Source organism: Lepidochelys kempii, chromosome 8, assembly GCF_965140285.1.
Source record: "Lepidochelys kempii isolate rLepKem1 chromosome 8, rLepKem1.hap1, whole genome shotgun sequence".
Lineage (NCBI taxonomy): Eukaryota > Metazoa > Chordata > Testudines > Cheloniidae > Lepidochelys > Lepidochelys kempii.
Genome location: NC_136387.1, coordinates 11,429,718 through 11,573,896, shown reverse-complemented (window position 1 = coordinate 11,573,896; position 144,179 = coordinate 11,429,718). Strand labels below are relative to the sequence as shown.

Below are 144,179 nucleotides of genomic sequence, written 5' to 3'. Positions count from 1 at the left end.
TGAATCCCAAAGACAATCACATCTGGAAAAATTCCAAGAAGAGATACATAGAGAAAATGAGTGAATTGCAAAAGGGATATTAAAAATGCTAAAGAAAGGTAATTGTTTTTCCAGGAATTAAATGAAAAAGGTATTTGACAATGAAAAATAAAATACCTCAGAACAAGACACCAACCACCTGCTTCTCTGCAGCCATCATCAGAAAGGAATCATCAGTAAATCACCATGCCTAAATAACAGGATGCTGGGAAGGAAACAATTTTCAAGTAATTAGTATATCAGATATCATTCTTACAGGATCTCCAGTCTCACTGTTTAGCAAGGGATTGATTTTTGTTTCAACCAAGTGAGGGTGAATAGCTTGTCAACCCTATTAACATGCACAGATTTGACTGGAATGTATATTGTAAGTGTTCATGCTATTTACACCTTGCTCTTGTTTAGTATATACAAATATTTGTAGAGGGGCAAAGGACAAAGTGGATTCAGATTAACTGTTTTGAGAAACTCTTCCTTTTAAAAACAGTCTCAATTTCTTTAAGATACTGTTTCAATGGTACCTCACATCAGTCAGGCTAAAAATTATGAATAGATTGAATGGGGATAAATGGTGGTGAAAGAGGAGAATTTAGGCATATATGGTAGACATATCGAGTCCTTAGAGAGCATCAGGATGCAATCCATAGCCATTCATCTCTCTGCTCTGCTTTTGGTAGCCTGTCACTGGAAAAAGAAAAAATAACCCCACCATTGAGGAACGTTCAAAACAACACGGGAGGTTGTGGTTATGGAATAATCAACCCACCAGTTACGTAGCCAGCAAATAGACAGAAGACAGCCAGATACTTAGATATTTGGTTACCTTGTACTCAAAGTACATTAATCTGCAAAAGCCAGCACCACCTGTTTAATTTTTTTGAATACTGACATTTGATAGACATAGCTGGTCTGTTAAATAGATTAGATTAAATTTCACTCAATTTAATAAAATCAACAGAAACATTGGTGTTGTAATGCTGCTCACTCTCCCATATGGTAACAACCTATTTAATAGATGACTATATTCCTGTATAATGTCTTTTGAAACAAAAGCTATCTGTTGTGATTGTTTTGTTTCTGATATTTACATGGCAGGGATTTATCAACTTGTTAAAACTTCCTAAATAAATAGTTTAAAAAACCTAAGCAAACATATATTCTCATGGGCCTGTCACCTAACATGCCAGCTGTCATCCAGTGCTGCAAATCATCATGCTGCTAATGAATAAAAGGGAAATGGTGAACAAGAATGAGGCTCTAAAAGAGATGATAAAAAACCCTTTTCCTCCACAGTTATTAAAAATGTCAAAGGCCTGCTTGAAAAACACATTAAAACATGGAGAAGTCAAAATCAAATAAAGTGACAAAGGGAGAAGAATTTGGTTACAGAGCTATCATCCATATTTACAGGACATACACAGTCCTGGTTTAAAATATTTAATGGCTTAGCCTACTGTGCATATTAAATATGAAACCAGCAGCATGCTAATGGAGCCTTGGGATAAGGGACTATATCACTAACTGGAAAGCTGAGTTTCAAACTATGGAGGATTTCAAAGATTGCAGTTTTCAGTGATCTCCACAGAATTTTCATCTCATGTTTTATATGAGTTTTAATCGGAGTGGCATAGCTGAAATCCCATACATCACTTTGGAAATGTACCCTTAAATGTCAAATATAAACCTCCCATGTGTCTTGTAGGCATGTATTGCCAAAGTTTAGATAAAGAGCTTATGCAGTAAATCCCCAAACCCAGCAAACTCATGTTGAAGATGTTCCTAGAATTTTCAAGATGGGAAATGATAAAGTTTCCCAAGCTACATAAACAAAGTGAAATGGAGGCTACCACTTAGACATGTTAACAGTGAATATGATGAGTAGTTTGGCTTCATGACAACCTCTATGCCAAGATAGAGCCTAAGCAGTAATTAGTCCTTGAAAGGGTTGCCTAGTTCTTATACCACCTCAGGCTGTGATGTTGTCTTCTATCATTGCTATTTTTATTAAAGACCTGGAGGTTGTGGAAGGTCTCAATAGGCAAGTTCCTCTATCTTTGCTCTTGGGGTTTATGATGTCACCAGAACCCCTCATGTAATGTGTTTTCATGTAATTCAATTGTCTGTTAAATCTGCATATAAAATGTGGTCTGACTCGTAATACATGGACAGATTATAACAGAGGAGGGGGTGTGGGAAGGAACTAAAGTAGGGCTGGTATGCAAGGAGTATTGATTATGATATATTTTTGTGTGAGAAATATATTGAAATAGTGTTAGGACTGGGCCCTACTAGGCCAAATAGGTTTTTAACTTATCAGAGTAAAGTGTAAAGAAAAGGCAGGTAGGGAATGAAGAGCCTTCAATTAATGACATGATTTAAATAGAACTTATTAAAATTAGTGCCAAGAATAAGCTTCTGAAAATGGGATGGGTCTCTCTCTCTCTCTCTCTCTCTCTCTCTCTCTCTCTCTCTCTCTCTCTCACACACACACACACACACACACACACACACACACACACACACACACACACACACACACACGTTTGTTGGCAGGATCAGAGCCCAAATCAGCAGTGATTCACCAAAAATAAAGTCCTCAGTGGATTAAAGCATATATAGTTTTAGAATACATGACATGGGCAAGTTATGGCCATTCTATCCTTTATGCAGAAATTGGTTTTGAAATGCTAATGGGCATTGGCAAAGAGACACCCCTCAATGGTCAATAACTGTTTACCAGGCTGACCCAATTTGTAAAATGTGTTGAATGTTGTATTGTGAAACTCCAGAATTTCATTACGGAGAAGTGCTAGGACTGCTAAGGGGATGTTTTTCGTAATGCAGGTTACAATTTGCCATCATAGAGAGATTAATTTTTAGCATAACTAGAAATGTATATGAAATAAAGTTCCATGGCTAATAACAGATTCTGATATCAAATTCATCAATGTACATTTTTGTGATTATTTTTATTAATTTTCATAAAGGAACAAACAAAAAATGCAAAAATGACTTGCCAGTTTTATGTTACCAAATACTGCAAATTTCACCAGATATTCTATACAATTATGCAACTTTATAACTCATCAGAGTTGCAAGACCAGACAATACAAAAGCAGACAAATTTACACAGACATAACATGCCTGTGGGTGGAAACAACAATAAAAACGTAATAAAAACAGACAGGTAAAGTAGAATGGAAATCTGGCATAATTTGAGCTATCTCAGCATTCTTTATCCACACATACCAAGAAACAGTGCCCATATTTCTTTGAATTCATATAATGGCTCTCTAGGCTGATAAGCTATTCTTTTATTTGCTGCTTACTCAGAGAGGTCTGAGTACCACTGCTCTATTCTTGGCATAAGCATACTCCTCCATTTTGTAAAATCATATGTTTGGTAATCAATGTGGCCCTCAAGAACCAAAGTCTGTGGTGGAGTTAATCCCAGCGTAGGCGGTACATACCCTAGGATATAGTTTTCAGCTAAGGTTTGGTTGCTGAAACCAGGCATTCTTATCTCCACCTCTTTCCACAACCACATCAACATAAATAAAGTAACAACTGATGTGAGTGCATTGCAGATACAGGAATAGAGTAGGTGATATTTTGATATCAATGTGTCTTGTGACTGATACAGTACAGTGAGGGCTAATGGGGTCGAGGGGGGTTGGATCATGCCCTTAGTGTGGAGAAATATAAAGTAGGGTTCTACAACATAGGTTCTAAAGTAGGGTTCAACGTCCACATTAACATCACTTCTGATTATACCAGATAAAGCTACTTCTTTTTTAATCTCTTGCAAAAAAACCCCAAACAAACAAAAAACATGCTATCCAGAACACTCTTTAGACAACATTTTCCCTGTGCATCATAATAATCCTTGAGGCTTCTGTCTTGGTGGTAATCTAGCAATTAAAAGAAAATGTTAGTTAATTAAACCTGCCATTCAACCGGAGATGAGTATTGGATTTGATTTTGTCAGTTTGAAACAGAGGTTAGAGACTCTAGAGGAGTACATCTTTAATTAAGAAAGGAGATTTGGATTAGCATGTGAGGCAGAGAGAGAATGAAAGTTCTTTTAAAGCTATTTGAATATGCTGCCCATGAAAAGAGAGAAAGAGAGAGACCTAAATACCGGAGCAGTTAAAGAAAGCTAAACAGAGCTAAAACTTATGGGTAGGAGAGATTCAGTGAGGTGAATGGGAGAGAATAGAATGCTCCCGTTCAGTCTGCTTTCCCCTGGCTCTAAATATTCAGTAAACGGAGATATTCAAAGTCTGTTTTGAAAATATGCACAGTGTGGGGGTGTAATTATCAAAACTATCTTGGTACTTGGATGCTTGAGTCACATGAATTTTAATAGGAACTGGACATCCAACTCTCTTTGGGTTATTCACTTTTATACTTGTGTCACTTTAATCAGCACATTAGTACGCAGGTTGTGTAATCCAGTGATTCGAGCAAAGGATTAGACACCTGGAATGTCCATTGTTCAGGTCCTGACAGTCATGGAGAGTTTACAGATAGTCTGTATGTGCACCGTGGCCTGCTTTTGTGCATGTACTTACCTTAAGTTCATGATCAAATCAGGTATGTGCACATGCAACTAGTTCACTATCACCCATTTGCAGATGCACTTACCTGATATCCACATGCACTTGCATCTCTTCCATGCTGCTTGAGCACCTTCAGTGGAAGCACTGAGTGTGCAGGTGGGAGAAAATGTTCCTGTTTTCACTTCTTGTGCCAGGTGCCACTGCAGCCCTAGCAGCCCTGGGATGGAGCATGCTCAGTTGCTCTGTGGGGATGGCACATGTGCAGTCCATTGAGCTAGTAGGAGCCGAGTGAGGATGTAGCATGCTCAGAGCAGGTGGAATCTTTGGAGAATTTAGCTGCCAGCTTCTAACAAACCTCTACTGAACATGTGTGAACCGTGATTTTTCAGAGACTTCTGACTTAGCCCAATTTGGGTACATTTTCCAAGGATGGCACAAGGCACATCCCTGATCCCAGGATAATCCTAATGCCAAATTTCAAGTCAGTCCTCTAAACTATGGAGGCTCTAGAACAGGGGTCTCAAAATCCCAGCCCGCAGGCCATCTGCGGCCCAAGAACTTCCCCACTGTGGCCTGTGGAGGAGAGACCCATGCAGCCACGCTGCCGGCTCTGTCTGCTGCAGGCCACGCCTCCTGCAGTTCCCATTGGCTGGGGGAGAGGGACAGAGATACCATCACTAGTTGCCAGGCAGAGTCAGCCATGGAGGCAGCATCATTAGCTGCCAGGCAGAGTCAGCCATCGAGACAGCGTCACTTTTTTCCACAATGAATATAAGTCAAAATACCAAACACAACTCTCTGAGGCACACCTCGCTGCAATCCTAAAGGTCTCAACTGCTCAGTCACTGAGGCCAAACATCAACAAATTGACAGAACTGAAGTGTTGCCAGTTGTCTGGAAAACACTAAAAACTCTCTGGCAGGCAAAGAATCGTATAAAGTTGTATGACAGTTTTATTATTTCTAAGAAATCCAAAATAAAAAATACAATATAAACGTTTTATTTTCTGAACACCATCTTCAGTGACATGACTGGCCCGCTGGGAGGATTTGAGGACTGGCACTGGCCCTAAGATAAATTGAGTTTGAGACTCCTGCTCTAGAACTTCCCCATGAAATGACTGAGATTTTAATTTTTTAACATGGGTGAAACAAAATATTTTTAACCTGTTTCTCAGAAATTTCTTAAAGAAAAAATCACACGGGGGTAGATCCATAGCATGGAAAAATTGGCAAAGTTATAAGCAACTGAAAACAGAGTCTTATAATGGACAGTCTTAGGTAACCTTAACTATAGACATCACTATCTGTGCTTGTCTATAATAAATGACAAACAAAACAAACTATTTTACCTTCAAAGATCTGATGCTTAAGTAGATGACTAGTATTTGTCACTATTGTGGTTATCATTTTTACTATAGTCCATAAATAGTCCATCAATGATAGATAAGAGAAGAACTAGAAGGCATTCCATTTCATTTGTAAATATTTAACATTTTTAAAGATGACAAATCCCAGTTCCCTCTGGGGCACCTGGCATTGGCCACTGTCAGAAGACAGGATATTGGGCTAGATGGACCTTTGATCTGACCTAGTATGGTCATTCTTATGTTCTAAAGACACACAAAACATTTTGGATATGGGGCTAAGAGGAGCTTGTATAGATTGCTTAAATTTCCCTATAAAATTAATTTTACAAAATGGGAGGAGCTACTGCCTGTTTATTATCATAGACATAGTTCCCTTAAGAACATTCTGCAGTGGAAAAATCAATTTGGTGTCAATTTAGTGTGTTTACTGCTTCCTTAAATCCCATGTGAGATGTGATGTGGTAACTGTTTTCATTAAGTAAGGGACTTGTGTAACACCAATGGAGCTCTTCATCTGGGATGTTAAGGGTCCTCTGTAACCACACAATAGTTTACATACTTGAGAACAACCCTACAGAAAGATGTGAGGCTGGAGAATAAGTTGAAGTCAAGTGGTCAAAACTAAAGAGGTGTGAATGTACTTCTAGGAACTTTCACGCTGGTTTAACTGGTGTATTTCTGTGGTTGTCAACTTACATGTAAGTGAGAAGAAAGTCATGGGAGTCTTTCCATGGACTTCACTGGGCTTTGGATCAGCCCTTAGAGAATGAGCTTGTGGCTATAGAAGTTAAAGGATTTCTCCAACAGAAGAAAATATAAGTTAAAAGTCTTTGCTTTCAACAGCTACTTTTATAGACTCCCCCTCTCCTGACTACAACCTGGAGCTTAATTTAAGGATTTTCTCCTCATTACTACTCTTCTTAAGCAGTGTAGAGATTGGGGAGGGAAAAGATTGTTTGGTAGAAAGATCTAGAATTAAAACAGTATTAGGTGTAGAATTTTACTAAATTTGTTTTATTTTCTTTTTTTAAAAGTACAGTTAGTAATTGTTCCCCATCAGAATTTAATGACCACAAATATACAAAATATTCTAAACTGCATATTGGTGAGATAATATAGCTGACTAATAAAAAAGGGAATTGAATGTGATGTATTGAAACAAATTGATGCACCCTTTAAATAATACTGATAAGTAGTTTATGGGGAAGAATACATGAATTTTACTCCTAATTTTAGTCTTTTCGACGTGATTATAACTTCTTGGCATTATCAAATATACCAGTGAACAATTTTTGATTTTTTCCATTAATAGTACAACAGAATCTTCTGCTCTTTCTGTTAATTCATATAAATGACTTCAACTCAGGAGATGAACAAATTAGACATTTTATGATATGACCTTTTCTGTAGACCACTGATTTTTCTGCTCAAGGGCCTTCGAACTCTTTTACAGAATTACCATTAGTTACCAAGATCGGGTTAAATTAACCTTTGATACTTTCCCCTCTGCTCCAAACCACACCCTTAACTGCTCAAACACCTGAGGGTTCCATTGTGGTCATCATATTTGCCGAGTAAGCAATGAGTTAACAGAAGAAAGGAGAAAGAATGGAAGGCTTTTGCTAGAGGAATGAGTCATTCTGACTAGTCACGAGCCAATTCAACACATACACCCAGATTTCTGTCCAAGACAGTGCCGTTGTCAAGAAGTGATTTAGCTGATAAAGGATGATGTCTGAGAATGTAGTTGGTAAACTGATTTATTGTATTTAAACATTTGTTTCTATCCGATAGATGAATGTAACTGATTGCCCTCCACCCGCTCTGTTCACACAGAAACTGAAGCCATTGTGTTAATAAATCCAATCTATTCTGAGCCTATAATCATAGCTACCAGCAGTTATAAAGTCCCTGCAACAACAAACCTCTTGTCTTTAAGGTGCTCCAGTTCCTGCACTAAGTTTGAAATGTGCTGATGGGGTAACGTGTAAGGATTTGGTAATAAAGGGTAGGATTTTCAAAAGCACTCAGCAAGCATTTCTCTAACTCTGCTCCCATTCAAGTCAATGGTGAAATGTCTCTTCACTTCAGTGGGACCAGAGTTAAGCCAATAATGGGAGCTCTTGAAAAACTGTGCCCTTTGTCTACGCTATAGACATTTTGCAAAAATTATCCACCACTGCTAACACAAGTTCAGCGTTACCAGCTTTAACAACCTTGAGAGACATTAGTATGGTCAGGCAGTTGGTTGCCACCCGTATTTTAAAGACCACGGCAGTGATTCACCACTAGGTTACTTCAGTTTTATGCCCGTGTAATGCGCTGATTTCCAGTAAGTTTCGCTGATGTAAAACCACAGTAAAGCAGTGGTGAATCAGGCCTCCTGTCATCTACATCTTCTCAGAGAAGGGCAAAATGATATGAGGTGTGACTTTCAGCATGGGCAGGCAAGTTAGACCAATTCGGAGTGCTTTTGAAAAGGCCACACCCATGGTTCTGCTTCCACCAGTCTCCCTTGTACAGCATGGCTCCCAACATTGTAAGAGTGAGGGCTGAGCTGGTTTTAGGAAGGGTAGAGAGTTTTTGCAAATGCCCCCAGGTATAGACAAGATTTATGAGGCTAAGCTGTACTCTCAGCTACCCCAGTATAAATCCTGAGTAACAAAACTGCCATCAAAGGAGATGAGGATCAGCCTTTAGGAGTTGTTATAACATGGTGTAACCTAAAGAGATTTCTGCTACTGAATGAGAGAACCAAACAGTGATGCCTCAACATGCCCATACACCGTGCCCAGTGCCACTTTTTAGCAATGACGTAAAGGTTAATTTCGGTTACAGTGTGATGTGTAATGAAACTCCCAAAGTGACACAAAGAGAGAGAAAAATACTGCAGGATATGTTTGACAAAACAAACGATACAAGCGTGCGTCCAGGATAACCACCAAGTGACACGGACTTTGCAAAGGTAGTGGTAAATTGCCAAAAGGTAAAGAAAACAAACCATCCGAGAGTATGTTGACAAGGCAGGGACAGTCCAAAAAAAAAAGGTATTTGCTCCTGCCAAGTAGTTTCAGGTTCAGTTGAGATGGTCAGATCCAATTTCTATGTCTTTTTAACTCTTGAACACAATAATTTACTGGGTGCCACAGAAACTTCCAGCTCACTTGCACTTGTAACTGGAAACATGAAAAGAAGTGAATAATAGGAGCTTCTGCAGCCCATTAGCATTGTATTCAGTTTTAATTCTTACATAGACACAAAAGATCTAAGGGCTGGTACCAGCTGAGACAGTGGCCTATTTTCTCTGCTTATTTGCCTTGCTGTACACGATGGTGCACAACGTGAAATTGATTATATTGCTAACAAAATGCAGAGGCTCCTGTACTCTGGATGATACTTACTGCAACTATCATCCATGTGGAAGTTACCCAGAACTGACACATGGGAATAGCAGGTTATGTTTAGAGATGGGCCTGAGGCGCAAAGCTTGGTTATTGAGGCGTTCTAGTATCTGTACTGTAGTTTTTGCCTCTTTCCTTTCTTTTCTTCTCAGGCATTTGGTTTGTGGAGCTCAGAATTCATCTTTCTGTGACCATTTTAGCTGTTGATTTGCATTACGCTCGTGCCTGGACACCCAAGGGTCAGCACCCCACTGCGCAACCAAATGAGAGAGAGCCTCTGGCCCCGTGAGCTCACAATCCATGTGGCAATCAGGATGCATTCTGTTTTGTCCCTGTTGTTAGTGATGCAGCTGCACCATGGCTAAAGTAGATTTGAAGCAAAGGAGTTCTGATTGCACCAGCCAATCAGGATGGGGTGAGGGGAGCTGTGGGGAGAGTACTACTTACGCGAGCCAGGGAGAACTGGGGCAGAGCTCCCTCTGTTTTTAGAAGAGGAAGGGGAGATACACTCCTCTTCAGTCCTCCCGACCAGCTATCCCAATATCCAGTGCCTATTCCCCTTAGGGTAGACTGTTTCTTATTTTGCAAAGGCTGGAAGCCAGTCTAGTGGAGGCCTCAGCCAGTGAATTGTTAGTGTACTGCACACATGTAAAGTTTCCTTTGCTTCTTAAGCAAAATGTTATTTTCCTTCTATAATTGTTTTTGCCACATCTGTATTGACTTTAGGATCCAAACCAGAGGTATGTGGTGTTAAATGGACACTGGGAACCCCTGACCTGATGCCTGCCATATGTTGTTTTCATTAGCATCCCAGTCTTCTCTGGGAGGAAAAATTCACTGTTGGAAATACTACGCAGCCAGCAGGAGAAGCATTCCTATTGTATAACCTATCTGTAGCTTTTCTCTGGACTGAGAATTCTTTATTGCCTTAGAAGTGGAGCACAGAAGCCAATTTAGTTGATTTAACTTGTGTCACAGATAAAATAAACTCATCGCACCATGTGACAACCACAAAGCGACCTCCAAGGGCCACCCAAGAAGGTGTCAAATGCTACCACCTGACCTGGCAGTTAGGCAATCCTCCCCTGGGGGTCACACATTGGAATCATGGACTCCACATAGTTACCAGCCCTGCAGGTGCGACAAGACCCCTGAGTGGAGTGTCGGGCTGTAAGTGGGACTTACCTTTGGATATAATCAGCCTGCTAGAAACAGGAACCATGTGGGCCTGATTCTCCCAGCCTTGTTCAGAAAAACTGTCACCGACTTCAAATGAGTTTTGCCTGAGTAAGGACTTAGTTACACTGGAATTGCTATCCTGCTGTAATAACCGAGTGAGCTGTCTCTAAGAGTGGCCAGTGCCAAAGTCTTCAGAGGAAGGTGCAAGAAATGCTATCCCGGGCAGCTATAGAGTAATCTATCTGTAGGGAGAGTTTTCTTCTCTCCTCTGCCACTCCAATAGCTAGAGAGGTTGGTTTATATCCTGAAGTATGATGGGTTGTATCCCCTCCAGAACTTGTTTGGCTTTTAAATGCTCACTATTGTAACTCCAAAGGTTCTCCTCCTCCATATAAACCTCCTAGTGCAAGTGCTAGAGGAGCCAACTAGGGGGGGGAGCTTTTCTTGACCTGCTGCTCACAAACTGGGAAGAATTAGTGGGGGAAGCAAAAGTGGATGGGAATCTGGGAGGCAGTGACCATGAGTTGGTTGAGTTCAGGATCCTGACACAGGGAAGAAAGGTAAGCAGTAGGATACGGACCTTGGACTTCAGGAAAGCAGACTTCGACTCCCTCAGGGAACGGATGGGTAGGATCCCCTGGGGGACTAACATGAAGGGGAAAGGAGTCCAGGAGAGCTGGCTGTATTTCAAGGAATCCCTGTTGAGGTTACAGGGACAAACCATCCCGATGAGTCGAAAGAATAGTAAATATGGCAGGCGAACAGCTTGGCTTAACGGTGAAATCCTAGCAGATCTTAAACATAAAAAAGAAGCTTACAAGAAGTGGAAGGTTGGACATATGACCAGGGAAGAGTATAAAAATATTGCTCGGGCATGTAGGAATGAAATTAGGAGGGCCAAATTGCACCTGGAGCTGCAGCTAGCAAGAGATGTCAAGAGTAACAAGAAGGGTTTCTTCAGGTATGTTGGCAACAAGAAGAAAGCCAAGAAAAGTGTGGGCCCCTTACTGAATGAGGGAGGCAACCTAGTGACAGAGAATGTGGAAAAAGCTTATGTACTCAATGCTTTTTTTGCCTCTGTCTTCACTAACAAGGTCAGCTCCCAGACTGCTGCACTGGGCATCACAACATGGGGAGGCTAATGTAGTGCCAATCTTTAAAAAAGGGAAGAAGGAGGATCCTGAGAACTACAGGCCAGTCAGCCTCACCTCAGTCCCCGGAAAAATCATGGAGCAGGTCCTCAAAGAATCAATCCTGAAGCACTTACATGAGAGGAAAGTGATCAGGAACAGTCAGCATGGATTCACCAAGGGAAGGTCATGCCTGACTAATCTAATCGCCTTCTATGATGAGATTACTGGTTCTGTGGATGAAGGGAAAGCAGTGGATTTATTGTTTCTTGACTTTAGCAAAGCTTTTGACACTGTCTCCCACAGTATTCTTGTCAGCAAGTGAAAGAAGTATGGGCTGGATGAATGCACTATAAGGTGGGTAGAAAGTTGGCTAGATTGTTGGGCTCAATGGGTAGTGATCAATGGCTCCATATCTAGTTGGCAGCCGGTGTCAAGTGGAGTGCCCCAGGGGTCGGTCCTGGGGCCGGTTTTGTTCAATATCTTCATAAATGATCTGGAGGATGGTGTGGATTGCACTCTCAGCAAATTTGCGGATGATACTAAACTAGGAGGAGTGGTAGATACGCTGGAGGGCAGGGATAGGATACAGAGGGACCTAGACAAATTGGAGGATTGGGCCAAAAGAAATCTGATGAGGTTCAATAACGATAAGTGCAGGGTCCTGCACTTAGGACGGAAGAACCCAATGCACAGCTACAGACTAGGGACCGAATGGCTAGGCAGCAGTTCTGCGGAAAAGGACCTAGGGGTGACAGTGGACGAGAAGCTGGATATGAGTCAGCAGTGTGCCCTTGTTGCCAAGAAGGCCAATGGCATTTTGGGATGTATAAGTAGGGGCATAGCGAGCAGATCGAGGGACGTGATTGTTCCCCTCTATTCGACATTGGTGAGGCCTCATCTGGAGTACTGTGTCCAGTTTTGGGCCCCACACTACAAGAAGGATGTGGATAAATTGGAGAGAGTCCAGCGAAGGGCAACAAAAATGATTAGGGGTCTGGAACACATGACTTATGAGGAGAGGCTGAGGGAACTGGGATTGTTTAGTCTGCAGAAGAGAAGAATGAGGGGGGATTTGATAGCTGCTTTCAACTACCTGAGAGGTGGTTCCAGAGAGGATGGTTCTAGACTATTCTCAGTGGTAGAAGAGGACAGGACAAGGAGTAATGGTTTCAAGTTGCAGTGGGGGAGGTTTAGGTTGGATATTAGGAAAAACTTTTTCACTAGGAGGGTGGTGAAACACTGGAATGCGTTACCTAGGGAGGTGGTAGAATCTCCTTCCTTAGAAGTTTTTAAGGTCAGGCTTGACAAAGCCCTGGCTGGGATGATTTAATTGGGGATTGGTCCTGCTTTGAGCAGGGGGTTGGACTAGATGACCTCCTGAGGTCCCTTCCAACCCTGATATTCTATGATTCTATGATTCCTGGCTTTTTCTGAACCCCACTAAGTTCTTGGCCTCAACGATACCTTGCATCAGAGTTCTGATGGAGAATTTTGCCTTATGTGAAAATATTCTTTCCTTTTAAATGTACAGCCTTTTGGTGTCCTTGGATGTCCCCTTGTTCTTGTATGATAAGAGAGGGCGAATAGAAGCAACTGTGAGGTTGGTGTCCTTTATTATGGTTGTCATGATTCAGAGCTACCTGCATCTCTGAAAACACTTCTGGTCACCAGTCTGAGGTGGAATCCCATGATTCCCCCACCCTCAGACCAGGCCCAGGGCTACAGCACCCTGTGTACTAATGGCTATTACTGAGCAGGTCCGACTGGCTGTAGTACCTGCGGTTCTTGCCTTTGGGAGCTGTGACCAGTGGTGAATGCAGTGACCCCAAACAGCCTTCTTAAAGCACAGTATAGTTTTATGTTAGCAATAGGAACACAGAGTAATGAGAGAAAAGGATTTTTTTTTAGACATGCATATAGACCATTGTATTGTTTATCTTACCTAAAGACCTAGGTGAGCCTATTTTATCCCAGACCTCCCCAACCTCTGGAGTTCCCCAACAGTCTCTGCCTCAGTGTCCCATCTGCCTTCCTCATAGGAGCCTAGGACATGGGACTGGAAGGGATCTCCTGGGTCATTGAGATCTGTTCCCTGCTATTGCAGGAAACCTGACATTAAGGTGGCCACTCACACATTCCCAGAACTCTAGACATTCTGTGTGGGGAGACGCCATTTTTAAGACCTGGAGGGGGCAGAGCAGCATCCCCCATCCAATACTGGCCAAAACCACATCTGGTTTGGTCCCGGTACCAGATGGGGAACAAACCTCTGAAAAAGCCCTGTTTAACACTGGACGAGTGGCCTCCCCACTTGTCAAATAATCCTATTAATAAGAGAGTGTCTCTGTCTTTAAACTTTTCTGCCCCTCCAAGGGCTGGGGCAGTCCTGGAGAAACCTGTTTAGCAAGCCCCATCTTTGGGGGAGACAGTCCAAATGAGGCGACAGCTCTGTCTGTGGGGGAGATAGCCCAGCCAGTGCATCACAGCAAATGGCTGCAACATTGTCTATGAAGTGTTTGCTGAAAGAGGTGTGTGAAGATTTAACACCTCCTCTTCCTGGGTGCATTTCCTGACAATGTTGCTAGTGAATTAACACAATGTCTGCATACAGTTAACAACACAAGAACCTGATCAAGATAGAATATTCAGAAATTATTACAGGCAACTCTGAATCTGTCAGTAGAGGAAAATAAAAATAACCACATTTTTATATAACGTAGCCAAGTTTTAGTGCATTAATGACCATCAAAATATTTTCCCATAAGGCATCCACTGGCAGCAACAGGAGCCCATTTACAAGTAAACTTCCGCTCTTTCTGCTGAGTGGTTACTGCCTGAACTTCTGTTCTGCAGCCAGGTTTTGCATCTATTATCTCAAGAGGCTTGTATCTGCACATGAAAGAGCAGCAAAGATTCATTGGGGCCCAAGATGAATGAGATCAAAGCATAGAATACATGTGTTAGAGTGTTCAGTTTCCTTACCATTAGCACACAGCCTTATGCCATTAGGCATCACTTTCTGTCTGTTCGTTAAGATGCAAGCACAAACTCCTACAATAAAATCAAATCTGAAAAACAGTTAACACAATACAAGCACCAAGAAAATAAAACTGGGTTGGGCGGAGGGGGGGGGGAGGGGGGAAGGAACTAAACACCAGGTGTTCATTGATTGGATGTATATATATTTAGAATTACACAATACAAAGAAACTCCTCTTCTGAAGCTCTAGGTACTTAACCATTGATTTTAAAAATACACAATTCATACAGTACTCCGTTTAAAATAACAAACCAAGCATAGAACTGTCCCCACATAAGCAATCAACCAAATGGGTAATCTCATGCTGAAATAGGGGATGACTAATAGCATCATAGTGTGAACTAAACTCTGACATGGTTGACTAATAGCATCATAGTGTGAACTAAACTCTGACATGGTTATGAGCTACTTTTAAACAAAACTTTTTAATTAATTAGGCCTTGTAAATCTCATGAATAAAATGCAAAATAACAAATACTATGTTGCTTGTGTATTAAATCATGGAATGTCAGAGATGGATGTAAACCATTAATAACACTCTCCATAACTGAGTGGGCATATTTAAACAGCTAGAGACATAAGCATGTCATGGTAGCTCATAAAATGCATAATTCAAGGTTCACAGTGAAATTCATAGAATCATAGACTTTAAGGTCAGAAGGGACCGTTATGATAATCGAGTCTGACCTCCTGCACAACGAAGGCCACAGAATCTCACCCACCCACTCCTGTAACAAACCCGTAACCTATGTCTGAGCTACTGAAGTCCTCAAATTGTGGTTTAAAGACTTCAAGGTGCAGAGAATCCTCCAGCAAGTGACCCGTGCCCCACATTGCAAAGGAAGACGAAAACCCCCCAGGGCCTCTGCCAATCTGCCCTGGAGGAAAATTCCTTCCCGACCCCAAATATGGCGATCGGCTAAACCCTGAGCATGTGGGCAAGACTCACCAGCCAGACACCCAGGAAAGAATTCTCTGTAGTAACTCAGATCCCACCCCATCTAACATCCCAGCAGAGACCATTGGGCATATCTACCGCTAATAGTTGAAGATCAATTAATTGCCAAAATTAGACTGTCCCATCATATCCCTTCCATAAACTTATCAAGCTTAGTCTTGAAGCCAGATATGTTTTTTGCCCCCACTTCTTCTCTTGGTATAAGGAAGAAAGAGGAGTCATGAAATAAAAGGACCAGATCTTCAGCTGGTGCAAATTTGCACCAGTAGATGCCAGTGGAGCTATATCAATGGATAGGAACTGAGGATCTGGCAGATGAATATAGAGGTGTTTATAGAAGTGCATAACATTTAAACAGCCATTGAGTGGTGCATACACAGGATTGCTGATAGAAACATGCGGCAAAAGTATGGTTCGTTTTAAATGTCCAGAACTTGAAAAGAGCTGACTGGCTTTTGCTGAAAAGTCTCACAGGAGACTGTGCCTGGAAAATTCCAGGCTTAAAGAAATTTGATGGTGAAAGTTAGAAACAATTGAAAAGGCGACAGCAGCCTGTAAATGGAAGCTGCATTTCAATGTTACTCATTCACAGAGAGAGCGGTAATGGTTTGCACAAACATTCCAGACTCTTTCCTTCATTTTAGCAGCAGCTGTATAATATGAAAGATGAATTCTTTGCTACCACGTGTTGGCACCCACTGACATTAATTGTATGTGCATTAGTGATGGGAGTCTGCATTAGCAGTTAGCTCTGAGAAACGCCAATTTGCCGTGTCATAAGGATAAGTATAATAAGAAACTAATCAGTGCTGGAACAGTTCTAAAAATATATATAATATAACCCGTGTAATTAAAAGCATTACAAATCCCACCCAAGATCTAGAATGCTAAGTGATCCCTCGGCAAAGGACATTACTCAGCTCAGTTTCTCATCAGGAAAGAGCTCGGAAATGATGGTAGGAAATTCATCCGACAAAACGGCCAATTTTTAAAACATTAGGTACTAGATTGTGGCAGAGGCAGGCATGCTGCTGGACTGGCTTTGCCCAGGAATTCTGGCAGCACTAGGGGAAAAGTACACTGCAGAAGTTATTGCTACTCCCTTTGACAGAATACACTGTGAAATCTTTTTTCACTTGACTTGTGCACACAGATTCAAGAAAGCCCATGGTCCCACTGACTTCAATGGGATTTAAGTACTTTCCTAACTAGGGATGTTTTCCTGAATCAGGGCCTGAGTGGACAGAGTGTACATTGGTGCACAGACTGCATAGGGACATATGGAGACGAAGGAGCCTTGTGCCCTCTCCTCTTTGCACCCCTAATGTAGGGTGAGCCTTCAACTTCTGAAAGTTCTGATACACCAGTACATGAGAGGTGTGAATATACAGAACAGATATTCACTTTCCTGCCTCCCACATATGGATACAGAAGCCCAACTTCAGGCACCCAGGTTTGAAAAATTTGGCTATGGTTTGCGTTGTAATCTTGCTTCTGCTGATCAGAAGACAGTGCCTTGTCTCATTTAACCCCTTGTCTAGCTATCTCAGATACTTTGTAAGGCCTCAGTCACCATGATATCTGAGCATGCCACAATCATTTAATGTATTTACCCCCACAACACCCCCAAGATATAGGGAACCTCAAATTTCCTCTGTAAAATAGGGATAAGTGACTTGCCTAAGGTCATATGGGAAATCTGTTGGAGAACAGGGAAATGATTTGTCTCCCAAGCCCTAGGCTAGTAAGCTAATCACTAGAGCATCCTTCTTGCTGTTTTTTCTTGCTTTAAGGTGAAAACACTACTGCATTTTTAATTTATTCCTCCATTGCAGTCTTAAAGATGTGTTGAGTACCTTTAATTTATCACTTTTTATAAAAAAAGGTAATTAAGATGGAGGCGCATATGGGCTTCCAAGCATGTTACGCAAACATGGCAACAACAACAAAAGCAGCAAGATATGGCAGTTTTAAAGAGCACTTAACTTGGCATCATGCAGTTGATCATGTGCTTTCAGAGAGCCAAGAGGACCATGTCATTCCTCTTTGCTTTCCAGTGGTGTCACTGAAAGCAGGATTCAGCCTCAGATTTCATGATAGTCCCAGAATTTTCATTTATAGTCAAATGTGAACTACGATGTTGCAATAAACGGTCTGAGTCCCTGTGGGCTGGATCCACTCCCTCCTGCTATAAAAAAAACTTCAGAGAGTTTCCAACACATGGCTGCGGTTGGGGGAATGAGGTTTGGACTCAGGGCGATGCTTCACCCCTATGGAAAGGCTCATCCCTCCAGAAGGGAACTGCTAGCCAGAAAGAAGCTTAAGCAAGAGCCTAAGATCACCACACTGGATATAGCCCTTTTAAACCCCATCCTTCGCTGACTGAGCATCGGTTAAATCCAGTACATGTCTGTGCTGGGTTTGCATTCTTTATTACTTAGCAGAAACATTCTTGTTTTTTAATGGGGAGAATTAAATTTTTTTTTTGCTCCTGAGAAGAGATCTTCTGTGCCAATGTGCAGCCTGAAATAAATTTTTACAGCCTCGTTATACACCCCTGGAAATAGGTGGTTGTAATGGAAATGGGGCCAGTCCCGTCCCTCCCTCCCCTTATTATTGCAGCAGTAATAGCAGCACTGTAGCTAATTGTGCTAGATTAAAGTCCCCTGGGAAACTTGAATTGAAACTGAAGGAGGCTGTGAAGCCAAGGTGTGTCCTAATAGCAACAAGTGGTTTTGAACGTTCGCTTATTGGCTTCATTGCAAATGTAGTGGATTTATGAAAAATAGATATGAAATGCTGTCAGGCCACTTTGTGAGTGAATAAAAAGGCCATGGTCTGTATTTGGCATATGGAGGATAATTTATCAAATTAATATAAACTGGGTGTAGTGGGAGTGCATTAGTTAAGGGTGCAGAACGGTTTCCATTCTAAGCCCCTGTTTTCATTTGCTCCTACCCATTTGAAACATCCACCTTTTGGACCGAGATTTTCTGGACTTGGCCGCTGTTTGAAGGTGATCTTCTTTTTTTGTTAGAACAAAATTAATTCAACCATATTTGCTCACAAATGGTGAAATTCATTCTTGGATGGAGGGCCATTAAAGGGGCTATGTACCCATTCAGGCCCTTGGCTCAAGTGAGACTTAGATAGTTCCTCGGCCTTGTGCTAGCTCTCTGCACAAAGATTAATTAATTCCACTGACAGAGCAAATATATCCTTTGCCCACAAGAGAAAAAAATCATTCCACGTCTTTATGAGCAGCTCTGCCATAGAGTAGCTGGGAAAAGAGAGCTTTAGGCTCCCATTGAGAAGAAAGGTTCCTGGGGGGCTAGGAATGTGTTTTTATCCATGTTCTGTAGATTTACAGTTCAATGTAAATGTGTATTATTTTAAAATAATTTTATTGAAGAGGAACATTTGGGGAACATTTTGATGATTCTCTCTCTCTCACACACACAAGTCAGAGATCATTTCACCAAGTACTCAGCTCAAGTTGAAAAAGTAAAAGAATGAATGTTTTGCAGATGCTTGTTAAAGGAGGTGGATGAAAACAGCATACACACATTTATTAGCCTATATTTAAATTTCTTTGCAAGGAATGTACTGTAGCCTGTCATTACACCGAGAAAGAAAATAACAGTTGGGAGGGAGAATGATCATAAAACATCTCAGGGATGCTTGAGGACACACTGTTGACATTTGAAATGATATATTTTGAAAAGGCAAATGTGAACGTATTTCTTTGGCCAGGACACTCCTTCAATGGAAGGGGCCTGGTTTATACAACAGGGACACTGAGTCTTCCGGAGCAAAGAGGCAGCTAAATTCTGCCCCAGTGTGCACAAACACATCTCCCACTGACAATAACAGGAGCCATATGCAGAAAGAAGTTGGGGCAAACAGATGAAAAAATTCAGTCGAAGAATGTATTTGAAGATCAGTGCAGGTCCTCTCAGAAGGCCGATCTGCTGTGTATTGTACCTTAATTTATCATTTATTTTTTTATTAACTTCCCGAGTCTAGTAACATCCACTTAAAAATGGGACCCTAGTCATGGTTGGGGCCTCTAGGTATAATAATAATAATAATAATAATTAATAATGATAAATTAATAAAGAATGTCACTAATGACTGGACAGACCTAGAATTACTGATTTTTACCCTCCATCTATAACCTTCCTTTCTGACTATTTACTTTAGAAAGTGCTTTGGAGTATTAATGATTAGAAATAAATAAAAAAATTCCATTAATAGCTTTCTGAGCTCTCACAGGGCTAGATCATGCAGACTGACCTTGCCCAGAGCAAGGAGCTGTGTGGAGTTTTCACCACTCTCGATGGAGCACTGAGGTATTCTGGCTAGTGGGAGAAGAATGTCTCTTGGAGTTCCCTGGGATAAGGGGTACAGGCACATAGCTACCCCCTACACAAAGTGGAAAATACTGTACGCTGGCATGTGATGGTGGTGGGCCAACCCTCTGCCTCCTTCCCACATTTTGGGGGGCACTGTAGGGATAGGAGTGTCCTTGACTGGAATTGTACTTGACCCTGACCAAGGGAATTCCTGCTCAAGAAGATGGAATACTGAAAATTAAATGGGAATAAATGCAAAATATCATATTAGTGTTCCTGGAACAAGTGACAGAAGGAAAAGGGTAGAAATGTATAGCAGGTACTGATAAGCTCTCTGTAAGTGAATAAGAAGAGAGGAGAACTTGAAGGCAAGTGTAAGAACTCTAATGCTGTAAACTAGGATGCTGTAGGCAAAATTTTGCAAGCAAGAACATTTCAAAGTAACCCATCCACCAAAGAATCTATTCCTCCCTGCACATGCAAATGGAAATATTTTATGCTCAACAGACTAGCAATGTCTGGCTTTAATGTCAATGTTTTGTTTTGTAATGTAAGAATAGAACTTCAGAAACAGAAAATGGTTCTTTGAAATCTGTGACATACAGAGCATGTGACATTGGGACAAACGGTTCCAGTTCACATTGATTTCCATAACAAGTTAAGTCAGAGCTTTTACTCTCATTGTCAAACTTTGCTCTCAGCAGTTCTAAGTTTGGGCACATCTTGACCTTTGATGTCTTACACAGTATTGCTTTACTCTGGCATTTTGTTATGTTTTTCAGAGCTTGACGTGAAACAGACTCACGGTGTGATGAATTACCTGAAAGCAACAGATCTCACAGACAAATTGGGTATTTCCTCTGGTTCTAGTGCCCACACTAACTCTGTGCCTAACAGTTGCCATTCATAATGTCAATAGATACCTATGGGACAAATCCTGTCCCCCTGTTCTGTGCCAGGGGAGAGGCCTGAATGCAGTGGAAATGGTTCAGTTCCAGTGTTCCCACTTTGTATCAGCTGGAAAGCCTTTCAGTGCTACATGAGCACGTGTATGTTAAGCATGAAAGTTAACTCTTAATATCTGCCAGAGGAAGGAGCCAGAAAAGAGACGTGTAGGTTTATGGATGCATGCATGCTATATGTTTGGTCAAGAGATGGGGGTTCAGTTCCTGGCTCTACCACTGAATTCTAGTGGGTCCTTAAGCAAGTCACTTACATCTCCTTCTACCTCAGTTCCTCCTCTGTAAGATGGGAATAGTAATACTTTCTTCCTCCCACTCTTTGTCTATATTGTCTATTTACATTGTAAGATCCCTGCAACAGGAACTTTTTCTCACTCTGTGTTTGGACTATGCCTAGCACAATAAAGATCTCATTCTGGCTGTGTCCTCTAGGCGCTAACATAATGTAAACAATAATAAGTGTATCCAAGGTCACTGAGATCACTGGAGGACTAAAGAAATGGAGTGGGAGCTTTCTCTGCCCTGGTCTGAACTAGCTGGGGAGTTCAGTTTTTCAGAGAGAGAGCTTCTCCGCAATTTGTTTCAGTATTTGAGTGAAGTAGGCATTACCAAAAACCAACCAACCAAAGTGTTTTAAACAGTCAGATTAAACCCCCTCCCCACCTCCTGCAATTTCCCCTCTTAACTGCAGAGCTTTCAGTTTCCTGTGACTCGTGATCCCCCTTTTGGTGACCCTCCAAGGAGTTCTCCAGAAAAAAACAAGGAAGTCCTGTTATTTCTAATGGTTGGAGGGAAAAAATGGTGGATGAGAAACAACATTTTTCAGGATCCCTTCATACATCCTGAAGAAGTACAAAATAATACAAACCCACATGTATTTTTTTTCAGGTCACTGTGAATTAAAACAAAGTGAAACAAAAAAGTAACAAGTCCGTTTTTCCTCTTTTTTGGAGTGCAATCCTCCTTCCATTGAAGTCATGAGTAAAACTTCCATTGAGTTTGATGGGAGCAGGATCAGACTTCTGTAGAGGCAGAAGTCAGGATCACACTTTAAAACTGGCATCCGTGAGAGAAGAACTAGGTATAAACCTTTTCAGAAACAGTAGTTTACATTGTAAGAGTTCTTGGAGTCAGAGCTCGAGTCTGACCAGAGATGTGCATTGTACATTGTTGTGGGGCTGTTTCCCATTCAGAAACAAAGGCATTAATGGGTTCCTCAAGATAGATCTCTCTAGGTCAGTATTCTTTATTCAGCTTTGGAAGCTGCTATTGTTTTTTAATATATAACATTTTATTGAACCCAAATGTCACCTCAGCTGTATTCCTACCTTGGAGCTTAAATCATTCTGATTCTGTAATTGTACTTTTATGCTTAATGCCCCTATTCTGAGTGAGTTAAGTTAGCTTTCCCTCCATGTGCAAGTGACCTTCACTTGCAATATTTTTATCTTTCTGTTGCAAAGTATGCAGGAGTCCACAAGGCAGCACAGGCAGCCAATCTCTAAAGCATCTATTAGGCATATTTTATAGAAAAAGAAAAAAAATGTTAGAAAGATGGGACTTATAAATTAATATAGACCCCGGGCCAAAATGAATACATTCATTTGGTTGGCATATTCACATTTAAAAGGCTAGTTACCATAGTAACTCCTACATTGCATGGTCCATATGTTGTTTCTGGGAGAGAGATCTTTTTTCATGAAAAATTGCACCCATGAACACAGATGACATTTGTAAGTCTCTTAAAAAAGCAACGTTTTTCCTTTCCTTCCTAAATGTCATCAGCTGTGCAAGTGATTCCTTTGAAGTTAGATTTTCCCCTTAGTCAAATTATCAAACAAAGGAGACGAGTTAAATCAAAATCCTTCTTTTTTTCATGCGTTCAGTAATTCTGATGAAACTCTGATTTTGACTTTATGCTCCAGGATCCATTCAAACACCACACCTGCATCACACACCTGACACCTGTGTAAACATTTTGTAATATTTACACTTCACCCTTTCCCATCATATTTGAGAGCTTTCAACTCAAGTGATGGCAGTGCATACAGGGACAAATCCTGGTCCAACTGAAGCCTGGTTTTACAGGTCTGCCTGTAATACAATTCCTGTTAAAGATAACCTCCAATCTTGGCTTGGCAAAAGATGCAGGTAAGCGTTAATGGGAGAAAAGGACCCGGGCCACAAAGTCTGGATCCAGATCCAGATCCAAATCCAAACCTCCCCGAACCTTAGGAGTGTTTGGATCTAGGGTTTAGTATGGGACCGTCTCTAGATGACAATGTTCTGAAATCAATCCATATGACTAAGCTCAAGTTTCCTGTTACTGGAAAAACATGTCACATACCTGCAGGGGACAGAATACCTTCATCTGTATGGATGCCAATTCTGATAGGATATTACTAGAACTGGTTTGTTGAAACATACTGGGTTTGATGAAAATTTTGGTCACTTTTTTCTGGGGTGGAGGGGTCTCTGGTCATGTATAATGGAAGGGGAGGGAAGGGAGCAGGTGAGAGAGAAAAAGAAAGCAACTCTCTCACTTTATAGGCTGGTGCTTAGGGCACTAGCCTGAGACATGTAAGCCACAGGTTCAAGTCCCTGATCTACTTAATTCAGAGTGATCTGGGATGAAAACCTCTGTTCTGAATAGAGAACAAGAGAAAAATTTCAAAACCTCAGAAGTTTCTATGAGATAGAATTGTCCTCCTCTGAACAGCTATATGTATTATCATTATACAGAAATTTATGAAAAGCAATCCATATATTTATACAGTATGGGCCAGAGTCTCCGATGTGTCTGAGCTGCTTTCAGCCCAGCAGTGAGGGAGGGACACAGGTGGCTTTCTGAGCAGTTCCACCCCTATTGGTGGTTGATTCAGCAACTTTAGAGCAGCCTCCAGGCAACCTTAATTCTGCTGTTTCCTGAATTTTTTGTGTTTGGCTTTGAACCTTAGCCCAACTCTGTTAACATCGTTATTATCTTTGGAGGGGACAGAGAGACAGGACATTGAAAAACAAAGGAATTATATCAAACGTAACTGTAACGAGTTGACTCCCTGCCTGAACTACCATCAGAGTTTAAAACCAGGGCTTTCAAATACACAGCACAGACCTCTACTGCTTGAGTTAAAGGGTTAAAGAAGTAACTCCATGAGCTGGCAATACTCCTGGGCTGTCATCGTTCATTATGCTCAAGCATGCAACACAAGCTTTGTTAGCAGATAATTACAGATATTTGCTGTACAGCAGTAGCATGCTGGGAAGACATATACACATACATATTATAGATCAGTTTCATTCCAGTTGACTTCAGTGGAGTTATACCACGAATTAATTTGATTCTGCGTGTCTAATATTCACCAACAATGCAGAATAAATTTCATTTCTAGCCTTATTTTTCCAGTGTTTCTCCTTTGACTGCACTCCTGTTGCAACTGCTCATGCATTTGACAGAGGCTGCGGATGCTGGCTTCTCAGAAAACTTTCTTTCCTCCTTCCACAGCTATACTTCTGTCTCAGATTGGAAAGGTTTGACACCCTACAAATAAAAAGAAAAGTTTATAGTTTTAATCCTGCAAACTTCCTAAATGTAGTTTCCATTATTAACACAATCATGAGAACTAGTTTGCTTATATTGCTTCACCTGGGGCACATAAACATAAAGGGCAGAAAATACCCTCTTGCAATAAAAGAGTTTTATGTAATTGCTACCTCTTGCTGTAAGGGACAGCTAGTGTTTGAAAGTTTGAAGCTCATTTACGTCATTGAAGTAAAATGTAAGCCTGGGCTTGAAATTACTGTAATTTATATTTTTGAAGCTCAGAACAAAAATATGACTATCCAAAGGGCAAATACCTTCCAAATCACACATTAATACTTATGATTTAATATGAACAAAATTAAAGGCTACAGTTCTCTGCCGTGATTCCATTTATGCAACTGAGAAGCTGCTGCTATTATTTTGTTGTGCAATTTGTAAGTTTTTGTTATTTTGAAATTTCTTTATGTGGTTGCTTTTCTCCAGTCCTTATTAGGTGGCTGTGACTGTGCTTTCAATGAGTTACCTGTGCCCCTTACTGATGAGAAGTGCTATCAAACTTGCATTACTATCAGGTAGGTAGATGAAAATCTCAATTTTTTTCATTGTTATAAGTTGGCACAAGGATGAGAATAGCCTGAAACTACCCAGGTTCTTATCTGGAATATATTCATGGCATTATATACATGGACATTTTTCGGAGCTCCATGTACACACTTCCAGCTTTGGGACCCAGAGCCAAACATTTCCTTATTTTGTATTTATGACACTGAAAACTGACTGATCAGTCTTTATGACATGGGCTAATGCTGGAAATATTTACCTTCTCCCTTGAACTAGAAAGAGCCTTCTGTGATCCATATTTATATTTGGTATTTCAAAACCAAACCCCTTCCCTTTCACTCCCCAAAATTCCCCCCACAAACAAACAAAACAAAACAAAACTCAACTCTAAACGTTTGTAAACCTAATACTACCCCTGATTTGCTCACCTCTATCTGGCATATGCCCTTTTAAAATCATGCCCTTTAAAGTGATTGTGTAGCCAACACAACTTTATCTGCAAACAGAACATGATTTTGTGAAATGTTCTCATTTATTTATTGAAACTTATTCAGTGCATTTTCTTTGTTTATTTAATTTACTTACTATTCAAAAACTCTATGGTGATCTGTGCTGCTGAGTTCTGGTTAGTCTCATAAGTCACATGGCATTTTTTCTGTAGCCTGTCTGGGAGGATGTAACCATTATGATCAGATTTCTAGGGCAAAAGTCCATAGAAATTAATTTAAAAATGGCTTTCTATGGGTATTTGTGTGTGGGAGCTTAAAGTTCTGTTTCTTGGATCATTCCACCACATGAAAGCAAACACAAAGGCAGGGCAAAAACAGAGGAAGCAATTAAGATGTGGCTGAATATTCATGGTGCATTTTTGTGCTTTATTTGCCCTATCTCCGGCTGTAACCATGTACCTTCAAAAAGAGTCTATCATATAAACTGAGATGGCATAACAAATATCAATGCTGACTCTGCTACAGTGACATGGACGTAAATCAGCAGTGTCTCCATTTAAGTGAATGAAATGGTGGTGATGTAAAAACAGTGTAAGAGCCGGTCTGGGAGATGGTTGACCAGAACCTAAGATGCCTTCCCAGTCCAAATGCAGTAGTCTGTAGAGCTCTGTGCCTTAGTGAAGTGCAGTGCCTTTCCGAACTCTTTATCAGAGAGGTGGAGCATGCCTACTGCATGATCACTGATGGTGATATGATGTGCTTGCCTCTTGTCCAACTTGCTCTGTTGGGTAAAGACCTCAGCTGTCCCTTTGGAGTGGCTTGCTGTCATAGGGCACTCAGAAGATGGAGATGATACCATAAGCTAGTAAAGCTGTCTTTTTACCTGATTTTCAAAAAGGGTGAACTTCCAGGAGCCCCCACTGATGTAAATGCAAGTTACTGTGTGCTCAGCATTTTTGAAAATCTGGGCATTAAGGTAGGAATCAAAATATGGACTAAAATCATAATTTTAGGCACTTGCTTTTGAAAATCTTAGCCTGTGATTCTTTAACAAGCAGCAGATCTAACTGTAGGTCAATTATCCAATTAAACCAGGAAAATGTTTTCAGAGGCATAATTTTCAAAGCTTTAAGCTAATGCAAAACAAGGATGCTGGTGCATGACCTAGACATGTTATTTATTGATGCTAAAGTCCAGCCCACAATCAGCCCAGATTGTGTCAGATGGGCAGAGATCCATGATCGAGGTGAGGTATCAGTTTGTGATTGTGATGCCCCAGTGGAAGATCCTGGAAGTACCATCACTCCTGAATCTTCTGGGTACGCAAGAGAAATCTGTATGCTTTAAGGAAGGATGGAGGAGGTGGATGGCTTAGTGAAGACTGTCTGGACTGGGGTTCAAGAGACCTCAGTTTAATTCCCAGGTTAGCCTCAGACTTCCTATGTGAACTGGGGCAAGTCACTTAATCTACCCTGTACTTCAGTTCCCCACCTTTCAAATTGAGATATTTCCCCAAAATGAGAACAAAAGCCATTACTGACAGAAAAACATTAAGATGTTATTGGGGATGAGGGCCACGTAAGCAGATAGAGGGAAGAAGGGTGAAAATAGCTGGTGATGCTCTCCTACCTTTCCTACCCTATAGCTGTGTTTCTTAACCTTCTTTGTTTGACGACCCCTTCTTCAAAGTAAAAAAAAAAAAACAACCTACCTTACATTAAGAATAAAAATGTATCAGTGCTAATGTGAGGTCTATAGTGTGTGTGTGTGTAGAGGTTGATAGAGAATACTTGCCCATAAAGCGTAAGGAAGTGTGGGGAGTGGGTGAATGAAGTTTTCTTTGCCTCAGATTGTACTAAGATTTTCAACTCCTCATGACACGCATCCCCAGTTGTCTTTTGTGACCCTGCTGAGGGTCATGACCCACAGGCTGAGAAACACTGCCCTATAGATAGGTACAATATACACATCACTCCATGAGCATGCTTGCAAACCGAAGTGATGATAATGGGCCTCCTTTTGAGCCTGCTAGCCATGAGCATGTCCCTTTCAAAGTGTGGTGATCCTCCTTATTATTGAAACTAATTGAGCCAGTTCAGATCTATTTATTCTTATCTTAGCAGCTTTCCACCATTTATCTTTTTTAGTCCCTCATCACACCGCACAGGTGTACAAATTACATAATCCCCCTTCTTCCATGAAAGAGAAAATGATCTCCCAGTAGACAAGTATGCTGATCATTTCGTTTTATGCAGAAAGCATACATCAGGTCAGGCCCTGCTTCCCTCGAGTCCTAATTTTACTGCTCACAGAATGATAAAATACCTTCCTAGGGGCTATTTGCTTAGGTCTATTCAAGGTTTTCATAATATTTCTTAAAGGTAACCTGTTTCGTGCACACATACAGTTAGAGAAGAGTTAGTCTCTAACTAACTAAGTCTCTCTAACTAAGAGAGAAGAGTTAGTCTCTCTTCTGCCAGTCAGTGTGAAACCAGAATTAGACTTTTGATTTAAACAGGGCTTATGACACCAACTGCCAATGTGTTTTTTCACATTTCATGTTCGTTCTGTTTTCTAGTGTCCATGTTAGTCTCATTGTGATGCTTATGTTCCATTAGGTCAGGGGTTCTCAAACTGGGGGTTGGGACCCTTCAGGGGGTTGTGAGGTTATTACATGGGAGGGTCGCAAGTTGTCAGTCTCCACCCCAAACACTGCTTTGCCTTCAGCATTTATAATGGTGTTAAATATATAAAAAGTGTTTTTAATTTATAAGGGGGGTCTCACCCAGAGGCTTCCTATGTGGAAGGGGTCACCAGTACAAAAGTTTGAGAACTACTGCATTCGGTCTTGTGGCACCTTAGAGACTAACCAATTTATTTGAGCATGAGCTTTCGTGAGCTACAGCTCACTTCATCGGATGCATACCGTGGAAACTGCAGCAGACTTTATATACACACAGAGAATATGAAACAATACCTCCTCCCACCCCACTGTCCTGTTGGTAATAGCTTATCTTGGTTAGTCTCTAAGGTGCCACAAGTACTCCTTTTCTTTTTGCGAATACAGACTAACACGGCTGTTACTCTGAAACCTGCATTCGGTCTTGTTCTTGTTTGATACAATATATCATGCTCTAACCTGTAAAAGAACCAAGCTGGCTGGAGGACAACAATTCCATTTTATGACAATTTTTGAGGTTTCAAATTTTGTTTTCATTCCACATTACAAAGAAAACAAATCCTTTTGAACCTTTCTGCAAAATGGAGCTGTTCTCTGTAGTTGTCTGTCTGTCTCTGTTCCTGCATCTCTCTCTCTCACAGCAGAAGTGACCAGCGAGCCCTGGACTTCAGAAACCCTCCCAATGAAAACTTTGTGGTACAAATACATCTCCATGAAACATTTTGGCTTCAACAAAACAATATATTTGGACAAAATTACATTTCCCCGAAAATGTTCTGACCAGCTCTAGAAATAACTTAGAAACAGGAAAGATACAGAATGTGCAATGGGTAAAAGAACAAAAATCATAATAAGAATACATTATTGCTATTGGTTTGGTTGCTCTGAAATTAAAATTCTGGGGCAATCCCCAATACCTTTTAATGGCATGTAGCTTGAAATGCCCTGTGCTTCACAAGTCAGCCCACCAGGCATTCATTTACCTGATAAAGGCTTTTTTACAGCACACCCTTGATGTCAGGATTTAGGTTCCGCATAGTCATATGCAGTGGCAAATTAGCGACTGGGCCAACAGGGCCCGTGCCCGGCCTGCCTGCCTGCCCGGCACTCAGGCCCAGGCAGGCGGAGTGGGGCAAGCCCCCATGCCCCAACCACACTCTCCGGCAAGAGCACTGGTGTGTGTGTGTGTGTGGCGGGGGACTGCAGGCAGAAGGGGTGGGGAGAGGCCCCCATTTTCTTTGCCCCAGTGCCCCACAAAAGCATAATCTGCCTCTGGTCATGTGATAACCTTGCTCACAGTGCTAAGTCCAGAAGACTGACAGAGCTGTACTAAAGGTCTCCCTCACGTACAATGCCTGGAGAAGAGCACTGTGTGGCTTGAAAGCTTGTCTCTCGCACCAACAAAAGTTGGACCAACAAAAAATATTACCTCACCCACTTGGCTCTCTCATATCCTGGGACCGATATGGCTAAAACTACACTGCATACATTCAATGCCTGTGACATTTCTGAAGCATGGAGGGCTTTTGGGTGATGCTCTTCTCTCAGGGTGTTTTCTGACTTGTGTTTTAAAACTGCTGACTTAGATTCCCCAAAAGGCAGAGAAAAGACACGGAGCCAGAATGTGCCCCTGAGCTTCCTGTGTGAGGCGGTCTCTCTCCTCTCCCATCTACATCCACAGCCTCTTGAGCCCTGCAGAGGGTGCTCAGCAGGTCTGGGATCTGCGTGGGGGAAGGTAGTTGGACTTGGCCGGGCAGGGGATGGAGGCAACTCTAAACTGGGTGAGGAAAAGGCTGCAGGACGCACACATTACCCCTCCCCCCCCCGCCCCCCACCACTCTGATCCCTGGAAAGGCCTGGGGCCAACAATTGCATATCGATTCCTATAGCAAGAAATAACCCACCCAGAGCAATCACCAAAGAAATGCCCTGTCATGGCATGCACCAGTCCTTGCCATTCTCCCTGCTCCCTAGGACCTGGGGATGTAGGGCTTTGCAGATTGGACCAAATTGTGTGGGAACTGTGGGGTGAGGCTCAAAGTCAAGAGTTACTCACTGACAGTGCCCTGCTAGCAGCTCTGAGCATGGCCCACCTTGAGCACCTCCCAGGATGGCAACTATGGTGCCAGTATCTAGAGAAGAGAGGTAGTCTCTCAGGGAGGCAGATCCTAAGCCATTCAGGGCTCTGTCAGGCAAACGAGCAAAAGAATACAGGACGTGGGGTGGGGGGGGGACATTTGTGATTGTGGCCGCGCTTTTTCTTCAGGGAAGAGGAAGCCAGGCAGCAGTTGCTGACAAAGCTTAAAGAAGACGGAGCAGCTGACGAATGCTGCGAGCTCTGTTTTTTTGTGAGCTAAATGTAGCCTCCTGCCTCCCCTTTCTCCGTCCTTATTAGAAAACCAGCCTGTCTGGAGCCCAAGAAGATGAAAGGTTAGAATCCAGCACAGGATCAATCCTGACCCCTGGTTGGTCATTAGCCACAGGCACAAACTCCACTAACAGAGAGGGGGATTAGAAATGTTGCTGCCTTACTGTGTCCTACGGCCATTCCCTTGCCTAATTCTTGCTCTTGGTTTTTAAGAGGAAATATGATCCTCTGCCAGTCTCTGTTGCCAGTGGTTTTCAAAGCCCGTGCTCTGGCCCTCTCCAGCCCCACCCTGTTGCTAGCATGAGCACTGCTTTGATCACTAAGCTATGATTCAGCCCGCCGAGTATACAGACTCTCTGCTCCCGCTCCTGCTGCCGTGAACCGTGGGCCAGTTTCGCAAAGCAGACACGGTGCCTGTCCCTCCTGATAAAAGCAAATACAACTGGCCGAGTAAAAAGCCACATTTTGGCCCGTTCTGCTTTACCCAGCAAGCTCAGCCCTTCATCCTCCCACACGGAGTGCCACGCAGCTGTCTGCATGAGGCTAGTTTAGGCCAGTCCAAGGCATGTTTGAAAGCTGGCCCCCAGTGTCTCCTGCAAGCCGCATGCAGGGTGGGAAGCGACAATTATCTGCCCAAGCTGATGGGAAAATTTTGTCATGAAAGGTTTCTGTGGTAAAAAAAATGTCCTTTTTTCAACAGCAAATGTTTGTTTTTTTTTGGGGGGGGGGGCAAATGGTCAATCCTATCAATATTTTCCTCTTTTTGCAATTTTTTCTGCACCATTTTTAAACCAATAGGTTTACCTTGGTTTGTATCAAAATTATTGTTGGTATTATTATCAGCATTTTGTTTTTGTTCTTTTCTTACCATTTAAACCAAACCAAACAAAAAAAAACCAAACAAAAAACGGATTTTGGTAAATGAAAACATTTGGGATGAAAATCAACTGATGTATCTCTTTCACCCATGCTAGTGTCCAGTTGTGCCCAGCCCCCACTGCCTCAGAGCACATTCCCTGTCCACACTGGCTCCCAGTCCCAATCTCCCTTCCTGTGCTCCGCGTTCAATCTCCGTGTCCCGTCCATCCCTCCGCCAGCTCCTTGTCTGTCTCTTTGCCCAGCCAGTCCCAGTTCTGCCCCTGCACCCTAGCACCTCATGAAATCTGTCTCCTTTCCCCCTCCTCCTCCTCCCTCCCACCTCATTGGTTTTCAGTCCCAGTCTCCTTGCCCAGACAGTCAGTTTCTCTCCACCCCAGTTTCTCATCTGATTTCAGTCTCCCCCAACCTGTTGGCCTACCCTTGCTCCCAGGCCCAGTCTCCTTACCCAGCCAGTTTCAGCCTCTCCTACCCCAGCTCCTAATGCCAGATTTCCTCTCCCCTCTACTTACTTCCAGTCCTTGTTCCTTGTCCCAGTCTACTCCCAATGCCCCCTCCCAGGTCCTGTTCTTTTCTTCTCTGTATTTCAATCAAACAGCTTCCTCCTACAGACAGCCTGAGCCCAACAATGGTTTAGTTGAGAACACATAAAGGACAGGCTCCCTGCCCTCAGATCAGATGCCCAGACCTGGACTTGGCCCAGTCCGCAGCCCAGAGCTGCGATTGCAGAGAAAGTCCTGTTGGAGCATGCTGAGTGTGGATGGAATCTGTGGGAATTTAGCTGCTAAAAATCTAACAAGTCTCTACTGAGCATATGCGAACTGGAAGTTTTCAATGGCTTATTACTTGGCCAGATATGGGCTCATTTCCACAGGTACAGCAAACATCACATGCTTAACACAACTCCCTGCCCAGGGTTAAGTCCCCACTCCAAAGCGTGGAAGCGCTAGATCTTCTTTTTTTTTTAAGGTAACCAGAATTTTGTAACCTGGACCATACAATGTAGTTTGCCCCCGTCTTGTTCTTGGAAATGGCTGAACCATTTCGGCTGAAATTTTCCAAAATAATTTAGTGTGAAGCAGACACTCAGCATGGAAAATTTCAACTAAAATGATTAAAGTTTGGCAAAGTTGTAAGCAACTTAAAACAGGATCTTATAATGGGAAATGTCAGGCAACCTTAATAATAGGTAGTGCTAGCCATCCTGCCTATAATAGTATGAATTACTGCCTATATTATAATGGCAGGAGTCACCAGATGACATGGTTACCCAAGTTCTCTTTATTAGTATGAAAGCAGTTAAATGCTGTAGTGTTTGCTTTTTACGATACCATTCCCCTTTGAAGGAAGCTGTATCAGATAGCTGGACGGTGTTCTCTCTGCCTTCATCTCACTAACTAGATTCAATGCTCAGGGCAGAGTTACTCCCTGGGCGTTGGGTACTGGTGTTTGGACTGCAGGCCCTGAAAGCAGGGGTTGTCTGGGTGCTGTTTGTGACCACTGCTGCTCAGCAACGTCTGTTTATAGTGTAAATAAACACATGACACTAACAGCACGTCTACTCCTAAAACGCTGCATCGGTGCGGCTGCACCGCTGTAGCACTTTAATGAAGATGCTCTAGCCGATGGAAGAGAGCTCTTCCATCCGGTTAGTTAATCCACCTCCCCGAGAGATGGTAGCTATGTCGGTGGGAGAAGCTCTCCTGCCGACTTAGCGCTGTCCATATGGGGTTACGTTGTTATAACAATCTCACTCAGCAGTGTGGATTTTTCACACCCTTGAGCGACGTAGTTATACCAATATAGGTCTGTAGTGTAGACCAGACCTAAGAAAATACCCAGACTCTGGAAAACTGATCTATAGCACCCTGAACTCTGCTCGACCAGGGGTGGCCAACCTGAGCCTGAGAAGGAGCCAAAATTTACCAATATACGTTGCCAAAGAGCCACAGTAATACGTCAGCAGTCCCCCATCAGCTCCGCCCCCCTCCCGCCCTGCTCCCAGTTCCTCCTGCCCACCGGCAGCCCCAATGATCAGCGCCTCTCCCTCCCTCCCCGCACCTCCCGATCAGCTGTTTCATGGCGTGCAGGAGGCCCTGGGGGGGAGGGGGGAGAAGCGAGGGCACGACAGGCTCAGGGGAGGGGGTAGGAAGGGGTGGAGTGGGGGCTGGGCCTGTGGCAGAACCAGGGCTTGAGCAGTGAGCGCCCCCCGGCACCTTGGAAAGCTGGCGCCTGTAGCTCCAGCCCCGGAGTCGGTGCCTATACAAGGAGCCGCATATTAACGTCTGAAGAGCCGCATGGGGCTCCGGAGCCACTGGTTGGCCACCCCTGGGCTAGACCCTAGCTGAGGGGCTAAAATACTATTGCAAGCCAAAGAGCCGTTTGAATAATTTAAGTTCTACTGAACTGCAACCCCTCCCTGCCACTGCTGTTTCTCTGTAGTTCACCCAGTCGACTCCTTGACGCGGTGATTTAAATGGCCACGTTGTCCATGAGCCTTCCCCAGTAAATTCTCAGCCATGCAATTGTTATATGGTAAATTGAAGATCATCAAGCTAAAGGGGTTTGAAAGGCACAATATGTGCTGGCGCTGTGGGTCCCTTCTTCGCAGTCCTTCTGCTGGCATTGCAGATGAATTAGTAAGAAGGAGGACGCTGGAGGGGAATTAATGCATGAGTCAGAAATGTAATAAAACATGCCCACCTCACAGCGGTGAGGTGAGGCAGAATGTTAGTAGCGTACATTGAGATTCTCAGATGGAAGGTGCTGGGGACCTGCGAAGGGTTTGGATTGTCATTTTGGTTTGGATGTAAGAGAGGAATAAGTCTAAATAAAACAGAGAGGAAGATTTTGGCTCCTCCTCTCCCAACTCCTTTGGGTGCATTGCCCGGGTGAGCTTCTGCCATTGTGTCTTGGTGAACCAGAGCAGCCGAAAAAGTGGCGGTACTACCAAGAAGAAAGGGGATGGCCTGGAAAAGTGCTGAGCCAGCACATAGTCTTAGCAGCCCTTTTCCAGCTGCAAACTAAAACGATAGCTCCCAGCAGAAAACCCAGAAAGGGCAGCTGCAGTAACATTAGTTCATAGGGCTCAGGAGGCCAGGCTGGCATTGGGAAGTACAATACACATTTCTCTGCACCAGCTTCGGTGAGTCTGGCCCCTTATATTTATGCTCCAGACAATTCTTATGTCACCCCTCTGCCTCATCCCAAGGTAGGGGGTGTTTAGGGGAAGAAGGATGTGACATTCTGGCTGTGCTCAGCTGGTAGACAGTTCCTTCAGAGCCATTACCAGCTGATAAATTTAGAGCAGCCCCTAGGTTATTCTAAGCTTTTTCTGGCTCTATCCAAATTCTCAGGGAACCCCAACTGGCACCCAGACAGCCCCCTCCTTTCTCAGATATACTGAGCAGAAACTGGGTGCAACCAAGAATATTTACCAACTTCTTTGCACAGTAAGGGTCTCTGTGCATGAAAACCCCTACAGACTTTTTAATTAATCAGTGCTATAATCAATCATTAGAACACTGAGCTTATCACTGCATTTGAATCTGCAAGGTCTCTCTTAAATCCACTGCATTGTCCTCTTACAACTTGTGTATACTACAGCTGAATATATATTTGATGAATTAAAGAACCAGCATAACATGACATGCCCCAGAATGTTTAGTCAAGTGTCCCCAAATTTGTTTTGCATGTTTACCCCGGCATTTGTGTTAAGCATTAATGTTCTTTGATGTTGCTTTGTGCTTTTCAGCAGTATTTTATGGAAACACCAGTTCCTGTGCATAAGAAACCTGATGATAATGAGACGCTTTAAGCTTTTCAAACAAAAAAAGCACTTCAAGTAGATTCTGCACTGTGTTCTTCATCAACACTAGTTGTCTGCATTTGCATCAACACAGCCATCAGTGAGTTCAGTGCACAATGCTCCACATGGATCTGACTGCTGGCAATCAGCGTGTTGCAGAAGCATCCAAAGGAGGCCCCCAGCTTTTAAAGATTTAAGGATGGTTTCAGAAGCCTGGTCAAAGTGTGATGAAAGGTCAATAGAAAAATGATGTAGATTCACAAGGCCAAATTCTGAAGTTCTGAACTGCTCGAGGAGCCAATCACAGAGTTCATCTCCATTTGTTTCTTCAGGAGGACGGGGTTTCCCCTTTCCCACCCTGGAAGAATAAGCCACATGGCTGATTCCAAATGTTGTGAGTCCTCTATTTCTAGATGCAGTTGTCCATCTGCTGTGCAGGGTCTAGGGCTCAGACTATTGTCTCAAGGGCTGCGGCCAACTAGGAAAACACAGTGCACTGGGTACTGGCACTCATACTTGGGTTCGCTAGTGTGGGTATTCTGCTTGGGTCCCTGTGCAGGACCACAAGAGTGGGAGAAGAGGCTAGCTGTGTGTTTCCTCCAGATACATGCACACAGGGGAAGTCAGGATTTGGCACTCATTACATTTGGGGAGGGGTGCAGAATCTCACAGGTCCTCAGTTAAGCATTTCACTTCATGGAAACATCTGCTTAGGCTCCTTGTCAAAGATACTCATGAGCAGATCTGAGTTGCTAAATCCAAAAGCAATTAAAAATATATATAATCCACCCTCTTCCTCAGCCCCTTGCCACCACCAGATTTGATGCTTTTCAAATTGTGTATGTTAATGAAAATTTATGGGGCTAAAACAAACTCTAATCAGGCCAGTTGACCTTTGTGCTCCCCTGATTCCTTGGGGCAGCTGGGGTTTGGTCCCCAGCATAGCTTACAGCAGCCTCAGGGCTGATCCAGTTTCTGTTGAGTTGTAAAGGCCCATTACACTGGTCAGGGATTGCTGGATGACAATACTCTCAGCTAAACTGCCTTCCACCTCTGACACACTCCCTTGGGCAGCTTTAAAGACCTTGGCATGGCCAGCATGGTGGTTTTTAGAGGCTTTTTGTTTGCACTTCCAAAGAGTTTTATGGTTCCAAGTGTACTTTTACAGCCCTGTCCCTCGAGTGGAAGTTCTGTTGGTTATTTCTTACAAAGCTAATAAAATGATTGGGTAATTACAACTTGCACTCCCATTCGTGGAGCTGTAGGGCTGATTCTCCATTGGGAAAAACACCACCATTACAATGTGGTAGCATGTGACACCCACTCAAGACCACACGGTTAAAACATTTGACTATTTGCCCGCAATGTTATTGGAATGGCCTGTAGTTTCTTGCCATCTGCTTGTAACAGAGGTTGATTTTACTATAACATGTGATTACACTGGATCTGGACACAGCTGCAAAATGAGGATCAACACATGCATGGAATTAAGCAGCAGACCACAGCTTTTATCAAACTTTAACCCACGTGACCCCGCCCCGGGTGACTTTGCCCCGCCCCCAGCCCGGGACCTCCGCTCTTCCTGTCCCCTCCCCATCCCACATTACCCTGCCTCATCCCTTCTAGCTCTGGCCCTGCCCCTTCTTCCCCCCTGCCCAGGCCAGCTGGGTCACTTCACCCTGGGGAGGGGCACTTCACCCTTTGGGCCCCTCCCACCAGTCACCTCAAGGCTGCAAGTTGCAACAAATAAACACCTCCACTCCAGTACCTCAGTTGGGTAGCGTGTTCCTACTTAACACCCTGTGGCTTGAAGGTGCTGTGAGGAAAGCAAAAATCTCCTTGGTCCTCTGCCATCACTCCTTTCCCCTACCCGTCCAGTGGGTGCCAGAGACTCCCAGAGGGAGGAGCCACCTATTGTCCCTTGGTGAATGTCTCCCTCCCTTGCTAGTGGGACTGTGCCCCTTTCACCGCTCACCCCATCAAGTTCCCCCACCCTTTGATGCAGGTGGGTGGCATCTGTAATAGAGGACTAGTCTTCATCTTTCATGTAGAATAATCTTTTATTGGTTGTACCCAAAATGAAATGGAAGTCCCTGTGGTTTGATGTTCTCAGTCATAAAATTCGCCAGGGATGCTGGAGAATAACTCAGGAAGGCACAGATATCTGCCATTAAAAAAGAAGAAGTTTATACTGACCTGATGTTAACATTGCAAAATCAGTACAATGGGTTGTATGTTACCAGCCTACACAGGGACATTAGGAAATAATTAGATGAAAGCTCTAAATGGACCTTCAAAAAACATTTTCAGGCATTGTGTATTATACAAACATTATATAACATTAAGCCCTCAGGGGCTTCCACTGAGGACAGGATTCACTTTTAAGACCTTCATACAGTCAACTGCTGCTGATCCATAGCAAATACCAATGAAAACTGGTTACAAATTGTTGTATGGCTCATCTGCCTGGAGAGGTATTTGCAATTCTCATAGTTTAATACATTTATTGACAATTTGTCAACCTTACTGTTATGCATTTGGGCCTCAACCTGCAAAGCCTCACTCATGGTGATAATCCCTCAGACCCCAGTTAGATTTCACACAGGAGTAGTACTCACGTGAGTAAGGTTTGAGGATGGGGTCCCTGTGTTAAATCATGTCAATAACACCAAGAAGAGCTTCAATATGTATGTTTGGAACATTCATTCTATAGGGCAGAACAGCTAGGGCATGCACTGACCTTGAGTTACACATGCATCTCCATACGTATTGCCCTAAATGGAAGTAGAATTTCTATTCAGGAAGTATTTATTTCCCTTCATTTTTGGTTTGTGTCTGTGCGGAGCTTCACAACCTTCCTTCCTCTGAGCAATGGGTATCTCACGAGCAATTAAGAATCATTACCTCCTATTAAAATGTGTCCAGGACCATTACCAATAACAAGGCAAAGTTGTGGCATGACCTATGCTTAAAAATGTGTATGTGGCAAGTACAAGATACCAGAACATCCAGATTTTTCAGTAAGATAATAAAAGTTGTCCTGGTTTAAATAATGGGACTACGTCATGGAAATCTGTAGTACCTGGCTGGAGGAATATTATTATACCCATCCATCCTTTCTAGAGAATGAAGAAATACTGAATGATAATGACAGCGAATAACAACACTTTACACTCACGGCCTCCCAATAGGTGCTCATCACCTCAGTGTCTCCTGAAGGTATGACTACACGAGAAACACTACAATGGCACAGCATAGACCAGCCCTGAGATTCTCCATGTGCTTGTAGTGAATCAACATTACAACAGCAGTGTCTTTTCCACAATCTACCATTTAAAATATGTAGCTGTATTTTCATTAGCTTAAGCGGATTAGGTCACCGATTAATGAAAAACGTACATATGCAGCAGTCCTCCTTCATTTCTTTTTCAAGGTCAAAGTCCACTTTAAAGGCCAGGCCCTGCTCCTACTGAACAGAATAGCAAAACTTAACTTCATTGGAAGCAGGACCAGATGCTAAGCACTAGAATCCCAAAGGGACTTAGGTGTTGTAACACTCAGTGTTGCAATATGTAATATTTAGGTGCCTAGCCACCCAGTGCAATCCACAAACCCTGAATTAGGCCTCAAGGCTCCTCATACCATGCATGGGGAGAGACTGGAGCCTAAGAAATGGATCCAGAAAAGCCAGCACGCTGAGGTGGGAGCTGCCTAAGTTAGTCAAGGGGAGATGCCAAGGAGGGGGTGGGCCCTAAACCCACCTCTTAAAGGGAGTTGGGTGCCTAAGACTGGGACGAAGGGAGGCTCCCATCTCTCCTTGGGATACGATCAGGACCCCTCTCCTAGAGTCAGGCACAGAAGCCATTTCTTGCTCAGAGCATGCAGGCAAGATAGGTGGGGCAATGCTTAATTTGAGGCTCCTGTTGGGGCGTTGGCATGATAGAGGTGCCAAGCTGCTGGGCAGGTCAGGACTGAGGCATCTGTGGTCATGTGCAGATGCTTATGGTGAAAATGCAGGTGTTGAGGGAGTTTTTAGGTGCCTGCAGGGTTAGGCAGCAGCTGAGCTGGGGTTTTGTGAATGCCTGTGGCACCTAAATGTTGGACTCAGGAGCATAAAGTGGCAGTAGGCTCCTATAGTATGTGTACACTGCAATTAGAAACCCCAGTTCAAGGTGACTTTGGCTGGTGGGGCTTGGCCTGCAGGGCTGTTTAACTGCAGTAGATATGTTCAGGCTTGGGCTGCAGCCCCCAGATCTGGGTCCCTCGCACCTCATAGGGTCTAGATCCTGGGCTCCAACCCGAGCCCAAACCCAAACATCTACACTGCAAATCAACACCCCCTTAGTCTGAGCCCTGGGAACCTGAGTCAGCTAGCATGGGGCCAACTGTGGGTTTTGAATTGCAAGGTAGACATACCCTAAGTGAGCAGAGACAAACAATGGCTGGTATTCTGTCTGTCCAGATAGGTATTGTAGGTTGGTCACTTATTCCACACTCAGCACGTAGTGTCTTAATCATACTCTGCACCTCACATGAAGTGCTGTAAATCAACTTGCTGGCAACATCCTCTATCATATATTAATAATTAGGTCTTTATTAGTGATTTCACCTCTTGAACCTCAGGCAAATTTCAATAGATTTTACAACCCACTTGCAGTAATCGGGATGATGCCTTCAGATCAAACACAAAGTGCACTGCCAAGTAGGACCTAAAGCAACCCAGATAGATTGGCTTTTAAAACACCCAGACAGAACATTCAGAGTGAAGTAGGGATGAATGAATCTCATGTAATTAGAATTTTGGGGGAATCCCTTCTCGGTTCACAACTTGAGCTTGCAAACTCTACTGCCTCCCTCCTGCAAATTGAATTATGGCTTTTCAATGCTAATTTACTTTTAAAACAAATATAGTAGTTTCTTCTAGCTAAAGGCAAGCTCAGGCCCGTGTGCAGGTATAGGAAAAAAAACACCCATATCCCAAAAGCTAGCACAAAAGGGTCCCCAGTGCATTGTGCAGTGTACATGTATTTAGGGTTAGACTGTGCCTTGCCCTTATGTGGCTATGCAGGGATATAGGAGGATTCAGGATTCCCTCTTCCCCCTTGTCAGGCCTGCAAAAGGGAATGATGCAATGCCAACCTTTGTGTTGGGGGAGCTCATGGAATACATCTCAGATGCTTCCCCATGGGAGCAACTGGGCAGAGAGTTTAATTAGACTCACAGCCCCTAAGGCATAAAGAGTCTCTTTAGATTTCAATACCTTCCTATTCATCATTCAGCTATTTCTTATTTTTCTGTACAATTCCCTGTCACATTTCTATTTTAAAACATTATCTGCCGGAAACCTCAAACCACGCCTTGCAATCCACATAAGTCAATTTCAATGGAGAAAACTTTGGTAAATTGTTTAGGCATTTTTCCATACTGATGATATTTATTAGAGTTCACAAACCACTTCTACAAAGGAGTGCACCTTCCAGAGACACAGGACACAAGTAAGAGCTGAAAATGCTTACTGAATTGCAGTGATAACAGCTAACGAGGTTTTTTTCCTTTTATGATTTTTCTAGTTTGCTTGCCACTTCTATTAGCTCTGTCATTTTGTGAAATTAAACTAAGACATATGCATAAGCAGCCTTGACAGCAAAATCTTCATGGCAGTGAATTTCAATGAAGCAGTTTTTTTCCAGCCCTGAACACTTCATTAGCAGTCTAAATATCTTACTGATGCAGCTGAGAAATCCCATTATAATAAAATACATTCTACTTCAAGGCTGCATCCAGTATGATAAACAGGAAGAATAATATCACAGTCTACTCAAAATCATGTTTGTATATTAGTGCTCTGGAATTTCAGTAAAAAGAGATCAAATATTATTTGAGAGCTTCTAATGTGTTCTGTATTTCTCTGTTGCTCAGGCATTTCTGAGTATTTCTTTTTAACTAATTCTTCAAGGAGCTGTTCCACCAAATTACGTCTGACAATTAAACATTTAAATATGAACAAGTTGATATTTTAATATGAACAATAAGCTGTGACTTAGGAAGGGAAATAGATTATTTGTTAATCAGAAATCATAGGGAATCCTAGTCACTTTCTATAATCTGAATGATTTACATGGAATAATCTATTGTTTTTTAAAGAATCACAATATATGGCTTTGAAAAATCTCCTTATAAGGCACAACAGTTCTTTTTTGTTAAGTTCCCACACTTCCTTCCTTGTTTTTATATTTCTTGGTTTATGAACCAAAGAGAGTGTTGTTAGCTGACGTACAGTAATGAAAGGTTTTCACGGTGATTCTTATAAACCAGTTTCCAAAAAGTTAGTTTTCTGATATTTCTTCTGTACTTTATCCTTTCTTTTAAAGGTGTTGCTATGACTCACTTGATCACACCCTCTTCCCTTCGTAGCCAAGAGCCTGTGGATTTGTTCCTCAGATATAAGGAGTTTCGCTCATTCCCTGTTTTAGGGGTTACTGCCCTCCTAAGAGGACATCCTTAGAAGAAACCTTACATTGAGGTTCCTTTTGTTCTTCACTGATTGCTGCCATATTTGGAAGTTAAAGATCCCATGGCAGCTCTTGGAAGGACTCATAAATAACCCTGGCATCCTAGCCAACTTCCCACTTCCAGTATAATGGAGTCCAATGTCCTCCAGGCTGGTTGTGAGCTGCTGTTCAGATCACAGGGCTGCTCTGCTTGCCTGCAAACTCAAGACCTTCCTGAGCTGAGCTTGGCACAGAATCTTGGGGGAAAGCCAGAGGCTAGACACTCTCCCACTCACCAGGACTGTGGGAAACTGATTGGGTCCCCACTGTAAGTCAAAACAGCCTCAGGACTACTTGAAATTACATTGGGCCTCAGGGGGCTGTTACACCACCAGAGATCCCACAGCAGTCCTCTGGCCACAGCCTAACATGCCTGGTTTTAACATTGAAACACAATGTTCTTTTCCTTGCAGGACCTCCTCATAGGCTGAGATCCCCTGCATGGCTGAGGAACTTTGAGAGGCATTCTGCCTACCTGAATGGGTCCTGGGCACCTGCTGGATCATTGCAGCTCTGCACTGCACCTTGCTATGAGCTGCGGCTAAACTGCCCTCTATGAGGAAAGGACTCATTGTGGATCAAAATGGCTTTGTCCCATCTTCTTATTGCTTTGCTGAAAGGTTTCAAAGAAAAATAACTGACCGCAGCATCTGAATAACTCAGTATGCTCCTTCCATTAGCAGGATCAAGTGTATTGTACTCACCTTTTATTGCTGGAAACTGGTCAGAGAGGAAAGCCCCCTGTGATGAGGGCCGTAGTCTCTGAATTGACTGTGGATCTTCAGGATCTGCTACAGCCACAGGCCACCCAAACGGCTCTTCGCTAAGGTGAATGCCATGAGTTCAAATTCAGGGTTCTGAATTCCTGGGGGTTTATGTCTGGGTGTAATAGAGCTGGACTTACCCAGCGGCGCCTCCTGCTGGTTGTCCTTGGGAATTAGCTCGTCAGCCTCTGGAGCACCCTCTGCCGTCTGGTGATCTGCATTACCACTGGGCCTGGTCCCTCCCAGGATCTGGTGCCTCCTCCCACAGGGTGCCGATTGCGCCGTGGCCCAGCTGCGGCCATTTCACCAATCAGCCTAGCTTTTCTTGCTCTCAGCCCTGGCTCTCTCCCAGGGCTAACTTTTATGTCCCACCGGGCAGGAGCGGGTAACCACCCCGCTACACACACCCCTCCCACCAAGATCCCCCCACCTGGGGGTAGGCTCAAGTCTTCAGGCCCCCATAGCCGGCCTTCAAGGGCTGCCCCTCCAGGGTCACCCGCCTTGTCTCCAAGGCCTCCCAGACATGGGCCATCTCCCGGGTCTGGGCCTCAGACTGTCTGTGTGCTAGCTCCGTGGTCTCTAGCCAGGCCCGCAGGTCTGGGTCCCCCAGGCCCTCTACCCTTAGGGTCTAGATTCCCACAGCCACCTTCTCCGCCCCCACCTGGGTCCCGGCCTCCTGTGGGGCCCACGTGGTCTGGGTCTCCTTGTGGATGGTCTGGGTCCAGTGATGGTCTGGGTCCCGACTCCTTACGGGATTCCCCCAGCCCCGAGTGCCGCCACCACTTTTAGCCCACCCGGGCTCTCAGGTATCTCCCTTTGTGTTTGCCCATCGCCAAGGGGGAAGTCCTTCTTTAGGTGGCTCCTTTCCTGGCAGCCAATTCAGGTTCCCCGACTCCTTGCTGCCCAGGTCATCTTGTGATCCACATGGGGTCCCGTCCCCTTACTGGGGCTGTTCTGGACCCTCCACATCAGACCTGGGCACGTCCACCTCCTGTGGCCCTTCTGCCCACAGGCCCAACAAGTGGGCAGCTGCCTGGGCTTCCCCACCCAGCGAACTGTCCTCGGGAGTTTGCCCCTGTCTATCCCCTGGGGGAGGCGCCCTGCCCCCATCCCAGTAAGGACGGTCCTGCTTTAAATGTCCCTGCCTCCAGCAGGTATAATAGGTATACCCGTCCTAGGCCTCCTGGCTCACGGCAGTTCCTTCCGAACTCCCGCCGAAGTAATTGCACTAGGGCCCACTGCTCCCTCGGTAGCTGGGCCATCTGTTGATGGAGGGCCTCCTGCACCTCCCGGATGCCCTGCAGGACATCAGTCCCCTCCCTCTGGGGCACTGACCCCAGGGCCCAGCCTGGGATGACACCCAGAGTCTCAGCAAAGCAGACCCCGGTGTAACTGGGATCCATCATCCTCTGCTTCTCCACATTCTCTGTTCCTGGGCCACAGTCCTACTGTCCTTGCCCCGGCCACTAGTATAAGGTGGACCAAACGTGCCCGCATTCTCCACCACTTGTAATAGAGCCAGACTAGCCCAGCAGCACCTCCTGCTGGTTGTCCTTGGGAATTAGCTCGTCAGCCTCTGGAGCACCCTTTGCCATGTGGTGATCCACCTTACCACTGGGCCTGGTCCCTCCCAGGATCCGGTGCCTCCTCCCACTGGGGTGCTGCCCCCTAGCAGTAAACCCCAACAATCCCTGAGGGTCTTCCCTCCCCGGGGAACCCCCACCCACTACCCCCACCTCACCTCAGTCTTGGCTACTGCCAGTCATCGCTTAGCCCTGCTCCCCAGGCAGACTGCAGTGTATCAGCCACTCATCACAGGCGAGGGGGTTTGGACCTGCTGCATCTGTCTACCCATGGGCTGCCCCCTTGCAACCCTAGTACCTAATAGGCCCTACTCTAGGCCTCACAGCCTGGGGATTTCGAGGCCGGAGCTCCCCTGCTCCACTCTAGGTACTCCCTCTGGTCCCTGCAGCCAGGCCCTTCTCTCTCTAAATGCAGAGAGAGACTGGCTAATCTTCAGCCTAGCAGCCCCTTTATAGGCCCAGCTGCGGCCTGATGGGGGCGTGGCCCAGCTGCGGCCATTTCCCCAGTCAGTCTAGCTTTTCTTGCTCTCAGCCCTGGCTCTCTCCCAGGGCTGGCTTTTAAGCCCCACAGGCAGGAGAGGGTAACCACCCAGCTACAGTGGGGAAGTAGCTATCATTCAGCCCCATCTCTTGGAGTCTGTGTTCATCTTCACCCTTTTTCTGTCTCAGAAGCTCAGCAATTGATTTGCAAAAATTTGCAATTACCCTATTTTTTCTCTATATAATCCTCAGCTACAGCCACCACCAGTCATGTTGTCTGTCCAGTTTTTCTGGCCCTAGCTATTTCTTAAGCCTGGTCTACACTACGGGGTTAGGTCGAATTTAGCTGCCTTAGGTCAATTTTTAAAATGAATGCATCCACACAACCAACCCCGTTCCGTCGACTTGAAGGTCTCTTAAAATTGACTTCTGTACTCCTCCCCGCGAGGGGAGTAGTGCTAAAATTGACCTTGCAGGGTTGAATTTGGGGTAGTGTGGACGCAAACCGACGGTATTGGCCTCCGGGAGCTATGCCAGAGTGCTTCATTGTGACCGCTCTGGACAGCACTTTGAATTCCGATGCACTAGCCAGGTACACAGGAAAAGCCCCAGAAACTTTTGAATTTCATTTCCTCTTTGGTCAGCATGGCGAACTCAGCAGCACATGTAACCATGCAGTCCCCCCAGAATCGCAAACGAGCTCTAGCATGGACCGAAAGGGAGACACTGGATCCGATTGCTGTATGGAGAGAAGCATCTGTGCAGGCAGAACTCCGATCAAAAAGAAAAAATGCAAATATATTTGCCAAAATCTCACAGGGCGTGAAAGTTAAGGAGCTGAGGCAAGCCTACCAAAAGACAAAGTAGGCAAACAGTTGCTCTGGGTCAGAGCCCCATACATGGAACTTCTATGATCAGATGCATGCCATTCTAGGAGGGGACCCTACCACTACCCCACCACTGTCCATGAACACCCGCAAGGGGGGAGTCTCACGCAACTGGGAGGAGGATTTTGTGGATGAGGAAGAAAAGGAGGAGGAGCAATATGTGCAGCAGGCAAGCAGTGAATCCGTTCTCCCTGGCAGCCAGGACTTTTTCATCACCCTGGAGCCAATACCCTCCAAAGGCGGGATCCCCGATCCTGAAGCTGGAGAAGGCACCTCTGGTGAGTGCACATTTGTAACTACAGTACAAGGTTTAAAAGCAATAGTGTTTAATGTTTGATTTGCCCTGAAGAATTGGGATGCATTCGCGGCCAGTACAGCTCCTGGAAAAGTCTGTTCACATGTCTGGGGATGGAATGGAAATCCTCCAGGGACATCTCCATTAAGCTCTCCTGGAGGTACTCTGAAAGTATTCTGGAATCATTGCAGCACAAAGTATGGCAGCGAATGGTCCTGGGTTTTGGTCTCATTCAAGCAACATTCGATCTATATCTTTCTGTGTTAGCCTCAGGAGAGTGATATCATTCATGGTCACCTGGTTGAAATAGGGGAATTTTTGTAAGGGAACAGTAAAAGGACCCCATTATGCTGGCCTGTTTGTGCTTGGCTAAAAGGGATCATCCTGGAGAATAGCACGCGGTAGTGTGGAGGGAGGTGTGTGCTGCACATCCACCCGAAAACCACAGCCCCTCCTTTTAAATGTGAAACCCAACCCATTGCTTGCTATGGGAAAGGATGGTGCTGCAGTTTGAAACCATTCCCACATGTTATGCATAAGAAGCCAACCCCGCGTACCCTTTGCCTTACCATGGCTGCATGGAAACCAAATTCTGTTGCCCAGCCGTGTGTGATGTGTCACCATACCAGCAGTCACTCAATATAAAAGGCAAAATGCGACCTTGTACCTAAAGCACACGTGCTGTCTGCTGTGAATTGCTTGATTCACTGTGAAAGAGTCTCCCTTTTGTTCTCAGAAATGTATCATCTTAAATTTTACTCTCCCTTTTCATCTCCCCCCAGGTGCAAATGTTTCTAGGCTCCCCCTATCATCTCCATCCCTGAGGTTATCGCAGATTAGAAGGCGAAAAAAAACGCGCTCGCGATGACATATTTTCTGAGCTCATGCAGTCCTCCCACAGTGATAGGGCCCAGCTGAATACGTAGAGGCCAGGAAAGCATTAAGTGAGTGCGAAGAGCAGAGACAGGATGCGATGCTAAGGCTAGTGGTGGAGCAAATGGGCATGGTGAAGTGTCTGGTGCAGCTGCAGGAAAGCCAACAAGAGCACAGACCCCCACTGCATCCATTGTACAACTACCTGACCTCCTCGCCAAGTTCCATATCCTCCTCACCCAGACGCCCAAGAATGTGGGAGGGAGGCTCCGGGCACCCAGCCACTCCACTACAGAGGATGGCCCAAGCAACAGAAGGCTGTCATTCAAACAGTTTGATTTGTAGTGTGGCTACAATAAGCTATGTGGCCTTGTCCTTCCCTCTTCTTCCACCCCACCCCAACCGGGTTACCTTGTCAGTTATCTCCCTTTTTAAAAAATTAATAAAGAAAGAATGCATGGTTTCAAAACAATAGGTACTTTATTTCAAAGGGGGGAGGGTGGTTGGCTTACAGGGAATTAAAATCAACAAAGGGGGCGGGTTTGCATCAAGGAGAAATATACACAACTGTCACACCGAAGCTTGGCCAGTCATGAAACTGGTTTTCAAAGCCACTCTGATGCACAGCATGCCTTGCTGTGCTCTTCTAATTGCCCTGGTGTTTGGCTGCTCAAAATTGGATGCCAGGCGATTTGCCTCAACCTCCCATCCCTCCATAAACGTCTCCCCCTTACTCTCACAGATATTGTGGAGCACACAGCAAGCAGCAATAACAATGGGAATGTTGGTTGCACTGAGGTCTGACCTAGTCAGCAAACAGCACCAGCGAGCTTTTAAACGTCCAAAGGCACATTCTACCACTATTCTGCACTTGCTCAGCCTATAGTTGAACTGCTCCTTACTACTGTCCAGGCTGCCTGTGTATGGCTTCATGAGCCATGGGAGCAAGGCTGGGTCCCCAAGGCTAACTATTGGCATTTCAACATCCCCAAAGGTAATTTTCTGTTCTGGGAAGTAAGTCCCTTCTTGCAGCCGATCGAACAGCCCGAAGTGCCTAAAGATGCGAGCATCATGCACCTTTCCCAGCCATCCCACGTTAATGTCGATGAAACGTCCCTTGTGATCCACCAGTGCTTGAAGCACCATTGAGAAGTACCCCTTGCAGTTTACGTACTGGTTGGCAAGGTGGTCCGGTGCCAAGATAGGGATATGCGTTCCGTCTATCACCCCACTATAGTCAGGGAAACCCATTGCAGCAAAGCCATCCACTATGACCTGCACATTTCCCAGAGTCACTACCCTTGATAACAGAACGTCAGTGATTATATTGGCTATTTGGATCTTGGTATTCCTGCGCTTCAGGGTGGGGGAAAGCAACTCAGAGTTGCAGTAAAGTGGCCTTACACATGCGTAAGTTTCGCAGCCACTGTGAATCATCCCACACCTGCAACACTATGCGGTCCCACCAGTCTGTGCTTGTTTGCCGGGCCTAGAATTGGCATTCGACTGTAACAACCAGCTCCACTGCCACCATGATGTCCAAATTGCCACAGCCTGTGCTTTCAGGAACATCTGTGTCCATGTCCTCATCAAAATTGTCCTTGTGCTGGCGTCTCTTACCCCGGTTCCGCATATACTCCAGGATAATGGGTGAGGTGTTTACAACGCTCACAACAGCAGCGGTGAGCTGAGCGGGCTCCGTGCTTGCCATGGTATGCCATCTGCAGGAGAGAATAGATATTTATAAAGAACTATGAGAGGACCTGCGAGGTGGATTCATGGCACTAGGAGAGCAGAGTTGCAGTGGAAGCAACATGGAGAAATTTGCTATTGAGATTGAGCTCATTTACAAGAGCAGGAGAGCAGAGCTGCCGCAGAAGCGGTGGATGATGACAGTTAGCAGTCGTATTGCACCATCTGCTGACAGCAGCACCCAGGACACAACAGTAGTGGTGACAGTGAGCTGAGTGGGCTCTATGCTTGCTGTGGTATGGCATCTGCATGAAAAAAAGGCATGAAATGATTGTCTGCCATTGTTTTCATGGAGGGAGGGGCAACAGACGACATGTACTCAAAACCACCCGCGACAATGTTTTTGCACCATCAGGCATTGGGAACTTAACCCAGAATTCCAAAGAGTGGCGGAGACTGTGGGAACTGTGGGATAGCTGCCCACAGTGCACTGCTCCGTAAGTCGATGCTAGCCATGGTAGTGAGGACGCACTCCGCCGACTTAATGCGCTTAGTGGGGACAGACGCAATCGACTGTATAAAATTGATTTCTAAAAATCAACTTCTATAAAATCGACCTAATTTCGTAGTGTAGACATACACTTAGGCTTGGACTCCATGTGCTGCATGGTGCTAGGGAAGCTTGTTGCTATTCAAGAGCAGCTGGTTTGGTTCCTATCTCTTTCACCCACTTCTTATCCCCTAATGTTACACTTGAATTTAGCCCACGATGTAAGTGACTAACCTGGAAGCCCACGCTCAGTTTCTATTTGATTCTTATTAAGCAATAACTCTTGTTGAGTTCAATGGAAGCTTTGTCTGAGTAAGGACTGCAGGGTATAGCCTACAATGAAAGTGATATTTCTGGCATACTTCCAGCTTTGCATTAATGTTTAAATAAGACCAACCTTTGCCTCCACTGGAAGATGCCTTAATAACTCTGAATTTTGTAATTACCATTCATTGTTATGGGCCAGGTTCTTCTATTGAGCATGTGAAGTTAAAAGGAGCACATGTCTGAAGGCAGATTTTGGTCTTAGACTAAAGAGATTTGCCTAATGTTATAGTGGAAAGTCCACAGCATATTATCATTGTAGGTTTCATTTCCTGGATTCTTAATACATTTTAGGAGGATTCTGTGGCAATTCTCCTAAAATGCATTTTTAAAATAGCTGCTCCCTCAAAGTTACCCACTTTAACATCAAAGTTTTATGCAAATGTATTGCTCTGTTGCCATATTCCCCCTGGCCCAAAGCCTGAAGTCTGTAATAATTGAAAAGATGGACTACAATTCACTCACACAGGGAAAATTTAAAGGGACAGAATGCAGTTGTTCTCAACCTTTAGTCGAGGGTAAATGGAGTTTTGCCTGGATAAGGACTGCATGATTTTATCTGTAAGCCAATAGATTGTAGTTTGCTAATAATAAAATAAAACTTAAAGGTAACATGGAAAAACTTCCTAACTGTAAGAGTAGTAGGACAATGGAACAGACTGCCTAGGGAGATAGGGGAAGCTCCTTCGCTGGAGGTTTCAAAAGGAGGCCAGAGAGCCAACTTTCTTGGATGGTTTAGACCAGTGGTGGGCGGCCTGCGGGCTTCTCACAGCTCCCATTGGATGGGAATGGCGAACCGTAGCCACTGGGAGCTGTGGGCGGCTGTGCCTGCAGATGGTCAATGTAAACAAACTGTCTCACGGCCTGCCAGCAGATTACCCTGACCGGCCACAGGTTGCCCACCACTAGTTTAGACACAACAAAATCCTGCATCTTGGCAGGTGGTTAGACTAGATGACACTTGCGGTCCCTTCTAACACAATAGAATCATAGAATCATAGAATATCAGGGTTGGAAGGGACCCCAGAAGGTCATCTAGTCCAACCCCCTGCTCGAAGCAGGACCAATTCCCAGTTAAATCATCCCAGCCAGGGCTTTGTCAAGCCTGACCTTAAAAACCTCTAAGGAAGGAGATTCTACCACCTCCCTAGGTAACGCATTCCAGTGTTTCACATCATAGTTCTATGATGGTATAAGAGTGAAATGTCAGTGACTCTGTACACCCCCTAGTGGATCACTGGAAACCCTCTGTGCATTTCTATTTTAAGTGACTGTGAGTACCTAGCTCAGCAAAACACACTGTTTGTTTCTCTAGGATTTAAAAGAAACAGGCATTCCCCAGCCACCCCAGAGATTCGTAATAAAATGGATGAAGTAAAACTAATGTGGCTTTTTTTACTTTATTGTATTTATTATTCTCTGCTCCCCTAAGGGAAAGATTCTACCACCCTTACTCATATGATGTGTAATGCCTTAGAAATATACTGGGATACCTCGGTTTCCCCATCTGCAAATTGGGGGGTCTTCTTTTCCAAGCACCGTGAATCTAGGGAGGAGATACACCAACATGGAAAAAGTATTATTATTATTGTTTTTAATTATTCATTACAGTGGTCTTCACTGGCATCAGATTGGTCAGGAGGATTGTTTGGGAGTTGTTATGGAAACACCCTTAACTTTACATCTTCATAATTGTAAATAAGAAAGACCAACTAGTTTTTTAGCAGGATATGTAGTGAGCTAAAATGTAAATCAAATTACTTAGGGGCTAACTTGCATAGTTGGGGTTATTTTTAAAAAATAAATGGTAGGTTAAGAGTCCATAATATCGAAGTTCTTTCTGTTTAGATATTAGGCAATTTCTTCAGGCCAATTAAAATGTTCAGACTTCCTTAAATACAGACATTGGATTATTCCTGTTTTGTATCATATGCTTTAAGTTTTCCTTGTCTTATCTCTGTCTGTAGCATTCATTCTTCTGGTATGATTGATGGAAATAATTTAGTGATAGGGTGGCACAAGGCAGCCCCATGTTTCTTCCATGTTGTGTGCCCACCACTGGTAAACAGTGTCTATGAAGTTCTGTGTGTGCTTTATTTTACTTGGAATTGAAAGTGAAATTTTCAAAAGGACCCAACTCCCTTAGATGCTTTTGAAAATCATACCCTTAAAATATATATTAAAAATACTATAGATAAATAGATGTAGTAGATATGGCTAATCTTTACTTTGGACATTTTGGATTTTGTGGGCGGAAAAATGTTAGGGAAAGAAAATATGTAACTACTGTTTATGTCGGTGACTGTGGGCAGGTAGGGTGAACATTTCTTGGCCTGAAGGCAGCAGAACTTTTAGAACCATTGCCTGGTTTCAAGAGATATGCAGTGGTGCTGGAACAATTTGTATAGTGGGGGGCACTGAGAGCCATTCAACCAAACCGTAAGCTACTGCACCCCCACCACCATTAGTTCCAGCACCTATGGAGATATGTAACCAGTGCAGATCTATAAGAGCAGTATACCGTAGTGGAGGGATTTCGTTTCAATAGCTTCCTCTAATCTGTAGACTTGATTATCCTTTCAAGGAGTGCAACTCTATTGACTGGAATGTTTGACATCCTGATTGACATCAGCGTATGCATCAGTTCAGTCAGGCCTTATACTCCTAGATGAGGCTTTGCAATAATAATGTGTTAGGCTAAAATATTATCTAACTATTCAGTTATTCATACTGATGCATGGTGTGAGAATCCAGAGGGCCACCTTCTGATTATTCAGGTTTGGTAGCCTGATATGCCCATACAAATCCTCCCAAACTCTTTATTATGTGTTCATCATGGAGAGAGAGAACACTGTCTCTGTGATGTCATCTCAGAATTGCCACACAATTCCCAAGGTGGTGTGTTTGCTGGAGCATAAACTCAGCCAGGGAAAGCTGAACATGTGGACCTGAAGATCTCTTGACTGATTTTCCTTTTATGAATATAGATTGGAGACGGGGTTTATAAACATAATAATTAGTGATTGTTTAAAGAAATAAAAACAGGCACTTTGATCCTCAGAGATTTCTTGTGAGATATCCCCTTTTTTCAGTCCTGGGACTCACCGGAGCACACAGGGCTTAGTCGGGTGCAATAAGTCATGGGGTTTGTGCCACGCTGTGTGAACTATTTGTAGGATATCCTGAAGATGCTTACAGAAGCCCTTGGAGAATAATCTTTTGCTAGCAAATGAGAGATGAAAAAAGCCAATTAAGAGTTGGTGTGGATGAAGAATTATAAGAAAACGACAGTCTACCAAACATAGCTAAGAAGAAAAAAGTTACCAGCCACTTCTATGAAGACCGTAGGTGTATTAATATTCTTTGCAATGTTTTTAGTGATGAAATATTCCTGCATGTCTTTATGTATAATAGTAATATGATACCTGGAACTTAGGTAGCTCCAAAGAGTAGTGATGAACCTAATTAGTCTGTTTTTCAAATGAAAGCAGAGGTGCAAACTAGAGTTGGGCCCAAAGTAAAGCCTTAAATCCAAATCACTTAATGTCCCTGTATCCATGGTTTTAGTTCCAGATAAGATTCAAAACCAGAATGGCCCCTTTTCCCCCCCTAGGGTTTTTTTTTTTCCCCTCAGATTCAGTCCAAATATCAAAACACCAAATTTTGCAGAACTCTTGCAAGAATTACTGATTTGGCATGATTTCCGAGATGTTAGAAATCTCACTCATTCTGGTCCTGTGTGAGAGTTTCCATCATTTTGGGCTGGAATCTCACAAGGGCAGCTCATGATATAAGGGGTTGTATCTGAACTCAAACCCGTATCCTAACCTAAAATGTAAACATTTTTAACCAGAACAGAAATAAATACCATCTCTTCAGCCCATCCCTCTTGTACAAAGCAGTCCAGAGGTCTGTCAACATTGGCAGTGAAGCTGGGGGTAAGATGGTTTCTTTCTGAAGCTTGGTTGCTGGTTCGGGAAACATTACATTTCTTATCTTGTGCCACTAAGCAGTGCCTGAGAAGAAGATGAGATGATTTGGAATTTAAACTTAATTAAAAAGCTGAATGGGACACTGTTTGATGACTCCAAACTCAGTTCCTTAAGTAGGTAGAAAAGTTTAAAGTAACCTTGGAGAAGCTGCAAATTTTAGCTGTCCTTGCATTTAAAGTCTTTAGTATTTTTTAATTTAAAAAACCCTGTCAGTTTAAAATAGGTAATTTTTTACTCTTGTTCCTTTATCAGTTTTTCCTTCACCTACTCTATATAAAGGGCACGTGGACTTCATTTTTTCCCTGTGGTGATAAAATCGTAGTTCATGTACTTTTGAAAGCTGAGTCAGATCTGAGATGGCTCCAGAATGGCCAGATTAGCCAAACAAAATATGGTTTTGAACAAATCGGGGCCAGACTTTCAAAATGCAGAAAAGTGTGTCCAGTTGCATGCTGAATTCACAAAAGAAATGATTGCATTTGCACATGCAGTTCATATATGTACACAGAGGCTCAATTACACATCCAAGTGGTCATTATCAAGCACAGATATCAGAGCTGTGCATGCAGCCAGGGTAATTGTGCATATAAGTAAAGCATACAGTGGTTTGCACATCTCAGTGTGGAAGTGTACATGTACCATTCTGAAAGTCAGGCCCTCAGTGCCCAGATCCATAGTCTAACATGGAATGATTTGTACTCTGTGCACTTCACTGATCTTCTTGTTTCCACTCAACAGCTACGGGAAATAGAAGAGGAGGAGGAATTGAAAGAACTAAGTCAGGCTGTGAACAAAGCCAGACAGGCAAATCAAACAGCACTGAAAAAACATTCTTTTTATGCTGGTGGGCAAGAAAAAAACGGGATCCTACCATGGAACACTGGAGAGGAGACAGGGGAATGGTCAAGAAAAAATGAGGTACTATTTACTATGCTTCTTCCAGTCCATCCAGCCTACAGTAGTTAAAACACTGTTCTTCACCCAACTATCAGACCACATCACTCCTCTGGCCCCCTGTAGCAGACTGCTGCTCACCGGCACGGCACCTCCTGCTGGTTGCTTCAGGAATTAGCTCAATTCTAGCTCTTGGAGTGCTCCCTGCTGACCAATGTCCCTCCTGCACCCGGTGCCCCTTACCTCAGGGTTCTGTCCCATGCAATCCCCACACTCTGGGTCTCCCCTCCCAGGGGAACTCCCTCCCCCTATGCCCACCTTGCCTCAGTGGCTACTGCCAGTTGTCATCTAGCCCCCTCTCACTGGAGCAAACCGCAGTCTGTAATGGCCACCCGTCACTGGCAAGGGGGTAGGACCAGCTGCCTCTGCCTATCCCCAGGCTGCACCTCTTCAGCCCTGGTACCTCTTTAGGCCTTAAACAAGGCCTCAGCCTGGGGAGTTGCCAGGCTGGAGATCCTCAGCTCCTCTTGTCTTTCCCCAGCACTGCTCTGTGTCAGCTCCCCTCTGTTCCCAGGCAGCTAGGCCTTTCCCCCTCCAAGGCCAGAGAGAGACTCTGACCCAGCTCCTCACTTAGCCCTTTTATCAGGGCCTGCTGTGGCCTGATTAGGTGTGGCCACAGTTGTAGCTGCTTCCCCAATCAGCCTACACTTTCTCCCAGGAGCGGGGTGACTGCCCCGCTACCCCCGCCCCCTCCAAATCCCACACCCCGGGGGAGGGGAACCTCCTAGGCTGTGCGACCTGGAGATGTCCTGCTAGTCGCACCCGCTTCTCTTCACTTTCCTTCATCTGCAGCCCCATATCTTCCTTCTCCTTGTTGGCCTTTTCCAGCTCCGCCTCCACTGTCCGGAGGGCCTGTTCTGTGGCCACCAGCTGCATTATGTAGGCTAGCCTGCCCTGGACCCTCTAACCTGAGGGTCTGGGTCCATACTGTGGCCTGCTCCGTGACAGTCTGGGTCCTGGCCTCTTGCTGGACCCACTCTGTCCCAGTACCTTTCTTGGATACCTTCTGTTGGGCCTGGCTCCCTGGTAGGTCCACTGCCCTCACTGCAGCATCGACCCTGCTGGCCTTCGACCCCCTGAGGTCCTTAGGTATCTCTTCTTGCATTCTCGTCCCTTGAAGGGGCAGTGTCTCCTAATATGGCCACCCTCCTGGCACAAGAACGAAGCTCCTTGCCTCCTCCCGGCCTCAGGCCTTTTCCACTCCTTCCTTGGCCTAGCCTTCCCTGGACCATGTTCTCTGGGTTCGGGCCATCCCTCCATATGTGCCCTCGCTGCCCATAGGCCCAACATGTCCATCCCCTCTTGGGTTTCTTCACCCAATGGGCCTTCCCAGGGTCTTGTCCCTTCCTCTATTCTGAGTGAGGCTCCTTGCTCCCTACCCAGTAGGGACAGTCCCCTCTCAAATGTCCCCGCCTCCCACAGGTGTAACAAACCCCATGTTCCACACCCAGCATCCAGGCCCTGGTGCTGGGCTTCTCCTCAGGCTCTCAGCGGTTCCTCCTGAACTCTCGCCTCAGCAGTCTTAGCAGGGCTCGCTGCCCTTCCGCCAGTTACCCCAACTGTTCCTGGAGGGCCCACTGCACCTCCCAGAGTCCCTCTTGGGTCTCCCGGATCCCTTGCAGCAGGGATCCTCTTTGCCCCGGTGGTTCATCAGCCCCCTTCTGTTGGGGCGCTGACCCTTAACCCCAACCAGGGATAGCATGAGTGGCCTCTGCAAAGAAAGCCCTGGTGTAACTGGGATCCATCACCCCCTTCTCTAGTTTCTCACGTTCTTGGCAATAGTCCCAGTCCTGTCCCTGCCCCTTGTATCAGGGGTGACCGTCCATGCCCACATTCTCTACCACTTGCAGCAGACCGCTGCTCACCGGCACAGCGCCTCCTGCTGCTTGCCTCAGGAATTAGCACAATTCCAGCTCTCGGAGCATCCTCTGCTGGTTGGTGTCTCGCCTGCCTCAGGCCCCCATGTCCCTCCTGCTCCCAGTAGACTCTGACCCAACTCCTCCCTTAGCCCTTTTATCAGGTCTGCCGTGGCCTGATTAGGTGTGGCCCCCTCCCCAATCAGCCTACTCTTTCTCCCAGGAGCGGAATGACTGCCCCACTACACTCCCTTTCTATCAAGTTTATCATTCCAGGTCCCGCACAATTTCACCCTTTTTGGTTTTCAGCCGTGTCCTCCTTACCTTTCTTCTCTGCCTTAGTTGCCAGCTTCAGCATTCAATGTTGTTTCCTTCTCCTATTCCCCGTTAGTTCATTGGGATTGGGGAGTCATTCCATGCATTTGGAAAGCATGGAAGAAAATAACTCCAAGCCTATCTTCATGCAGATCTCTTTAAAAGACTTATTTCTTGCATGAGGCCCATAAAAACTAGCCACATGAGTCATGCCCCTTTAAAAAAAAACTTGTCCTTGTTGAACGTCATCAGATTTCTTTGGTCCAATCCTCCAATTTGTCTAGGTTACTCTGGACACTATCCCTACCCTCCAGCATATCTACTCCTCCCCCCAGCTTAGTGTCCTCTGCGAACTTGCTGAGGGTGCAATCCATGCCTTCATCCAGATCATTAATGAAGATGTTGAACAAAACCAGCCCCAGGACCGATGCCTGGGGCACTCTGCTTGATACCGGCTGCCAGCTTGATATTGAGCCATTGATCACTACCTGTTGAGCCCAATGGTCTATCCAGTCTACAGATTTGGTCTATATCTCTGTAGATGATCGATGATGAATTAGGCCATACATAGATAATTATAGATGATAGCTGTAGATTGTAGATTATGCCAGTTGTAATTAATAAGGTCTCACCTGTGCTTACAAACCTGTCAGTTTATTGATCATGCATATATTTCTTTCAGTCGGTGCAACGAAGTTTGGAGCGAAACCTTGAAACCATATTGCCATTTTACCGTTCAGAAGCCTCCAAGTTCTTTCTGTTGTTATTTGAAGACAGTGCTGAGGACTTTGATACTGAGCTCTCGCTTTTCAATGAACTGTCAATCTCAAGTGACTTGGTTTCCTCTCCTCAATATTTACCGTATTACAGAACACACGAGGAATTTTTTATCAACCCAGTGTCACTGGACACATTACTTATCAGAGCAGAAGTGAAAGAAGGTGACATAGGAAGAGAAAAAAGAGAAGGAAGTGGTGGCTGCAAAGTTAACACTATAAGAGAAGATGAGACCCTGAGCAACTTAGTTATTTCCACTGGATATTTTCCATATTATAGGTCATATGAAGAGTACTTTGGCAGTCCAGTTTTACATGATGGCTTAAGCATTACTGCAGAGGGAAAAGAGGCTAACACAGAGAGCAATGAACAAAGAGGAGATGTCTGTGAGGTTGCAGTTGGTTGCAGTGATAAAGTAAGTTGCAAGAGAAATTGTGCTCCCATTGACTTCAATAGGACAGGATCAGTCCCTTAAGTCATGGTTGCAGTAGGGAGAGGTGCAGAGGGTGTATTCTCATGAGGCAGGTGCAATGTCTTCAGGAGTGCCAGGGTAGTCTAGCTACTGTGCCACCACTTGACAGGGGTGCAGGGCATGTCTCCCCCACAAAGGGTCACCTCTGTTGGTCTGTGTCATGTCATTTTTATTATTAATCATGTTTATTCTGGTAGTTCCAAAAGGCCAACAAAGAATGGGGTCCCTTTGTGCTAAGTGCTGTACAAACAAAGCAATAGACAGTCCCAGAAGAATGTACAATCTAAATAGATAAGATAGAGCCAGGGTGGGATAACACACAAGCACAGTGAACAATGTGATGGTGGCAAATGTCATGTTGGTTCCACAACTTTTCTGGGTGGGTTTACTCAGGTGCAGATAAGCTGAATGGAAAGAAAAGAGAAGGGCATGGACATGAGGGGGACAGAGCAGAGGAGAATATGGTAAGAGGGCAGGTGTGGAGTAAAGCTGAGGTGAATCCAGCTAGTCAGAGCAGAAGCAGACAAAGCAGAGACTGCTACGCTGGGGAGAAAGGAGTAAAATGGGGCGCAACAAGGGTCACCTGGGCCCAGAACTATGCAGAGGAGACCCCCTCCCCCCCACCACACATACGAACTCACTATGAGGGCACTAGGCCTCAGGGGGTGCCAAGGTGAGGCCATGGTCTTGCATTGCCTCTGGTGAATCTTGCATTGCAACGGTGCTAGACTCAGAGTGTTTGTGTCCCTGAAGTCCAAGTACTGTTATTGTACCTGGTCCCTGCACAATGGCATGCAATTGCAGAGAAATGGCAATTCCACAACGGCGTGTGGAAGGCTCCTTGTGCCCTCTCCCCTCCTTGCAGCCTTCATCCGGGCTGAGCACAATCAAACCCAGGATGTTTCAGGCTAATGCTTCCCTCCAACCTCCAAACACACAGAGATATTTCTAGAGGAAAATGCCTTCAGTGCCAGCACAGTAATGAATGGGGCTCTGAAAGTGTGTGTGTGGGGGGAAGTAGCAATCCATTAGGGGAAGAGCTGGGGACAACAGCTCTTGTGTGGCATGTCCCCCAGCCAACGCCTGCAACATCCAGCAGGAAATCCCATCTACTCCTGCTCTGCCCCTCCAGCACTCTGTGAGTTGTAAATTGCCCAATCATGGGATAGGAACCAGTGGCAGCACAATGTCCTGTGGAGTCCTCCCCAGTGGCTGTCTGTAGGTATGCAGGACTTTCTCACAGATCTCATGATAAACATGCAGTTGGGTGTCTCCACCCCTTAACTCCTGAGAACTCCATTGTAAGCCACACTCTTCCCCCCCTCTGAATGTCCTTGGAGATTCTAATTTGCCAACCATAGATAATGGACCAAATTCACCCTTAATGTAAGCAGGCACAAAGCCAAGAGTGAAATCACCCCAAAACTCCCATTCCCGTTTCATAGTTACAGACCTTAGATCTTGATCATCCATATGCTTCTTTCAGAGCATCCCACAAAGTTATGAGACAGAGAAGGAAGCAATCTCTTCCATGCCTAGTGTTGAGCCCTCTGACTCCCTTCTATTAAACAACAGCATTGCTGAAAACTGTGGTTCTGAGATCTCGCTCCTCAATGGACTATCAAGGCTGAATCAACCTTTTTCTCCCACTGGATATTTTCCATATTACAGAACATATGGAGAGCTCCTTCTGAGCCCAGCTCCACATGATGGGTTCTCTACCAGCACTGAAGCTCAGGACGATGTTGGCTCTGAAACAGCAGGAAAAGGAAAAAGCAGGTGGGATTTCAGTGGTAGCTGTGCAGTGTGCTGAAAACAAAAGATAAATATCTGCCCTCATCATCATCAGCAAGTGATCCAATTCAGGGCAGAAGTTCCAGGGGAAACTCTCAAAAGCTCTGCCAATGACGCCAGAGAAAATCAACATTAATTAAAAAAAACAAACCCTGAACTATAGACGAAAAACTCTTATTTTTAAAGATCTGTAGAGGAAGCAGAGAGAGAAAGTATAACAACCATGCCTGCATTTTGAGAAATCAGAGGAATGTGAACAAGAACAAGGAAATATGGAGAAGGAGGAGGAGGAGGAGGAAGATTAAAGCTGTGCTCTCTCTGTTGCTAATCCCAAAATAACTGAAGATCAACTCAGAACCTCAGACTGCTGAGAAGAAAGTCTTGGGCCAGATTCTGGGCAAGATTTGAATCTAAGAACTGCCAACCCACCAATTAGAACAAACCTACATTGCTACCAATAGTTGAGACAGAGTCAAGCACTCAGTCCCTGGAAAGCAGAGTGGATAGATCTGAACAAAGGAGAAGTGATAACTCAGCACCAAGGGAGATGAATGACACAGTGGGTACAGAACAAGCCTCCTGAGAATCTCTAATTACAAAAGAGGAAATAGAGTGAATCCACCAATAGCACTTTGGATTGCTCAAGACAGTCAACAGCTCACTTGGAAGGTACTGTTTCGTCTTCCATCAATGTACTGACCTACTACTTTCACTGTGATCTGAGCTTTGTGTTTAGTATCCCTGTTCAAGGAGAGACTTTCATTCTCCTGAGCTTTCTCCTTTCCAGACCTAGTGGCGATCTGGCAGGTTATGGATGTGACGTATTTGATCATTGGTCAAGGTACTTGACACCCAACCATGAGTGATGTTAGCAGCAGCAAAAGAGACTAAGATAATAGTCAATGCAAGGAGAAGAGTGGTAAGATATGGGCCCACTGGAGATAGTGAAAGGGAAAGAATAAGCTTTTCACCCAAGATATGTGGAGGATTTCACTTGCACTAAGAGAAGAAACATAATTGCCAGTAATGACAGTTATATATACTTTCCCTGTCCACCACTAGGAGCCTCTCCTTGTATAAACAGCATCTGTTATGTTTTGTTCTTTTTCACTGAAGCCACATACAGAAGAAAGCATTTCATATTCAAATGAAGTTTTATTTACAAAGATTTTAGTATGTCAGTCAATTTTGTAGCCTTGTTCAGCTGCTTAATCTGTCACAAAATAATTTTTGATTACCCTCATACATGTAAGCCCAGACATCTATAATAAATTGTGAATCTGGAAGATATAGATGTGGTTCAGGTGAAATAACTCAAACAAGGCCATAGAAACTCAGGGCAACTGATTTCAGTGAAGCTTCATTCATTTACATCAGATGAGGATCTGGCCACATGGGTCATTTCCATATTTCTCTGCAATCATGGGTGTTGCAATATATATTCCTCACTGCCAGATATATCACCTCGTCTAGACTCCTCACACAGCTGGTCAACTATGTCTCTTTCCATTGTTGCTATGCCAGTGACTCCTTTGTTTTCAACATAGGTTTGTGTTTGTTCCAGCAACTGAATACATCTTTTAAGCGTTTACCCTCTCAAAGATCACATCATTAATACTGAGATACACAAATAACTCTCTTGAAATGTCTGGAGTTAAATGAACCAAACTATTATTATTATTTATATTACTGTAGAGCCTAGGAACCCCCATCGTAGACCAGCAACCCATTGTGCTAGAGTAGGCACTGGAGTTTATTTCCTCCTGATGATCAAAGAAGAAAGACACATCTTCCCTTTTAGGTTTATGTCTCCATGTCTAGAGTAACCATGAGGTTTCCTACAGTCCTGGTGAGCATGAAACAGAGTGCTGGGAAGCTGGAAGCTTCTAAATTACCTGATGGTTTGGTAATATTTCCTCTTTGCTCCAGGAGTATTTTTAGTAAGAAATGAGTAGCTTTAGGTTAGACTTGGGTATTGTTCCTTTTTCCCGATATTATGAGGAGAAGGGCACAAGGATTAAATTAAAGTTCTGTGCAAGCTGGCTGGCCAGCCGGCAGGATCTTTGGCTCCTGACCTGGTTACTTTGAATTGCTCTGATGGCACAAAGTGACTAAGCAGTTGCCCTAAAGGGGAAGACAAGGTAGGTGAATTGAGTTCAGATGCCTAATGTTCTATATGAGGAACACCTACAGCACATGGTCACCAGCCCTTCAGTAGAATAGTTCATCGACAACCATATATGGTCGTCAATCTGTTTTTTGTTCATTTCCATTTTAACCGGGTACAGTGGAGGCATTTGTTTATGGATACTGTTCAGACATCTCGTCCAATTTTTGTCTCTTTCACAATAATGAATCAGGAGGTTGAAACTCTTTTGCTCTATGGTTGAACTGAACCAGGCCCTATCAGGTAACCTCCATTGCTTTAAACAGTGAGGGCTGGGAATTGGCTGCTAGGAGAGAGTTCTGTAGAAAATATCATGAGATTGTCTAAAGCAGGGCCGGCTCCATGCACCAGCTTTCCAAGCAGGTGCCTGGGGCGGCATTCAGAATGGGGCGGCCGTCCGTGTCCCACAGCGGCAATTCAGCTGCAGCTCCGTCGCTCTTCCGGGCATGGCAGCAATTCGGCGGCGACTGCCTGGGGCGGCAAAATCGGTAGAGCCGCCCCTGGTCTAAAGACCAGCAAAAGTGGCACACCATGGAGAGAAATAGGGCTTGCAAATAGGCATACCACTTAAAATTTGTTCTAAAAATATTAAGGTTAATTTTTGCATTTCAATAAATCCAGCAGATTAAATAAAATTAGACGACATAATATCAGCGCAACAAATCCTTCTTGGGCCTTCTAGTAGGTGTGTCCAAAAATAGCTACTCCACATTCCTCTGCACAGCATGATTTATTTGAAAAATGAACATTAGAAATCAAGGATTTGGGAGATTAGTATATTACAGGCTTTTCCTTTATGGATCAGAAAAATCTAATTTAAAGACAATCACGAAATAAATAGTGTATCACATATTCCCATATGTACAATGGAGCCTACCAAAACTCATGACTTTAATATATTTTCCATACAGCTTTGCACAGAGGTAAAAAGGGAAGGATGGATGCCAGGGCTAGAAGTTTTCATTTGTTTTACAGTCTCTAAGGCATATATTATTATATTACTTTTCCACATAGTTATCCTGTACACAGCCAGCAAAATTACTTTCTTCAAATTGTTCCATACATCGGATTGCTACATTGGAGAGGGCATCATGCAGCTTCTTATTGTAGGAAATGTCCTATTCAGTTGGGAACGATAAACATTTCAATTCAGCCTAGAGTAGTGGTAGTACTTTCTTTCATCTTTTTACTGGAAAAATCCATAATTATTGCTCTAAGCCCTCAGTATTTCACAAATAACTGGTCCTTTAGAGTTTGCAAACCAAGCAGCAATTACTTTGATACACATCATGTCATTTTCATTGATTTCATTTAAGCCTTTAATCTCATGAATCCACAAAGTTAATTCTTAAAACAAGCCTGAACAAACTACGTTTAATAAAAAAAACAGTGATGAACATTACTGTCTCTTCAGGGATTTATTGTGAGTGCGCTTATTCTCTCTCAGTAACTCATGTTAGGCTTCATTCAGAAGGGAAGAAAGGACACTGTCACAATTTTTGTTAATCTACATACTTCCCAGAGGGAAAGTTGGCCCTGATACAATGCACATTGAAGTCAATGGAAAGGCTCCCCTTGACTTCAATGAGCGCTGTTTAAGAATGAGATTCAGAGAACAGCATTCCAGTCCTTCAAGGCCTGATTGAAAGTATACTGAAGTCAGTAGAAAGTCTCCCATTGACTTCAATGAGCTTTGGCTCAGGCCCCAAATTTCCATATCAGGTGAAAATGAGAACACTTACGTACTTTCCATCTAAAACTGAACGCCATCAAACTTTGTCTGTTCAAGGAAGTAGGTTAGCTAACTAAATACATCTATTTAACTGCGGTGGTGGCAAGCACTGCCCTGGGACCACAATTAATAAAGCTCTCTCCCAACCCTGAAATCCTGATTACGCTGATGTCTATGACTTAACTTTACTTTGAACTCTGTTGGAAACTAAGCTTTTGGCAAATAGCACTTATCACAGAGGAACAGAACTCAGCATTAAATAAAGAGGCTTAAACAGGTTTCTTTTTTGCACAGTAACATAGGGAAATAGAAATGATTCATTAAATATGAAGTGACTTGGCTTTCATTCAGAATTTTACTTATGGTGGATGATAATTTAAAAAAAAAAGCCTTGAAGTGGTACAGTAAATGTTCAGATTGAAGTACGAGCATCGAGTCCATTTCAACAGTTTTAGTTTTTTAAATGGATTATGCAATTTGAATATGTTGTTCGTATTTATGTATATTGGAATGTACACCTGGGCTGAGTGAACCTACTAATATGAGGATTTAAATTAAATAACCTTCCTGCAGAGCGAGCTGTTCTCATTCAATATTTTTTGCTCTTCGGTTTCCCTAGATTTGCCAATTTAGGCCCCGATTCAGCATGTGCTTCAGGGCTTTGCTGAATGGAGATGGATTTGAGGATGTGTTTGAGTACTGTGCAGAATCTGGGACTTTACTGAGAATCAGAGGGAAAAAATAAACATGAAAAATAAGGAAGCAAGACACCCAAGCTTCTAAACCTGCTTGGCCTTCTAAAACTGTTTGCTAGCTAGTGTAGTTACTGTTAGTGTGTGGGCCAAGTTCTGCACTCATTGATATTGGTATAAATCCAGAGTAACTCCACTGAAGTTAAGGGAGTCACACCAGTGCAAATAAATTTCATCCAAGATCTTTAACCAAGGGATCCTTCCCCCCATTCTATTACCTTCTCCTACATAATCTTGTAATAAAGCCTAGGGACTTGATACACATTCATGTTATGCATCCACTGGCATGGACACAAGGATTCTGAGTGTGGAAAGCCTGCCTGGAAAGTGTTCCCACAGATCATTTTGATGGCTACAGGCTGATACCGTAAATATAGGACTATGACTTGACTACAGGATCAAGCGGAAGGAGTGCTGCGCCGGAGAAAGTTCCTGTTAAATAGTTATACTTATCTTCCTAGCAGAGGGATCTGGAAAGTACTCACCTCAGTGGCTTTGGATCAGTCCCCAAGTAAATCTCATTTTGCATGAATGTGCATAGCCTTCCCTTTGAAGATCTTGTTTTCTTACAACAGCCTCATTAATTGTGTTATAGGTCAAGATGACAATGTCTCATTCCAACCAGCGGCCCAGCTAGCACCTGATGTTGTATAATAATAATGACTAGTGAATCTTAATCTACCTTTCACAATTCACTTTTATTAATATTTATATCTGGCAGATGTACCCCCATGGGACTCTTTCAATTGCTAAGTATTAGTACGCTCTGTACAGCTGATGTTTTATGCAGCATCTTTCAGGACACTCTGCTAAACAGCCTGCATATTATGTGCCGTTGTATTTTCAAGTGATTGTTAATGTTGCCATGTGGTGTGCTATAGAAGAATGTCTATTTCAGACATAATCATCTGGTAGCATAAAAAAAACCGGAACAAAATATAGTTTTAGAAATAAAGACTCGGATGGAGACGTAAGATTAAATGCTTAAGCAAAAGACAACTATGAGAGGTCAAGGTCAGCTATGGATACATTATTGAGCCCAGGTAGAATTTAAGAGATTGTCTGAGGCTATGGATTTTAAATGTGTGCCATTTTCCAGTTAGATGTATGTTTTTCACTTGATTAAAAAAACAAAAAAAAATTTCCACTGAGCTGTTAGGAGAATAAACATTCATTTAAATGATCTAATTGAGCCCTTATAATTGGGCTGAAGTCTGTTTATGACTAATTCATAATACTGCCTCTTTAGACAAATGATTAATTGGTAATTACTCTAAGAAAACAAATTAATCATTGTGTTTTGAAAACCATGATCCTCTGTCTACACAGTGAAGCAAGCCAATTGGCTCTGGTCTCTGATTTTCTTAATTTATTTCCATTTAAGACTCTGAGTTCCATTTATTTATTTGGGGAAGATCACCTCCTATATCAGGGTAACATTTTATGAGCTTCTGCAATAGGAAAAGTGACAAGCATATTCTCCTTATTTGACAAAAAATGTAAAAAACACCTTATAAGCATGGCTCTCATTTGTTCCTTTGGCTATGCTGCCGTTTAGAATTGTGCTCTCAAAGCCACACACATGAATTAGAATATTGCAGTTACACCAGTGTTATCCTGTATGTGCGGTGACTGTAATGAAGTCAGTAGGTGATCATGGAATATACAGTCTATTATTTGCCTGTGACCTGCTAATTTGTAAACACTGGAGCTGTATGCTCAGATTTTCAAAACGAGCTCACTAAATTGCACCTCCAAAATTTGTGCATGTGTGGGTGCCTCTGCAAAGGATAACTAGTGGTGTAAATGTGTATTCCCCTGCGATTAAATATTTCTGTGTGTGATGTGGTGGAGCTATTTCTGAAAATTTGGCAAATAATGTCCAGCTCAGGTGAGAATGATCTCATATGGGAATATGTGATAAGCATTTTATCTGCAAATACAGCCTGATTCAAAGATTGTTGTAGTGAACAGAAAGACTGCATTGACGACAGTAGGCACTGGATCAGACTCAAGCTGCTTACTAAAAAAAATTAATATTAAATCCAAACTAGCATTGTTTCCTTCCTTTCTGATTGTTCTAGGAACTATACAAGTGTAGGGCTTGAAGGAACCTTGAGAGGTCATCTGGTCTAGCCCCCGGTGCTGAGGCAGGACCAAATATACCTAGACCATCCCTGACAGGTGTTTGTCCAACCTATCCTTAAAAATCTCTAATGACAGAGATTCCATAACCTCCCTCGGAAGCTTATTCCAATGCATAACTATCCTTATAGTTAGATAGTTTTTTTCCTTATATCTAACCTACATCTCCCTTGCTGCTGATTAAGTCTATTCTTGTCCTACCTTCAGTGGACATGCAGGATGATTGATCCCTGTCCTCTTTATAACAGCGCTTAACATATTTGAAGACTCTTATCAGGTTCCCCTCAGTCGTCTTTTCTCAATATTACACATGCCCAGTTTTGTAAACCTGGGAAAAGGGAGGAAAAATGGAATCCAGTGAGGGAGGGGAGAAAGGAAGTGGAGTACAAGGGGAACTGCGTAGGAAGAGCTGTTGGAGGACAGGCAAGGAGACCCCAGAGGGGAGTTGCTGGCTAGCTGACATGCTGTCAGCAACTGTGCTGGCAATCCAGATAGCATACAGACAGTAATCCACTAGTGGCCGGGAGCAGAAGAAAACCTTAACTGTTAACAGTGGGGAGGAAGGAGAAATAAGGAGACCAAAGGGCAACCTGTGGGAAGAGAAGTGCAGTAGTCTTTTCTTAATACTAAACATGCCTCATTTTTAAAAAAACTTTTCCTTATAAGTCAGGTTTTCTCAACCTTTTATCATGTTTGTTACTCTCCTCTGAAATCTGTCCAATTTGTCCACATCTTTCTTGAAGTGTGGCACCCAAAACTGGACTCAGTACTCTAGCTGAGGCCTCACCAGTGCCGAGTAGAGTGGGACAATTATCTCCCGTATCTTACATACAACACTTCTGTTAATACACCCCAAAATGATATCAGCCTTTTTCACAGCTGCATCACATTGTTGGCTCATATTCCATTTCCACTATAACCCCCAGATCCTTTTCATCAATACTGCCAGTTATTGTCCATTTTGTATTTGTGCATTTGATTTTCCTCCCTAAGGGTAGTACTTTGCACTTGTCTTTATTGAATATTATCTTGATTCCAGACAAACCCTCCAATTTGTCAGTCATTTTGAACTCTAATCCTGACCTCCAAAGTGCTTGCAACCCCTCCTGGCTGGTGTCATCTGCAAATTTTATAAGCACATTCTCCACTCCATTATCTAAGTCATTAATGAAAGCGTAGACTAATATCAGACCCAGAAGAGACTGCTGCAGGACCCCACTGGATATGTCTTCCTAGTTTGATAGTGAACCTCTGATAATTACTCTGAGTATGATTTTTCAACTAATTGTGTACCCACCATATGCTAGTTTCATCTTGACCATATTCCACTAGTTTCCTTGTGAAAAATGTGTGTGGGACTGTCAAAAGCCTTACCAAATTCAAGATATATCATGTCTACTGCGTCCTCCTATTCACTAAGCCAGTAACCCTGTCAAAGGAGGAAATTAGATTGGTCTGGCATGATTTGGTCTTGATAACTCCATGTCGGCTATTAATTATCACCCTATTATCCTCTATGTGCTTACAAATTGATTGTTAATAATTTGGTCCAGTATCTTTCTGGGTATCTAGGTTAGGCTGACTGGTTATAATTCCCTGGGTCCTCTTTGTTCTCCTTTTTAAAGACAGGTACTATGTTTGCCTTCTCCAGACCTGTGGGGCTTCATCCATCATTACGAGTTATTGAAGATAATTGCTAATGGTTCTGAGATAATTTCTGCCAGTTTCTTAAGTACCCTAGCATGAATTTTCTCAGGCTGTGCTGACTTGAATGCATCTAATTTATCTAAATATTCACTAAGCTATTATTTCCCTGTTCTGGTATCTGTTCCTTTCCCCTTGTTAATATTAATTGGGTTAAGTTTCTGGGGTGGGATCCACAAAGATTCTTAGGTACCAAAGTCTGGAGTTTAGAGTAGACATCTAGGTCCCAGTTTTGGCTCCATTGCAATCCACAAAACTCCCATCAAACCCTGTATGCACCTAAACTCACTTTGTCCCTGAGTTTTCAGAGTGAAAAGTTCCCTTGGCACCCATGTTTCAGCCTGTGGGGCTGCACACTGCTATCTCCCTCTAGGCTCCTTCTGCCTCCCTCTCTTTGGGACAGAGAGAATGACTCTGTAGTCCAGGACTTCAGCCTGGGAGGTAGGAGATCCCAGGACCAGTCTCTCTTCTCCAATCACTCTTTCATTGTTTGTCCAGAGTGGAACAGCTTCAACAGGACAGACTGATGTATCATCCCCCATCAGAATATCACATAGTTAATGGTTAGAGCACTGATTCTGAGCAGTAGGAGACCCCCGCCCCATTCAAATCCTTTCTCCCCACCTCTGCCTGAGAGGGGGGAATTGAACCTGGGTCTCCCACATCATAGGGGAGTGCGCTAACCACTGGGCTATAGGTTATAAGATGAGCATTGCATCCACCTTTGCCCATATTGTGTGGAGAAAGACAGGCACCTAACTCATTCCCACAAGACACTCCTGAATAACCTAAGCCATCTGACTCCAGGCATCAGGTTCCTGTTTGTGGATTGCTAAACAGAGCAAGGAGCCTCCCTGAAATCTGGATTTAGGCACCTATTTCCAAGAGAGGGGTGGGGCTTAGCACCCCCTCCCCAGCAACATCTCCTACTGGCTAGCATAGGCAGTTCCCCGCCTACCCTGCTGGCTTTTGTGAATCGCTATTTAAGATTTCAGTGTCTCCCTATTCATTGTATTGGGAGCCTCGATGCCCAACTCAGACTTTGTGGAACGTAGTGTATTCCTGTGATTTTCTAGGCATCTAAAAGTTAAGCTCTGTGATGCTGAGCATCACAGGGCTTGAATCCCTTTGTGGATCACCACCCCAGTCACAATTAACCTTTTTTAGTGAAGACGGATGCAAAATAGTCATTGAATACCTCAGTGTTCTCAGCACCATCCATTATTAGCTCTCCATCCCTCCTCAGTAGTGGACCTACACTTGCCTTTGTCGGTCTCTTTCTCCTAACGTATTTATAGACCTTCTTATTGTCTTTTATGTCCCTTGCTGAATGTAACTGATTTTATACTGTAGCTTTTCTCATGTTGTCTCTATGTGCTTGTGATATTCTCTTGTGCTCATCCTTATCAATTTATCCAATAAGCTCCCCTGGAAAGGGCCCGACTGGGAAAGGAGTGGCTAATTACTAGAACAGCCTGGGCTGGGAAAAGCTAAGGAGCTAATTAGCCCATTCACTGCAAGAGTAGAAAAGCACAGGAGGGACAGAAGGAGAGAGACTCTGGGGGAGGCTAGCAGGGCCATAGAAAAAAGGAGCTCTCTGTATGGAGTGGTCTCTTCTGTCTAGCAAAAGGGGATGATTGTATGTCACTGTAAATATAATTATTGCTTGGGACTGTAGAGGGTGGTGGCTGATATAATAAATGACAGGTGTCAGAGCCCTTTGTGGGGGAAGACAGGAGCAGTGAAACTCACACTGACCCAGCTGTCTCCTGATCTAGAACAATGAAAACCCTCAATCTGGGTGGTAAAGCAATGATATAATAGTATCTGATGTTACAAAGGAAACTACCAGATTAGGTGAGATAGACTTGCTGGCTTCCATCATCCTGTAGTGATGATTCAAAACAGCTTTGTTTTTTTGAAACAGAACAAACAGGCTCACTGATGTGTTACAAATGAAGACTCAAGCCTGTTTTTAAGCTCTGAAACTCCAGGGAGCCCAGATGGTTGGCAGGTCACTTCCTGGAGGACAGTGAGGCTCTGCCATCAAGCATTTTTGTACTCTTTGTGTTCAGTTTTACATACCCTGTGATAATCCTGATGGGGTGCAGCTGTTTTTGAAATTCTGTTATGAAGATTAGACAGGAAAGGAAAATGCTGGACATTCCAAAGGAGTTAAAAGAAAAAAGGCAACAAACCCCACAACAATGAGCTGGCATCAAAAGGAACTGAGGTAGGAAGAAAATAACAAAACAGAAAATCTAAACAATTCTTCTTGAACAATCACTATAGTAATGTGGTGGGATAAGAAGGAATAGAAAACAGGATCATATTCCTTAAGGAGATTCAATAGACTCGAAAGGCACAGAAAACATTATTTAGGTGTACCACAAACAATAACAAAATCTAAAGCACAGAGTCTGGCTGTATGTTATATTAGCTGGCTGCAGCCCTGGAATGGGTGACAAAAGAACGGGTTGCAGCTCCTTGATTCTGGGGTTGGTTCTATGCCAGCCCTGGCCCTGCTGTAGATTAGAGCAGCCTAGCTGACTATGACCCCAAACAACTTTTATGCCAGCGGCAAAGAGCCGTAGCGCTGCAGCCATTTCCCCTCCTGATCCAATACACAACCCTTGCCCAACAATGCAACACGGTGCCTACACAGAAGCTGGGGAGATCTAGTGGTTTTTCCAGTCCATTTGTGCCACTAAGGGGCCAGATCAAAGTATAGAATCTTTATTGTCTGGAAAAGTGACTTGCAGTTACCACTCATCCAGTCTTCAGACAAACAATTTTAAATGTGTTGTCCAGGGTCTGCCCAAAGTAGGAAACATATTGTCTGCTTAAATAGACTGAATATTAGCAAACAGCTCATGTGTATCCCTAATAAAACAAGAAGTTAGCATTTCTATTTGTCATTACGTGTAATACACCAGTATGACTTAATTCCTTGATGTGAATTTTGTATGTTGTGTTCCAACGTTTTCATTGACCAGGAAGCAGTGACCAGCAATGTACGGAGTTTATTGAACTATTCCTGGGGAGGATTTGGGCATTGATTTGTTTTAAAAGCACAAATGGTTTCATGTGGAGGATATGTAGCTCAAAAGAAAGATAAGGACCATAGCATCAACACTAAGATTTTGGAAGGTTCTCCAATGAACACTAGCCAAGAACCACCATATTAGATGGTCTAGAAAGAGGGGAGCTTTGGCTTTTTCCCCAATCGCTTTATTCTAGGATGATATTTCATGACCTTATTCCCTCTGTTCGGTGACAGCTGTCGCAGTGCATTTCCTCTGTCTTCTCTGAGACCTTTTCCAGTGCAACTCTCTCAGATCGCCCCGTTAGAGAAACCAGCTATCAACAATCTTCCCTCAGCCCCACCCCACCTTAGAGCCAATGTAAAGTGTCATCTCCATCATACCTCTGAGCACTAGCATGATCATTCAAAAAGGTGTGATGCTAGGGTAGTTCACACAGACCCGTCAGGGATAGTGTCACTGCCTGCCCTATAACCCTGGGTGCTTCTGTGCTGGGCAGCTTTGGCTCAGAACCCTAACACCAGCAGCATGTTCACGGCACTGTAGCCTCACCCTGGCTTTTCCTTGCCGGAAGACACTAACAGCCCTTCCTGTCCCAAATCTCCCCCAAACCATCTCCCTGCTATGTTCAGTCCCTCTCACTGGACCCTCACAAAAGCTATTGACTTTGCTGCCTCCAACCAGATAGAATGCACCCCAGACTGCTAGATTAGCTGTGAATTTTACCCTTTTGTTTAATATACAGCACTGAGATGATCTTGTAAAAGGATAACAAGTTTATTAACGGTAGAACCCAGGTTTAAATGATGCCAAGCAGAAGGAACAGGGATAGAAATGGTTACAAATAGATACAAGTACAAATATGCTTCTAAATCTAAAATCCAACTTAACAAACTAGAATCTTTTGTTCAAAGTAGTTTTCATTCTCACCATAGTCATTCTTCCAGCACAGCTGGCCAGTCTTCAGCCAGGATCCAACACAGAGAACAAAGCTCTCTGTTTCCTTGCCTCCTCAGGTGAAGGATAACCCAACATCTTTTTTCCAGGTCCATATATTCCCCCAAAATTCATTGTCCTGGTGTCAAGAGCCAGGAAGGTGTCCTGGGGGATTCAGTCTTCTGTCTCTTCTGGGAGTGGGAGGGGGTGACACCACCTTGATCAAAGCGCCCGCTCCTGGTGAGTTCTCATATGATGTTTCCTGCTGAAATTTTACAATGCAAATGCAGTCTTCCCCTCTGCCTGGGAGCTGATTGCTTTGCTTACTACTGGTGTATCCCCATTGTCCATGGCTCGCAAGGTAGACAGGGCATTCACAACCCTTTGTGTAAGAAAAACCTGGTTATCAACTTTTCCTGACCTGCTTAGTTTAAACACATTTTAGTCACATATTTCTAGCACATCTACATAGCTCTTTGTGTGTTAACTGTTCATACGTCATGCCAGACTACAAATGGTCAGTGAGTTACTGGTTTTCCAATGAGATATTACAAAACATCTTCTAAGTAATTATGACAACAGTGTGTGTGGGGGCGGGGAGGGGAGTGGGGTGCATTGAGCTTGTCAGGCAGCTGAGACTCAGTGCTACATACCAGGGAGCCCCTTGCTCTCTGACTTGTAGGGTCACAAAAGGATATTCCCATACCTGGGGATTCCATCTAGCAGAATGTGGCACTGTTGCAGAGCAGAGTGGTGGCTGTGATAGTCTGTATCAGCAAAAACAACGCGGAGTCCTTGTGGCACCTTAGAGACTAAGAAATGTATTTGGGCACAAGCTTTCATGGTCTAGAACTTCATCTTTTGTAGTGGTAATGAAAGTTATTTTTCCTCCCTTGGTATCCTATTGTTAACTGAATTGTCTTGTTAGACTGACCTCACACTTGGTAAGGCAACTCCCATCTTTTCATGTATTTATACCGGCTCCTGTATTTTCCACTCCATGCATCTGATGAAGTGAGTTCTAGCCCACGAAAGCTTATACCCAAATAAATGTGTTAGTCTCTAAGGTGCCACAAGGACGCCTCGTTGCTGTTGCAGAGCGGAGATGGAACAAAACGACAGACTTTTATCCCACCTGCCCAGAACTTTGGATAAATTGGAATTCCTCCAAATCCCCCTGTCTTTGGTTCTCCAAAGCTGAGGAGGCTTTTCAAAACCAAAACCAGGCCTCCTTTGTTGTTTTCTCTAGCAAAGCCCCTGAAAGGGAACACTCCTCCCTCTGACCCTTCTTCTCTGCCTCTTTCCAAGTGAAACGCCTTGATTGTGTAAACAAGAACTTTGAGTGTAGTTTTATTGACTGGATCCTCCATACCCTGTATGAATGTACTATATGCACAGAGCATTTTAGGTTGGAACTCTTAACCTTTCTCCTATTTCCCCTTCTCTACTTGAACCCAACTCCTCATATACCAGCAATAAACTGAAATTCATTCAGCTTTGGATTTACGCACCTGACTTATTCTTCCTGAAGGGTATAAGCAGAAATCCAGAGAAGTGGTGATTGAAATACAACATTGTTGTTTTTTTCATCCTGAAAAGATAATAGCATTTCCTTCTGTAATATTTTCACTGTCAAAAATAATGAGGGTTTAACAGCCTCTTGTGGCCATTTAAAACAAGTGCACCAATTGTGTCTGCTACCTGTCACCAGAATGCACACAAATTGGACATCGAATAATTGCACGCATATCAAGCCAAATGCTAAGAAGCACCGACCTCCCTGTTAGTCCTAGAGGTAGCCCATGCCAGAGACACAGACATGAGATATCTGAAGCCCTGTTCAATATGAATGCAGGATTAAAGCAAATCCAACAGCAACCAGGAGCAAAACCATGGAGAGATTTATAAGGAAGCAAAACATATTTTAAAATCATTGAAGAGTTTGCGAGGAGAGAAGGAGGAGGGGTATTTAATACTGAAATGAAATGGTTTTAAAAGCTACCGCAGAAATGACCTTAGCAGCTGAGTTACCATCAGTATAGGAAATCGGAGCGGAGATCAGAGAAGAAAAGAGAAAAATACTCACCTGCACTTGTTCTCAGAAGACAGTGTTCCCATAGGACCATATTCTTGGCTACATGTTCTTGTACATGGCAGTGAATGGAATTCTCAGGCAGGTGACATTTAAAAAAGAATTGCCTTAGTAGTGGGTGGGATGCGTCTAACTAGTGGTCCCTAACATCCTCAGCTATGAGACTAGATTAAAAATAACCTCCCATAATAGGCAAAACCCCTCAGTCAGTCGTCATTATCTGCACTGAAAGAGGGAAAAGAGCACAGAAAGAAGAGATGACACAGCATCACATGGAAGGAAAAAAGTCTTGGTTTTATTTTTCATTAGAGGAAGAAAATGCCTTTTACAATGGAAAATGGATGAATATCAAAGGCCAGAATTCTATTAAAGAAGTAAAACGACTCTTAACAGCTCCTAAAACATTAAATTCTAGAGAGGATCTGGTATGATATCAGTAAGCCAAAGCCTAATTTTATCTTGTAATGAGCCCCAACAATAAGTTAGAATCATAGAATATCAGGGTTGGAAGGGACCTCAGGAGGTCATCTAGTCCAACCCCTGCTCAAAGCAGGACCAATCCCCAACTAAATCAGCCAAAAGTTGCTTTTGTAAAGATCAGATAAGTAGCAAGGTTTACATGGCTGCTCTGCTTCCTGGAGAAGAAGAGCATGGCTGTTTCCACCCCGAATGAGCCTTATCAGGGTGTCCATAAGTCAATCCAACACTAAGATAACAACGAGGGATACAGTCAAATGATTATTACAATACAGTTCTGACTGACCTTCTGTGTTGGTGTCAGGCAAACAACCTACCAGACGGATATTCCTATAGCTGAGTTTGGCCATGTCAAACCAAAAGACCTTCACAAATCTAACAGCTGAAGAAGAGATTGTCCAGGACTTGTCTGAGTAAAACACTGACTGGTTTCAGCAGCTTTGCGACATATTGAGGGCTACTTGGTTAGAACAGAAAAAGGCCACTTATTCTTTATGGAATGTTATAAGGGCTGGATGAACTGCTAGAGCGTGGACGAAACTCAGCTGAGTAGGAACCATGTTAATATCCTATGTCACTGTGGATTTTTAATGAGGGTCCAGGGTGCTTACATTTAAAAATTCAATATATCATTCGGGACCCTTGTCACTCAGGGCTAGATTCACAAAGAGACTGTGGCAGGCAGAGTAAAACAAATATTTGAAACACTGCTGAGGGAGAAGGTCTCTCTGTGGGAGAAGGGGGAGAGAATCTTATCAACTCTATTTCTTTTATGAGCTGAGGAATACAAGTGTTCCGTCCTCCCTCCTAAAGTGTTTCTCCCCTGCTTCTGCACATTTCAGTGCCCACCTTTTCATCCATTCTGTGACCCATGTCCCATCCATGCTTCCTAGGCCAAATAACTTCCCCATCTACTCCAGCCCAAGAGTCCTTGTACATGGTTTCACACTCACACTGGACCCACAAGCGAGATTGAACTGCAGTGCCCCCTGCAGGATCAGGGAGGAGAGACATTTTAATGTCTTTTAAACAAAATGAAAGTTTTACAGCTGTGCTTCAAATAAATGATTCCCCTGGAGACACAAACAGCATTTCCAGCCAGAGCCCACGATCACTGAGGGCCCAACCCTGCTGGACTCACACTGGAATCATTCCCATTCACTTCAGTGCGGTGGAATCAAGTCCCCAGGGAAGCGATATGAACACACAGCACACATCCAGGGCCTGATCCCTTAAGGAGCTGAGTAGGGTTGTCAACTTTCTAATTGCACAAAACCGAACACCCTAGCCCCGCCCCTTCCCTGAGGCTCTGCCCCCTTCCCCAAGGCCCTGCCCCCACTCACTACATTCCCACTCCCTCAGTGGCTCGCTCTTCCCCCACCTTCACTCACTTTCACTGGGCTGGGGCAGGGGATTGGGGTGCGGAGAGGGCTCTAACTGGGGGTGTGGGATCCAGGGTGGGGCCAAAAATGAGGTGTTCAGGGTTTTGGAGGGAGCTCCAAGCTGGGGCATGGAGTTGGGGTGCGGGAGGGGGTGGAGCTGGGGATGAGGAGTTTGGGGTGCAGAAGGGGGCTCCAGGCTCGGGGGTGGGATCGAGGGATTCAGAGTGCAGGAGAGTGTTGTGGGTTGAGGCAGGGGTTTGGGAGGGTGTGCGGGCTCTGGTCTGGGAGTACTGGCTCAGGGCTGGGTCGGGGGTGGGGTGCTGGAGGGGGTGAGGTCTCTGGGTTGGGGTGCGGGCTCTGGGATGGGGCCGGGGATGAGTGGTTTGGGGTGCAGGGAGGGCTTGAAATGAAGGAACTGGAGGAAGTAGAAATGCTCACAATCATGGCAGTTTGCTGACAGATTAGTGATACTAAGGTTAGGAAGCTGGGTCATGGCTCTTAAATTCTTTCAGCAGATCTACTCTCTTTGATCAATCCATTACTTTCCATAAGTTTAATTAAACTATATGCAATATAGGTGACACCTATTTTAAAACAAAGAAATCCTTTCTTCTTACACCTGTCATATTACCCCTTGGCATAGAGAGCAGCAAAGCCTGTTCTGATACTTGCGCCTAGTGTGCACTATGGCTGATTACTGGAAATGCTAAATGCCATGATCTGTGGCAGGAGTGGCGGGTGATGCACACATGACTGACTGATAGGTATCTGAGTTTAGGGGGTCTAGGACTCGGCAGATCATTACTGTCAGTTCTGTTACACTGCTGCTGCTTGACAGACTCTCCATGTGATTCCTAGTATTAGTCGGTATTTTCAGGTGTTCATCAGTGAGGACACATATCAATTCTATAGACGTCACCCACACAACGAGAGAAAGGAGATGCTGTTGCTGATCTACATGCTTATTACCCCTTATTATGATAAAGATAGATGTAGAATTATAGATATAGTCGCAGTATGAATGAATCATATCTGCAATCCATAACCAACTTCTGCTGGGGCTAGCAGCTGAGTCCGGCGCAGGGTTGGAGCCACCAGCCAGGTCTTCCCCAATCCCGGCCCTTAGCCCACAGTGATTTATCTCTCTGCTAGCTGCCCCGGGCACCTGAAACATACTTCTGGGGAGGGTCGCATGATTGCTCTTGTGGCTTCTTTTTGTTTCCCCAACAGAAAGTCATTTTTCTGTGGAGAAGCAAAGGAATCTGCGGGGGACATAAATTCTGTGCATGCACAGTGGTGCACAATTCCCCCAGGAGTAGTACATGCTCTTTTGCATACATGTCAAACAAAGCACAGTTTGAAAATAGCCACATTTCCTCTTGAGTGTCTTCTTTGGATGAGATGTTAAAGTGAAATCCCTTCTGCCAATATCCAGTGGCTGTCCTGATAGAACTTAAAGATTCCAGGGGGTTATTAGATGGTAAGAGCAGGGGATAGCCCTGGTTTTCATGGCAGACAACTGCTCTTCCAATAAACAGATTCTGAAGTTCAAAGCTGTGTGTGAATTGTAGCTAAGCACATAATGGGTATTGTGTTTGCCTATGCGTCCATTGTAATAATCACTTTTCTAAACACCCAGAATATGAAAAAAAACACCATGAAAAATCCACCCCAGGACCTATTGTATTTGACATAAATGCTAAGGGATAACTTCTGCTGTCACACACACTGTGCAAACCTAATGGGAAGGGATAGGATGTGAGGGTAGAATCTGGCCCTTCTTAATTATACTGTATTAAAGTATTCAGATTTGATTCTAAAGTGATGCAATTGTACTGTATACAAGAAGGGTCTAATGTCTTTGGATTCTATATTAATTTCCTAACAGTGACATCCTTTCCTATTCCCTGCTGGACTTTACATATCAGCTGTAAAAACAAATCTTTGGATGTCTACACTAGGTGAATTTCTTTTTGCTTTTTGACCATTTGCATGGTTTAATAGAGCATCCGCAGCAGAAAGCACTAGTCAAATTCTCTCTGTGTCTGAGAACCACTCTATGCCCTATTCTTTGTACACATTACAATAATGGTTTTTACTGGCTGCATATTATTTCAAGGTAACTTGGCGTTTTGATATCACTTTTTTTAAAGCATCGCCACAAAACTATGCCAATAGGACTGATTCTGGTCTCACGTACACCACTGCAATTCTAATTACTTCAGTAGGGTTACTACTGAGATATACCACTATAAGTGAGAGCAGAATTGGGCCCAATATGTTAAATTGAATCAAAGAAAAAATCCAAACAATGACAATAATTGTTTTATGGACCAGGGAAAACACCATTTTTTTCAATCTCCTGTTTGTCTAGAAGGAAAATGAGGGAGAAATTCGAACAAGGAATAAAAGGAATACACAGAACGAAGGAGTAGAAGGACTAAAGTGATATTTTATACTCCTAGAGATAAGGAAAAATAATCATTGAAAATACTAAAAGAAATGGGAGTTCTTAGTATGTTGCTATTTATGATCAAAATGGCTAAAAACAGTGCCTTGTATAGATCCAGATAAACCATTGTATGCTGAAATAAAAGGATAAATGATTTGCTTTCTTTGATAGAAGGATTAAAAAGATTAATTCCACATGTGCATTTTTCCTTATAATTGTGTATATTGGATATAATTGTATATATAACAGCTGTGTTGTTTCACTAATAATGTGAGAATAAGTTAAACCTTTGCAAATTACACAGTAAGTAACCACTCACCAGACTTTTCTAATGAGTCATTTATCCCATTTCTGCAAGATGGCAGTGTCTGCCCAGACTTTATCCAACTATTTTAGACACTGTTTCAAATACTGGTTCTTCTACTCTGATTAGTATCTGTCAAATACTTTTTGGTACTAAAAATAAACAGCCTAATGGAAAAGATGCTCAATCACAAAGGGGTTTGCAAAGAAAAAAGAAAACACCCAAGTTATAAGAAGTCATAAGATATACACAGAAAGTATGTATTGTAGTTTCTAATGCTGATAAATACCACTTATGTCTTCAGGCTTGGCTATACTTGCGAGTTACAGTGCAATAAAGAAACAGGAATACTTGTGGCACCTTAGAGACTAACAAATTTATTAGAGCATAAGCTTTCGTGGGCTACAGCCCACTTCATTGGATGCATTAAATGGAACATATAGTAAGAAGATATTTATATACATACGGAGAAGGTGGAATTTGCCATACAAACTGTAAGAGGCTAAATTAATTAAGATGAGCTATTATCAGCAGGACAAAAAAAACTTTTGTAGTGATAATCAAGATGGCCCATTTAGACAGTTGACAAGAAGGTGTGAGGATACTTAACATGTGGAAATAGATTCAATATGTTTAATGACCCAGCCACTCCCAGTCTCTGTTCAAACCCAAGTTAATGGTATCTAGTTTGCATATTAATTCCAACTCAGCATTTTCTCCTTGGAGTCTGTTTTTGAAGCTTTTCTGTTGCAAATTGCCACCCTTAAGTCTTTTACTGAGTGGCCAGAGAGGTTGAAGTGTTCTCCTACCGGTTTTTGAATGCTGTGATTCCTGATGTCAGATTTGTGTCCATTTATTCTTTTACGTAGAGACTTTCCGGTTTGGCCAATGTACATGGCAGAGGGGCATTGCTGGCACATGATGGCATATATCACATTGGTGGATGTGCAGGTGAACGAGCCCTTGATGGCATGGCTAATGTGATTAGGTCCAGTGATGGTGTCACTTGAATAAATATATGGACAGAGCTGCCATTGGGCTTTGTTGCAAGGATACGTTCCTGGGTTAGTGTTTTTGTTGTGTGGTGTGTGGTTGCTGGTGAGTATTTGCTTCACGTTGGCGGGCTGTCTGTAAGCGAGGACTGGTCTGTCTCCCAAGATCTGTGAGCGTGAGGTATCATTTTTCAGGATAGGTTGTAGATGCGTTGGAGAGGTTTTAGTTGGAGGCTGAAGGTGATGGCTAGTGTGGTTCTGTTATTTTCTTTGTTGGGCCTGTCCTGTAGTAGGTGATTTCTGTGTACTCTTCTGGCTCTGTCAATGTGTTTTTTCACTTCAGCAGGTGGGTATTGTAGTTTTAAGAATGCTTGATAGAGATCTTGTAGGAGTTTGTCTCTGTCTGAGGGATTGGAGCAAATGCGGTTGTATCGTAGAGCTTGGCTGTAGACAATGGATCATGTGATGTGTCCTGGATGGAAGCTGGAGGCATGTAGGTAGGAATAGCGGTCAGTAGGCTTCCGGTATAGGGTGATGTTTATGTGACCATCACTTATTAGCACAGTAGTGTCCAGGAAATGGACCGCTTGTGTGGATTGGTCTCGGCTGAGGTTGATGGTGGGATGGAAATTGTTGAAATCATGGTGGAATTCCTCAAGGGCTTCTTTTCCAATAAAGGAATAAAGGAGCCCCGGGTGCACTATCTCACTACCTGTCCACACTGGCAAGGCACATAGAGCGCTCTGACTCCATGGCTAGAGCGCTGCTGGTACTCCACCTCGGCGAGTGGAATAACATTTGATGAGCCCTCGCTGGAGTGCCGCGGCACCAGTGTGAAAGAGCTGTTGCTTTACTGCACTCTGATCAGCCTCCGGAAATGTCCCATAATCCCCTTAAATCAAGTGGCCACTCTTGTCATTGTTTGGAATCGGCTGTAGGAATGCGGAAATGTCCTTTGAAAGCTCAGTTTCTGACAGCCGGCTGCTTATCTGCTCTGAGACAAAGCAACCATTAGTGTGGAATGCAGTGTGAGAGAGAGCGAGGTGGGAGGGGCGGGGGGTCTGCTGCTGTCTGAACTTACAAGACAGCATGCTGACATGCTCTCAGCCCCCAAAAAACCCACTCTCTCTCCCCCACATACACATAACACACTCCCTGTCACACTCCACCCTCCCCCCATTTGAAAAGCACGTTGCAGCCACCTGCATGCTGGGATAACTGCCCATAATGCACCACTCCCAATGCCACTGCAAGTGCCACAAATGTGGCCATGCCAGTGCGCTTGAAGCTGTCAGTGTGGTCGGACTGCAGCACTTTCCCGACTGCGCTCTCCGAAGGCTGGTTTAACTCAAAGCGCTCTACATCTGCAAGTGTAGCCATGCCCTTAGCTTCAGATTTTCTTCTGTCATAGGTCCTTATTATCCTACGCAGAGGGCCTATGTACCCATTAAAACTCCTTAAGGGTGTAAGTGGGACTTAAGTAATGCATAGATTTTGCATTGGCCCTTTCCACCAGAGTGATTTCTAATCTAAATATTAGAAAGCTGCCCTACAACAAATTTCTGTATACAATGCCCATAGTCGGAGTAAAAGTCTGAGGGTATTAGCTTATTCAAACAGTATCTATGGTCCTATAAGCAGGCAGGATGGGCTTTATTCCCAACCAAAATCTTGAAGTGTGTGCATAGGTCCTGGAGCTAGAGGTGCTGGGAGTCCTGCTGCACCCCCTGGTTTGAAATGGTTTCCATTTACAGTTTTGTTCAATGGCTTTCAGCACCCCCACTATAAAAATTGTTTGGGCATGATGGAGCATGTATCAGTGTTTGCTGTGTTCCCCTCCGTGCCTAATCTGGAGGGAATATAGAGAATTCTTAAACCTTTAACATCTTTTTTCTAAAAAACACCTTTGCATTTTACCTTTAAGAACAGATGGTTCATCAGACTGCCAAAGGGCTGCAGCTACTTTCCTTGGTCCTGGAGACAGAGAGCATAACCCTGTTACAAAGATCAATGATTAGCCTGAGGTACTAGCTTTTGCTTCCAGTTCTTTCACTTAAGACTGGAGTGGAACCTAGCTCTGTACAGAAAATGCAAGATGCTCTTCGACTTCATTGTATATTGTTTGCTTCTGTCAAACTATAAAATGATCATTCCTTTTCATTTACCTACCAAATCCTACCTATAGGTCAGATTCTTCTCTCACTCACACTGGTGTAACTCAGTTGACTTCATTTGAGTTACTTATGACTTGGCCTAGTGTAAATCAGATTAAAACCATGCCTGCATAAAACAGTGGACACTAAGGTAAAAAAAAAAAATTAAAAGCCCAGCAAATATAGTCACACTTCATGTCATGTTGTCTCTGTAGTATAAATATCTGCTTATGCTGTATAAGCTTTCTCTAGTCTCAGCAATAATCTTTGCTACTGTCTCTGCAGAGATCAGCAACAGCTGTGTCTTCAGTTTCATTAACCACATAATGTAGGCTTTAGAATGCTATGTAACCCTGATGTCCAGTTACTAATTATGAGACTGATCCTGCAAGATGCTGAGTGTTTTGGCCCCAGTCCTGCAACACATTTCAACTTGTGCTTGACTCTGAGAGTACACTGAAGTCAACGAGGCTACTTATATGCTTACAATTAAGCATGTGCTTAAGTCATTTGCAGGATCAGGGCCAGAATGCTCAGTATCTTGTTGGGTGTAGCCCTATGCGCTTGGTGGGGCATATCCTGTGCTCGTTTAAGTTCTTGAAGATCTGTGCTGTCAAGGAGTCCCTGCTATGGCGTGGAGTATTTAGAAAGAGAGGTTCCTCCCCCAGATTTTGTTGTACAAACTAGACTCTATCCTGGTCCATCTACTTAATCATGAGCCCTTATTTAGGTGGTAAAGTGGTTTTGGAAGCACAATCCTCTCTGCATCCTATTGGTGACAATGCAGGTCTTGAAGCAGAGCCTTCTGTCCAAGTGTCCTTAGGAAGGATACCAATAAGTGTATGAGGGGTCTGAATGATGGTTTTTGGAATTCACAGGCTGTGATCATGTAAACAGCTGCAGTCATAAGGTGAAATTCTGCTCTCTGATCCAGAAAGTAGATCTCAGCTCTACTCTGGTTCTCTTCTGACATGGCTGGGACTCCTGTGGTTGTCAGTGGGACTTCTGGAGAGGGGATTAGAGGACTCAAGATCTGTCATATTGATCTGGGAAAATAATTTTCCCCTATGGATCCAACTTTGCCTTTTCCACACTGTTATATTTCTGTGGCTAGCTCTGTGAGTGAAACATTCACCTCTTTGAAGAAGCTCCCAGTCTTCTCTAATAACATAGTAATGTAGTGCTAACACTGGATTGAAATTTGCTTCTGAATGGGGAAATGGCATGGTGTACGCTGAGCCGTGCACTGTGCATTATTTGCTGTTGAAATGTTTCAGTGGGATTGCAATCACAACTTGGAGCCTAGTTAATACCTTTGAACAAACTGCTCCATTTAGGATCATTAGTAGTATAGCCACATAATTCACTCCGTGCCCTTTGAGCCTTCTCTGCCAAAGAAACTTCCTGCTCATTGAGGATCTTATAAATCGCTGTTATGTCTCAGATGTGGGGAAGAGAGGTGGAGAGAAACAGTCATCACTCACTGAGGGTGGCCTGGCCTTTATATTGCAATGTTTTGGAAAGAAGTGTCTTTTGAGCCATCTGCTTGTTAAAGCATTGCTCAGGCACACATCCCCTGGGAAATTTCTTCACCTTCATAGGTCACTGGGAAGCATTGATTTCAGTTTGTTTGGAGTTTGCAAGAGCATTCTAACTTGCTGGGTTCCTTTCAAGGTGTCATCGCTTCTCTTGTTCTCTGATGAGAATCTTAGCACTGGGAAAGCCTTTGGCTGTGGAAAAGGATCAAGTCCAGGATTTTTACGATATCTCAAGACTTTTCCTACATGACATTCTGGACAGAGCAGCTCCTATCACTGAATGGATTGTCGGACACTGCGTGGGAATTTCTTGTGAGACACTTACGCTGACAGTTGGCTCATTGGTCAGCTGCACTCTGAATGTAAAGGATACTGTGGACCTAATTTTGCACTGGTGTACACACTGGAAAATCAGTATGGCACTATGGCAACCGAAGGCAGAATGTGGCTCCGTAGCTCTATTTCAGAGTTGTACGAGTTCCTTTGTTGGAAGGGGAGAGTTATCAACATTTGTGGAAAGCTTGCTGTTCTCTGATGACCCTGGGTCAGCACTTGCCACTTTCATTAGAAACCTTAGATCTAGTGATGATGCTGATTCTCTGTGTCATTTCTTAATCCTGGTGCTGCTTAACAACAAGGAAAGATGCTTTCCCCACTCAACACACGATCAAAACAGCTGAGGTATGAAAACTGTACTCTGTCCACAGGGAGCCAAATGCTACTGATGGAGGACATTACTACAGAAGGAATTAATGTTGTAATGATGGATGTTATGAAGCTAATGGATGTGCCTAGTTATGTAGAGGAATCATCTAATAATAAAGCAGTTGCAGGCATGTATCACAGATAATAATGAATAATCTGGAGCCCTCACTGGCAATCAATTGGGAATGCAGGTGGCTTTCTCCCTGTACCCAATTGTAACCTAGATATTCTGGCCCTGATTCAGTGGCTCTCTTGCAATTCTGTTGGCAGGAACATTGCTAGGAAGGATGCGAAATCTAGGGTGATGTGATTAGCACTAGTACATGTAAACAAGCTATTCAAAGGACAGCAACTCTAGGCCTGCCCCTGCTCCTATTGAACTCAATGGCTATTCAGACACATTGCTGAATTCTAAGTTAACTGTACCCATCAGGAGAAAAAACCCAGGCATTCCCCTGTGGACAGCTCACTGCAAAACTCTAAAAAGCAAATGAATTGCTCGGTCATGTAAGGAATGGGGTAGAATGTTGTATGAAAAATACTGTAGTGCCATTTTATAAACCAATGGGACACCCTCCCCGGAATAGTGTCTTCAGTTCTGGAAACCTTATCTCCAGAAGGACATAGGGTGGGATTGTCAAAAACTGTCTGAGTGATTTAGGCACGTGGTGCCCATTAAAAGTTAATGGGACCTGTGTAACTGAATACCTTAGGCACTTTTGAAGATCCCTCACATAGAAATACATGAGTGACAAAAATAATTAGGGGCAGGGGAAAAATCTATATGAAGAGAGATTGGAAAGCCTGGGACTCTTTAGGTATTAGAGGCAACAAGTAAAAGGGTCCCCTATATGATATGCAATGTAATAAGCGGCAGAGTGAAGGTGAATCTTGCACTCCCATGTACCCTCTCTCATAAAGCAAGAACCAGGGGACATGTGGTGAAATTGAAAGGCAGCAAACTGAAAACTGATGACACAGTGGGATCCATATCTCAAGACATTACTGAGGCCAAGAACTCAGCAGGGTTTTAAAAAGGAGTTGGCATCTATATGGGGAACAAGTCATGTGCGATAGGATGAACTGAATTATAAGGGGCATAAAGCCTCCTTCAGGGCAGAAGTCAACCTCTGACTGAGGGAGCAAGGCAGTAGGAAGAACACCTGCCTCCTCCCATCAGTACCAAAGGGGCATTGGCTGGGCTCCTGTACGTACATGCCAGTAATTTTAATAGCTTCCACCAAGCATTCCCAATTGATCACGTGTCTTCTCTGAAAAATGTAATGCCCCAATGGAGCATGGGCAGCAGGCACTAGGTTTTCTTTTTAGTGAAAGGCAGAACCAGGATCTGCTGCTGCTTCTTTCAGCAGATGGCCGTGTCCTAGTACCCCTGGCTGCAATGCTTTGTTTGGGGTTAAATATTCTCCCCTACTGTTTGAGCTTTTTCAGGGGTCAAGCTCTGTAATGGCATCTTTACCACTGAAACTGCAGACCCTCAAAATGATGCAGTTATTAGGACCATTCCCCTTATAACTTCCTATGGTTCGTGATGCATCACTACATCTTCAGCCACAGGTCTCCATGCACCTTCCAAGTATCGCAATAAGTCTTTTTGACCATGCGAGGGATTTAATATGTCCCTGGAAGCCCCTGTACCATTCCACTGGGGTGAACTCTTCCCCCATATAACTGATGTGCCCTGAGAACAATAGTGTCTTTCAATGCAGTCACCGATGTGTGTCAAGTCTCACAAGCTTCCTGACCCAGGTTGATAAATCTTAGTTGATGCTTAAGCAAAACACCATCATTTATCCATATTGCTGATCCTGAACAGAAAATGTGCATTTGGATCCTAGTCAGAACCAATTAAGGGCAGAGCAGGTAAAGGACTGAGGCCATAGTGTCAGTCAGTGCAGCTGAGATGGCAAAGGGGGACTTGTAATGGGCCAGGAGCTCTTTGAGCTAGGGGGTGGTCCAGAAGGAATCAGAGCTTTCTCTGAGGTATAATGCTATAATGGTGCAGCCCTTACTCTGGGCAGATGGCTAATACCCAACCCAGCCCTTTATTTTCAGTTCATCTTTGGTTTAGGTTGAATATGTCTTTTCAATTTTCCTCCCGTGTTTGGCTGGTGTCATTACATCTCTCTTCATAAACTGAGGGCTAATCTACCTACCGCGGCCAAGGACTTGAGGACTAGTCTTGGGGTTTCATAAACCCCACTGTCTCCCACTCTCAGGCTGGAGGCACAGGAGCATTTTGGAGTAAACAGGGTTTCATAAAAGAGCTGCTTGTAAAATCAGTTTGCCTGGCTAGTGAATTTCACTGTACGTCAAAGAGGCTAAACGGGTAGCCCTCAAGTCTGTTTATTCACAGCTCAGGTACAGCCCAGGCCGGGGTCTACCCCTGCCACTGTGCCTCAAGGCTACCCTGGAGACACCACCTCTGGGAGTGAGAGGATAGCTCAGGTTCCATGCCTGTCTGGTACTTGGCCCTTTGCAGAGACTGTTAACAGTGGTGCCTAGATTGTAAGTGAAGAATGATCATGGAGCAGGGGTGTGTCTAGTGGTGTCTCACGGGGATCAGTTCTGGACCCTACACTATTTAGCATTTTTAACACAGATCTGGAAGAAACCATAAACTCATCACTGATAAACGGTGCTGATGACAAAGCAGTTGGGGAGGGGGGTGGTAAATAACGAAGAGAACTGATACAGGTTACTGATACAGAGTGATCGGGATCATTTGATACGCTGGGTGCCAACAAACAATATCCATTTTAATGTGGTTAAATGTGAATGTAGACTTTGGGGAACAAAGAATAAAGGCCACACTGACCGGATGGAGGCTAACATCTGTGGCACACTTTTTCACTGGTGTATCTTCAGACAGTCTGGATTTACTTGGTAGTCTTTGCATATGATGCTGTCTGGTTTACTTCATTTACACATTGGTTAAATTCATTTTTAGTCATTTTGTAGCTTCATATCATTTTTTTTTAATCTACTGGCCTTGATCAATTTTTTTAGGTCCCAGTCATGCAAAGAGATGCAATGCCGTAGACCCTGGGAAGGCTGAAGGCTTTGCACCCGTGTATCTGTTTGCAATATTAGGGTTGCAGTTATGCTTTTATAAAGAGCTTAACATACAAAGAGGAGTTAATCCTGGACCAGAGTATCTGAAATGTAATGGATCATAATAAAGAAATATTGTACACTTGCCCAATCAAGTTTAACCTGTATTGTAAGCCTGGGAACCCATGCTGCACTTGTTGATGTGCCCCCATCATGATTAAAGCATGGGCCAGGACTGAAGTATCCAGTCTGTTTGGGCACATACAGTACAGAGATGACCTCCATAGAAAATATATGGATCCTTCCAGGGCTGGAAGGAGGCTTCTTTACATCCCACAAAATCCCACACATCTCCTAGTCATATAAATGAAGGCTCTTCCAAGTTCCCATGACTCTTCCCATTGAATCCTCTCCTAACTTTTTGCTGATAGATTACCACTTTACAAGTCTTTATAATTAGCTCCTTGTCAGGTATCTCAGCCCTTTTCCAGCGCTGGTTTGAAATAGTAAAGTGAAGTATCTGATTCATTTTTGGGAGCTAGTTATTCCAAGTGCTGTCAACTGCCCAGCTCACTGCAAACAGATTGGCACCCACTATGTTCAGAGATACATTTCCAGAAATTGAGCTCATCCTCCATTTCAGTTCTAGCTTCCCAACTCCTTCTGAACTATATCCAAGTTATTTACAGTGAAGTCTGAATAACAGCTGGCTGCAATTCTATTTTACAGTAACATGAAAATCATTTAAAAATATTTCACATTTAATGGGATACTATTCAAAATGTGGTGGGGGAATTTAACTGTGTGACTCCATTAAGTTAAATTGAAGACGTGGCGAATCCACCATACATCCCTCCTTCTGAATAGTTATCCCACTTGGCCAGATTTTTCAATGGTCTTCATGAAAATAATACACACAAAGTCCATGTGCATCCATTTATACATTATATTATTTTTATTATTATTGTTATTTTATTATTTATTTTATTTATTATTAGAGCTGGTTGAAAAATGTGGGGGGGGGGTCAGAGAAAATTTAAATATTGAACATTTTTGGTTGAAAGCCACAATATTTTGATTTTCAGGCATTCTGTATTAATTAATTTAGTCCAAAAGAATTTTTTTCTATCAAAACAGTTTTGATGGAAAATTTCCAGTCAGCCCTAGTCCCAGTGGAAATTTAACCCATTATGGTGCAAAGTATCCCATTGTGTAGAACACTTTTGATAGTGGGGGAGGGATAATCCTTTGGGAAATTCCCTTTTTTCTCACTTTCTTGCCCCTCTCCACCAAGGGCATGGCGCACCCACTGGACCATCTGGCTGGCTCATGGTGTGCTCTCTTGAGAAAACGTCCCATGGACTTAATAGCGGTACATGAAGAGTCACTTCGTTTTTGTCATTTTTGTCATCTCTTTAGATCTCACTTGTACAGAGTCAAGCAGAACGATATGATAGCTCAGGGTGCCTAATTTTTTAACTTGGGAGTTCATAGAGTCAACTGGTTTAATCAGACCTATTGCACCTCAATCCTAACCCAGTAGTTCCTGGCTTTGAATGTACTTAAGTAAAGTTTCCTGGCTATAAGTTGACTGAATAGGAGTAAGTTCCATTTTTCTTGTTCCTCAATAGCAACAAGTTTAGGTTTAAGTAGGGGCCCTATCCTACAAACCCTTACTCACATAGGTATTCCTTATGCAAGGGCATTAACAGCTGGTTTCTATAGGGACAGCCAGGAAAATTAATCCACATGAATTAAAGGTGTGAATTTGAAGTAGGTTAGTAAAATGACATTAAACCCCTGTGTGAACATTGTCACTGAGAATTAAGGCCACTTTAATTCTGATTAACAGTGTCCACACAGGGATTTAATGAAGTTTAACTAAGTCATTTTCCTGGATGTCCCTCTGTTGACAAATCCTAAAGTGTGAATGGTGTCATTGGCTTCATGTATGGAATATTGAAGTCAACAGGGCTACTCATGTGGGTAAGGTCCACTCATATGAGTAAAAGTTGGCAAGATTAGGCCCCAGATGTACAACTTCCCCAAGGATAGCTATACTATGTGCCTTAGTCTGTACTTAGATGACCAGATTCTCAGCATAGCTGTGTTGAACTCAGTAGAGTTACTCTTATTTACATCAGTTGACATTCTGGACCACAGTCATTTTCCCTTGCATTCAAGGGCCACAGTATGAACTCTTTACTCATATTGTGATCGCATATGCGGCTATGTATCACATGAGAGGCAGTGTGGCTTAGTGGATAGCACAGAGGGTTGCGACTGAGGAGACTTACGTTCTGTTCCCAGCAGATGACCTGGGCAGATCTCTCAGCCTCAGTTTCCCCATCTGCAAAATGGGAATAATGATAACTTTTCTTTGAGATCTACTGACTAAAACACAATATAAGAGCTAGGTATTGTTGTTGTTGTTATATTGTGACTTGTGTGAGGATCTGCTCACCGACATAAGTAAGTAGTTCGTAGTATGGCCCTAACTCCATGCATGCCAGACCTGGAATTTCATATTAATTCATGTTTTCAAAATATTATGCCTATGGAAAAGCCCTACCTTTTCAAATGCAATTATCATCAACTATCATTATTGCCAGTAACATAAAATCCCTTTTACTGATTCTTCTTTCAAAAGGAACAATTAGAACACAAAGTAATTTGACCTGCAATAAATGCATGGTTTGTACTTAGTCAGTAACCTTCCCCATTTGTCTCTAAAAGAAAAAAAAAGTGTGAAAATTCCTATGCTCTGGTTGTACTGTGCCTTTAAGGTTTGGGGGAATGATGTCACAGTGGGCTTTGGAGGCACTTTGAGACAGGCTGTGTGAGAGGTTAGAGTCAGAGTTGTTGCAGTTTTAATTCTGCTGAAACATGTGAAAGACACAAACTCTTACTACAATCCCTTTGGGACACCCCATGGTGTCGAATTCACTTTTCTACATAACAGAGTCAAAGAGACACATTCAAGCAGTCCTCAACAGCACATGCTGAAGAAATTGACTGTGAATTGCAAACTTCCACGAAACGATTTGAATAGGAATTGTCCAGCAGTTTTAAAACATGGGCAGTCTTCAATTAGAAGATTTTGTAGCTGGTTGGATAGGAGGTAAGTAACACTGGTGGGATATTTTGGGACAGTAACACCAGAAATTTACCAAAAATAGGTAAGTGTTTGTGCATTTTTAAAAATGAAGTCTAGTGATGGATGCTTTTATCAAGTTGCGTGCATTTATTCCTGTCTGTGTTTGTATGTGTCATTTGCCACATTTGTACAGAGAGGATAGTTTCAATTAAGCAGTAACAGAACATCACACAGTTTTATCTGTCTGTTCTAAGATATCAATATGCAATGAGCTGTGGGATATGACATTATGGTGTCATCTTTACATTACACATTCCTGAAGTAAGTGTATGATCTACAAGGCTGAATGTCTCTAGCTGAGAAATATGTAAAATGATATTGTAACCCAACACTTAAGACTATGGTTTTATAAAGGCATTCTAGTGTTTGCCTATTGAGTTCAGATCCCTGTGCATACAGCCTCATATTTAAACAGCTGGCAATCCTCACCAGCCAATCAGATGGCTCCATTAATCCACACCCTTTTATGAAAGGCACAGATCTGGTTCTGAGTGGATCGTCCTGATAAGGATGTAAGAGTATTATCAGGACAATTCTCACTATCAGACTAGAATGATTGATCAGGCAGTTTTCTGAAAGAATTGATTCTTGCCTTCTGTAAAATAAGTGCCATCTTAATTAGAAAGTGTAGGAAGAAGTATCTTACACTTCTAGAGAGCTCCTTTTATCTAGAAAGATCCCAAAGTGCACCACTAAAATGCAGCTATCACTGGGTTGGAAGACAGCTGGCAGGTGGACAACACAGCAGGGTAGAGAAAAAAAATTTGGCTAAGAGCAGGTGGCTACTGTTAAAAAGTGCTACTGTTGTGGATTTTTAATGCCCACACAGAGCACATGAGGCTTTTGTATTGGCCCCACACAAGGGTGTGAGACCACTAAATAGTTTGGGTCAATGTCCTCATTTATTTGGGAAAAACTGGAATCTTTTCCAAATTACCAAGAGAAAGGGTGAGGCTTGATTTCCAAAGCCTGAGGAGACTGGAGTGTCTGTTGTGATGTTATTCTGGCTAATTTGCCCATGTCTACTACTGCAAAAACATGCATATATGGGGCAGGAAAACTGGGTGAGCAAATAGCCAGTTAGGGATAAAATTTGCCAATTGTGTGTGCAATTTTCATGCACAATTGTACTCAATACTCACATAAATCAAATTCACGAATGCATGTGATGCTGAGCTAAGCTTCCGGAGCAGTTTTTAAAAGATTCTTATTCTCTACCCCCACTTTGCTTCTCTCCTCCCACTTCTTGTTGTTCTCCCTTTGATAGGCCATAATGGAAATGTTTCTCCTGGGCATTGCAGGGCGGCGGCTGATTTCCCACAACTGAGTAATATGGTAATATTCCAATTCTCAACAGAGCTATCAATTAACTATGAAGCCATTTGTCAGGAGCCAGGGCTTGCACCAGAGCTAATCTCCAGGCAGCCTCATCAGTACAGCTGGCCTGCAGCAGGCTGCCTGATTGGCCTCGCCACCATTGGCCATGCCAGCTGATGGGCTGCTGGAGCTAGCAAGCCTGCTCTTAGGCCCGCAGCAGCAGCAGCTTACTGGCTGCTCAGTGCTCATGGCCACCCCATGCCTGCTGCTCCTGCTTTCCACCCAGCCTAGCCTTTGTCCTGCCCCTGCTTTGGACCCCCTTTGGACTGCCTGCTACCCTGCTTGCTCCAGTTACTGACCCTGAGCTTGAGCCATGGCTTTGGCTTCTGACTACTTACTCTGGCTTGACCCTTGGCTCTACTATCCAATTCCTAGCATCCGGTTTGACCCATGCCTCTGGTTTCTGATTACGGCTTAATCCTCGGCTCTGGTTTCCAGGAACTGTCCTCTGGTTTGATCCATGGTTCTGACTGCTGACTCTGGTTTACCCCTCAGCTCCAGCATTGAGTGCTTGACCTTCAGCTTGACTCTTGGCTCCACCTTCCAACTACTGACTCCAGTTCTGACCTTAATCGCTGGTTCCTGACATCTGCTCCAGCCATGAAGTCTCACACCCGCTCTGATCACTAGGCTAGACCGCCCTTGTCCCGCCACTGAATGACAGAGATTTTCACAAGCAGCCTCAAACGCACGCACACAAAACCTGGTTAAGAGAAAATAGATTTTGCATGGGAAAATAGGTTTTGCATGTGCAGAGGTTGAGTATAAAAATCTGTCCTCCATGTTGCAGACAGTGCATGGGACAGCACCGCAGCCCCTCCACATATGCTATTCCAGCCCCTGGTCTGCAGTATCCTCCATAAATCATTCACAGTGCCCTTCATGTCAACTGGTCTCACCACCACCACCTCTCTGGGTTGGCTCTTGGGGATCTGGAGCAGATTATTAGCTCCATCTCACAAAGGGAATGTCAGTTCTCCCTGTGCATCTGCTCTGCAACTGACATCATTGCTTCAAGGTGTACCCTTAGGTTCTACTGACGTGTAAATTTTCATCAACTAAGTAATGAGCAGAATGATGGCGAGTGCTCTGATTGGCTGAGGGGAGCTCCTATGTAACAGGGCACGGATTTGAGTTTCATTGGGTAAATGTTACAAAAGTCTCTCCTTTTAGTTGACTCACCCAAATGTGTTTTGTCTAATGACCTTATTTTAATCCCCAGGAGCTGCAAGTGTAATTGTGGGGCATCCTCTGGACACAGTAAAGGTAAAATATTTTAAGGCGCACTTTCACTTACACAGATGGTGAGATTCATCCGTTTGCAGAGGGCCAGCAAACAACCCACACACTAGCTTCCTGTCCAGGGATAAATTTAACCCCTAAGGAAAATGCACCCACATTTAGTGATATTTCTCCTTGTATTTTTCTTTCTTTGTCTCACCTCTGATTTTAACACAGAAAAATTATTGAAAGACCTTTCAAAAGGAAGATATGAAAATATGATTATCAGGTAAATTCCCTGGATGGGATCAAAACTGAAAGCGAAAACTACCCATTATATAATGTTCCGCATACTGAAAAAGTCAGCACACACTTTATCAACCTGTGTAATGGTTGAGTTTACAAAGGCCAAAAGGCAAGCTGTATTTGTCTTTGCTGAAGAGGTATTTTTTTAAAGGTTTTCCTAAAGTTGGCAGTACTGTAAGGACAAAGTACAAATATAGCTATCCTGAAGCTAGGAGCTGCAGTTATTCAATAGCCATTCCTATCATCCTCTTTCCTACAAAAGAAATCTGTTTTTTTTTTTCTAGATGGATTTACAGGTGTGGTGTTAGATGTTTGTTAACAGGTTCTTATACTGCAGTGCAGACAAGGCAGCATAGTCTTTAACACAGATAAAGCTAGTTGAGTTGAACACACAACTGTTGGGGCATGTTAGTATTTTACTCTAATCATTGAAGCTTTAGAAGAACATACCACTCCCTCTCCTTCTCCACTGGCAAAGTATGTTATACATCTCCCTCTGTGGATGTATAGAAATACCGTTGCTAGCTAGTGGATTTACTTCTTCAACTCAAGTGGAAGAGGCCTGTGCTTTAGGCCAGGATTCCCACCCTGCTGATGACTCCTAATGGAGGTCATTATACTTGTATCTCAGTGCAAGGCCCAGTAGCCAGTAGAAATACCGTGGCTCTGCAGCGGGGATGATCAGACCACAAAGATTCTGAAGCCCTTTCATCAAATGTTCCATGGTGGCTATCTCCACAACTGCATGGAGGAGTTGTGGCTGGGCAGGGGAGGGTTGTGTCAAGAATCCAAAATGAACTGCCTGCGTCAGGCACTCATGGAGCACCACAGTTACTGCTATAGTCCAATGAGCTGCCGAGTAGGTCCTGAGAAGCACCATTGGCTGAGAGAGGATTACATAGCTTGTTGGTCAAGAACAGTGGCTCTGAGAACTCTGAGGGAAGTGTAGGCCAAAGTGGCCTATGCGGTACCCTTTCTACAGGTTGAAGAAGATTGTCCCTCTCACACATGCTGCAATGGGAAGTGGGGCCAGGGTTCCTCTTTTGCAGGGAGGCTAATGCTGATATCACTATTACCCTGCAGCAATCACAGTGCTGTGTAATAAGAATCAAGCCCCTGTGCATGGAGCTGGGAGGGGTGGTGGTGGGGAAGTAGGCTGGGTAGGAAGGCTTCTTGCATCATCTGCCCAGCCCCTGCAAACCTGTGCAGGGACCTGTGCAACATGTGGCTACATGATGGCACATTTTATTTTACTTTCCTGCTATTTTCAAAGCCAGCTAAGAGATTTGGTAGCCAAATTGCGATGAAAATGAACAGGAATAGGGCTTTAAGAATCTCAGCTTATAGTCCTTGTGCTCTTGCTCCAGAAGAGCTGATCTTGTGTTTATTAAGAAGTTAGATACCATCAGACTGAGGATCATTGTTGCTTGAGGTACTTGGGTTTCTTCCGGGACGCATGGTGCTGACTACTGAACTGTGTCACTGACTGCAGAAGCAGTGCCAGTGAATTAACAAATGACACTGGGAAGCCAATGTTCAGAGCCGAGTATGTGCAGCAGGAACTGTGTGTTGGCTATGTTGTCTATGAATGCCTCTGGAAATGCTGTTTGCTTACATCCCAGAGAAGTGTCTTCCTTTAAGTCCAGCAATATATGGCTTTGATGTCATCACAGTGTGTGGGTGATGGACACGGGCAATGTATGTTGTTGGGAGCGTTTGCGTTCTGTTTGTTCAGGAGCTGCCAAGTAACAAGTAGTGCATTTTTCAGTGCTTATAAAGACAACTGTCAAGCTGACACCTCTGTTACATTTGCTTCTGGATGTCGTTTGGGAATACCAAGTAGGCAGTTTTGTTACTTTTCCAAATTGGAGTGGGAAGGAATCTAACCAATATTGAACTACAAAGTAAGCACCTGAACAGTGTTTACCCATGAACATAGTGCCCAGTGGAATAAGGAATGAAGGTTTCCTCTTTCTGGGAGCTGAGAAACTTGGGTAAATACATGCATTATTTCATGTATATTAAGTTACCAGCATGGCAATTCTCGACAAACAAACCAAACACTTGGTTCAGCAGTTTTTTTCCCTTCCCCATCCCCTAAAATCCAAGCAAGTTTTTTCCCTTGTATTATGAGGGCATGTCTATAAATGGTCTTAGCTTCATTCACCTTTCACTCCACATCTTTCATTTTACCCTTTATACACCAGAACCTTCTTGAGTAGGCACTGTTGCTGTTCTCAGCTTTTGCATGTGATTCGAGATGCTGGGTCTTCTCCAAGACAAAAGCCAATTTCACTAATGAAACCAGAGAATAAACTAGAAAGCTGCTCCTATGCTCATGTCAGGGGAGGACTCCACATGCACCTTCAAATTAGCAATTATCCCCTTTTGATCTGTTCACTTTGTTTATTCTAACCAATGGCTTCACATCCTTCTCCATGCTGGCAGGAGCAGCTTACACGAGCTATCTCCTTATGGTTGTCCAAAGTCAGGGTTCTAAACTAGAACCCAAAGAAAAGACCATTCTGAGACTCTGTTAAAGAGAAAGCCCTCCCTAGTCATTTGCTGGGACATTCCCTTTCACTTGTGTTACCTCTGTTGGGCCATTGGTTGCTTTTCTTTGCCTCTGCTTATTTTTAGTGACTGTTGCTTTTGTCAGTTTTAGGTGGCTTTCATTTCTAATAAGCCACTGTATGCATTATAGCAGTAGAACACACTTATCCAGCTTCTTCAAGGGCATGCCATCAGTGTCATTTTGAACTGGAGTCTGTTTCAATTCAGAATAAGGTTTAACTGCTATGCCTGCAGTGCTTTCATGGCTCACTCATGTGGAGAGAAGCACATTGAATGTTGTATTCACTTGCCACTGCAGTTACCCAAGTCAGACTAACATTTGAGGAATGCTTTAATTAATGAATTTGTTTATTCACAGATATTAGTTTGCATTCTTCTCTCTTCTATATCACAAGGCAGTTTCACACACTGGCCATGCAGGTAAGAGTCCTCCAAGTGAAAATATGATTCTTTGCATTCATGCACGATGATGAACCTTTAGCGTGTATAAAAACAGTTCTGCATTTTAAGCATACAATGATGATGGCCCTGATCCTCAAGTCTGGCTGACCTGCACTCAAATGCGATCTTTATACCAGCTATGCGCTCCCAGATCTTGGGGTCAGTCAGAAAAGCCTCAGTGTAACAAGATGCTTTGCTGAATACTCTTATCCCTCCTTATTTCCAGAAGAAAATCTCATTACACTGTGAGAGGTTTCAAATTCTACCTTTCCTGCACTGCAGAGTGACTGCTATTGAATGACACTGAGTTTCTGTAAGGAACAACCGGTGGAATTTTAAGGATCCGGGATAGGAGATACAATACTGTAAACCTGGAATAGCAAAATCTAAGAGGTATCGTTGGTTGTGAGGGTAGCAAGGCTACTCAAGTCTGAAATCCTTGTTGTGCCATAAATTAAAATGTAATATGGAGGAATAAGTTCCAAAGGAAACTGGTGTAATAAATTCAGGACCAAATTGTCCACTAGTGTAAATCCATTGACTTCAATAGAATTATATCAGCAGAAAATTCAACCCTCACTGTTAGTACGCAGAGGACAGTTTAGTTAAAGAATACTCTCTGTGATGAGAAGAGATTGTCCTTTGTTACTCCAAAACGCATTAACTTTAACCTCTAGGAACCTGGTTAGTGTGTAAAAGAAAAGAAAACAAACCTGAGGAGATGAAATGGAAAAACCCCATGTTAAGGACGCAAATCCGTACAAGAAAGAATTCAGAGTCACAGTAAGCAATAACCATGATGGCAAGGGCAAGGCTTGCCCTTGCAAATAGCCATTCAGGCCCATATCTATGCAAATATCTGAGTTACTCCTGCCATGATGGTAACTGGATGCACAACTCGGGTATGCCGCTCTCCACACAACTGCAATTCTGTGCCTGTCTTTTTGAAATCGAGACCTGCTATATGCGGTACATGAACAGCAGCTGCCGCCTGCCTCTAGAATGGCGAGTGTTTAAAAAGGATGGTGAAAATATTTCTCTTTGATTGCACATTTTAAAAAAAATTATGGACCATTCCTCCACGGACTCATTTTGTTACATGAGGAGTTATGTGCATCGTGTCCCATACATCAAGACGACGGCATATGGCAATGGCACTCAGTATTCTAGATAAACCTGCAAAGTTTGGGTTTACTCTCTCATCCTCTGGGGCTAGGATCCCAGTGATGATTCCCGCAGTAGCTCATTCCGTGCTTTCAACGTGAAAACTCCTCTCCATGGGTCATCTGTGGCATGTCCTTCAGTGAGTTCTCAATATTCATCTTAAATATATAGCATAGATAGCTATTGATATAGCCAGAGTAAAATACCTGGGGACTTCTGCTTGCTAAAGCAATTGGGTGCAATATGAAATGTCCCATTCATTCTTGGAGGGAGAGGATGCTGCTGCCAGCTATGCTGATTTTGGAGCAACTGGAATGATGTAGATGTTGAGTAGGGATATGGTTGTGTATACTTATTTCGTAAGCAACTTTTATCCTGATCTGGAGAAAATGGCATGCGTTGCTTTCTCAGCTGTTAGTGTGGTGCCATAGTGTGATGATGATCAGAGGAAGAGGGAGTGGGGAGATGAAGCAGTAGGTAACGAGGGAGGAGGTTTTGCATTGGAGGAAAATGGATAATAGTCTGCAGAAGGGGAAAAGAGTTTTGCCAAATCTGGGGTTCCTGTATATGAAAAAAATGTAATTAAATAATGGAAATCGAAGGCTGGGCTGAGGGAAATCACCGTTTGCAAGAGAGAGGTCAGAGAGCATTAGTGATGGTTAAATCTTGATCCTACTGAGGCCAATCGCAAAATTCCTTATGTTTCATGTAAGCCTTTGTTTCTTGTTTTTCAAACCTCCTTCCAACTGAAGAACTTGCCAGTGTCACACATTCCAATTTTCTATATGTTGTAAATAACAATTGGGCCAGATCTTTAGCTGGTGTAAAATGGTGTAGCTCCACTAAAACCAGTTATAGGTAGCTGGCTGTTCTTTTCTGAAAGACAGTTTGGAAACTGTCCGGGTTCTGTTATTCAGAGATATCCTACCAACCGCCTACTGATGTGTCCATTCTAAAGACTATTGCACTGGGACTATATGCTGGGGGCAAGATATGGTGATGCAGATAGCTAGCGATAGGGCATGCTGTGCAGAGGGGTCATGACAAGGGGGAAAATGTCATTGCAGATTTAAGGGGTGGATGCAAACACTACAGGGTCATTTAGGCCATCATTCTGTGCAGCCACTTACAGAGGGGGAAAGGGGGTCAGTGCTCTTGATATTAGGATAAAAAACAGGGACTGAATTTCCCCTAAAATAAACCTGCAAGCTAAGAAAATTTGTCAGTTGATTGCAATGACTTTTTTCTATTAAAAACATGAAAGCAGCTTGATGGATGAGCTATATATGTGAGAGGTGAAATGTCTGTTAAACAACACAGGGTTTGTCATGGTTAATGTGCTGGGTTTCATTACTGCTGTTGGTCCTTTTAGAAAACATATAAATATCTCTTTCCAGAAACAAATCCTCTTGGTTTGGAGCAATGTCTAAAACACCTTTTTTTCATTAGAAGTTAGATATTTCTGAGGCTTGGAATGATTGCCTTGGCTCAATTTAATGTTTAGACATCTAGCGTGAAATTCACCTAGCACTGTCAGGGCCATGGAAGGCACCTTATGCAACAGAACTGCTGCAGGTCTGATCTGCAGGGATGGGCAGCTAAAGAGCAGTAGGTGAGGTACTCTGCACACCCTGCATAAAGTGCAGCTAAGCTCTGCACCAGCTCCACCAGCAATGAGAGTTAGGTTGCAGATGGGGCAAGGCCATTGGATTTATGATCTAGTGGCCACAATCCCCGGTGGAGGGGGTTTAAGGTTTGTGGCACCGATTCAAGCACATATGCTGATGTAGAAGCCATGGAGCCATGACCTAACATATGTTGAGAGTCTGAATTCCAGAAACCTAGCACTCATTTTCTTCTCCTGCCATTTACTTGGACTTTGGGGGAGAGGGTAAGTTTTCCTGCTATTCAAGGTTTCTTTCAGGCATATCAACTAACTTAAAGGAGAACACATGATAAATGATGAACTACCTGCTACACTCCCTGAAGTCTAATAACAAAAGGCTTAAAATCATAGGCAAGCTTCCGCTTACATTAGATTAATAGAATTTAAGGCCAGAAGGGACGATTATGGTCTAGTCTGTCCTTCTGCCATAGAATTTTAGCCAGTGATTCCCACATAAAAGCTATAACTTCTTGTTGACGTAGAGTATATCTTTCAGAAAGCTATCTGATTTTGGTTTAAAGACTTCAGGTAACAGAGAATCCACTGCATTCCTGGGTAGCTAATAGTCTCCTTTGCAAATGGTATTATTCTGCATAACACATGTGCTAATGATTCTGTGCAGAGCTGGGAGGCCTTGCCTTTCCATATTTCATACCAGTGTGACAATCACGGATTCTGGATGAAGCCAAGAGCCCCGAACTTCTGAGGTTCTGTTTGGATCTGCCACTAGCTCAGTGCAAACTGGGCTGCTGCATGTTTAATTACTGTATTGTCCCATTTGTCCTAGGAGCAAAGCCATAATTGACCGTCAAATCAAAATGTGCATTGTTTGCATAGCATGAGCTTTCACTGACTTGAAAATGCATTGTTTCAATTACATTTCATCAATATATTTTGCAGACTCGCTTACAAGCTGGACAAGGATATGGAAATACACTTAATTGTATCCTTACCGTGTACAGAAATGAAAGTGTAAGTACCTTGGTTTGTCTATAACATGCCAGAATAGAAAATGAAAAAGATATTAAAAGTGATTACAAAACAGTATGCATTCAGTGCAATAGCATTCAAAGCCCTTACGTGAAGAGCTGCAAGCATCCATCCATCTCCTCTGCCCCAGCTAACCCTGACCTACAAGAGAGACTCCTCCTCCTCAAAGAAGTGCCTAAGGATTTTTGGCCCCTTTGAGTGGGCAGGACACAGGCTTGTATGACTTTCAATTTCCTTTCTATTTCCGGAACACTGTTTTTCCCAGAATAAACCTGCTTGTGAGTGGGAGGGCAAACAACCTCTTTCGACACAGGTCCGACCTAGAGCCTAAACTTTGGAAGTACAGAAGTGGACTTTATGCCCAATCCTGCTCCTATTGACCTCACTCACAGAGCTTCCCTGGACTTCACTGGGAGCAGACTAATCTCCTTTCTTGTTACTCTTACGGAGAAATCCAAAGTTGTTCCTAAACCAAATGCTTGTCTACATGGGGAGCTAATGCGCACCGGGGAGGCATGAATTCTAATGCATGCCAACATGTTGCACGCTCACTGGCTCATGCAGACCTGTCTGACATACACTAAAAGTTCCCTAGTCCACGTTTCAAACAATACTAGGTTTAATGCACGATAGTGAGCTTTCAGTTTGCGCCAGTCAGGTCTACGTGGGCCAGTGAGTATGCAACACATTGGTGTGCATTAGAATTCACACCACCCTGGTGTGCCATACTGCACCCTGTAGACAAGCCCTAAGGTGTCCTGCCCTCTTGTTCAGATTCTGAATTGTTAGAACAGCCAGCCAGGCCCGTTGAAGGTAATTTGGGGCCAAGTTCTGTGTTGACTTAGTCCCCCTGTGACAACATGGAAGTGAATGGAATGGCCTGGGTGTAAATCAGTACAGAAACTGGCTCATAACCATGACACAGATTTAGGTCTTATGACACTGATGGTCCGATCCTACATTCTTTACTCGGGCAAAACTCCCAGTAAACATTAAGCCAAATGATTATTAGAAACAAGGTTACCCTGGGTAGTACACTGCTGTACCTTCACTGTGCTGTCTAATCCACTTTAATGGGAGTTTTGCCTTAGTGAAGACTGAATAGCGTGGCAAGATTGGCTTAGGTAAAATGGGCAAGTTTTCCACCTGTGTAATTTGACAAACAATGCATGGGGGAAGGGGGCAACCTCATGAAAGGTTAATAATGCTGAACTGATAGTGCACCACCATCTGCTTTATATGTACAGCATAGTTAACATATCATTACTCGTGACTGTCTCTTTTCTTGTGCCTGGTTCAGCTTCCCCTGTTCACCATATTGCAAGCTCCAGTACCTCTTCCTTGAAGTTTTACAGGCACAATTTTCTGCTGGTATCCGTCCATTGACTCCAATGGAGTGATACCAGAAGAGAATTTGGCCCTGAATATTGACAGTATTTTCCTATGTCTCCAGATTTGCTATATTAAGAATATTCCCTTATGCTGTATAATCTGTGAAAAGCACTGACAGTAATTTCTTAGTGTCCTAAATTCACTTCCATTTTCTAAGTGTAACTGCTCTGCTCCAAGAAACATCTTCTATTCAGTTGTCGCATTTTCAGTCTGACATCCATCTTGGGTTTTAGCTAGCTAGCTAGCTAGCCTGACATGACATTAGTTAAAGAATTGTTGAGAATTTACTTAGGGCATTACATTTCACATCCAATTAGCTCTATGAAGGGATCAAAGAAAACATAGGTTAAAAAAATGACAAGAGAAGTATTCAGTGATCAATTTCCTACCCCGTATAAAAGCAGATTTATAATTCCTGGGAAACTGAATTGAAGTGGAGATATGCAAAGTCAAGTATAGCAGGACGTGACCAGAATCCCAGGGGTGCCAGCTGAGGTCACTCAGTTAGAGTGAAATGCAAAGAATGGGGCAGACAATCCCCAAAACTGGTGGATATTCCAATACTTAGATTTACCAAGCCAGCACAAAAAAGCTTCTAATGTACCTCACTGGTTACTCAGAAGTCAACAACACAGTTACCTTAAAGTAACCCAGCCTCAGGCTTCCAACTAAACACCCAAGTCAAAAATGATGAGGATTAATGAAAATCATATTCATCATATAAAAAAAGCTCTACCAATCTTACTAATCTATTAGAGTTCTTTGAAGGAGTCAACAGACAGGTGGACAAGGGGGATCCAGTGGACATAGTGTACTTAGATTTCCAGAAAGCCTTTGACAAGGTCCCTCACCAAAGAGGGACCAAAGAATACAGCATAGACAGTGACTATTTGATTACATTATTGACCTCTACCAATATATATGTAAAAACACAAAAACATAAACATATCTACCCATATGTCTTTAAGGGTTGAATTTCGGTTATTTAGCCTGCAGGATACTTTCTGGTCAGGTGTCACACAGGGACTGTGGAATTCTAAGGTTTACTGTGAAGTGTGACAAACTAGGAAAAATAATCAAATTGATACATCTCCTTTAACTCTTGCTTTATTTCACTGTTAGGTTGTCGGATTCTTTAAAGGGATGTCATTCCCATTGGCCAGCATTGCTGTCTACAGCTCGGTGACATTTGGTGTCTTCAGCAATACTCAAAGGTTTATTAGCCAGCAGCGCTATGGAGATTCTAACCATGCCCCGGCACTCTCAGACTTGATTGTTGCCAGCATGGTAGCAGGGGTTGTCTCAGTAGGAATTGGTGGTCCTGTGGACCTAATAAAGATAAGACTACAGATGCAGACACAGCCATTTATTAAAGGTAAGAAGGTTGTTTTTCAGTCTTTTCTCCTTATTCAGATTAATTGAATCTGTGATTCAAGGCTGGATTCACCACTGTTTTGCATCCATGGCGCTTATTGACACTAATGCAAACACTCTACCAATTAGAATTCTCCAGTCCCCCAGAGCCTGATCAAAAGGCCATTGGAACCAGTAAAAAGACTCCCATTGACTTCAGTGGCCTCTGGATCAGGCCCTTACACCAATGGATATGTTCTACAACCACTTTGCACCAACGTAAATGACTATGCCAGATGCAAGGCAACAGAGAATCAGGTCCATGGTCCCTAAATTAAATTGTATGCCATAAGATGCTCATAAACTGCAATAAGAAAAGGAGTACTAAAGTGAGCTGTAGCTCACGAAAGCTTATTCTCAAATAAATTGGTTAGTCTCTAAGGTGCCAGTAGTACTCCTTTTCTTTTTGCGAATACAGACTAACCCGGCTGCTACTCTGAAACCTGTCATAAACTGCAATGAATCCAGAAAGATTTTAATTTGCAGCAGTTGCACCAGCCAGGCCTTGAAGGAGAGGTGATCAGCCACAGATTAGACAGTGCATTAAAGGCACAGTCACCTGAGACACAGGGTAAACTTTCTTTTCAGTAATAGTCTGATTTTTTGTTTGTTTGTGGAACAAGTGACCCAACAGGAGGTGGAACAATGTGAGCCAATCCTGCAGTCTTTACTCAAGCTTCAATTGCAATTTTCCCTGAATAAGCACTGATGATGGACTATAGTATTTGGCTCATGGTAGTATCCTCTCACCATTTATCATTAAGATCCACACTGTTGAGAATGATTTTTTTTTCCTATAGATTTGCTACACAAGAACACATTGATGGAGTCTAGTTTATGGGCATTTTCATCCTTTGTTCCTTCGTTAAAACTGCCTCTGATGTCCATAGGAGTTCTGGGGGCAGAAAGCAATAGAATATTCAAACCCTTTGTGTTCATATAACTCCCATTAATGTTAAGAAGAGCAACTATGCTTATCAAGTGGATTAAAAAAATTCTCCATTTTCAAGCACGTTATTTAGAATCTAGGCTACAGGAAAACAGAACGCTCAGGGTAAAAAAAATCTCTAATTCAGTTCTGTCACTAGGTAAGTGTTGCATGCTAGGTCAATACAAAGTATCTCCAGAGCATGCCACCCACTCAGTTATTTAGTTCACATTTAATGCAGTTCAAGGTGGGATTTTTGGAAGTGCTCATTGTTGGCCTAACTCTGCTCCCGTTGAAGTCCCTGATAAATTGTCGTTAATAGGAGCAGTGTCGGCGCAAAGGTGAGCACTCATAAAGATGACACGCACCGTCTGTAAAGGAGACAAATACATAAAATTGGGAGGTATCGCATCTGACTGTTAAAAATAAAGTCCTAGTGAATTATCTCCACAGAAACCCCCTTTACATTAGAAGTTTGGGCAAGAACTAACTTTGCATTTTTAACAAATTTAGTTTGTCCTTTGTGCCTTTTCACCACCCCACCTCTCTCAGGAAAACTTACTCCAGCCTGAGACGGTAGGAAAGCAGCTTTTCTGAAGACAAAATAGATGCATGGTTTAGGGTTTGACATCTCAGTTCAATGCTGGGGGCCTGAATTTCCTGTCTGTTGGCCCCAATGGGTGTTACACCCACCCTACAGTGGAAGGACTGAGCCTCAGAACATCCACATCTGTAGCAAATTGTGCTATTGTCCTACCACTGAGCATTTTAAAATGAGTACAACACACTTCCAATCAAACCAGTTTTCCTGAGTGAGATTCCTGCAGAAGTTAAGTACAATCCCTCACAACCACCAACAAGATCTGTGAGAGACAAGGAGGGTGAGGGAGTATCTTTGATTAGACCAACTTCTGTTGGTGAGAGAGAGAATGGATATTACCTCCCCCATCTTGTCTCTCTAATATCCTGGGACCAACTCCGCTACAACAAAATTAAGTGATTGGGCAACAAAATGGCAAATGAAATTTCATGTGGATAAATGTAAAGTAATGCACATTGGAAAAAATAACCCCAACTATACATACAATATGATGGAGAAAGAACATGGAGTCATCGTGGATACTTCTCTGAAGACGTCCATGCAGTCTGTAGCGGCAGTCAAAAAAGCAAACGAGATGTTAGGAATCATTAAAAAAGGGATAGAGAATAAGATGGAGAATATCTTTTTGCCCTTATATAAATCCATGGTGCGCCCACATCTTGAATACTGTTTACAGATGTGGTCCCCTCATCTCAAAAAAGATACACTGGCATTAGAAAAGGTTAAAAAAAGGGCAACTAAAATCATTAGGGGTTTGGAATGGGTCCCATATGAGGAGAGACTAAAGAGGCTAGGACTTTTCAGCTTGGAAAAGAGGAGACTAAGGGGGGATATGATAGAGGTATATAAAATCATGAGTGGTGTGGAGCAAGTGAATAAGGAAAAGTTATTTACTTGTTCCCATAATATAAGAACTAGGGGCCACCACATGAAATTAATGGGCAGCAGGTTTAAAACAAATAAAAGGAAGTAGTTCTTCAATCAGCACACAGTCAACCTATGGAACTCCTTGCCCGAGGAGGCTGTCAAGGCTAGGACAATAACAGGGTTTAAAAGAGAACTGCATAAATTCATGGAGGTTAAGTCCATTAACGGCTATTAGCCAGGATGGGTAAGGAATGGTGTCCCTAGCCTTGTCAGAGGGTGGCGATGGATGGCAGGAGGGAGATCACTGATCATTACCTGTTAGGTTCACTCTCTCTGGGGCACCTGGCATTGGCCACTGTTGGTAGACAGAATACTGGGCTGGATGGACCTTTGGTCTGACTCAGTATGACCATTCTTATGTTCTTAACAAGATTTTTGCAGTCCCCCCGTTTTACATACTTTTTTTAAAAAGTGGTTATGGTTGTTATCCAGTGGAATATTTTTAACCACCACTGAATTTAATGATGTTCCACTTTTCTGTGCATGTCAGAGAACTTTTCTTACAGAAGTCCAATGGGGAATCAAAACTAAATTAACTCATATTTGCTGAATCCTCCCGCTTGCCAAGAACATCAGTGACACAGTTTTTCCTGTGTGAGGGAGGTGGCAAGACTAAATTTTGCTTGCTGCCCTAAGGCACTGATGAACCTAGAATCTTTTCTTGTTCAGATTGTAGTTGTTAGTAATTTTAGCACTATTTCCACTCCTTTGGCTTCACCCGTTCTTATTTCAAGGCAGGACACTCTTTGAAACCTTGGACCTATCTGAATCCTCTGCCCATAAACTATTCACTCAGTCCCGTGGCATTCATGGTATTCTACAAAATATAACATTACACAAAGTTTTCAAAAGCAAAACCTTGTGCCAGTTGATCATCACAAACATAAAATATTGCGGCTGAGCTTATCTGTAAACAGACTTCTCCATCTGGTGAAAAAGCAAATTCTCCCACTTGCCCATCAGTGGAGTACAGCCACACAGCACAGTTTTGCCTGGCATCCCTCCCCAATATGGAACAAAGTCCCAGGCACTCCCCTCAGCTCTTTACACATAGAAACTTTTTTGGTTCTTAAAACCAAAAGCAGTGATAATGATGTGCCTGGTCCTGAAAAGCTGCCATGTGCAACCTGCCACAGGCTTAAGCATTTATGGTTATACATGATTTATAAATATGATTCCCACCTCTTTTTTCATTCCTTCAACGGTCAGAAGCTTTCATCACTGCAGGCAGTTGCAGGTAAAACTGAATGAAGATTTTTTAGGTTAAAGGGGAATGTCTTGATGATGTTTTTTATGAGAAATAAAATCACAATAGAAATACACTGCTTAAGGGCTTGATCGGCAGTCCATTGGAGGCTTTCCATTGACTGCAGTACTGCCAAAATGATTTAACTTTGAAAAACAGCTACCTACTTCCCAGAATTCATTGTTCTATACCAGGATAATACAATTGCTGCTCTTGGTGTACCATTCTCACTGTAGGAATTGTAATAGCTCTATTAATTCGGCCTTGGGTCCTTAGGAATCATAGTGCCACTGACTGTGCAAGTCCCATTGTGTGGGTGTTTTTTGACTCTTTCATTGTATTATTTTTACATTACTGTTCTGAAAAAGCTATATTCCAAACCCTTATGCATCACAGAGAGGGAAGGCATGCTTTAAGAATGGTGAGACCATATGTCTAATCCAGTTAATACCTTAGAGCACAGAGGTGCTGAGATCTGTCATTGCTGCAATATTACGAAGATATCAGAAATGATGAGACAACAGATAACTGGGTATAAAAGCCATGACAACTTGGCTCATTTCTAAAAATCTTGGACCAGATTCTGCCTATTTCCAGGATGGTTCCAGTTGGCATGTGAGGCATTGCAAATACAGGATTGCTGAGATTTGGGAAGGCAAATACAAAGGACACTTGAGTTATTTTCTAGGGTTATTTTCTTGAGTTGTTTCTATTTATGCTGGGCAGAGCAGGCAAAACTGTGATAGAAACTTGGGGAGCTTAATTATAAGGGTTGTTGATACACAGTAAGAAGCAGTGACTAAGTCTCTTTGAAGACTTACTTCCATATTTGGAGGGTAGCTGGTATTGGAAGGGGAGCAGAATTGTGGTTTTTGTTAGATCATAATTTTGAGCATATTCCAGTAGTGTATAGAGCAGGCGCCCAGGAGCAAAACATTTGCTGTACTTTGCGTCCCCAGATAAAGGAGCAAAGTGTTTTCTAACAGGATACATGTTTAACTGGGGCTAAAGAGGTTTAAAAGATGCTCCTGGTTAGCGAAGAGTTAACTGTTTCTCATCAAAATGTGCATGGTCTGAATACCCGAAAAGAGAGCCCTACACCTTGACCCCAAATTGTGTGAGTGACAGAGGAGAAGGAGGGAGAGCAGAGGCGGAGAGAAATATATAAAAAACATAGAAACAGTTTGTTCCTTTTTTCTTTACTTGTTTTTCCCAGTCCAAGTAAATAAAGGTTTCAAAGTCAATGACTAAGGGCTGTGGGGAGGGGTCTGAGAGTTCTGGACAGATGAGTTAGGACAAATAAATAAGTACTCAATCCTTGTAACAAAAAACAAACAAAAAAGCAATGGTGTTTTTCTGTAACCACCCTTGCTCTAGCAAACTGCAGAGGAATGGGCCAGAGAGGAGGCTGTGATTGAGGAGTAGAGAAAATGCCATGCCCTTTAACCTGCGAATAACTAGGGCAAGATATCACGTGGGTACTTTCCATCTGACACAAGCGTTCTATATAAAAGGAAACCTATTGCCATGTCCAGGAGGTTGCCGTGTTAGGGAGGTGGCGTTTTGTCAGCAGGGTGGGCAAACCTGCAAAGGTACAAGACTCAGCTACTGTAAGTCCTGCAACTTTTTGAGCACCAAAAATAAGCGGTCTGGGTCAGGGACTGTTTTGTTGTTCTGTATTTGTACAGCACATGGCACAATGGGGTGCTGGTCCATGATGAGGGTGCCTCGGCATTACCAAAATACAAATGATGATAAAAAGGAGAAAAGATAGAGGTGCTTTTGAAAACTGAATATTATTTTCATGAGCCCAGCAATGACTCCGGCTATCTGTGGTACTTAAAATATTTACAGTCTAACTATTAATTAACATCAAAGCCATGGTCGTGGATTATACTAATCACATTATGCTTTGCTATAAATGACAGTATAATGGCAAATGCCCCTGACTAGCCTAGGTGATATTATCTATGTGGTTGAGGCATGAAAAGCTAAGAAATGGAGTCTGATGTTTTTCCTGGTAAGGTCAACAATGTGGAAATGTTGGGTTTCAGGCCCACGGTTGTTTTTGAGATTAGGTTAGTCATCTCTCAAAGATATGGTGGAACTGTACGGTATAGGGATATGTTTGCTCAAGCAAGCAGCTGAGGCAAATGACCAATGGGCTATCTTAGTGAACTAGGTGTTCTAAAGGGCAAGTTTGAATTCACATCAGGAATCTGATTTCAGGCTTCAGGTTCTCATATGAAGGTAACTGTTGGTCAAAATGGCTTTATGCCTTTGGGTATATGGAATCACTGAAACATTACTTTAATTCTAAGACCAGAACCCTCTTTAAGCAGCTTCCTGAAGTTAAATTTGGTTAGCGCTGAATTCAGACTCTGAAAGTCCTAGTGCCAGCCAAAAGGACCCCTCCTCCCTCTGGATCTGGAACAATTGCACCTAAACTCTTGAGCCCGCTCCCCTGCCGGTGTAAATCAGTATAACTTCATTGCATTGCTTTCTGGGCATCGCAAGGTGATTTTGACAAGCAAGAAGCAGTTCAGAGAAGAGCTACTTAAATAAGGAGGGATTTGTTACGCCTATAAATGTCTAAGGGTATAAACACTAAGCAATGTAGAGCATGGCACTTAAGACCATTCCTAGTCTTCATGAGATGAAATTCAGAAGGGGAAAAGTTGAGCTGGTATCAGGCAAAGCGTCCTGACAGCAAGATGCACTAGGTGGTGGAATTCTCTCCCATATGAAACAATGAGATTTAAATAACTTTTTCTGGAACATAGCGCTGCCATCGTTTCAACCACTTCAACAGGAGATGGTTAAAGGCCATTCATTTGGGACATTTAATACTAGCTTGGACAAAATACTAATAGAAAATGTGCTTTATGGCATACTGCTGATGAGCAGGAGGTGGGCAGGGTGAGACCACAGGTCTTTTCTGTTTTGTATTCCTGTGATTGTCTGTTTTTAACTCGAGGCAGGTGTTCAGCTGTGTCACTTCAGTCAGCTGCCTGATTGAGTCAGTAGTAACAAACAATGCTCTTTAGAAGGTGGGCTTCTTTTGTTTAGTTCCCCAGTGTGAGCTGGGTTAATCAGCAATAACATGGCATTCTAAAAATGGATTTTTTAATGGATTTTCTAGAACCTCTTATAGGAACAGCACCCAAAATATTGTCTTTTAATTCACTCTCTTGTGATCTTTCTCTCTTTCAACTTGTTGAATTTTGCTCCAGACCAAAGGCCACTGGTAATGGGCTGAGAGACAGACCACGACTGACATACTGTATAAAATGCAAAGAAAAAGGTCCCAAATAGACATGTGAAGAATAGGCAATAGTTTTGCTTCTTGCTGAGCTTGTAGGAACACTTGAAAAAAAGCCCACAACCAGCAATGTATTGTTTCCTGACTCTAACAACATAGACACAACTTTTCTTTGCAAACATTCAGGTTCAGATGTACTAGAAGATTGATTCAGCTAATCTCTCATGTTGAATGTCCAAAGTCTGATCTCTCTGACCCCAGTGTATATCTGGAGTAACTACAATGACATCAATGACTCTGTTGTTCAATTACACCAGTGTATCAGAGATCAGAATTTGGCCTAATATATTTATTGCAATGAAAAGCTATTTGGAATCATCATTAATGCTGGCAGCTGAGACAGAAAATAAAAGTGTAGCTTGAGCTCCTGGAAAGCTGTCATGTCTGACAATGATTTTGATTGTAAGTAGTGAGTTCTGAACTCAAAGGCCAAATATTAGTGTCCTACTAAGATTTTTATTGTTAGCTGCTAGTACTCCTTTAATATAAGTTTTTCACAGTCTCTCTCTTTGCTATGTACTGGTATATATATTTCATTAGGATGTGTGACAGAGAGAGAGAGAGATAGTATATCTGTATTTATACAGTAGAATATCAGAGTTATGAACACCAGAGTTATAAACTGACTAGTCAAGTGCACACTTCATTTGGACCCGGAATTACGCAAACAGGCAGCAGCAGAGACCAAAAAAGTAAAAATAAAAATGCACAGTACAGTCCTGTGTCAAATGTAAACTACTAAAAAAATTAAGGGAAAGTTTAAAAACAAGACTTGTAAGGTAAGGAAACTGTTTCTGTGCTTGTTTCATTTAAATTAAGATGGTTAAAAGCAGCATTTTTCTTCCTCATTGTAAAGTTTCAGAGCTATATTAAGTCGACGTTCAGTTGTAAACTTTTGAAAGAGCGGCCATAACGTTTTGTTCAAAGTTAGGAACAACCTCCATTCCTCAGGTGTTTGTAACTCTGAGGTTTCACTGAATCTCACGGAAATACATATACTTACCAAAGAGAGCTACGGTGAAGAGCTTAGGGGGAATGATAAACATTCTATTAGAATACCAGTATTTGACGTATATGTACCAGAGAGATGCATCTATCATCTGTAACTTTATATCACTGCCTATAGAATTTATTTCTAGTGTTTATCCACAAAAGGTTTGCACACAAGAGAGATCTGGTATCCTGACAATCTCTGTTCATTACATACAAGTGGAATGAATGGTGACATTAAAAATATATTTGAAAAATAGTTGCCGGGGTAACTGTAGCAATAAACTTCAAAGGGAATACATTTTTTTACCAGGTGGAAATGACACCCAAGGCAGGATATCCACAGGCAGGCACAAGTTAGCCTAGGCCAGCATAATAATGAGCCCATTTCTTTGGGTAGAGATTCAGTGAGATTTATATTGCTGACCTCCAATACAGAACAGATTTCTGATTTTGGGGAAAGAATTCTTAATGAAAAACACACAAACAAATGAGGGCAAAGCACTCTGCATCTTAGGAGTTCCTGGCTTTTGTCAGCTTCTTTAATAACTGTCCTGTTATTAAAATATTAAGGGGGCTTTTGGTATTTAATTAGCAATACTATATAAAATACAAGAAGTTTACATATTCGCTTTAATTTAAAAAATTTGGGTAACGTTTTCAAAAATGCCAAAGTCACTTTGGTGTCAAAATTGCCTATGTCTCACAGCCAGATTTAGATGCCTAAACTTGTCAGCAGGTGCAAAGTGGGGTTGAAGTCAATGGTACATAGGTACCTAACGTGCTTAGGCATTTTTGAAAATCCTACTAGATGCCTGTCTGCATCTTTAGGTGTCTAAATACATTTGAAATCTGTCCCTGAATACCTAAGTCTCTTTTGAACACAAGACTTAGGTTCCTAAGTCACTTAGGCACTTTTGAAAATTTTACCCACTGATTGTTTTCACGTTTCACTTAAATAATAAAGAGAAAAAGACTTCAATGGATTAATTTTAAAAGGAGCAACTACATAAGGGAAGTTAAACAAACTAAAATGTGAGAATGCCCAAAGTATGTGCAGTTGTTAAAATGATTTGTATCTGTTTTTGCAGCAAACATAAACTTAAGGCACAGGGCAACTGGGTTTCCCGCATACAGAGGCCCAATTCACTGTGTTAGTTCAATCCTTCGGCAGGAGGGCTTAGCAGGAATATACCGAGGTGCCGGCGCAATGCTTCTGAGGGATGTTCCTGGGTATTGCCTATACTTCATCCCTTATACATTTCTCTGTGGCTGGATTACTCCTGAGGGATGCGTATCTCCTAGTCCCTCTTCTGTGTGGATAGCAGGAGGTATAGCAGGTAAGGTCATTTTTGTTTCACAAGGTTGGGAAACAAATTAACATGAAGCTTAATCTAAACTTCAGAAACGTTATAGAAGTCGTACTAGTAAGTATTAGTCAGATCCTTGCCATACCCAAAACCAGTAAAAAGCAGAACAGCCAAAGCATTAATTTTATTGGCAGGGTAAGATTTCTTTATTGTGTTTAGTCTTTGTATATTAGGCACAATATATGTACCTGTATATTGGATAATTTTCTGCAAAAATCAATCTGAATCATAAAATGTCAGTGTTTTAAGGCCTTATTTTCTTCTCATTTACATCGCCGTAAATCGGGCCTAGTGTTGTTGAAGTCAGTGGAATTACCCTGGAGATTCAGGCTTTAATGTTGTACTTTTGAAGCAGTGACTTATGAACTCAGGATATAATCGTGGCCCCTTTCTAGTCAACTGGAATTTTGTCTTCGACTTCAATGGGGCCAGGATTTCACATCAGGCCCCAGTCTGTGTGCAGTGGGACTGCTCATGTGGGTAAAGTTAAGCACCTATATAACTACTTGCAAGATTAGAGCCTCAGGTTTTTATTTTCTTCTCACTAAGGGCCTGATCCAAAGCCCACTGAAATAATTGGAAAGACTCCCACAGATGTCAATGGGCTTTGCATCAGGCCCTAAGCCTGTGTAATTAGTATCAGCGTCAGTGGACTGCAATTCACTCTTGCCTTTCAGCTTTTTGAATGGCCCATAAGCCTGGAAGGAAGTATGTTACCCTGTATGTACCTCATAAGGATAAACATGCATCCACAGCAGGAGAAGCCGCAAAACTCAGGGAGTCATTGTTAATCTTGTCTCAGTGCTGGAGGCTGAAGCCTGCTTTCTCTGTTTATACTGGCCAGTACGACTTTTACATATACGTTTAGATATACAAAATTGCCCTTAAACGAGCTAATGGTTTATTTATAATTCCTAAATCTCTGGATCCCAAATGAAGACAGTTACTTATTAGCCTTGGTAATGATTACAACTCACTGGCTCTGTTTCACTTGCAGACAAACAGAGCACTGGTTGATTTGAACAAATTCTCTAGTATGTCAGGACATTGGCACAGCTCTAGGCACACTCCTTCCATCCATCTCCCCCATACAACCCAATCACACAGTCACTGGCATGAAAGACCACAGGTTTCATTATAATACTGAATTAATATGCATGAGACTTTCTCAAACCATTAAATCTCTCAGCATGGAAACATCACATTCCAGAGGCAAAAAGGGAGCAAATAGAGGGCTAGGTTTTCTATATGTGAGCAAGATCCTGAGTAGCTGGAAGACCTCAGTCATAAGTGATGTAAGCCCCACTGACCTTTGCAACCAGGAAAAACATCCCATCCGATTGTGGAGTAATCAACAGGATTCAGATTCAGTCCATCCCCATGTGATTAAATCAGTACCTCATCCACACCCACCTTCTTAACCCAATGCCCTCTTTCTCAATATACACCCAGGATTCCAGTTATTTTAAATTGCTTCTATTAGCAACCTAAATTGTTTAGAAATTGGGTACATTTTTGTAGATTGTGGAGCCTGGGAAGTTTTGGGGTTGGGGGCGGGGAAGAGCCTTTTTTCACAAATTTGTACTAAGTGATACTTTCTCAAGTCTTAGTCCTGGGCACTGCAGCAGTATCCCCACACACAGGGGCACTTCTGATCTGCCTGTAATTGGTTACCTGCCTTGCTCTTTACCTGTGTTACACTGACAACCAGTTCCTCAAACAGTTTGTCCAGAAATGTGGTACATTACCCCCAGAAATGCCGTGTTGATGCCAGAAATGCTACTTTACACTATCATTCCAGTGTATTCATCCTTCCTGGAAGTGCCACCAACTGGATGCACTAGGTGAGTGGTGAATTAGTGGGGGTAGCAGGCTGGGGTTAAGGAAGGGTGTGTATAGGCATGCACTAGCAGAGATTATATTATTACCCACATATCTCCAGTCATAATCACCGCAGCACGGTTGCATCGCAGCAGTATACAGAAGGAATTCTCTTTTCCTTATTTCTAGGAGCAATTTCCTGGGGGACTGCTACTCCGATGGATGTTGTGAAAAGTCGACTTCAAGCTGATGGGGTTTATTTAAACAAATACAAAGGAGTCATTGATTGCATCTCCCAGAGCTACCATAGTGAGGGCTTAAAAGTAAGTGGTATTGCAAGAAAAAAATTGCTACTAGGCATTAATCTTTAGTGAAAAATGAAATGGCTGTTATCCAAACTGCAGTTAGACAATCAATCATTAAAGCCAGTACAATTAATTACAAGTCATAATATTGATGACAAGAATATGTCCTAAAGAACCAAAGATTTAAATGATGTAAGGTCAGGTTCTGCTACCCATTTTGAGTAGTACTTTACTCCATGGGAAACACCATTGAAATTAAAAGGTTTAATTGAGACTAGAGTGCTGTTCATCATGAGGTTAAATGCTGGCCCCATTAAAGTCAATGGGAACATTGCGACTGACTTCGCTAGGACCAGGATTTCACCCAGAATTATTATGTACTTAGTTATTCTTGGATAAGATTTGATGGGTCTGTTTCTCTGATGTCCTTTAGCACCTAAAGTCGTTTCACGCAAGGATGAAGTGGGTGTAAAAAGCTGTTAAATCAGAATGACAGAGAATGAAGCCCACGGGTTTACTGTATTATACACCGACGATGACTGAACATTGCGTCATGGTCTCTGACACTTGAATGCCATGTGCATCTTAAGCCTTCACCAAAACATTATGTAGTTCTTAACTAAAGAGTGCTAAGTTCCAACTTCTGAGAGGAAAAATAACCAATTAGAAAAATAACTGGCAAATGTTCAATTGTCAGCCGCTAAATATTTGGCATCTTTTTGCAACGTGCCAGTAGGTCAGACCAACAGCCACAGAAGCTCAGAGTCTGATCCTTTTCCCAGATGAGGGCTGTTTCCACCTTTTATTCTCACTCATATGATGCAGGGGAGTATGGAGCATGGACAAATATACAGCAAGTAACCATGTAAAACAATGATTGGACGGTCACAGGAATAAGGGCTGCAGGAGTTCAGCATTTTGTCTTTCTGATCTTACCCCATCTACCCTCGATGGCCAAATTTCAATGTACAGAGTCTGCAGCCAGTCATGGTTGTGCTGCTGTCACTTCTAGTGCCAGGAGAGGGAATCTGCAGGTCCACCAGAGAGCTGAATACAAGGACAGTTTCATAAGGAAAACCTATTTCTGTCAGTGTCCTATTGGGTGAAAACAAAGTAATGGAGCATTGCTGGGAGATGTCGAACCCTGATTTGGATGTTTATATTAGGGGAGATAGAACAGGGTTGTTAAAACCCCAAGTAACCTCAGAGTGTACAAAAAGGAATTGTGGCCCCTTTGCCCACTCAGTATCCTGCGTGTTCATTCTGAATATAAGAAGATCAAGTCCTAAGGCCTTTCTCTGTAAATCTCAGTTGATATTTATCTTTGTCCTTGAATGTGACTTTTAAAAAATGCGGACAGGAGTCACACCTTTGTCATATAAAATTCCATCATCTCTAAAAAACAAAACACACAACTCTCCCGCCCCATAGTACAAACTCCACCATGTTCAGATACTCTATCGTACATTTCAGTGGCATAAGGGACTGGGGAGTAGGTGGTGTGGCCTAGCGGTTACATCTGGGCTCAGGTCTGACCACCATTGGCGGTAGCTGCCGGGCAGGAGCTGGGCCACTCAGAGGGCCACAGGGTATTGTCACTCTGAATCTCTTGGGCTGTACATCCTGTAGTGCCTACTCTGCATACTGCTCTCTGGGTGTACTATTGCTTGGCCTCCTGGTGGCACCGTGGGACTATCAGTTGTTCCAAGCTTTGTAAAGCTGGGTTCTATTCCCTGAGGCCTTTTTATTTGATTAGCAAATTTCTGGATTTCAAAGAAAATGCTTTTAAAATTTTAAATGCTAGACTTCCTAGTACTGGACTACAATCAGGCAAAATTCCTTTTTTCTTTTCTAATTTTTGCCTTTGTAAGGACTGAAGGATTTTTTAAATGCATTTATTTTGTAGCCGGTATCAAGCGGAGTGCCCCAGGGGTCTCTCCTGGAGCCTGTTTGGTCCAACATCTTCATTAATTATCTGGATGATGGGATGGTTTGCACCCTCAGCAAATTCACGGATGACACTAAGTTGTGGGGAGAAGTAGATACGCTGGAGGGTAGGGATAAGATCCAGAGTGACCTAGTCAAATTGGAGGATAAGGCTAAAAGAAATCTGGTTCAACAAGGAGAGTGCAGAGTCCTGCGCGAAGGACAGAAGAATCCCATGCACTGCTACAAGCTGGGAACCGACTGGCTAAATGGCAGTTCTGCAGAAAAGGACCTGGGGATTACAGTGGACGAGAAGCTGGATATGAGTCAACAGTGTGCCCTTGTTGCCAAGAAGGCTAACCCCATATTGGGCTGCATTAGTAGGAGCACTGCCAGCAGATCGAGGAAAGTGATTATTCTCCTCTATTTGGCAGTGGTGAGGCCACATCTGGAGTATTGCGTCCAGTTTTGGGGCCCCCACTACAGAGAGGATGTGGACAAATTGGAGAGAGACCAGCGGAGGGCAACGAAAATGATTAGGGGGTTGTGGTACATGACTTCTGAGTGGAGGCTGAGGGAACTGAGTTTATTTAGTCTGCAGAAGAAAAGAGTGAGGTGGAATTTGATAGTAGCCTTCGACTACCTGAAGGGGGGTTCCAAAGAGGATGGAGCTGTTCTCAGTGGTGGCCGATGACAGAACAAGGAGCAATGGTCTCAAGTTGCAGTGGGGGAGGTCTAGGTTGGCTCTTAGGAAAAACTGTTTTGGTGAAGCACCTGAATGGTGAAGCACCTGAATGGGTTACCTAGGGAGGTGGTGGAATCTCCATCCTTAGAGGTTTTTAAGGCCCAGCTTCACAAAGCCCTGGCTGGGATGATTTAATTGGTGCTGGTCCTGCTTCAAGCTGGGGGGTTGGACTAGTTGACCTCCTGAGGTCTCTTCCTACCCTAATCTATGATTTTATGATTTTGGTCCCCACTCCTATTCCAAAATTCAGTAATCTAAATTTAGATATTAATGATAATTTTATCAGTGAATTTATTTAATAATATGATTCTGTTAGTAGCTTGCTAACTGAAACACTCCACTAAACATTCTGGAATTAGTTAAATGGGGTGTTGGTAAAATCAAGTTGATATTGGTTTTTAGTACAGTGAGGTCTGTGCAATAGTGCAGAGGTGGGCAAACTATGGCCCGCGGGACTGTCCTGCCCTGCCCCTGAGCTCCTGGCCATGGAGGCTAGCCCCCGGCCCCTCCCCCGCTGTCTCCCCTCCCCCACAGCTGTGCCCACCAATCTCCCAGGCTTTCCAAAAAGCCTGTCCTGCCGCTCTGAGCGGCATGGTAAGGGGGTAGGGGGACGGGAGGTTGGATAAGGGGCAGAAGGTCCCAGGGGGCAGTCAGGGGATGGGGGCGGTTGCATGGGGCGGAGGTTCAGAGAGGGGGGGGCGGTAGGAAACAGGGAGCAAGGGGGTTACATAGGGAGTCCCAGGGAGTCCTGGGAGTGGGGGGACAGGGAGCAAGGGGGGGTTGGATAGCAGATGGGGTCCTGGGGGGTCCTTGGAGGGGGCAGTCAGAGGACAAGGGGAGGGGAGTTGGATGGGTCGAAGGTTCTGAGGGGGTAGTCAGGGGGCGGGAAGTGGGAGGGGCGGAGCGCAGGCTGTTTGCGGAGGCACAGCCTTCCCTACCCGGCCCTCCATACCATTTCACAACCCTGATGTGGCCCTCAGGCCAAAAAGTTTGCCCACCCCTGCAATAGTGCTATGTGGGATGGCAGAATTTTAAAACAGGATACAAGTTAGCACTAGAAGTTTGTTATTAATACAATGACCCCTTTTCCACTTTACTGTTCAAGCAATCAAAAAATGAAGCCCTTTTCACTCTCAGAAACACATATCAGTTCAAAATATGATGACCAAAATTATCAAACCTGGGTATCTAAATCCATATTTTGTCACCCAAATAAAAGAGATGCTTAAATATGTACTTAGGCCCCTGACTTTAGGAAATCAGATTTGGAAGTGTTGGCCTATATGAAATATTGCTGTTGAGTCCGGTCTACAGTCATGTGAACGAATTCTCAATAAGGCACAGAACAATTGAACATTTTTCCTTGGATTGGAAATTGTTTTGTGAAAGCAGAAGAGAAAACTACAAAATATTCTACTTGCGCTGAGTTGGACCAAAGCAAAGACAAGGGGGTATAGGTCCTGATCCAGAAAAGCATCTACGTATGTACTTAACCTTAAACCCACAAGTGGCTCCGCAGAAGTCAATGGGATTATTCATGTGCTTAAATTTTAAGCATGTGCTAAAGTGCTTTGTTGGGTCAGGGCCTTAAAGCTGCCATAAAGGAGAAACTGGGAACTGCCCTGTCATAAGTGACTGCATTCAGGGCCCGGCTAGGAGACTCTATGTTCCTGGAGCCCCACAGAGCCAGTGTAGCTGGTTCTCTGCCACCTACTCCTGCCCTGCTATGTGGATGGTGTGTTCATGTCTCCTGAGAATAGGAGAGGGGCATTCCAGCTATCCTTGGAAGAGACCTATGGCTTCTCCAGCTTGCAGCAGAGACTGAATCCACATTGTAACACCTCCTCTTCTCTCTCCCCAAGTCCCAGTTGTCTCACACACAACTCTGGTGCAACTGAAGACTAGCCCATAAATTCTGAGCACTTCATTTGCAAAGGCAAGCGGCCCTGTAATCTTGCCTTTCTTTTTCTCAGCTCGTTCAATATAGTTTTCAATGCATGTGCAAGAGAGGAAGGGAGAGACAGATAAGAGAGGGGTGATTAAGAAGAAGATTTAGATTTCCTGTTTTCTGGTCACAAAGATTTAAACATGTATTAGTTAGCCCACTTTTTACCTAATGCAGGAAAAGAAACTTCTGAGAGCCACCTCCTGCTTTTCACTGCTGCTTGGAAGGCATTCTGTACAAGCAGCAGAGTATGTATGCAGCCCTGTCAAACTAGCAACTTGCTATTGTGTTTTGACTCTCTGGTGCTCAGGCAGAAAATGCACAGATGCATGAGCATAGGAACTAAGGCACTAACTTCTCCAGCTCACAAAATGTCTATGAGCAGATCACAATTTACCATGTTTTGTTATTCACATTTCCCAATGATTTAGCTTGGTGTTGCCTTCAGAAAAATATCTGACCTATTCCTTTGCTGTCATCTTTTCCCCTCCTGAACAGGTCTTTGTTAGGGGCATCACAGTCAATGCAGTGCGAGGATTCCCGATGAGTGCAGCCATGTTTCTTGGATATGAACTTTCACGCAAAGCACTAAGAGGAGACCAAGCTGAGACCAATCCTTAACACCCAGGTCAGCTTCACAAAGATCTTTATTGATTTCAGAGCCACCAACGCTATTAAAAATAGAGACCTCATCACTGAAATCAGTGGAAGTTGTGGTTGTCCAGAACTCCTGAAAACCCTCTATCTAAGGTACTTATGTGGCCCCCTCCCCATAGTATCTGAGCCTCTCACAGTCATGTATGTGTTTATCCTCACGATACCCCTGTGAGGTAGGGAAGGGCTATTTTCCCCATTTTACAGATGGTGAATTGATGTGCAGAGAGACTAAGTGACATGTCTAGGGTCACACAGCAGCAGCTTGGGATAGCCTGAGTACAAAGCCGCCCCGACCCTGTGAGCCTCTGCCCATGCTAATCCTGGCTACAGTGCTATTTTTAGCATGCTAGCTGCAGCTGAGCTAGCGGGGGCCTGTCGACCCATACTGGGAAGGACCCTCCCAGCTGCAGTGTAGACGTACCCGAAGATGCCGAAATATGGATTTAGGTGCCTAACTTTAGCCACCCAGCATTGTAAATCTTGGCCTAAGTGACTTAGTCAAGGTGACAAAGCTCCCAGTAGACCCAAAAGGTTGGCTCTAAAATATGCCTCAGCTTCAAACATAGTGGGCGTAGCTGTAATCCCGTTTAAATCCGTGGCGCAGAACCTCCTCATATCAGATCTCAGTCTGGTCTATTGCGTCCCTTGAGCCTTTAGCTTACTTGGATCACCATAACTGCCCTTGCTTACACTTTTAAAAAATCTTCATGCTATCTTTCCTAAGGGGCAGGTGTCTGGTGCAAGCTGTTGCAGCCTAGCAAGTGGAGGCAGATGCAAGGTTTCTGGTGACAGGTGGGAGTAAATAGGACCCAGTGCCAGGGCCAGCTCTAGGTTTTTTGCTGCCCCAAGCAAAACATTTTTGGCCGCCCCCCTCTTTTTTGGCCGGAATGCCGCTCCTAGAAATGTGCCACCCCCGGAAACGTGCCCAGAGGCGCCGACTCGGTGGGTGCTCCGGAGCTGGAGCACCCCCAGGGAAAAATTGGTGGGTGCTCTGCACCCACCAGCAGCTCCCCGCCCCAGCTCACCTCCGCCTCTGCCTCCTCCCCTGAGCACACTGCTGCCGCTCCGCTTCTCACCCCTCCCTCCCAGGCTTGCTGAGAAACAGCTGTTTCGCGTGGGGAGAAGCGGCGGCGTGTGCCTGTGGGAGGAGGCAGGGCCAGGGATTTGGGGAAGGGGTTGGAATGGGGGCGGGGAAAGGGCAGAGTTGAGGCAGGGCTAGGGGCGGGGGGCGGGAGGGGCGCAAGCACCCACCGGCGCCGGGTAAAGTCAGCGCCTATGAATGTGCCGCCCCTGGAAATGTGTTGCCCCAAGCACGTGCTTGCTTTGCTGGTGCCTGGAGCCGGTCCTGCCCACTGTGGTCCTGTAACCCCAGGGGGAAGGGCTGTGGGGCCAGAAGCATAGTGGGCAGAAGGGCAGTGCATTAGGTGAGCAGAGGTTGGGAGCTCTGAGGTATAGTCCCCTCGGTCCCCTCCGTCAAGTTGCTCCATGAGTTTTTGGTGGGGGAAACAACAGGAGCAATTCTACCTAGAATTTCCCCCTCCTTGTGGCCCCTGCAGACAAGCTGAGAAGGGAATGGAGTAGCAGCCAGGAGGGTGCTCCCACTCCCCTCCACCGAGCCAGAAGAAGGAAACAGGGAGTTGCAGGCCTCCCTCCGTTCCTCTCTCCAACATTAGAAGAACAGTGACTAGGTGCAGGGCCAAAATGTCCCGCCCCCTAAACCCAGAAAGGAGCTGCTAAGCATGTGGGCTCTAGGAGGCTTTCCCTATGCCCTGAGACTGGATTGGGTCCTTCCCCTTGAGCCCAAGACAAAATGGGAGTGGGGCCAAGAGGGTCCCTATACCACTAGGCCTAAAAAGGAGTAGAAGCAAGGCCAAAGTCTCACCCCACTTGAGGACCAGCCAGACTGGGAGGTGGCTCTCTGGGCTAGGATGCTCATCTGCTGCCTGCTCTTGGGCCTCGCATTTGCTACTGCTGAGATTAACCAGAGTAGTCAGTTTTCCATAAATGAAGAACAAAATACATCTGGTACAAGCGCCCTTTGAGCAAAAGTCCTTCCATCACTGATTACATTTAAAGCGTCATTCTCTCCGCATTACCTACTCTGAAACACATCGTTCTCATCTAAGGACAGTTGGGAATATTATTTCCTTTCAATGAAAACTAAATTATATGTCATTTATTTGCCTATTCTGTGTAAAATGGAACATGAATGAATTAAAATGGAAAGTCATGGGAAGATTGACTATGAACTGTGTATCTGAATTGTTCTGCCATGCATGGCATCTGTGCCTTAAACAGCCAGACTTTGGTTTTATTTGCTAAAATGCTGGAAAGAGAAGAATAGGCCAATACACTTCCCTTCTCTTCCCAGCACAAAGCAAAGGAGCACAGAAGACTTAGAAACTAGACCCAAGATCTTGCACCATTAGGTCAGTAGGAGCTTTACTATCGGCTTCAATGAGCATAGGATCAAGCCTCAGCAGAGGAAAGGGGGATGAGCCAGCAGAACATGCTGCCTGCTGTCCCCATTTCTGAGCATGCCATCTCTACCAGAGGAATAATGTCTCCACGATCAGTCTAGTCACAGATCCATGTGGCTGGGGCCACTCTTACTGCTGGATCCCAATAAAACCTTCACATTTGTTTGCCCTGCAAGATTTCCCTATTGTCTCCTTTATTTCACCCTCCAAGGCTCAGTAACTGGTCATTCCTGTGGGGCCATTTCAGCCAAGGATGGCTGGATAGGGTTGCTCCCGTCCCCAGCATTCTCCCAGTACTGCTCCAGGATTGGACACAGAAGACCAGCCCCTGTTTGAGAAACACTGGCCTAAATATTAACTCAAAGCTGGATGCTGGAAGGAGAGCACCAAAAATTGCACTTTCCAGCAGCTTACACATTAACATGTGATTAGCTCTGACACATGGAATTGCAGAGAGCAAAGAATGAAAATGGTCTTTCCTTAACTCTTTATTTCTAGGGACATAGCTTTTTTGTGGAAAGATGAAAATATAGACCAAATTAAACAGAACAAGAGCAAACAATTATTCTCCTAGTTATATAGAGAATTTACATCACATGAAACAATTTTTAAAATGTACCAAATGTATCTAGAGATTCCATTTCATTCTGTAGAATAGATGTGTGTATCTATTGATTATTTTTTGTGTAAAAATGTGAATTGCTGTGTTAGAAATGACATAGGAACATGCCTCAGGTCCAGTGCATTATAGAACTTAATTTTATGGGCTAAGACATATAAGCAGAGCAAGACTGCCTGACACCTGCAATGTTATTACATCTGTTCACTGTGCCTTAGGGTTTCTTGTAATGCATAATATCAGTTAAGGACCTGATTCTGCCACCCTTCTTCATGCTGAGTAAGTGAGTAATCCCACTGAAATACGGTTGCCAAGCATTCGGTTTTTGACCAGAATGCCCAGTCAGAAAGGGACTGTGGCAGCTCTGATCAGCACCGATGACTGGGCCATTAAAATCCGGTCAGTGGCACAACAGGGGCCCAAGGCTAAGGCAGCCCAGAGCCCTCTCTCACACCTCAAAGCCCTCATCTGCAGAGCCTGCAGCCCCAGCTGGAGCCCTCACTCCCCTCCTGCACCCAACCCCCTGCCCCAGCCTGGTGAAAGTGCGTGAGGGTGGGAGAGAGCAAGCGACAGAAGGAGGGGGGTGGAATGAGTAGGGGAAGGGTCTCGGGGAAGGGGAGGGGCAGGGGTGTTTGGTTTTGTGCCATTAGAAAGTTGGCAACCCTACAGTGGAACAAAGTGTCTGAATAAGTGCATGAGGAAGTGGGCACAAAGGGGTTCTACATGTTTATGAAAGGTACATCCTGGAGCCAACTGTGCTCCTGGAAACCAGTGCATGATGGGAAATCTCCTACAGGGCAGATGGGATGTTAAGGCTTTAGGCCTTTTAGCATATGGATAATATTGTTTAATTAAAAAACAAAACGAACTCAAGTGGAATAGGCACTTTAGGCCACGACATAGGTCCACTGAGATTGCTTAGCATTTTTAAAATGTTAGGGCTATTGTAGGGGAAGGACTCAATCCAGCAAAAACGTTTAAAACAAAATTAAGCAAATATTTATATGCTTTGCTGGAGTGGGGCCTATGGGAGGAGAGCTGGAGGGATTTGGGAACAGAATCTCACTATAGAATTTTCTTGTATTACAACGTTTGTAAAAGTGCTAATCAATGCGTATTTGAAATCATTTGTTCTTTTGCTTTATTCTTTCTAGTGCTCCTTGCATATACAGCACTGAGAGCAACATGGGTTTCTCTCAGTTATTTTTATTGGTGTATTTCTGTTTGGAGCAGTACAAACCAAACTGAGATAGGTCCTGCAGTGCTTACTCAGCCAAACTCACATTAAATAGAAGACTGCAGGAATGGGCCATCAAACATAGTAGCATATTACCTAAGTGGCAAAGAAGGAGGGGGAGAGAAAGTTAAATAATAAAACAGAGAAGAGGTGGGGAAAATAGTAAAATATAAAACAGGTGAAAGCACTGACCACATGATGGCGCCATACCCTGCCTTAAGAAACGGGAAAAGGCAGCTTATTACAGAACAGCTGAAAGAGTTGAGAACACTCAGAACTCTGCCTGGCTTCATTCAAAATGCTGACCAGGTGTGCAGGAAACAGGTCTGATCAAAACATGGCCCAGTTTGATGGAACCATTTGCTGGCACTGGACAAATCTTTTGATGAGCTTAGCTTGAGTTTAACAAAACCACAAACTAAGCAAAACACTGCAAGGTTGCTTCATGACACTTTCACGCAGATTTGCTGCTCAGGCTTTTTGCAGCGTTGGTGGTTCAGTGACAGAATTCTTGTCGGCCATGCAGGAGGTCTGGCTTTGAGTCTCAGCCAATGCATCAGTTCTGCGGTGGGCTTGAGGCCGAAATTAGGGAGTGAAGTTCCACGGCTTGGTTATGGAGATCAGACTAGATAATCATAATGGTACCTGCTGGCCTTCAAGTCTATGGAGACTGACTCTGAAAAGGTTTAAAACCTGTCTTCAAAGTAATAAAGAATGAAGGGCTTAAAACGTGTTGTGAGTTGGTTTTTTTTAAAATGGTTCAGATATTACTATTGTTGTTGTAGTTGACTGAGGTAGAGAAAACGCATGACTGAAATGTTCTCACTTTTTAAATGAGTCCAGTTACAGTATTTGACGTTACGACTGGCAATTTCTCTGGATGATAACATCTCCCAGATACTTGTTTTTCTATCTTCTCCTGACCATGTTAGGCTTTTCTGGCTGCAAGGTAGGATATGGGTGAGGCATCGGGTAGTTATAACTCTACTTGCAGATCAGCATTCACAAGATCTTTTTGAAGTTCTTATGCAGAGGCTTGAGGATGCTCAATTTCGTAGGCTGCTGTTTCCCCCCCTCTGTTTAAAATGAGAAAAAATCCTTTGTTTTAGTGTGTTTTTGAACTAAGGACCTGATCTCTGACAGATCCTAGGAGCAAGGCCAAATTGCTCCCTAATGACCTGGAAATTTAATTTAAAGGCTCCGTCTTTTAAAAAGTTACTGTGGCTGGGACAAATAATGCCTCACGGAGTTCGCTGGTACACATGGGGAGCAGGCCCCAGCTGTTGAGCAGGGATGCAACAGCATGAGAGGGATTCATGAACTCCCAGCCCCTCCTTGCACTCCCATGCGGTAGCTGGATACATCCAGGACCTATGGACTTGATCCCTTTCCCAGGGAAGTCACTGGTACTACTCCCATTGACTGCAGTGGAGACTAGCCCCCAAAGTTCACCTCGAGTCATCACTTGGGACTTGAAGTAAAAAATCACTCTTAGGAATGGATTTCAACTTTTGTTAAACCAAAGTCCTCTGAAACAGTCTCATAAAGTAGTCCATTCCTGTTGAGTTGTTGGGGTCCTGCACTGTCCTGTTTGCTAGCCAATAGGATGTCTTCCCCACTGCACCTACATCTCTTTCTGTTACCAAGTGCACCACAGGACTAAGGCAGTACTCCGGACTGACCTAAGGTCAGTATTTCTGGGATAACTGCTACTGCTGGTCCAGTAGGGCCAGACCAAGCACCGGGCCAAATCAAAGGGGAGTTTAGACACAATCTAATGTAGTGTAATTTCCATTTTCTTATAGCCATACTACATATGTCAACTTAGAATCGTTGAGATTTCCTTACTGATATTCACTTATGGAAACTCACTTTGTCTCCTACCCACTACTTACTCCCTTCTTACACACCTTTGAATTTGGCTCCTACTGATTTTTACAGATCCTGTTAAAATCATAGTTATGATGGCGCTGCACCAGCCAGGGATTCTTCCACATCTAAAGAATCCCCAGCTGTTCATGTAGGCCAGCTGGATGGCCCTTTTGTTCCAAGAGAGCAGTATAAAAATACGATAGTAAAGACCAAAATCTGGCCCATTGTCTTCAAATTATGTAACCAAAATGAAATAGCTTCAACAATGGATACTATAGTATGATGCCATTTACATTCTTATCTCTAGCATCTTCAAGACCACCACATAAACCAATATTCCGTGTGATAAAATTAATTTACCATGTGTCTCATATTTGATCTTCTCTCCCATGACATCTTTATACTTTGCTTGTAAACCACAGACTATAATCTATCTGTCAGAAATTAAGATATGGGGTTTTTTTTCCTACAACTCTGAGTAAAATGTCGTCTCCCCAATTTCTTTCAATATTCAGACAGGGTGTTTCGTAGCAAACAGCACTCTGCTTCGTGAGAGATTTATCATCTCTAACGTATCACTGATTTGAGCTAAGAACATCAAATGACTTTTTGTAACCATAAAGGAAAAATAGAAGTGCATTCCAGGAAAAAATAATGAACTCCAGAGTAAGAAGTGGGAAAAAAACCTTAATTGTTAAAATTATACAGGACAAGCATGCACATACCCCATCTCCCCAGAATACAAATTAAATAAATGTGTTATATGTACATTTTAAGACAACGGGAGTTTTGCCATTGTGTTCAGTGGATGCTGGATCCAAGTCTTAGAGAAAATTGTATCAATTACTGCAATTTTCAAAGAAATTCTTCAGAAATTATATATGCTAACAAAGCTCTAGAATCAAAAGTTAGAGGAGCAAAAGACTTATTAAGATCCACATGTCCTGCAGAATGGGAATGTCTTTTTTAATAACAACTCAATGGTTTTTACATGTAATTTACTCTTTAAGCCAAAAAATAAAGCAAAACCCTGCAGTACAGGTGGGGTATTAAGGCTTCAGTATAGATCATCAAATTCCTAGAGATAATATACACAGGCTCTTGAGTTATAGAGAAAAAGGCCATGCATGGACAACTAGCTGGACCACAACATCCTGGTTCTGAAGACAACAAAGAGATTTCTAATGACAGGGGCCAAAATTAGTGTAAGAACTGGGCCTGATGAACGTGAGCTTCCTAAATGAAAGCTGTTTAATCCTGTTTAATCACTAGAGTGATCTGGGCTCTAGGTTCAGGCATGAGAACAGCAGGTTCCACCACCACGGGACTCCTTCCTGTGACAGCAGATGCTGGCAGTAAAAATGATAAAAGGAAAACCTTAAAAGATAAGAAAAAATGTGAGGTTTGGTGACTCCTGCTTTCCCCTGCTTCTAGAGTCTGTTGGGAGTGAGATACTCTTGCAACAAAATACCCAGCTAATTGCTCCAAGGGCTTCATACTTTGCAATGCCTCAAGTGTTACCAGACTTGTGACTGCTGTACGGGCAGAAAGGATCACCTGCAATGTTGCTTGTCCTCAGGGTCTGTCACTGCACTGGCCTCTACTGTGCTGTTAAGTGAGACCTGGATGACTTAGATCTGAATGTATTTTGGGAACTGGAAATGCGATGGTGTCCTCACCAGTTTGTTCTCAAGGAAAACAGAATTTGCCTCCTCCCTCCCACCTGTGAAAAGAACAGGCTTCAGCACCCTGTTTTCCTTGAACATGTTTTGAATTTTGTCAGAACTTAGAAATTTGGAGAAGGTCAAAAAGAAAAGGAGTACTTGTGGCACCATAGAGACTAACCAATTTATTTGAGCATAAGCATCACAAAAGCTTACGCTCAAATAAATTGGTTAGTCGCTATGGTGCCACAAGTACTCCTTTTTGTGAATACAGACTAACACGGCTGCTACTCTGAAACCTGGAGAAGGTCAGTTTTTCAATGAAAAGGCAAACTTTTCTGCTGAATAAAACCCCACACTTCTTTTTTCTGACCAATTCAAGTACTATGGTTATTTATTTCTTCATAATATCTAACGATTTGACAATCATTAGTAATTGACTTCCGGGCTCCAAACCCACAGAGACTATTTCAGTTCTAAGGATCTCTCCAGTGACCATGACATGACTGATTAGAACTGGAGATGCTCTTCATAGTAAGCTCTCACTTCATTGTCTAGAAATAAAGGCAGAGTGGGAGTTTTACTTGGGCTCCTCTTGCTTTTGTCACTTTGAGTCCCAGCCAATCTCAGCATTCGTTCTGTATGAGTCACACTTTGGTGGAGAAACATTGTGTAGCTCGTTGCTTTTATTCGTACAGTTGCAGCAAGGTGGTGGCACATGAGTTGGCGTCAGCTAAATGAAAAAAAGTTCAAAGCAGCTTTATCTCCGGAAAAAGTAAACTATTCAACACTATCATGTCCCATTTGTGGTTAGCAAATTGCATGCTCTCTGCAACATCTTGATAAGTGTATACCGTAAACTTTCTTGATACTTAAAACAAGACAGCATGTCATTTTGGTGTTTTCCATCTGTAGGGAATCTTTCTACTGAACAGGGAAAGAATTATGAGAATATTCTTAGAAGCCTGGTGATGGGTTATCTTTAATGATAAGCACTCAAAAGTCCGGACGCTTATCCTGATTATCCACAATCCAAAGCCTAAAAGCTCACTTCCCATGATATGTTAGGCATACAAATTCTCTATATTAATGGTGGCACACATTCATATATTACTGTGCATCATCATAAAAATATATCGCGTAGGGTTGATACATAAAGCCAGAACATCAAAGACCTTTGGGCTGGAATTTTCAACGATGCCTAAGGGAGTTAGGTGCCCAGTCCCCACTGAATTTCAATAGGATTTGCATGCCTAACTCTCTTGGGTTCTTTTGAAAAATCCCAATCTTACTCTCTAAATTGAACCTAGGTCTGTAACCTGCCTGTCATTGCACTCTGCTAGCTAATGATGGCGTTTGCCAGAAATGCCATTGTGTAAACAAAAGTAACTTATAATGTTGCTGCTACTTCTGTATTTTGGGATATCCTGGAAACAATGGTGGTGCCGTGTGAGAGACAGAAGCCAGGATAAGCACAGCGCCTTGAATGCTGAATTTACTTTGAATTCACTTTCCTTTTCTGTGTTGAAATCCACAAATTTCTAATACCTCAATATATTTTGGCATGTTTTATTTAAAGAAAGGCCAAGGGAACAAAATAGATGAAGACATGATATACAAAGCAAAGGGCTTCTACCCCGTTTGATTTATATATATATATATATATACACACAAAGCAAAGGGCTTCTACCCCGTTTGATATATATATATATATATATATATTCACACACAAAGCAAAGGGCTTCTACCCCGTTTGATATATATATATATACACACAAAGCAAAGGGCTTCTACCCCGTTTGATTTATATATATATATATATATATATACACACAAAGCAAAGGGCTTCTACCCCGTTTGATTGATATATATATATATATATAAAGGTGTAAATTAACTGTAGTTGCCAGTGGTGCTGGAAAAATTTTTATAGTGGGGGTGCTAAAAGGCGGAAACCATGTATTTGGGTTGTTATTACTACTTCAAGCCAGGGGGTGTGGCAGCATCCCGAGTTCCAGCACCTATGGCAGTTGCTCCAGATTTATCTGCAAATCAGACATGACAAGGATCTCATGGCGTAATAGAAGGGGAGAAAGAGACAAAAGATGTAGCGACAGTCCTGGCACTCCCAACAAGTGCAGTTTAAAGGGAGGAGTCATGTGGCTCAGTTGGCCGGTGAGGTGTATTTTTCTTTCTCTCTCACCCGCAGTGCTCATCCTCCATGGTTCTCTCCCATTCTCACAGGAGGACAAAGGAAATGCACACCATAAATATTGTCTGAAATCCTTTTGGAGCGAGACCTTCCAGAATCCTCTTCTATCTTCCTCCTTTTACTCACCTCTAGTCTCATTACCGTGCCCCTCCTGACACAAGAAGGTTGGATGCAATGAATAAAATCTAATTGAAGTAATTACTCTTTGAACATTTTTGAAACCATCTTTGTCAGTGCACAGTGTATTTCTGAGGTTTTCCTGCTGATTAACCTGAGCCTCCCACCTCCTGCTGTCAGAGTGACTGAATGCTACAGATTAGGTAGATAAAGTTTCTCTTGAGAGTACATAAATGAAAAGAGAAAGTCTCTTTTATCCTCTATGCACTCCTCCAGTGTGATGCAGTTTTAGAAGTGATGAGTACATTTTCTCTATGCAAATGAATGGAGATATTCCTCAAAAAGCTCAGGGTAAAATAGGTCATTTTCCCCACCACGCAGCTTTTTAGAAAACACCAAGCTTTTTCGGTTTCACCTAGGCTGTGCACCCATGGACACCAAATGGAAGTTTTGCCATTGACCTCACTGTGAGCAGGACTGGGCCTTTATTGTGTAAAACATTTCAGAACCCTTTACTGCTGGGGTATCTTTGAAGGACAATGCTGATGGTCATTTCCTTTCATTCTCACTGATGTTTTCTGGTTTTACTTTTGAATCCACAACGAAAGTGCAGCATGTGTCCTTTCTTTATGGTTTACCAAATGTTGTGGGACTAAAGTTTGGCCATACACCCAGCACTGACTAGCGATTCAGCCTTGGTCCCTGTGACATGGTACTGTTAGCAGCTATAAATAAAGCCCCTTTTGGGAGCCAGCCCACAGTGAGAACACACCAGGCACTAGGTAGTCAGAATAGGAGCAAGTTGGGCTTGGAAGGTTAGTGGGAATCTGGTGAGCTAACGCGGTGATTAGGTCACCAGCTGGACAGTTCGAAGAAGAAAGCAAGCAGTATAAAAGACTAATCCAGAGAGCAGGAAGGAGCCCCTTTAATCTGCAGCTATGTTGTGTTAGACCTGGAGCCTAAGGAAGAAATAATAATAAAGACTCTTGATGAAGGTACCCTGGTAGACTATGTGTGCTGTTTAGTCACCAGAAGGGCTTACCAGTCAGGGTTTCCAGGCTGGAGGGGAAACCTGTTTGCAAATGGGCACTTGTCTGTGATACACCTGTCAGCTAGAGCCAGGAAGGTTTGAGAGGTGGCCTGTATGAGGACAGGTTAAGCCCGGGAAAAGATGGAGGAGCTGATACGGGGGCTAGCTGAGCAACAGAAAGAGATGCAGAGGATGCTGCAGGCATTGCAGCAGACGGCTGGGATGGCAAGCACCAGGGAGAGCACCAGCAAGCGTTTTAAGAGTTTGTGAAGACAGAGACTCAGTACAGCAGCACATACAAAATTTGATACGTCCTGCTGTGGGAAACAGAAGTTGGAGGCAGGGCTGCAGCTCTGTACAATGAGCCCTGGGGGTGACACCAGTGCAGTCTTACTGACTTTTGAGAGAACAGCTATTGGCCCAGTCTGGGATAAAGGGTTATGGGCCCTATGGTTAGCCCCTTATCTGGCAGGAGAAGCCCAGGCTGCTTACATGGTGTTAAGCAAGAAGAACACCAAGAACTACAGTGTGTTAAAGGCTGCTATATTGGACCATGCAGGCTTGTCAGCTGCAAGGTACAGACAGATATTTAGGGCCACCAGGTGGACTAATGGGGTACGGCCTAGAACCTTTACGCAGAAGTTGACTGATTGAGCCAACCAATGGCTGAGGTTAAAGAGGCAGGATGTGGAAGCAGTCATGGATGCCATGATCTTAGAACAGTTTATGCTCGCATTTGTCTGCTTGCTCCTGCGGAGCAGGTTGGTTGAACAGCAGTGGTTATGGGAAGGAGAAACTCTAGTCATTGAGTGCATACAAGGGGAGAAAAGAACTTAGTCCCATGAGAGGTATGGGGAGGTTCAGGTGAAAAAGTGTTGAAGTTGTGAAAACTTTTCCTTATCCCATGGTCTTAGGATTGGGACCCATTCCCTTTAAGTAGGTGAAGGGAGGCCCTGTGGAAGGAACCTCAATGGATGGCAGAAGTTGAGATACAAGTAAATCCTAGATAGATACTAACAGGCCAAGAAAGTGGGGCCCAAGAAGGAAACTCCAGAGCAGAGGAAAAGCTGTAGAGAGTACAACCTAAACAGATATTAAAAGGCTGAGAGAGCAGAGCCCAGGTGGAGAACACCAGAATGGAGGAGACATGAGTGAAGGAGCAAGGGTCACCTTGTAGAAGGACAACCCAAAGAAAGAGTGGAAGCCAAGCCCACTATACCCCAGTTAGAAGGCCCAGAGGCATGAGAGATCCCTAACATCTATGGGGAAACATAGATCATCAGACTGTGAGGTGCTGGCTGGGGAAGAGCCCCCGTGAGCGTTGAAAAGGATGGGATAGATCACGGGCAAAAGACTGCAGGATGTCCATTGTGTCATGACCTGTGGGCCAAAACACCTAAACAGTGTTTATTCTGTGGATGGAGAATGGAAGACCCTCACAGATGGTCCACAAAAAGTCATACTAAGGTGGTGAGGGTTTGTTGCCCCTACAAGGAAGACAGAGCATGGGCAGGGGAAAACTGAGCCCCAGTGGAAAGGGGGTCCTAGCTAACTAGAGAAAACACAGAAAGGGAAGAGGTATGTGAGAGGGTGCTGTTGGCAGCTGTAAATAGAGCCCCTTTTCGGAGGCAGCACCCTGGTCACTTAGAACAGGGCAATGGGTCGTTAGAGTAGTAGGAAGTTAGGTAGACTGCTTGGTTTTGGAAGGTTAGTGGGGATCACTTGCACCTGTAGAGAGTCTGATGAGCTAATGAGGTAATTAGGTCACCAGCTAGATAGCTCAGAGAAGAACACAAGTAGAATAAGACTGTGTCAGGGTGCAGGAAGGAAGCCTTTTCCGTCTGCTGCTATGCTGTGTTGTCTCTGGAGCCTAAGGCACGAAATAATAATAAAGATACTTGGTATGGGTACTCTGGTAGAGTGTGCATGCTGTTTAATCACCAGGAGGGCTTACCAGCCAGGACTGCAGATGGTACCCATTTATAGTCCCGTTGACCTAGAGTAAAATACTGCATTTTTAACAGCTATTTTCTTTTGTTCTGACTTTGTGCCATCCAGGCATGGACATAATCCCATTCCATGCACAGAAACATCCTGCTTCTGTGTCCTGGGTACACATTCAGTTTATACGCTCTGTCCTGTGAAGATGAATTTTTAGGTAGCTTGGGAAAGATGCATTATGTCACTATGCTAGATCCCACAGAAGGGTATTGGCAGACTCCTGTTGCCCTGGAGTCAGGGAGAAACATGCTTTTTCCACACTCTGTGAATAGTTCCTCTTCTGGACAATGCCATTTGGCTTTCCTGGAGCATGCAAATTTCCCCCAATGATGGATCAAATCCTTCAGCCTCATAACCAATATATGTTGCATACCTTGATGACATGGAGATCTAACATGTTGACTTGGATACTCATCTACAGAAGATAGCAACGATATTGCAATCCCTAACAGAGGTAGACCTACTAGCAAACCCTGCTAAATACTGCATAAGAAAGCATGAAACTTATTACCTAGGGTATCCCCTGATAAAAGGCCAAATCTGGCTGCCAGTAAGCAAAATCTAGTGGATGTGCCTTCCCTTAACACAGAAAAGCAGTGGGAGAATTCCCAGGTTGTTACTGATAGTTCATGCCAGGGTTTGTCACCACAGCAATTCCCTCGTGAACATTACCCAGAATAAAGCCCCCAGACAACTTTACTGCTTGAAATCCTGTGAAATAGCCTTTTCATCTCTCTGAGACATTGAGTAGCCTGCCAATGTTACACGACACCAATTTTATTAAGGGATTTATACTTCAGGCCAACACCACTGAACGTTGGCGTGGGGCAGTTTTGTCCAAAGAAACAGAGAGAGGCACACCCACTGCTCTTCCTAAACAGAAAGCTCTTTCCTCAAGAGACAGTCTACATTGTAATCAAGAAGTGTAGCTGTGAAATGGGAAGTGGATAATTTCTTTTCAAGACAATCTTCAGAAAATTTCCACTCAGGGTACGCTCAGACTGACCAGTGGAGGATTCAAGATCTCGTTGCATAACAGAAGGGGGGAAACTTCAAAAACCTATATAAACCTATAAAGGAAAAGGGATGGGGACTAACTCTTGCACTGCCAATGAGTGCAGTTTGAAGAAAGGGTCTTTATGCCCCAGGAGCCTTGGTCCTGTTAGGCTCAGCCTGATTCACAACTTCTGCTATTGTTCTGGATTTGCAGGCTAATCCCTGTTTGGTCACGTTTTTGTATCCAACTTTTCCTACCTGCTCAGGCCGAGACTAGAAAAGGGACTATCCTGTCAAAGTTCTGCACCCATGAAACTGAGGTCAGATTCAAGTGCCCAAAGGAAGCACTCACAAGCTTTGCAGCTGTAGTTCACTGTGGATACAACTCTACCTGTGGAACCTGTAGAAAGGACTTGGGCCTTTTTACTGCCATGTTGGTGTCAACAAGATCCTGCAGCCTTTTTGCCTCTTACAGAAAGGTTCTTTGACTGAGGGGAAAAGCCACAGCCTGTGTGCCTCTGTACTGTCTTCTCAGACACTTTGCATTGGGCAACGTTGTTGTATATTTGCTTTCATGATACATGATTTGAAATACAATGAGAGGCAAAATCCGCATCTGAACAAAAAAATGCTTTTGTGGAAGATTTTTTTCAACCTTTGTGTTTCCTGCTGTGGTCTGACAAAACAATGATAAAAATTAATCACTTCAGAGGAGCATTCATGAATTTCCCCACCATGAAGGAAAAGCCACTTCACTAGGTGACTCAGTTACGTATTTGATTCTTCCAAATGCAGTCCAAACTTAGAGGGAAAAATAGTGGGCACTTGGTATCAGTTTAGTAGCAGGGTTTTTCCCCATTAGAAAGGGAATTTTGTGCAAGACTCAATTTAAAGGCGCGTCTGCCTGCTCTTCTGTCAACCATCAGATTGCATTGCACTTGAACACCAGAATGCTGTCATACATAGTCTTCTGTTGTGGCCTGCTCTATGTGCAAGCAAAAGGGTATTGCAAAGTCGATGAGATTATTAGGAATACGCATGAGCTACTTGTAAGTGATGTGATTATTTGGTATTTTGTGTAAAAATAGAGATTTGCAAATTATAAAATGATAGTAATTGTGGACCTTTCACTCATTATCATTTTAGGAAGAAAAATTTGAAACCTGCGACTGTAGTCTGACTGATGTAAGTGGCTGAACTCTCCCTTTGAAATTGATTACAAAATTAAATTGCAATTTGTATGCAAAATATTTACTAGGCTGGTAATACTGAATTGTAATGATTATTCTTTTCATTTTCAGTCATGTTTATGTCTCCCTATTTCTTGGGTAAGTAAATATGCCCGATTTTTCTTTAAATACTGCAGCTGTGTAAAGTGTTCAGTTTCCATGTTGAAATTGGTTTCGTTTGATTTTTAAAAGTTTGTGAAGAAGTTTCTTAATATATGAGCAACAATGAAACATATAAGGCTTGATCTTGCCTCCTCTGAAATAAATGGCAAAAATAGCTCTTCTAATGTCAGTGGAGCTGGATCAGGTGCATAATCAGTTATAAATTCTTTATGGGCCAGATTTACAAATGTATTTAGGTACCTAAAGATGTAGACAGGCTCCTATCTGCAATTTCAATAGCAGTTAAGTGCCTACCCTATTAGATGCGTTTGAAAATCCTACCAGATGCCTATCTGAATGTTGGGGTGTCTAAATACCTTTGTAAATCTGGGCAGAGAGGCTAAGTGATTAGCGATCAAGACTCCTGGTGTGAGGGTTAAGCTGCAACACCAGGCCTCCACATTTTTGAAATGTCCAGATATGCTGAGAAAATTAATTTTAGCCTGGATTATGTTTGAGTCCATATATCTTTAAATTTTCAGGTATCCAAGTCTTAAGTGAAATATGGCACTGGTTTCTTACTAAAGATAGGATGCTTTTCTGTTTTAAAAACTAGCCAAAGTTCTTCAGTCAGTGTGCAATATAATGCAACCTTAATTACTTCAGTTGTGACATTCCACTATGTTAATGAATTAGCACTTCTCCTTTCTTGTGATGAGTATAGTTTAAAGTAAATGTAATCCAGCCTGCATTAGGTTTTCTATAATGCATTCTTCATTTACCAGACTGGTTGTGAATTGTCATGCTTTGTGGATGGATTTAAAAGAATGAATGAAACACTGCAAGTTGGTGTCAACGTGAGGGACAAGATTCGTCACGTTCATCGATCGCTTTGGTTACTGCAGAAGAAACAGTGCAACAATGTAAAAATTTCTTTTATTATTTTCTTTCTTTTACATAAGAGATTTTGAACCTAAATATTTTATAATTAAGTGTTTGACTAAATTTGTTGTGCCAGACAATAGCAAACTGTTTGCAAAGGTGCCCAACTTTAAGACGTGTCCAGCTGTGGGAAAGAGGCGTGAAAATTGGCAACTCCTATTTTGGCTCCTTTCAAAACCACAGAGAGGAGTTTACATGGTCCTTTGTTGACAGAAGGTGCAGAAAGGTGTTCTGGAGTGACACCGATATGTGACAGGAGATGATCCACATATCAGAGCATGTGTCTCCTGACTCAACAATGTGCATGGACCTTTATATAGATTTTTCAGGCTCCTAAAAGGACAAATCATGTTTCTGGGGATACCCCTGGAGCTGCTGCCTGCCAGAATTTGGGCATATATTTCAATGCTGATTTGGCAATTTGATTTTTAAATCCTTTTTTAAAGTATTGATGTGTAAAGAAAAAAATAAACTTGCTGTGGTTTTGATTTACACTTAGACAGCTCAACTGACAACTTCTGGATGATCAGGAGCAGTATTACTAGAGCGCTGAAAACAATTCAGTGCAGCTTTCCAGGCCAGGCTTCAGAGCCCAAGCTCTGGCCTGAGCCCAAATGTCTACACAGATATTTTTAGTACCCTAGCACGAGCACGAGTCTGTCAACCGGGGTCAACTGCCATGGGCTGCTACTCGCTGCGTAGATGCACCCAATGAGGTCTGTGCATTTTTAGTACTAGGTGAAGGGTATACAGAGGGAAAAACAAAAGTTCACCTGAATTCCCCTTTTCTGGGGACTTAGGATTCATGAGCCAACTGTTCTGTCTGTAGAAGGCTGGCCAATATGAAATTTATGACACCGGGTAGCAATATGCAGTAGCCCTGTCATTCCCAGGATATTAGAGAGACCAGGTGAGTGAGGTAATATATTTTATTGGACCAACTTCTGTTGGTAAGAGACAAGCTTTCAAGCTTACGCAGAGCTCTTCTTCAGGTCAGGGAAACTTACTCAGAGTGTCACAGCTAAATACAAGATGGAACAGATAGTTTAGCATGAGTATTAATACATATTTGAAGGGACCATTCAAGGTGAAGTTAACATTATATTAGAACAATCTACAACCCATTAACAGCTCCCCCACAGCTGCTTTCCACCCACCCCCCTTCCTTTCCTCCCTATGACTTTTCACCTTGAATGGTCCCTTGAAATATGTGTTAACTACTTATGCTCAACAATCTGTTCCATCTGGTATTTAGCTGTATGCCGTGTAGTTGCAGCTGTGTTGGTCCCTGGATGTTAGGCTATGTCTACACTAGGGACCTTACATCTGCACAACTGTACTGATGCAGCTGCGCTGCGGTAAGATCTCCCACATAGCTGCTTTATGCCGATGGGAGAGAGCTCTCCTGCCAGCATAATTAAACCACCCCCAATGAGTGGCGGTAGCCTACGTTGGTGGGAAAAGCTCTCCTGCCAACACAGCGCTGTCTACACAGGGGCTTCTGTCAATGCAACTCACGTTGGTCGGGGGCGGGGTTTTTTTCACACTCCTGAGCGACGCAAGTTTTACCGACAAAAGTGCTAGCGTAGACAGAGCTTTAGAGAGACACTGGCTACACGAGCACGCTTATAGCAGCGCACCTGTTTTGTCTCTCAGCTGGTAACGATGGCAGTTTAGCCAAAAGTAACGTGCAGCATTAAAAAAGGATACTGGAAACTCTGTTGGGTTAAATCGATAGTTCCAACAGTTCTAATGTGAAAATAATTAGACTGCTCATAGCTTTTCCTGGATATCCGGAAGAAAGCATAGTTGTCATAGGATATTGATTGAGGGAAAGAAATTATTTCAAGATTTGAACTTGATTTGTGGTCATGAGCCAGATGTTGGTCTGACGCTCACCGTCAATATAGCAGCATAAATACAATTTTTAAAAATCCACTGGTATCCATAGGACAAAAATAGTGGCTCGGACATATCAGTTAAGGAAATGGTCAAATCACTGAAACTGCCAGAAGAATTAGGATTTGTCTTCACGTAAAGCTCTACAGCAGCGCAGTGACATTTCACCACTGTGGTGACGTTTCACTGGTGCACTGGTGACATTTCACCACTGTAGTGCTTTAGTGAAGACTTTACTGCGCCAACTGGAGAGCTTCTCCCGTCAGCATAATTAATCTACCTCTCCAAGAGGCAGTAGCTATGTCGAAGGGAGAAGCTTTCCTGTCAACACAGCACTGTCTACACATGGAATTAGATTGGTAAAACTACGTCGGTCAGGGGTATGGATTTATCACACCCCTGAGCGATGTAGCTATACCTATATAGGTCTGTAGTGTAGACCTGGTCTTAGGGAGATGCGGAAAGAATTAAGGTGATTCATTGTGACAGAACCCATCACCATCCACACCCTCAACCCAACCCCCCTTATCACACAGGTCTTTATTCAGATCCTAAGCACTTAAAACCACAATGTTGAGGGAGGGACTTTATTTTTCTTTCCATTTTTTGTTGTTTGTTTAATTGCCTTTTTTTTTTCTACCACAGCTCCTGTTCTGTAAAGGACACTGTCACACAAATTCCACTGGGAACATAGAGAAATTCTTAACACTCGTCAAAACAACCTTTCAGCAAGTGAAAAAGGAGAAAAGCGGGAAAAAATGACAAAGGAGAAAAAAATGTTATTTATTGTATTTATTATCTAAATAAAACATGAAAGACAGTAATTTGCTGAAAACAATAAAACTATATTTTACATGAACACTAATGACTTTCAATCATCCTTTTTTTACAATTTTTTTTTTCCAGTGGCACAAAAGAATTTATGTCTGGTCATATGGAGGCTTGGGCCCAGAGTCACAAAACTATTTAGGCTCCTAACTTCCATTGAAATCAATAGAATCCTTGATCCTTAGCTAACGCAAGCTAATGTTCAGCACAGCTAAGGTGGTGGTGAGAGGGAAGGCAAAGGTAGTTCTAAATAACTTTTCCACCTTCTCCAGTCCGGAGGCTGAATCATCCTCTATCATGAGTTAGAGCAGCCTATGGCTGTAATTAGACTGATTAAAGGTAAACTTATTACAACAGTGATGTCTGAAACCGCAGACTGCCTGAAACAATAGTCCAGAGAGGTGTGAACTTCGCCTATGCAACTAAGTCAGGGTTAACTCTGAATGCTAACAATGTCTTAAATGTCAACATTGTCACTATTTCACTAATGAATAAAGCTCTCAAGAAAGAAGGGGGATGATCCTATTATACAACACAGTGATTTTTTTAAATTTTCATATCTCCTTTCAGCATCTTAAGTGGGTGAAGTTATTGGCAATTATAAGCTTTGGAGAGTAGGTGCCATTAGTTTTTTTCCCTCTTTGATGGTGGCATAGACTTTCAATTCCCATTTTAAGTGGAAAACTGAAGTTTTCTTTCTGCATCATTGTCCTACTCTTTGATGATATTATCTGTGTAAACTTAAGACAGTGGCAGATTCCTTTATGCCCTGTTGCAGATTTTCACTTAAATGTCCACTTGAGTTGTTTTCTGAATTTCCAGTGAAAAGAAGGTCATAAAACTATTTACATTCAAAAATAGCAACCTGATGCAAACCCTGGCACACCTGTGCTGCAGATGTCATGTGACATTTCAGTTAAAAAAAGAAACTGTAAAATAATAAGTTTTAAAGTTTGTGATAGTTGTCACAGGGTTGCTGGTCCCTTTCCATGAAATGTGTCTGGAGTGATTGTACCAGCACAGGTGTTTCCCAGGTTGACCTGATTAAGACAGCAGGTATCTGGGGTAAATAAATGAAAAGAAGACAGTTGTGATTGGGGTGAAGATCTCTGGAGAGAATTAGAGGCACAGCATTCCTGGAGAAGGCTGAGAACAGAAGTGTAAGGAAAACAGCAGAGGGGCTAGTGTGCTGACCTTTCCTAGGCAGAGGCTTGCAAATCAGAAAGAAGCCTGGGAAGGACTCTATCTGGAAGGTCTAGGGTGGCTTCTTTTAGTAAAAGAACAGGTACGGACCAAAGAAGATCCTGGGTATGGCAGAAGATGCTGGAGCAGGGGTATGAAGTGAAGTGTGTTTTTGGACTGTGTTTTGGGATTTTACAGACTATGTGCACTATGTACGGGACAAATTTACTGTCTTGGGCTTTCAAGGACTACTTGCACTATGTGGGATAATAAACTGATCCTGGGCAGAGGTAATCTCAGATGCAAGAGAACTTGTGGTGGAGTTTTTAAAGCAGCCTAAGAGAAGAAACTGAGATGGTAATCCTGCGTTACTGCACCCAGCTGCAAGGCGGTGTGGGGGATTGTGACAAAGGCCAAGGAATCAAGGGGAAAAAACACTCTTACCTGTGGTAAAGCTGTTCTGTTTATATGCTGATCATGTGCTGCTCTGATACTGCTTGTATTAGAGAACACTTCTTTGCAGAAGTTGTTAAAGAAATGCTCCACTAACTAACTTCACTCCTCAAAGCACTTACAAAAATCAGTTTTCCACAGTAACGTATAAATGGCATGCTGTACCGAAGGCTGGAGTGTGAATAGTGGGTAGATCAGAAGACTGGGGGACAAGGCTCCTGGGAACTATGCCTAGTGCTGCCATTTACCCACCCTTTAACTTTGGGTGAGTAATGTAACCTCTGTGCCTTGCTTGCTCATCTATAACATGTGGATAATACTACATACTTCAGATGGGTTATGAAACTTAATTATTTAACACTGTTTGAAAAGTTTCAGAGTAACAGCCATGTTAGTCTGTCTTTGCAAAAAGAAAAGGAGTACTTGTGGCACCTTAGAGACTAACCAATTTATTTGAGCATGAGCTTTCGTGAGCTACAGCTCACTTCATTGGATGCATACCGTGGAAACTGCAGTAGACATTATATACACACAGAGACCATGAAACAATACCCCCTCCCACCCCACTGTCCTGCTGGTAATAGCTTATCTAAAGTGATCATCAAGTTGGGCCATTTCCAGCACAAATCCAGGTTTTCTCACCCTCCCCCCCCCCACACACACACAAACTCACTCTCCTGCTGGTAATAGCCCATCCAAAGTGACCACTCTCTTCACAATGTGTATGATAATCAAGGTGGGCCATTTCCAGCACAAATCCAGGTTTTCTCACTCCCCCACCCCCATACACACACCAACTCACTCTCCTGCTGGTAATAGCTCATCCAAAGTGACCACTCTCCCTACAATGTGCATGGTAATCAAGGTGGGTCATTTCCAGCACAGATCCAGGCTTTCTACCCCCCCCCTCACTCCTGGGAACACACACACACACACACACACACACATAAACTCACTCTCCTGCTGGCAATAGCTCATCCAAACTGACCACTCTCGAAGTTTAACCAGAACGTCTGGGGGGGGGGGGGTAGGAAAAAGCAAGTGGAAATGGCCCAACTTGATGATCACTTTAGATAAGCTATTACCAGCAGGACAGTGGGGTGGGAGGGGGTATTGTTTCATGGTCTCTGTGTATATAATGTCTACTGCAGTTTCCACGGTATGCATCCGATGAAGTGAGCTGTAGCTCATGAAAGCCCATGCTCAAATAAATTTGTTAGTCTCTAAGGTGCCACAAGTACTCCTTTTCTTTTTACTGTTTGAAAAGCAGTTTGAAATCCTTGCAGGGACAGTGCATAACAAATGCAGTGATTTTAATATGGGTCAGCATACATTCAGCTTTTTGGAGGAGCAGATTTTAAAGCAGCTATTGTATATGCACGTTAAGATCTTTTTAATTACGTCTCTCTGCATGCAAGTGGTCCCAAGGGATTCAGGGCATTTGTAGGACACTGCCCATGGTCTCCTCCTGGCTCCATGGGAGCAGGACTATGTGGATTTCCCCCAGGACTGCCAAGCATGGTTGACTCCCCAGAAAAAAAATTAAAGACAAGGTGGGTGAGGTAATATCTCATACTGGATCAACTTCTGTTGGTGAAAGAGACAAACTTTTGAGCTTACACAGAGCTCTTCTTCAAGTCTGGGAAAGGTACTCTGTGTCACAGCTAAATTAGTTAACACATTCTAAGGGACCATTGAAGGTGAAATGGGCAGTTAATATCTCTGCAGTTGTACGACAAAGGAGTGTTAATGGATTATAGACTGCAATGAGCCATAAATCCAGTGTCTTTACTGAGTCCTTGATTTTTACTGTCTAACAAAGTTATGAATATAAGCTTCCCAGGAGTTCAATAAAGAAGGCACATTTCCTGTGACTTTATTTGGTTGACATTTGTGACATCCAGCTTAGTTTCGGTAACTCTGCAGGAAAATAATGCCACTTCAGTTATCCGTATTTCGGGGTTTTTTTTTACCTTTATGTGTTCACTGTTAACATACGTGAACTTTCAATACAAGTATTAACAAATCTTATTCATAACTCATATTTGTTACCTTATTTAAAAGATCCATTTGTGTCTGGTCAACCTCTTTATTCTGTTCCAAAAAAGTAACCAGACATTATAAAATTGATGGGGTCCTGATATAATGTCTGGTGGTGGTGGTCATTGAAAAGACTTCCTGTACTTTATTCCTCCATGACTCTATATTGTGGGGAATCTGTACATTTCCAAAAATGAGCTATTGAACACAGGCTGCTAGTAGTAAGTGTGTAATCAGTGGGTATGTTTATGCTGCAATTAGACACCCTTGGCTTGCCTGTGGCAAATAACTCGGTCTCCTGGGGTTCAGGCTAAGGAGCTGTTTAATTGCCATCTAGTCATTCAGGCTTGGGCTGAGGTCTGAGCCCAAAAATCTACAGTGCAATTAAACAGACCCTTAGTCTGAGCCCCATGACCCCGAGTCAACTGACACTGGCCAGCTGTGGGTTTTTAACTGCAGTGTTGACATACCCAGTGAGTCCTTCTGTGACAGGTTGTATCTACTCCACACCAATTCAGCAGGTGTTAACCATACTCTGTGGGCTGAGCAAACCACGCCCCTTTGCCCCTGCTGAGCATGCTCCAACTGGGACCACCAGAGTATAAAAGCGTGTAGCTCAGCTCAGTCTGGGCTGGCTATTGGTGACTGCTGATGTGTGTGCTGGAGACACCTGTCAGGAGACTGCCAGAGCTCCAGGACATAGAAGCCATCTGGGTTGAGACTCCAGAAGACCTCCAGCTGACTGCTGAGGCTGACGAAGGAAAGACAATGGAGGCTGTGATACTACCAACACTGGAAGAAAGGAGAGTGGGTAGGGTAGGGTAAGCCAAGGGAACAAAACTGTAGTATTGGATGACTGAATGAGGCTGATTATAGAAGTGCTGGTTCCCTAGAGCCCTGGGCCATGACCTGGTGGAGAAGGGTGGGCCTGGGTCCTCCTACCCTGCCTGCCCCACTACCAGGGCAGCTGATGCCTGGAGGGGCCAACTTGTCCCTTACATGCACTTGGGCCATTAGGCTGTGCTGCCCTGAACTGCAGGACAGCCCCACTGACTCTGGTTATTAGGCCATACTATCCTGAGCTGAAGGTCTGCTGCAGAGACTTGGGCCATGAGGCCATACTGCCCTGACCAAAGGACAGCCTTACTGACTCTGGCCATTGGGCCATACTTCCCTGAGCTGCAGGGCCACCATCTAGATCCAGGCCACTTGGGACACCAAATAGCCATTTTGACAACCCCCACAATCTGACACCCCCTAATGAGGTGTACCTATCCCATGACCCCTTCCTCAAGTCAATAACCTCCTTTAGACTGTAACCTGACAGAACCACCATTGGGTCTGTTGGTAGCTTAGCTTTTTAGTCATCTTAAACTCAGTCTGTTTTCCTCAAATACTATTATCATAGGGCATTCCCACTATGTATGAAGGAAGAGCCAATTCCTCCACATCCTCTAAAGCTGCTGACTACCTCTTTTACATGTCCAATCCTTTCTAAATCATGAGCTCTTAAGGTCAGATATTAAAAAGTTTACAGGTGCCTAAAGATGCAGATAGGCACCTAGTGGAATCTGCATCTTTAGGGGGTTTAAATACCTTTAACAATCTGGCCCTTCACATCAATGATATCTTTTGGCAGTGAGTTCCTTATGCTAACAGTGTGTTTTTTTTAAAAAGAGAGAGTTATCATTAAGGGACAAAAA

General features: G+C 43.3%; 1 protein-coding gene and 1 long non-coding RNA gene across 3 annotated transcripts; one reads left to right on the top strand and one right to left on the bottom strand.

The window, feature by feature from the left end:
- Positions 1 to 71,776: 71,776 nt before the first annotated feature.
- LOC140916489 (uncharacterized) lies at positions 71,777 to 74,157 on the bottom strand. Its single transcript, XR_012160527.2, has 3 exons — positions 74,009 to 74,157; positions 73,434 to 73,513; positions 71,777 to 72,304 (listed from the first exon to the last, which is right to left on the bottom strand). It is a non-coding gene; the product is annotated as an uncharacterized LOC140916489 (long non-coding RNA).
- A 15,825-nt stretch (positions 74,158 to 89,982) lies between these two features.
- Positions 89,983 to 138,838, top strand: SLC25A48 (solute carrier family 25 member 48). Of its 2 annotated transcripts, XM_078854165.1 has the most exons (11): positions 89,983 to 90,210; positions 92,846 to 92,889; positions 99,896 to 99,967; positions 102,500 to 102,752; positions 111,896 to 112,144; positions 114,185 to 114,318; positions 119,415 to 119,544; positions 134,948 to 134,986; positions 135,103 to 135,129; positions 135,918 to 136,055; positions 138,619 to 138,838. In XM_078854165.1, exons 1-7 carry the CDS (start codon positions 90,165 to 90,167, stop codon positions 119,535 to 119,537), a joined length of 921 nt encoding a protein of 306 aa, XP_078710291.1. In that variant the 5' UTR covers positions 89,983 to 90,164; the 3' UTR covers positions 119,538 to 119,544; positions 134,948 to 134,986; positions 135,103 to 135,129; positions 135,918 to 136,055; positions 138,619 to 138,838. The 2 variants fall into 2 exon arrangements, with proteins under 2 accessions (XP_078710291.1, XP_078710292.1); XM_078854166.1 differs by lacking the exon at positions 92,846 to 92,889.
- Positions 138,839 to 144,179: the final 5,341 nt, after the last annotated feature.

What these genes read in the sequence shown, in the direction of transcription:
- SLC25A48 (XM_078854165.1), top strand. Translation starts at nt 90,165, where the DNA reads ATGGGCAGTCTTCAATTAGAAGATTTTGTAGCTGGTTGGATAGGAG. An exon ending in ATCCTCTGGACACAGTAAAG is followed by an intron (nt 92,890 to 99,895) that starts GTAAAATATTTT and finishes TATATTTTGCAG; the next exon opens with ACTCGCTTACAAGCTGGACA. An exon ending in CCGTGTACAGAAATGAAAGT is followed by an intron (nt 99,968 to 102,499) that starts GTAAGTACCTTG and finishes TTTCACTGTTAG; the next exon opens with GTTGTCGGATTCTTTAAAGG.